The following is a 144179-nucleotide window of genomic DNA, read 5'->3' as shown; positions in this document are numbered from 1 at the left end:
CGCCAGTCATACCAGATGGCTGTTGTGCCATCATTGCTCACTGTAAGGCGAGATTCAGCTTTATCACCTACAAGAATTTCAAAGGTGACCCTGGCTGCAATGCCAACTTCACCCTATTGGAATAAAAGAAAACAAACTGCCAGGATATTTACTTTTTTTCTTGGCTTTGCCAAACAAAGAGCTAAAAGTAAATGTTGGCTTTTATTCATTGAAGTGTTTTATTATATTACTTAATTAATTATTATATGGATGTTAATAATAGATCATCATTATATGGACCTCTGCTTCTGCTGAATGTGAATTCAACAAACTATACGCTACCCATTTTTTTCATTCTACTGTGAAAACTATTCAAATCTACTGAGCAATTACCTTATTAAAATATTCTCACCGCTCAAGGTTGACTCAGCCTTCCATCCTTTTGAGGTCGGTAAAATGACAACCCAGATTGTTGGGAAAAATATGCTGACTCTGTAAACCATTTATAGAATGCTGTACAACACTATATGGGAGTATATAAGTCTAAGTGCTATTGCTTACTGATATTGCTTTGGATAATGAGATAGGCAACATATAATTTTAATAAATTCTAAGCCTTATTGCTATTGCTTTGGGTAGTGAGATTGGTGATATTTGTTTGATATTAGAAAAAATGATTTGGCCAAATTACTCATCCTACCCAAAAGTAAAAGTAAAAGACATGGGAATCTTTATTTTGAGCAGTCTTTACAACTCTACCGCATGAGAAGTATTGATCCAACGAGCTGGTTGTCCACAGAACTTCAGAGAGGGACCAAGTATTGGTTCTGAAAATATATCTGGATACTCATCCAATAGGTCCCTGTGAAGCAAAGCAAAAGTCAGAAGTATTTGAAAACAGATTCAGGCTTCAGCTTTTATATATTGCTGACATCGGAACAGCTAATGACTTAAAGACTTGCCGAATCAGAGTTCACTTGAGGGAAGAATCCAAGCCAGCTTCTAATGGAAGTGCAATACTGTAAGATTAAACTAAATATAGAAATACATACCACATTACATCAATAAAGGTAAAGAAAAACTCACTTGACAATGCAAGTAGAAACTGCCATCTGCTTGCTTCACCACTTTTGTTAAAAAGTGACAAAGGTGGCCTCCAGTCTATTATCCCACTCCCTCAACCCTCTCTCTGTACATTAAAATGATAAGAAGAAGAATCAGTACAACCCTTTTCTTTATAGCAAATTTTCAATTGGATGATTTTTTAAAAATATTTAAACGTACTAGCTAGTAAGAAAATTAAAGTGAATAGTCTGACATTTGCAATATAAATTTCTAAATAGTCCCCCAACTGGTAAAGCACTTGAGATAAATTCTTCAGACCACTATGTAATTGATACTGAACATTTGCACACTCTACAAAAGCCAAGGTATAACATTTGCTTTATACCGTAATTGCTTAAGGCTGCTACAGTACAGATTTTTATATGATGTATTTGTATTGTATTTTATTATTTGTATGCCGCCCTTCTCCGGGAGGACTCAGGGCGGTGAACAATTCAAGGGGGGAAAAGGGGAACATAAAAAGACAAAATACAAATAATAAAAGTAGACAACAGTCGCACAACCATACATGTCGAGAGGGGAGGGAACTCATCACCCCCAGGCCTGCCGGCAAAGCCAGGTTTTGACGGCTTTTCGGAAGGCCTGGAGAGAGGTGAGGGTCCGAATCCCTGCAGGGAGTTCATTCCAGAGGGCCGGAGCTGCCACAGAGAAGGCCCTCCCCTGGGTAATAGCCAGGTGGCATATGATAAAATCTAAGGACTGTCATTCCATATGTCTAGGCACAGTGCTGCACATGTGCCTTCCCAGAAAATGTAGGTGCATGTATGAAATATGTGTCCCCCGTTCCGCAGTCCATGACCACATTGTATAAGCCAGTGATGTATTTTGACCACCACATTTCCAATTATTTAAACCAATGATTCTTCCTAAAGGGCTGTTTAATATATGCAAAATAATATTGCTGTTGAATTAATTGTGTTAGAGATTCAGCTGAGGCATTTAAACCTGCCAATTCATATCCAGGTATCAGTTCAATCTGGCTTCTGCTACAGCCACATGAAAACAGATACAGCTATTTTAATGACACAAACAAATAGAATATTCATGCATATGCACTTTTAACAACTCTTATGAATGAAATCCGATCCGCTGCAAAAGCCTTAAATGTGGATTAATGAAATATTGCAACGTACGAGGATGTTTCTCCAGATTCTTTATTGTCATCATCATCACAAGCTGAAAAACTGTCTGCTGACACATTGATGAAAGGTTGGTTTCTGCCTATGACTTCCAGCCCATCCAGATCCTTCCTCAAAAAGGGAGAATAAAAAAAGGACTATGTTTTCATTTGTTTTTCTTCTATTGTTCAAAAGAAGAATCAGAATGTTTAAATGAAATATGTAATATAAGCTTACAGGAACTGTTATATAACAATTTTCTAATATATAAATGGCTTTATGTGCTGAAAGTATCATACCGGGCTATAAAAATCCAGCGTTTCTAAAACTTCCTTTAACTCATTTCTCCGATGCTGCAGGAAGAGGCTTTTTTCCCAGGGACGATGAAAAGGGAGGTATTTTGGTGGACTGGTACCTGTAGGAATATCTGACACTGACCTAGGCATGTACACACCAATACATTTGATAGCTTTATCAATACATGTAATAACTTTATTAAGTTGATGCATAGCGACTGTCAAAATCCACTATGATTGCCCGAGCTTCTCCATAGCTGTATACTGCTATCAGGATATGACTTCACCCTTTATAAAAATCCAGTGCATATAGTGCCATGAGGGTGAACCTATGGCACGCATGCCACAGGTGGCACACGGCGCCCTCTCTGCCAGCACGCAAGCCATCACCCAGCTCAGTTCCAATGCGCATGTGCACACGTGCCTCCCGTCGGCCAAAACTGATTTTTGGGTCTCTGCTGCACATGGAGGAGATGCATGCATGGGGGAGCAGGAGGGTTGCGCACACATGTGTGTGTGGCATGGGGGAGCGCTGGGGTGTGTGGCGTGTGTGGCGCCTTCCCATGGCCCATTTTATGTCCCAGGAGGTTTCAAGAAGGCCTGCTAGGCCCAAAATGGGGCATGGGGGGTGCAATTTCAGCACGCAAGGACAAAAAGGTTAGCCATCACTGGTATAGTGCCTCACCCATTTCTCTCCAGATGCTACGTGGTTTCCCAACATGAGTAACCTCTTCTGGAAATCCCAGATCTGTCTGACCCAATGTTGTGGTTAGACCCTTGGTTTCATCCCCAACGTGCACAGGCTGATTCCAGAATTCATTCCCTGAATAGCCCTATTAATAATGAAGAAAACCAAAGCCATACAGATATAAGTTTAGTTTTGAGAGACAAAGAATATAAAATAACATTTGGCAGGGGGACCAATGAAAAAACAACAACAGAAAAAGAGTAAGGTGGATGTAAAAATTTCCCCTTTCCAGTCATGTCTGACTCTAAGGAATGGTGCAGGGATGAGAAAATTGTTCTAACTCTTATATAACGGCTAACCAAAAGATGACAAAAGTTATATCCAAATTTGTTCCTACTCTCTGTAATTACTGTCTTCTTTATCCTGTTTTCATAACTTATATATTTATTGCCCAACACATCTATTGAAAAAGAAAAAAATCCATGCTGTCTTCCACTGGAAATCTAGGAAATATGAAGCGCTAAGCAAGTGGATAGATTTAAGGAACCCAAAGCAAAATAATATAAACAGAACAGAACCTTGAGTTACAGAAATGCAAATTCCAACTGAAAGGTTTTTTAAAAAAGTTCTCACAGTAGAACAGTTTGACAGCACAAAAGTTACTTATCAGATGTGTTCAAATGGAGGCTAGACATACCTCTGTATGAAATGTTTTAATTTGTATTCCTGCGGTGAGTAAAAAGCTAAGTTCAACAGCATTAATGGCTCTTCCAATTATGTTATATTATTTCCCTACAACCAACAAATATTTTACATTGAGCACCTACAGTTACATTTATACAGTACTTTGACCTCAGTGTTACAGTTTGTGATCACATACAGGTAGATAATTCTTGATGGTCTCCGGGTTTGGTACTTTGCTTGCAGATGTTTCATTACGTAACTAGGTAAAATCATCAGTGCACTCCACAATTCAACCCTGAGCCACATATATTCTTTTCTATTGCAATATATAGGTCCTTTGCTCATTCCTTTCCAGTACAATTGACCAATGCCTAGATGTTTCCTATAGTAAATATTTTTCTGCACACTATGGATGTATATATGCAATCTTAATTGTTTAGAAAAATAAATAATCAACAGCTTATTCAGGCACAATGGGCCTCCACAATCAAAAATTAACAGATTTTTTTAGTGGCTGAAATCCCAAAACATCATCATATCTCCTGAGAATCTAACAATCATGCACTTTCTAAACTAAATTCTTATGAGATCTTATGCAAGGACATCAAAGTATTGCAGGGTTTTTCCAATATAAAATGACTAGAGCATGAACTTCTGACCTAAATAAAACCAGGAGAATTATTTGCAGAATTATCACCTTTCCAGAATACATAGCTGGAATACTACGATCAATCAAAGTTCGCTGTTCCTGGATTCTCCTGTAATGTTCTGAAAAGTTCATCAGCAACTGACTTTCTGGTTTCTGAAGAGCTTCTGAGAACAAAAATAACAAATGAAACAATATCACAACACCGTGCATTCAAAATATCACAATCCCCAGGGAATCAACCCAGTGGTGGAATTCAGCCGGTTCACACCGGTTCAGGAGAACTATTTGTTAACTTTCTGAACAGTTCAGCAAACTGTCTGTTGGAAGAAATCTCCTTCCAACAGCCTTTTGTTTTTCCCACTTTACAGCGCTAATTAATCCTGTCAGGAAGGCAGCGAGCTTTGTCAGTTAACTGAGCACAAGAGTCTCTTATCTATGGGGATTCTTCAGTCATCCAGGTGATGGTTGTCCCAAAAGTACTTTTTTCAAGAGGCAACTCAACTTTCTTGGTTTCCAGAAAGTCCAGTTGCCTCTTGAAAAAACACTTTTGGGACAGGAGTCTCTTTCATTGCTTCGGAGTGGCCAAGGCACATGACTGCTTACTGATAATAAGATTTTTTTTAAAAGAGGTAGATTGTAGATTGTAGATTGTAGATTTATTTATTTATAGGCCGCCCTTTTCCCTGAGGGGACTCAGGGCGGCTTACAATCAAAAAAGGAAGGGGAGTGTAGGACAATACCAAAAAGAAATGTGCACAAAGTAAATTAGACAATAAAACTCAACATTCACTCAGCATTCGGGAGGGGCGAAAATAAGATTATCCCCAGGCCTGACGGGCTAGCCAGTTCTTGAGGGCTGTGCGGAAGGCCTGGACGGTGGTGAGGGTACGAATCTCCACGGGGAGATTGTTCCATAGTGTCGGAGCCGCAACAGAGAAGGCTCTCCTCCGAGTAGTCGCCAGTCGGCACTGACTGGCAGATGGAATACGGAGGAGGCCAACTCTATGCGATCTGATGGGACGCAGGGAGGTAATTGGCAGAAGGCGGTCTCTCAAATAGCCAGATCCACTACCATGGAGCGCTTTATAGGTGGTGAGTAGGACCTTGAAGTGCACCCGGAGATCAACAGGTAGCCAGTGCAGCTCACGGAGGATCGGTGTTATGTGGGCGAACCGTGGTGCGCCCACGATCACTCGCGCGGCCGCATTCTGGACTAGCTGAAGTCTTTGGATGCTCTTCAAGGGCAGCCCCATGTAGAGCACATTACAGTATTCCAGCCTAGAGATCACAAGGGCTCGAGTGACTGTTGTGAGGGCCTCCCGATTCAGGTAGGGCCGCAACTGGCGCACCAGGCGAACCTGGGCAAATGCCCCCCTGGTCACAGCTGAGAGATGGTGGTCAAAAGTTAGCTGTGAATCCAGGAGGACTCCCAAGTTGCGGGCCCTTTCTGAGGGGTATAAATTTTGTCCCCCCAGCCTGAGCGATGGTATGTTGGTCAAGTTTTTGGGAGGGAAACACAACAGCCACTCGGTCTTGTCTGGGTTGAGTATCAGCTTGTTTGCTCTCATCCAGTCTTTAACGGCTTCCAGTCCCCGGTTCATCACGTCCACCGCTTCATTGAGTTGGCACGGGGCGGACAGATACAACTGTGTATCGTCCGCATATTGGTGGTATTTTACCCCGTGCCTTCGGATGATCTCGCCCAGCGGTTTCATGTAAATGTTAAATAGTAGGGGGGATAGGACCGACCCCTGCGGCACCCCATAGGTTAGGGGCCTCAGGGACGATCTCTGCCCCCCCACTAACACCGACTGCGACCTGTCCGAGAGATAGGAGGAGAACCACTGCAAGACAGTGCCGCCCACCCCTATCTCCCGCAGTCGTCGCAGAAGGATACCATGGTCGATGGTATCGAAAGCCGCTGAGAGGTCCAGGAGAACTAGGATGGAAGCATGGCCTCCATCCCTAGCTCTCCAGAGATCATCAGTCAATGCGACCAAAGCGGTTTCTGTGCTGTAACCGGGTCTGAAGCCAGACTGGAAGGGGTCAAGATAGTTAGCTTCCTCCAAGGTACGCTGAAGCTGGAGAGCCACCACCTTCTCAACAACCTTCCCTACAAAGGGGAGGTTGGAGACTGGACGATAGTTATTAAGAACAGCTGGATCCAGAGACGGCTTCTTCAGGAGGGGTCTTACCACCGCTGTCTTCAGCGCAGTGGGAAAGTACCCCTCCCGAAGAGAAGCGGTAACAACCGCCTGGATCCAGCCTCGTGTCACCTCACTGCTGTTGGCAACCAGCCAGGAGGGACACGGGTCCAGTATGCAGGTGGAGGCACTCACAGCTCGCATAGCCTTGTCCACATCCCCAGAGGCAACTTCCTGAAACTCAACCCAGAGATGGTTTGCCAAGTTTTCTCCTTGTGTCTCGGCTGGATCTACTGGGGTGGAGTCCAGGTCCGCTCGAAACCGGGCAACTTTGTCCGCCAAGAACTGGACATACTCCTCAGCCTTACCCTGTAAGGAGTCCCCCGTCTCCCTCCTATTTAGGAGGGAGCGGGTTATCCTAAACAGGGCGGCTGGGCGGGACTCGGCGGACGCTACCAAGGAGGCAATGTATGTTCTTTTTGTTGTTCTTAAGGTCCAAATATACTCCTTGGTGCATGCTGTTAAAAGTGCCCGTTTCGACTCGGACCTATCGGACCTCCACGAGTGCTCTAGGCGTCTCCTCCGGCGCTTTACCTCCCGGAGCTCCTCAGTGAACCAAGGAGGCCTCCGGGGGCCACTGACCCGGAGGGGCCGTAGCGGCGCAATCCGGTCTAGAGACTCCGAAGCTGCCGAGTGCCAGGCAGCGACGAGGGTCTCCGCCGAACTGTGGGCGAGGGTATCAGGAATAACCCCAAGCTCCGTCTGGAACCTAACAGGATCCATCAGTCGCTTGGGGCGGAACCAGCTGGTCGGTTCCTCCTCCCTACGGTGGGGGTTTGGCCTCCGGAAGTCTAGCCTCAGTAGGTAGTGGTCTGACCATGACAGGGGTATGATCTCATTACCCCTCAGACCAAGATCGTAACTCCACTGCTCCGAGAGGAATACGAGGTCAAGCGTGTGACCCGCTGAGTGAGTTGGGCCTTGAATTACTTGAGTCAAGCCCATGGCTGTCATGGAAGCCATGAACTCCTGCGCTCCATCAGAGTGTTCACCGAGCGAAGGCAAGTTAAAGTCCCCCAGAACTATAAGTCTAGGGAACTCAACCGCTAGCTCGGCTACTGACTCGAGGAGCGAGGGGAGGGCTGCTGCAACGTAGTTGGGAGGCAGGTACGTAAGCAGCAAACCCACTTGACCCTTGAGGAGTATGGATCCTTCAATTCATTTTAGCTTTCTCTCATGATAATAAGGCTTAGTAGTATGGCACCAGGCTTGAAGTTTGTTTAGATATTGGTGGCCTGTACTAATTTTATTGTGATCCTGACAAGCTTAGAGGGCAGAGACTTGAACCTGGGTCCCCTATATATTTTGTTAATTTGTCTCTTTAGCTTGGCATTTTGTAGCCCAAGTGTGCCCATCTACTTTCTGGAGAGCTTAAATGACCACTCTGCTAAAGGCTTTATGAGCAAGAGTTGGCTGCTGATAGTTATCGTTGCATTTTAACTGTTTTAATTCCTCAAGGTGCTCTGGCACCTTGCCTGATTTGCAACTCCAGCTTGCAGGTATTGCTGATCAAAAGAAAAGTATTCAGATAGAATGGTTTAGATTTCCATGATTGCTGTGACTGTCATTGATCTTCAGTGTGTATTCCCCCATTTTTAATCTAATGATTGGTATTTAGGGCACCTTTTTACAAGCAAAGCTTTTTGTACTTTTCTACAGGTAATCCTTGGCTTACAACAGTTCATTTAGTGACCATTCAAAGTTACAATGGCTCTGAAGTGACTTATGACCGTTTTCACACTTACGACCATTGCAGCATCCCCATGGTCATGAGGCTGGGTGAGGCAAAGTGCCCCTTGACATGAGTGCCGTCAAGTTGGCCATGCCTACCCAGTCACATGCCCGCCTACCCACGCCTACCCAGCTGGTCATTAGGGCAGAAAACCGGTTGTTAAATTATTTGAATCACAGTACGGAATCAACCTCATATAGATCTTTTCACCCTTAAAGACTATCTGTTTTATTTTCAAAATTGCCCAGGACTTCCCTCCAGAGATCATTGCTAACACTAAGATGTATCTGCCAGAGGCACAGTAGTAGATCTGTTCAAATTTTATATACCGCACAGCCTTTTTTGTTGCTTTCTCCTGAGTGCCATGTTCCGCTGCCAGTTCTGAAGGGCCCGGTGTTGAGACGGAGAGACCTGGGCTACTTTCTTTTCTTCCTCAGGTTTCTTTCTGTAAGTTCCAAAAACTGACATTGCACAAGAAAGCTGTGATTCCTCAGGAATCATTCGCACTATCTGAAAGGAGACAATGACAAATTCAGAATGGCAGGACAATGTCCAGATAGGTAGCCTAGCTAATTATGATATCTTTTTATGCTGTCTGCATGATCCATGGCACTGCTCTTGAAGGAAGGCTCTTGAATTGCTGTTGAGTTGTCTTTCAGATATATTGATCAGCTTGGGTGTTGATGTTCTTTCAATAGCTTCATTCCATACTAAGTCAATTAGCCAAGATATAAATATAGTGGCTACTATGCTAATATTGTTCTTTCAAAAATGGGCTGCTTTGGCACAGCAAGGAAGAAAAAAAGTAGAAAAATAATATAACAGTAAAGCAGTAAATGAAAATGCAAGGCTGAAATAATGAAAAAAGAATATAAGCCCTTTTTCAGTATTAATTCAATACATTATGAAAAACACACTAAGGATCACTGCAGGCCCAGAATCGCTTCTAAACAAGAAGGGTGGCATTTAATAAACAACAACATTTAAAAAAAATCCTATGGAAAAGTTGATTTGGATTAATATATTCACAATACATTTTTCATTTTTGTAATGCTGCAGCTAAATAATGAGACCTTGTTATGTATCAATGGAAATATTTAGCTAATTTGCAAATAACCATAATACAAACCTGAGAGTGACCCTTTTTTATAGCTTCTTTCTTGAATTCCTGGAGAGTTCCTAAAATGCTATATGGGGTGATATATCCAAAGGTATCAATTATTGGTCCTTCTACACCTATGATAATATTAATAATTAATATATTAGAAATTTTCAATAAATCATGCAACATACACATTCTAAGACAGTACATGCAAATTCTTCTATTTCTGGCTTACAATTGGGGATCCACCATTCAGAATGTAGCCAAAAATGGCATGCACTTAGAATTTAAAAATTATGAAACTTGAAAATTGGTTCTAAGCCATTCACAGTCCCTCCATATAAACAAGGAAAGGAAAGCATGCAAAGACTGACTTCTGGAATTCTTTCTAACCCTTCTGCAGTAGTATTTGTTTGCATGTACATACTAGGAAGTACAGGGCTTTGCTCTGGGACCTATGACCATGGGGAGGGGAGGCTCAGAATGTAGTACAGGTAATCTTTGAGTCACAACTACCTACAATTAGGGCCAGAATTTCTGCTGCTAAGCAAAACAGTTGTTAAATGAGTTTGTCCAACTTTATGACCCTCTTTGCCACAGTAGTTAAGCAAATCACAGGCAGTTGCTAGTGAACCACACAGTTGTTAAGCAAATCTGGCTTCCTCTATTAACTTTGGTTGTCAAAAGCAGGTTGGGAAGGTCACAAATGGTAATCACATGACCCCAGGATGCTGCAACCATCGTAAATACATGCTGGTTGCCAAATACTCAATTTTTTCACAGGAAATAATCAGACAATGTCTCCATGAATTGCCTATGTTGTTTGTACGTGTAGATCTGAGAATTTCTAATCAAGGTGAACGCTTATGTGCTGTGTGTTTCTACTTTGATTCATTTGTGCATTTTTATAGTGAAGTATGCATGCAAGGCTCAAAGTAGGGTGTGTTTCATTCAGTCACAAATGGAGGAGTTGATATTATTCCAAACTGTTGCCCAATTGCCTTTCCTTATAAGGATACATTGCAACTTTTTTCCTGGGTTTCCCCCCCATGTCAAATCTCTCCAATTTTCAAATCTATTCTTTCTTTAGCTCCACTATAGTCTCTATTCAGAGATTTGTCCTGGCAGATAGTTCTGAGCTCCTTTACCTAGACCTTTTTTAGCATTTCGCTGGATTGGAAGAAATAAAAATCTTGCTTGATTACTCCAATATTTTCTTCAATTGCAATAACCTAGTTATTTACCCATAACTTGAAATCATGGATTTCTTTTGTAATAACTAATTGTCCTACAATGGAATCTGTCATGACATAAATCCATGAAATCCCTTAACATCTATCTCATATATTTGTCTCAAGAAAAAAACTCCAAGCAAATGTGGACATATTGTGGAAAGATCTGAATGAAAACGTGTATTAGGAAAGCTTTTCATACAAGATACAATATGTATACGGTAAAATGTATACATCAAGAAATGTATGTTTTTTGTGTAACTTTTTTTTGCAATTTCTTAAAGAATTACAAAATGATGAAAGAGTGATGAAATAAAACAACAAAGGAATATAGTGATTCAAAATAAATATAGACTGATTTATATTTATGTAAAATAAAGACTGATTGTACAGGATTGCAAAATGATGAAAGACTTTGATGAAATAAAACAACAAAGGAATATAGTGATTCAAAATAAATAGACTGATCTGTACATCTCTATCTTCATTCTATCCAGAATTCATTAAAACCCAAATAATCATGAATTTAAAAATATGTTCAGGAATTTCTGATATTTAGAATCTTTCCCAAATGACATATAACTTAGGACATATTTTTTCTATTCTGTCTCCATAATGTTATCTTCCTCATATGATCACCAGTGACACAGCGCAAGTCAGGTGTGTCAAACTGGTGGCCCGCAGGCTTGATGTGTCATGTGCAGGGCACGTCCACCCCAGTTCCGCAAATGGGAAAAAGTCACAAAATGCCACATGACGGCAACATGACATGGCAAGTTTGACACTTGTGGTGTACGTTTTGACTAACTGTACTGTTATTAAAGTAATATTTTTTTCTCATGTGCAAGGTTTTCTCTCAGCGTGCATGCTTTTAAGCTCTGTCACTCATTATCTGAAGTCAGATGACTGCAATGAAAAGAAGCAGTCGAGGCACAATAGGGACTGCAATAGGGAAGCCAAATTTCATGCCAATTTTTTTTCCTGCTTATCAAAAGTTTTATAAATGGCTCTTTTAGCACTAAATTATTTCACATGTTAACATCAGGACCGCAACATGAAAAAATGGAGACAACTGTACCAGAATAATTCAGTGTTTTCTTTGAGTCGTCTGGGAGAGCTGGATAAGCAACCAGCAAATTAGTTTTTTTCCCAATTTCTTGTGGCCTAGATTTGCGTACAAGGTACTTCTTGATAACAACAAGTTTCTCTTTCTCTTCTTCAGGAGGTTTTTCAGCCCGAAGCTACATAACAAACACATATTCAATTAAACAATATTTACAATAACTCTACTGTTGCTATTCTCATTACACTGCCATAATAGGAGTTACCAAATGTATCCAAAAGATGGAATGAAGCTTGATGGACACTTCTGTCCCTTTTCATGAACAAGATGAGAGAATCTTTTTTCTTCTTGTCAGAATCTAGGTATCCACATACTTTCCAGGGTTCCCTTAAGTCTCTTACAACATTTTCTGACTGGCACCCCTTCCTTTTCCTGGCATGAATACATTAAATTGCATTCATAGTATCCTATAATCATTTAAACTTTTAATATGAATTGGAATAACAGTATTTATTTCACATAAAATGTACATAAATAAGTATTTCCAAGGGTGTTACCCATTGGTAAGTAGCAGTAGCTGCCTCACAATGAAGTTACTATGTCTCCCATATGAATAATAAAGAATCCGAAATATTGTAACGATGTGACATACAGAAAGACCAGTTCCATATCAGTCACCTACAGCATCGTCTAATGTCATATTGTCATGACTGAGATTTTTTTTAAAAAAAATTCAAGTCCCCCTTATTGTTCCATTGGCTCAATGATGACTGGATGACTCTTTAAAAAAGCCTACCGTTCTTTTCCTACTTGTGCCTAGCCACAAACATGCCCTGGCAACATACTTTTTCTGACATGTTTCCATTACAGTGCCTTCATTTTTTTCTCCAATCAAGGAAGAGATGGCTCTACTATAGGTCATATTAGGTCATATATTGGAAGTTCTTGGATTCTTGTGAGCTTGTCTCTGGTTCTACTTTGCCTGTAGTGAAAAGCCTGACTGGAGGCAGAGTTATAGGAAGAAATGGCCACAAAGATAAACTGTTAACAAAACTGAAGTGAGAAACAATGATCCACAATGATTATTTTACACCTTCAAGGGATGGAAGGTTTCTCCCCCCCTCCTCCCCTGCCCCCAAGAGATGAGAGCAAAGCAATTGGGCAGTGTTGAGCTTCAGTGTTTAGTGACCGTAGTCTAGCTGCAGATTTCCTGACATTTCATTAGCAAATGTGGCTGACATCTTCAGAGGCAAAGGATCTGCTATAGAAACTACAGGTAATCAAACCCAGCCGGTCCTTGGCCTCTGAAGATGCCAGCGGCAGATGCTAGCAAAACTTAAGGAAATCTGTCCAGACCATCGTTACCAAACACCGAAGCTCAACACTGTCCACAGATAAAGATCATGAAAGCTTCACCAGCAAAATGAATTACCTGAATTAGGGGGAAATTTAATACTCACTTTTGCTAAATCTTCTCGCTTTATTGCAAGAGCCTGGATTTCGTCTCCCTGAAGTACACAGCTCACAGGTTCTGGTTCTTCTTGGAGTGGTGAAGAAGGCTGCTCAAATGGTTTGATTCTTTTTTTTTCTGAAAAAAAGAACTAATTTTCTCTATGGCATATGTAGATGTGTGCGTGTGTGTGTGTGTGTGTGTATACTGTATACAAATAAAAGAGACAGAGAAATGAGAGAAAGAGGGGGGGAGAGAGAGAGAAAGAGAGAGAGAGAATATACACCCATATAGTCTACATGCAATTAAAAATAATTCAGGAAGCATTCCTCTTTTTTGGTAGGAGTTAGCATCATAACTGCAAGTAGGCATGATCATCGTTAGAATTTTTATTATTCTATTATGTAAAAATGTATTACAAATTCCTCACATCTTAACATTTCCTCAGCCATATAGTAATTCCAATATATATGGTGGTTTTAGCATGACCAAATCACTTTTCATATTTAATTAATTGTATTATGCATACAATTAATTTAATAGTACCCTACTTATTAAACATTCAATTAGAAATGGTAACTTCTTAGATTACTTTATTGTCATTGTACATATATGCACAGTATATCCATACAACAAAATTCACATGACACCCAGAGACCAGGCCCAACACACATGACAATCCCCCAACATACCCCCACCCACCAAAAATTCTGGAGAGATTACAAGGGCCATAGCCAAGACTTTGGGTAAAAATCACACCTCTGTTCTAAATCAAAGATGTCATGCTTTTGGGCCCAAAGAGAAGCATGCAAAGCTAAATGATAGTTAATTAGAGATCACACATGCATATATAGTCACAAACATCCTCTTCCTGAATTGAAGAAAGCGGACTACACACAAGGGGAGATAGGACTTGTTAAACAGTTGTCTTCCAAATGACCTAAACTTGCACTATGATAACTGAAGCTGGTCCCTAACACTCTATTCACCCAGCCCTGATACTGAATGAGATGTGTTTCTGCTTCCTTGTAAGAATATGCCCTCTATTCTCTGTTATTCTTTTCTATCCTATGGTACTTCTTGGTATGAAAAACCAGAAGCAATAATACCTCCAAATTATCAGATTGAACATTAAAATAGCATACATTTGAAATTCAGTTAAACGGTACAATGCAAATTGTCAGCTTTTTAAAAAATAGAAAATGCCTATAGTGGGGGTGGTCTTGACCACTTTCTAAAAGAAGAGTGTTGATGGACTCAAGAACATTTCCTTTGGCAGTATGTTCCAATATATTAGTCATGATCTCTGTTGTTATAATGTACTGTATAATGTAAAGTTCATAGCACATTTCATGTTTTGTGCTGCATTCTAGTGCTTTCCTGCAGTGAACCTTATTTTTATAAAAAATAATACAAGACTTTCTACATACTGATCAAACAGAAATTGAATATTGTCTTAAGGAGGATCCAACGTTGTGACGATACGGACATGTGGTCTCGATGCTCCAAGACCGCAGCCGATACTTTTGCTGCTGGGTGGTCCAATCGGACCTAAACCGTCCCACAGAGACAGTGAACAGGAAGAATACATCTTGCTGATCTCAGGGACATGGCAAAGTCCCTGATCGATCCAAGAGAAATTCTTCAAGCCGGCAACAAAAAGTCCAGCCACAAGGCTGATGAAGTCGGGGCGTTTCCAAAATAGAAGGATATAGAAGGAGAAAGTGTTTCCAGCTGGTGAGGAATTTTTACTTTTAAAAGAGACCGCCTATAAAAAACTTAAAGTTAATTTAAATTTGAGAACAAAAAAAAATAAGTGGCGGAATTAAGCTTTGAATGATTTTGGACAGTGGGTTATCTTACTTTTTAAATGTTATTTTCATAGATGGAATTTATGCAAGCCTTTTAAACCGAATGGATTAAGTTTTCTTCTTTTTCTTTTATTATTATTATTATTATTATTATTATTATTATTATTATTATTATTATTATTATTTTGCAACCTATGGACTAAAATTCTCCTTCTTCATTACTGCCTGTGTTTTTCCCTTTTTCTTCTCTATTACATTCAAGAATTTGACTTTTTTTATACTTGGAATAAAAAAAGATACAAAAAGCAACAAAGAAAATTGTAACAACAGAGGGAAGGTGACACTGCTACTTGGAGACTGGAGGTTTGTGTATTGGAAACAAAACACTTTTACTTTCCTCACTGATTATTCTGGCTTGGCACTTCAAGGTCTCACTGTTTTGTCTATAGAGAGTGATAAGAAGAAAAGTATACAGATGTTCCTTTGAAGTATAGCTTTAACCAGAGAAAAGTGAAAATAAGACCTTATTATGAATTTATGCTTAATCTTGTAAAAACCTTCCAAACCAGAGCAGCAGTGTTTTTCAGCTGGAGATAATGGCGCAATCTCAACAGCAGAAAGAAACTTTTAAGTTTGCAAAAGATATTGTTAAAAATTTAGAAATTATCAACACATTTGAGAGGACGTAGAAGTTGGAAAATCTAGAGCATCTTACAGTAAAATATGATGAAGAAGTTGGAGATGTTTATCAGTTGGAGGTTAGAGTCCTTAAAACTGAAGAGAAAAATGACTAAAGAAATTAAACCCGCTGATATCTATGGTGATTGGTTTGTGTCTGGAAATGGAAAGAGTGGAATACGGAAAGAGGAATTAAATGGAGGGGAACTCTACACCAGATGGCAAGATACAGAAGAAAAAATAAAAGAATTTATGGATTTAAAGAGAGAAATTTTGTTAGCAACATGATAATTAAAGATAAGCTGATTAAGGAAATAGAAAAAGGGCATAGAAACTACATGAGAAACTTAATAAGCAATGAGTTGCAAAGAGGAGTCCATACAAATTTGATTAAAGACCTGATTAGACGACTGATACCACAAATGGCAGAAGACACGAGATTGTTTTGCTAATGGAAAGATACAGGTTGATATATGAAAGGGTATAATCTAAAACTAGTTAAACTTAGTGAAATTTAGTGACAATAGATATAGTTAAATAAATAATTGATAATGATAATAATGTATACATATGTATTGCTATGATAAGTAATAATTGGATATGAATATTGAATGGTACCTATGAAAGGAAGATTAGAAATTTTTTTGGTTATATATAAAGGTTAATAAAAAAAACTGTTAAATTTAGTTAAGTTTTGTTTATTAGGGGGGGAAATGTTATGATAAAGGACACAGTCAAATAAAGGAGGGATAATGATAACAATGTATATATATGCATGGGTACAACATAAGGAAAGTGGATGTAAATTGTAAACAGTGATTTGGAAAGGAGGATTAGAAATTTTTGTTACTAAATATTATGGATGTTTAGCCAGAATAGGCCATAAGGATTCAGTGTTATTGGAGGATATTAGAAATAGCAGATGAAATGCCACTATGTGGTTATGTTTTAAATCTTGATATATTTTATGAAGGATGTTTAAACAATTATAGTCAAATGAAAATGGAGTATGATGATGGTAATATGTATAAATATGAGTTAAAATACTTGAGTTAATATGAATTATGGTTGATAACTGTGGAAGAGCTGCACAAAAGTCTTTTGTAACCAACTGATACACTTTCTACAGTATGTAAAGAAGGAGTCTTCTTTGTGTGGTGTCTGTTTTGAAAATAAAAAATAAAAAAATTATATATATAAAAAGAAATTAAATATTGTCTTTATCTTTTGCTTTTCGTTATTAGAATATCTGTTCATTTGCCTCCCACTTACCTTTTGTTAAAGCACACTTGATGAATTTAAATTATCCCATTTACTAAGTTAATGTAAGTGAAGCTTCACCTCATTATACAATATAAGTCCAAAATTCAGCAATTCCACAACCTTATCTTATATTTATTTTGACAATCTATTACTTCTGAATCAGGCCAAATTTGATATTATTGGTCTGAGATGTTTACAGATCTTTACAGAAGATCTGTTTACAGAAGTAACCACAGAAGCTGAAATACATAGCCTGATTTTTCTGAACTTCGGGAGTTCATTTGTTGTTTTTATAATGTAGACAATATGGTCTGTTTCTTTATTCACTCATTAACCACATTTTAAAGTTATTAAAGACCACAACCTTATTCTTTTACATTAAACACTGTTTGTTCTGGAATCTATTACTACTGCATGTTGCCCATTCACTCTGTCTTCTCCCTTCACTTTGCACCCACATTCTGTGCTCTGTCTTCATTAAAGCATCCAGACTAGGATGCTCAAGGCCCCTCTTGTTGCTCCTATCTGTTTTTCTGGGAGTTCCTTGTCTCATCAAAATCATTCCTTATACTTTCTTTAGCCAGCATAATGCCCATCTCTAACTATCAAGTTGAGCAAGCACTCAACCTTAGAAACAGATTTAAATAGTTTTCAATGTTTTCAATCCAATGAATTTTAGAGACTGAAGTACAGGGTAAGAGAGTAAAGTATATATGAGGTCACACAGAGTTCATTAATCTGGTTCAAAAAAGCCTGCTGCAGCCACTCCCATGGAATTAAAGAGAAAAGATCTAGTTCAGCATGGTAAACATTTTAATTAAAGCTGTTAATAATAAACCCTTATCTCTGAGGGTATCAGGACAATTATAGGTAATACACAAAGCATTATCCCTGTTTTCTAGTCATTCTAACAATACTAAGCTATACCGAAAGTGATCCGACAGGCTGAGTTTTATATGAAATTATGCATTTTCTAATGCCATGTCTTTGACATTATGGAATCCTTCACGCATTGTACTTGCTGCAAAAACTGCAGTTTTTAGAATGCCTCCCTTTCCACGTTACGAAGCCCCCGTGGGCTCCCTGTACCAGCCTACCAGGCGTTCTACTGTTGCGCGATTCCTTCTTTGTCATCTTGTTCATCGTGATGATCACCAAGCTGCAGAAAGACCCCAACTAATCCCAGGCTTGCTTGCTTGCTTTGCTGCTGCGGTTCCAGAAGCCTAGAGCACGCGCAAGCCGCCGCGTTCTCGTTTCCATGGCAATCGATTGTCCTCAAGCTAGTCTGGAAGTCCACTAGTTTCCTTGGGCTCCATAGGGAAAGTCGCACGGGAGCGCTTTTAGAGCGCTCGTGTACGGAATCCGGCTCGGGTCGTCGAGGCTCCCCGCAATTGTTGCACATGCTTCATTTGCGCATAGCTGGTGTGTTCAGTCGGGCCGTGCGCTTCTAGAGTTGTTGTTTTTTCATTAAAGATGCAAATGAAAGAAACCCTTTGAACTTCATTTGCCTGGCTCCGCAGGAGGGAATAGTGTATGCAAATACTATTTGCTCCGCTTATACTATTTTTTTTTCTGAATAAAGTGGCCCAAGATTATTATTTTTCTTGCTGACTTTCTTTCCTGGTTCGTATATGTCTTTGCTCACAGGAAAATCAAGCTTTATAGGAAAGGCTGTTTCCTCAATAGTGCCGTAAGGGTAAATTCTCACAACTTGCAGCATTTTCCAGTTCTGGTGCTCATTTCCGACTGACTATAGTATAAATGAGTTTTGATACCCTTTTATGTTATTTTCTGCCCTAGGACTTAGTTGTTGCTTTGTGTCATCCAGAGCTGGTACCTGTTTTTCTAATCCATACAATCCAGCACTCTATCCATAGCACTGTTGCTGAAATGGTCACGGATGGGTCTGCCAATGTTGCTTGTAATTTTAGGCTAATTATTAACTTTTTTACTAAAAGCAACATTAGCATTTTAGCATAGCAATTTAGACTTATAGTCTGACTTCAGGAAAATATATTTTTTCTCCTTAGCCATTTATTTTGGTAGGAGAGAACTTGCCTTTTCAACAACTAAGCAATATTCTGAAAGTCATTGCAAGTTTTAAGGAAGATACAAACTCAGCTGGCAAAGGCACCAATGTAATCCATACATTTTCTGTAAGCCATAACCATCACAGTTATGACAAATCACAGTTTGAACTAACTTGCTTTGCATATAATGAGTCTATCTCATATATTAGTTTCACCTTTTAAGTTGCATTACGGAAATAAATTAACTTTTACATGATATTCTAATTTTTTGAGTTTCACCTGTATCTCTGTATACCATTCAGAATCACATCTATCAGATGGGCAGCTATACAATTTGATAAAATAAGTTTAAAAATAATGGCATGGGAGTCTGCATGAGAAGCAAAGGGTAGCATGGAGCAATGTTATCTAGAATCAATATTTTCTATTGTATAATTCTCACATGTAATCAGTGTCTTTTATTGTTTGATCATTTCTTTCTGAGGTGTCACATATGCTGAACTGAATGTATGTATCATTTCTGTACCCTTTAAAAAGACTTAACCCCCTTTAATAAATGCTATTTGCTTTGTCTGAATTACTGAGGATTCATATTTTTGGGTGACTGAATAAGTCCCTTCGGAAAGCTAAAAGTCTTTCTCAGATTCAAATCAAGCTGTTATCAGCTTCTCTGCAAATTTGAGGTACCTGAGTTTCTAGGCAACGCTAGCTCCTACTGAACATTTCAGACTGTTATGGTTATGCTACTTTTTTCTACAGTTGCTGGCGAGCCCTCTATGAGAATACAGGAAAGATTAACCATCTGGCTTACTCAGCGGCATCTGTCCATACAATGCCCTGGTAGTCCTTTCCAAACGCTGGCTGGGTCTTAACAGCACTCCTTATGTGCCTAGGCTTAGCACTTTTTTGAAAAAGTACCAGATCTCTATTTTAAAAAAAAGGATAGATGCTGTCAAAAGAGCACAATCAGAATACTGCAAGGTTGATTAAACCAGGAAAGTGTTATGTGTTGCTAGTACTGAGCCAAGGTGGCGCAGTGGTTAAATGCAGCACTGCAGGCTACTGCTAGATCAGCAGGTCAGCGGTTCAAATCTCACCGGCTCAGGGTTGACTCAGCCTTCCATCCTTCCGAGGTGGGTAAAATGAGGACCCAGATTGTTGGGGGCAATATGCTGACTCTCTGTAAACCGCTTAGAGAGGCCTGAAAGGCCTATGAAGCGGTATATAAGTCTACTGCTATTGCTATTGCTACTGCTATTGCTACTGTTGCCATAGTGTGCAGTACAGGTTTACCTCTGCCATAATGACAAGGAATTTTGTCTCATCCAGCTGTAGTTTCTACAGTGGTTTGTGCAATACACCATGGTTATTTATGTATCCTTGGGGGGAATCAGGTCCCATCTTGCCCCAGGTGCCATGATAATGACTTGTTACAGGTACCTTCAGGACAATAACAATTGTACAATTCCAAGAAATGTAATTTAGGATGCATATTTCTATGGCTATTGTCTGGCTATTTTTAGATGTGGATGGCCAGAAGTTCATAACTGAACTGAACTGCTTATTCACATGGTGTTGGCATTTCCTGCAGTAGTTTTTATGGTGCCTGGCTGAGGATGGAACGTGTTTGTTATCAATCATGTCCTCCCATTCTCTCCTATGTCTTCTTGTCAGCCAAGCTAATTTGGAATATAGATTTAGCACTGGTTTCTCCTCAAATAATATCATCTTTACCCTTTTGCTAAAAAAAAACCCCACCTGTATGTAACTGATCCAGAGGAATCTGCACCAAGCAGAAATATTGAGAACAATTCTTCCTACTTCACCCTACCCTCTTAGCTCCTACCACTTGGTCAGTTTGAATGCCTACTAGTACAATATTTCATTTCATAAATCATGTTCAAGCATGTACAAAACAATACACTGTAATAAAAATATAATTATTATCTAGATTGATAGACATCAGACCCTCATTAAGCTCCAGTAAGACTTCAATAGATTTTACTCCAACATCAGACTATGGAGCAAATTTCTGGATACTTATGAAGGACTATGTGAGCGCTATACAAGCAATCCTCATTATTTGTGGGTTTGGTATTTGTGAATTTGCTTATTTGCAAAAACATTTTCATCATCCCCAAATTAGTTCTCATGGCACTATTGCACTTACTAGCAGGCATCAAGAACAGCAAAACATTTGAATCGCCTAATGCACACATTTGCAGCTGAGATTTCAGCATTCATTAATTCAGTATTGTATTTGTGGCATTTTCACAGAATGCAGCTGTTGTGAATAATGAGAGTTGACTGTATAAACATTACATCACATATGAAAGAGAGATGTTTATTATGTCCAGTTTCTATTGAGAATATACCAGAAATGTGCTGTTTACATTTAAGCACTACAACATGTAACTGCATCTCTTCAGATCCCTTCAACATAGGTAACTAAGGGGTTTAAATCAGGCATTTCTCAAACTATACCCAATAAAGTCAGACAAAAAATAATCTAAGTTTCCAAGAATAATTTGCTATATTAGAAAATAAACCCAGAAGAGATAACAACAGAATATGATTAGTCATTTATTTTTTCAGCTAACTAGTGAAAAGTATAATGAATGAGCTACAACCATGTAATAATATTATTATTATTATATGCACCTTTTTATCTATAACTCCTGCCTCCTATTCTTCCCAGAACCAAAACTCTGTAAGATGGGTTGGGCTGCAGGCTCAAATGACCTAGCCACTTTTCATGCCTAAGGCAGGCCTAAGAAATCAGAGTTCCCTGCTTTCTAGGACAGTGCTTTAACCACTATACCCAACTGACTTTTAAATATTTCCCTTATATTTATTTTATTTATATATTATGAAATTTATATGCCACTCATCTCACTAAGAGGTAACACTAGGTGTCTGACAACAAGTAAAAAGAACAAAACAAAAAATTAAAAGTACAGTAATAAATATTAGCATTAAAATTAACCTTAAAAATGTGAAAAATGGTGAGGAAGGAAGCAAAGGACACATAGGGTGGAGGCAGAATCTTATTTTTAGTCCATTAGCCACCCCCAGTATGACTCACTCCCATTAGGTCCCTAGGACATTTGGTAGAGCCAGGATTTAAGGCTCTTTTGGAAGGCCAAGATAATAAGTTGGGATCAAGGGGCACGATGATCCCAAGGGTGGGAGCTGTAGCAAAAAAGGCTCTTCTGCTGGGCCCCACCAGCATATTTATATATTTCCCTTTTGGAGAGTTTGAATGGCAGATTTACAAATTGGTGAAAACAGTGCTAAAGTCATCAAAATAAATTCATGCAGAAAATAGCATGTCAGCTTTGCTCCTTCATTTGGCAAAGGTAAAGGTTCCCCTTGCACATATATGCTAGTCATTCCCGACTCTAGGGGGCAGTGCTCATCTCTGTTTCAAAGCCGAAGATCCAGCACTGTCCAAAGACGTCTCTGTGGTCATGTGGCCAGCTTGACTAAACAGCGAAGGTGCACAGAACGCTGTTACCTTCTCACCAAAGGTAGTTCCTATTTTTCTATTTGCATTTTTTACATGCTTTCAAACTGCTAGGTTGGCAAAAGCTGGAACAAGTAATGGGGGCTCACCCCGTTATGCGGTGCTAGGGATTCGAACCAACGAACTGCCGACCTTTTGATTGACAATCTAAGAGTCTTATTCATTTTTTAATGAGCTATATATTTTAATCTGTGAGCAACACCCCGCTCCATTTTATTTTAGAGAAAGTGGCCAGTATACGAACATGAATAATTGCAGATAAATATAAAGTGACAAAGACTGGTACTGTATGGAACAAAGACTAATTAGGTGACTTAATACCACTTGGAGTAAGCACCACACATATTAATCAGTATATTAATGCAAAATCATTTGTCAGATCTTAGCTAGTGTTTTGCCAAGGGTCACCATGCATAGGAAAATTTTACTCTCATCTCTTCTTTTAATACTATTCTGCCCCAGAACACAACAACAGTTGTGTATAAATAGTTTTCCTTCATCCGACTTGCCCACAATGCACTTGAGGGGGATGTACAAAAGCTCCTATAACAACACATGTAGGTGTCACAAGGCTCTACTGTGTTCTTTTTAAGTGAGTTAACTCTTCAGATATTATCAACCAGTACCATTAAATCGATCACAAGCATGGCTGAATGGCTAAATTTAAAGAACATGAACTATTATGTAAAAGCACTGGATGCAGAATAAATTGGACTACTTACCTTAATAACAAAAATATCTTTTATACAGTATAATCCAGGCCCAGCCAGTCTAGGCCGAATTTTGCAAAGCTAAACTCTCTCACACAGAGTCCAACACTTACAAACACCTATCTAGCTGAACTCAGTTCCCCTTTACATATTTCTACCGATATGCAAGCTTCTCAAGAGACATTTTTCACAGGCATCCAGCTTTATGTATATCCCGGTATTCACCTATTACCTCAGAGAGACTTTTGTCTGCAGGTTCTTCGCATACAAATCCTTCAAAAGCTTCACACAAGCTTCTCTTAGATGTCTAAACTGTTCCTACAAAGTTCCCACAAATACTGAAGTATTAGCCCTTGTTTGTGTATGTGTGTATGTGATGCTGTCTTTTCTTTTCCCACCTTTGCTGTCAACTGCAGGCTTCTTTGGCTTGGAGGTAGCCATCTTCTTTTTACAGATGAGGTGGAAATATGCCTCTAAGGCCCTTCCACTACCACTGAACTGAAGTGCTCGTCCCCTAATAGGAAACTAGAAAATATTAGGAAATTGTGCAGCCCTGCAGGGTTGCCAATCCCCATCTCACTGCTATAGTGTCCTTTCCAGATCACAGCAATCACCTCACTTCCCTCCAAAAGGGAAGGGAGAGGGAGACAAAGCCCAACACATTGCACAGCCCTCCAGATTGCCTTTCGATGATGTCAGAAAAGGGTATGGAATACTATTTTAGAATTGTTACAAATAACACAACTTAAGGCTGCCTCCCTCATGAATTGGGGAAGATAAGAAGGCACCATCATAGCTCACAGGAAAAAAAGATGTGGCTTTTGAATTGAGAGGTGCAAGAAATACAATATGTCTGTGTTAAAAGTGTGCCTTGCCCTGATTTCAAGGACTAGAAATTTCAAAATGTTACACGTATGCAAAGAATGGCCACAAATTCATGAAGGGATGTATTTTTAAGCACTCTGAACTAGAGAAAGACATACCTTATTAGACAGAAGTAATCACAAATTATGAAAATGGTATTTTACTTTTTTTTAAAAAATTACACTATATCAATAATTTCTTTTCCCCCCTCAAGAATTGACCATCTCATAGTACTCATTACATTGATGTACATGCTTTGCCAAATTTTGTGAGGCTGGGGCAAATGCAGCTTTATCACCAATCTTTATGTAAAACCTTGTTTTATCTGTTTGACTTATATAAGCTTTTCCAAGCCCTATAAATAAATAAAAGCCTTATAAATAAAATTCTGTCTTTATTCTAAATAAAGAACATATTTTTTCAAGGGATTGAGAGCAGATTCCGTTCCTGTGTATAACTTTATCAATAGCAGTCTGTTTTCAATTATGCCAATTAAACGGACCTTTGAATCTTAAGTGGAATCAAGTATTATTTTCATTAACAAATATTATTCTTAATCTAGAGAAAATTGCAGTCCAATCATATGCAGACTTAGAGGAATTGAAGTTCACTGATTTATTTATGCATGCTTATCTCTTCAGATATTTAGTGATTATTTTTTTTAACTTTCCCCTGTGGTCAGTGTAGCAAATACATTGTCAATGTTAAATCCCACTTGTTTCAGTTATGTTGAATGTTTACTGAGTTGGGACTCCTTTGTTGAATGTCATTCCAAAGAATCAGTGACGTTTATCTTTTAAAAATGTGCTTATATTTGGAATTTGCATTGAAATCCCATTTTGGTCATACAGATGTGATATTTCTATATTTTTTGACATTTGGGTTGAATGTCAAAGTTAACTACTGAAGTCTGTATATAAATGTCAGCTTGTATAATTAAGGTTAGAAATCATAGCTATTTCTTCTGTTACTAAGCCACTGTTGTCTCAACAGGTTTTGAACGTGCTTTGGAAGGATGTGAATAAAGTGTTTGTCACAAGCTATATTGTTGCATTGAAATAAAAATATTTTCTTAAGTACTGTATTGCCTTATGAGAGAATCAGTGGTGGGGTGCAGGGAGCACACCCCGGTACGCACATACCGGAGCCAGCCCAGAGCACTGGATACCGTTCCGGTACAGTGCTCCGGAGGGCCCACCCATCCACCTGAGCTCCTTACCGGAGCCAAGGTGGCGCAGTGGTTAAATGCAGCACTGCAGGCTACTGCTAGATCAGCAGTTCAGCGGTTCAAATCCCACCGGCTCAGGGTTGACTCAGCCTTCCATCCTTCTGAGGTGGGTAAAATGAGGACCCAGATTGTTGGGGGCAATATGCTGACTCTCTGTAAACTGCTTAGAGAGGGCTGAAAGCCCTATGAAGCGGTATATAAGTCTACTGCTATTTAAAGGCTTTTGCGCTTCCGCACAGGGGCATGGCACATACAGCACCTGCGTGATGCTCCACGGAACAGCTGGAGTGTTGCAGAGCGTTGCACAGGTGCTGAGACGCATGCGCGCACTGCGCGCATCCATGAGGACACCGCCGGCCCCGTTTCAACCGTACCGGTTGGAATGGGATTTGAAACCCCCCACTATTTATATTAATAATATTGGTGTTGCACTTTAAAATTATCTCTCAATTTTATGTAATACTCAGAAATTATTATTTCAGAACCATACTGTTAATTTTAAATTCTTTTGTCTTCTCTCCTAAAACATTTTTTGCCCAAAAGTGAACATTAAAACAATTATATTTGACAGTTTAATATTGATAGGCATTATTTAATTGGATAGTAGGAACCTAACATGGAATAAAGCTAATCTTGAATGTAAATGAATGTAAATGTAAATGTTGATGTGCCATAGCTGAATTGTAAAGCTCTTTATTTTCATTTGCATTCTGTTTGTCCTCAATTTTGATGTTCCATGCTACCCTTTGCTTCTCATGCAGACTCCCTTGTCATTATTTTTAAACTTATTTTATCAAATGTTATAGCTGCCCATCTGATAGATGTGACTCTGAATGGTATACAGAAATACAGGTGAAACTCAAAAAATTAGAATATCATGCAAAAGTTAATTTATTTCCATAATGCAACTTAAAAGGTGAAACTAATATATGAGATAGACTCATTATATGCAAAGCAAGATAGTTCAAGCTGTGATTTGTCATAACTGTGATTGTTATGGCTTACAGCTCATGAAAACCCCAAATCCACCATCTCAGAAAATTAGAATATTACATGCAATCAATAAAACAAGGATTGTACATAGAACAATATCGGATCTCTGAAAAGTAGAAGCATGCATATATACTCAGTACTTGGTTTGGGCCCCTTTTGCAGCAATTACTGCCTCAATGCGGCGTGGCATAGAAGCTATCAGCCTGTGGTACTGCTGAGGTGTTATGGAAGACCAGGATGCTTCAATAGTGGCATTCAGCCCTTCTGCATTGTTCAGTCTCATGTCTCTCATCTTTCTCTTGGCAATGCCCCATAGATTCTCTATAGGGTTCCGGTCAGGCGAGTTTGCTGGCCAATCAAGCACAGTAATCCCATGGTCATTGAACCAGGTTTTGGTGCTTTTGGCAGTGTGGGCAGGTGCCAGGTCCTGCTGGAAAATGAAGTCAGCATCCCCATAAAGCTTGCCTGCGGAAGGAAGCATGAAGTGCTCCAAAACCTCCTGGTAGATGGCTGCGTTGACCCTAGACTTAATGAAGCACAGTGAATCAACACCAGCAGATGATATGGCTCCCCAAATCAACACAGACTGTGGAAACTTCACACTGGACTTCAAGCATCTTGCAGTGTATGCCTCTCCATTCTTCCTCCACACTCTGGGTCCTTGGTTTCCAAATGAGATGCAAAAGTTTATCTCATCAGAAAAAAAGACTTTGGACCACTTAGCAACAGACCAGGTCTATTTTTCTTTCGCCCAGGTAAGACGCTTCTGACGTTGTTTGTTGTTCAGGAGCGGCTTGACAAGAGGAATACGACATTTGAAGCCTATGTCCAGGATCCATCTGTGGGTGGTGGCTCTTGATGCACTGACTCCAGCCTCAGTCCACTCCTTGTGAAAGTCTATTAGCAACCTTTTAAGTTGCATTACGGAAAAAAATTAACTTTTGCACGATATTCTAATTTTTCAAGTTTCACCTGTATATAAACTGTATAAAACAGTATATAACAGTATAAAACAATTTAAAGATTACAAAAATTAAACACACATATCTGTAAATGTATATATTTCATTTATTCCCCCCTTTATTTTTAGTTATTTCTACAAATTTTAATATCTACCTAAATAGTTTTCAGTTTGGTTTTTCACCTCTGCTCATTTTTTATGAAATTACCTACCAACTCTTATCCACAGGAATCCATTTTCCAGTTCTTTGAAATGTCCATTTCCTATTGCACATTTTCCTCCCTCTCCTTTCCAGTTCTGCCCTATATGCTGAATTTTTTTATTGATCATTCCTTTGCTTCCCTTTCGTTCCTTAACTTGTGCCTGCTTAAGATGGTAAACTTGAAGGATATTCCATAAACACCTTGGCTACTGTGGCAACATTCTAAATATTAAACCCGACAGTATTTTTCATAGAAAAAGCAAGATTATTACTTTAACAATCTGTATCAAAGTGAAACTACAAATTCAGTGGTGTAAAGCTATAACTAAAGGAACTATAATTACTCCACTTCAAGTTTTGTTTCTATCCTAATCATTCACTGTTCCCCTCCCCCTCCCCCAATAGTTGCAATTGGCTCCATTTGTTTACTTATTTTAATCAGCGTATCCAGATGTAAGCAAATTTGTCTTTTCCTGTATTTGTAGTAATATGTGGAAGAGATTTTATAATGCAAGAAAGCGGAGAGGACTGTATTCCAAAATTACCTTAACCCCTCACTGAAATTTCATTAAGTGGAGAAAGCAAGAGAGAGAGAGAGAGAGAGAGAGAGAGAGAGAGAGAGACAGAGACAGAGACAGAGACAGAGACAGAGTAAAGGGGCAGGACTATTCCAGTTTCTTTAAATCTAGGGTTAAATTTGATCTATATATTTTCCCTTAGAATGTTAACAATAGCTATCTTTCTATCCAGTAATGAACAATACTTGTTCATCTGGTTGGACCTGTAATTACTCACACATCCTGTTATGCCATCTGAGGACAGTTGAGTCCTGTTCCAGGTGAGATCAATTAACCCTGTTGCACTTAGATGCCTTAATTTCCTTTCCATACTATTAATGCTATAATGATGCTTTGTAATTCATCTTCTATCTGCAGACTTATTGTTCATTAACTCTCTTTTAGTATGTGGAGAAAATTAAACCAATAAAAATCTTATATATAACACAAGGCTGAGTTGATGCAGTGAATCAGGTAGAACATTCCTAATTTCCAGGTTTTGCCTTACCCAATAAAATGTGACTTCTTTTGATATTTTTCTTCCTAAAAGGCCAAGACTCAATGAGCAGATTCCCTGCATCCTTTTCTTTTTGTGAGTTCTCTTTCCCTTACGTTCAGTCCTGCGTTTATCCATTCAGTTCTGAAAACGAATATGTACAATTTATGCATGTTTCAGTTCCCTCCCTTTTTTTTACTCTCCATTTAAATACTGATGCAAAACATGACTTGATTACACTGTGAAAATAAAACTGTATTAAGAAACTAAATATCAATTACTAAGACTGACTGGCACCTATGGGAAAAAACTTACTTTTGTAATATTTTATCTAGGCAATACACACACATACATAATGTAACATAGGAGCTAGCTGACTGGAAATAATTTGTAGTAATAAACTATACATAACAGGACCCTTGTATAAGGAATGGGATTAAAAACTGAACATTAGAAAATTTCTAATACGGTATGTTTCACACACAAGGCAATATGGATTCTTAAAAACAGATATTTTATTTTTTTAATATTAGCAAAATGTCCTCTTCTCCTTACAGAGATGGATTTACCATTTTTCTTACTACTGGTAAGTTCCAAAAATAAGTGTAGCTAAAATTTAAATTTTTCTTGTGCCTTGAAATAATGTTTACATGATCTTCTTAAAATGTTTGTTAACTTTACACTGACATTGTAACTGAGGTCGTACTCAATATTTGCCTGCTTTATTTGCCTGCTTTTTGCCCAACTTTTCTTTCCTGCACCTTTCTTAATTATTTACAGTATGGAAATTGCTGATTTAATTACATAATGCATCAATATTCTATACTATCTATAATTATTGCATAATTTAAGGTGGGCACTTGCTAACAAATACTGCATTTAAATTATGAATGTCCCTTGAAGTATTGTAGTTTGGAATATATTTGCTCTTATGCTTTAAAATGTTTTATTTTAATATAAGGAAATGCTAATTTACTTTATCAAAGCTAAATTCTGTGGGACATATGATGTTTTATGTTCCATTTTGCAATTATTTCTTGTGAGTAATATCATTTTGTTCCATATTTTCTTTTTGCAAATTTTGACCGAATAATTCTATATAGGGCAAATGCCAGTTGCCATCAGAGATTAATTGAAGTAAGCATCATATGAGTTAAAACAAGGTTACTGTACGTGCATGACAATGTTCCTGAGGCTTCATAGGATATTGCTTCCTGTTGTGATCAATCCCAGTCATTCCGTAAGAGTGTGTATTGACTTCCCTAAGAGAACTGAACTTCATAGAAAGAATGATAATGAGTTGTTTGGTAGGGGAAGGGAAAAATAAAGTTCTGTACAATATTGTTTTTGTTATTATTAGTTGAGAAGTTGTGTCCGACCCATCGTGACCCCCATGGACAACATTCCTCCAGACCTTCCTATCCTCTACTATCCTCTGGAGCCCATTTAAGCTCACACCTACTACTTCAGTGACTCCATCCAACCATTTCATTCTCTGTTGTCCCCTTCTTCTTTTGCCCCCAATCTTTCCCAGCATTAGGCTCTTCTCCAGTGAGTCCTTCCTTCTCATTAGGTGGCCAAAGTATTTGACTTTCATCTTCAGGATCTGTCCTTCTAAAGAGCAGTCAGGGTTGATCTCCTCTAGGACTGACCGGTTTGATCGCCTTGCAATCCAAGGGACTCGCAGGACTCTTCTCTAGCACCATAGTTCAAAGGCCTCAATTCCTTGGTGCTCAGTCTTTCGTATATTACATGAATGAAATGTTATCAAATTGTTCCACAGCAATTATTATTAATCATATTAGAATATCTTTAATTCCTTAAACTGAGTTTCTGAAAATTATCTGGCAAATATATTTAGAATTCCACTAATTCCAAGCGATAGATTCTATGCATCACTCCTTAGAAGTCTCTGCACACTGCAATCTGGCCTTGTTCACATTATGACATAATTTGTTTGCTTTTGGCTATAGTCTGTTAAACAAACCATGACTTAACACAGGGACGTGCAGTCACTAGAGGCAAGGGAGGCGGGGCCTCACCAGTCTCCTCAGGAAAAGGAAAGAATATTAAAGATTTTTTTTTAAATAATTAAAGCCAAGGTAGTTGCTACCATATTCCAAGTCACAGTGGCTTGGCGTCTGCTTAGTGTTAACTGTAGGAGGCGGCGAGAGAACTAGGGGCCTCTTTTGCATAAGGAATTTTTTGCCTTTTAAAAGTTAAGAAAGGGTTAAAAAGCAAAACATTTCATATGCAAAGGAGGCACTGATTCTCCCACCTCTTGATCTGGGAGCAGCGAATCATGCCTTGTTGTTGCAGTTGAGCACACTTACGTTGGGCGGGTTATTTCGGAGGACGCGCTTCAGAGGAGAGAGGAGTGGGGGAGAAGGAGGAGGCTCGCTCTTCACCCCTCCCCATCCAGATTCCCTTCGCTGCAAGCCTTGCCATCTCTTGCATCTCAAAGGTGGGTGGGTGTGGGAGCTTTGGTGGCCCCAATTCTTCTCTGAGGGGGTGTCTCCTGGGGCTGCTGGCTAGAGAATCCCGAAGAGCGACCCCTTCCCTCCTAGTCCCCCTTCCATCTCCACTTTACCCGGAGAAGAGAGGGAAGGGGCAGCGGCAGGGACGTTCTTGCCACTGTGTCCCAACAGGCCAGGCGTCTCATGTTTATGTCCGCCGTAAACACGAGACGCCTGGCCTGTTGGACAGTGGTAGCAGGGGGAGGAATGGGCTGGCTGGGCTGGCTGGCTGGGGAGGGGGGAGCCCTTTAAAGCCCTGCTGCCACATTTGGAGAAAGCACCAGAGCTAGGGAGGCTTCCAACAGTCCGGCGAGGGTGACTACAACTCCCAGCATTCCTCGCAGTTAGGCGGCCACTGGGAGAAGTCTGGGGGAGATCTTTCTGAAGCAGGGAGTGTTTGGGGAGCCTCCGAGGCGCTTGAAGAGCACCGCAACTTGTATAGCTGGCAGTGGGAGACCGGCTGAGAGAGGACTTCCTAGCATCGGTGGAGGGGGAGGTGGCTGAGGTGGGAAGGCAGATAGGGAGAAGGGGGTTTCTCCTAACATGCCGGGCATTTGGCTCTCCACTGGCTTGCTGCTTGTCAACCCCGTCATCCTAAGCACGTGAGCCACCGTGTTCCGTACTAAAGCGATACAAATTCTCTCCAAGTGAAAGGTTTAGGATTGCAGCCCTGCCTAAAGAATTTCTTTCCCTGGTTTAACTTATCCATGCTCTCTCTTGGGTCTCTGCCCTGCTTTCCCCTGGGAAACCCAGAACCGCAAACGGCTCCAACTCTACTCCATTTCCTCCCCACCCACCTCCAACCCCCTCTTGGGCGTCCCCGACTAATGGAAAGCTTTCTTAAGCGATTCCCAGGCTCTGCTGGGCCGGGCCACAACATTTTTGTGCTGCCTTGGGGTTTTTTCCCCTCATGAGGCCTGAGTAAAGAGCGCCGTTCTTTCCCTTCCGACCGAGAGGAGGCCTTTTAGACCAGCGCAATCCATCGTCGATCTGACAAGACTCCTCCCACGTAACGTGGAGTCAGTGGGCGGGCTGTTCGAAAGAGTGGCCCATCTGAAGCCGCGGCAGAGCGCACGGCTAAATCTGTGAGAAAGAGAAAGAGGTTTGGGCGGCGGCGCCGGGATGGAAACGTGGGACGTAGCGAGCTGCCTGGAGATAGGAGACAAGGCCGCGCCAGTGGCGGCTTTTGGTAAGCCCACGGAAGGAGTCAGTGATGTGCGGTGAGCTTCATGGCCGGTGAGGGTTCCGCTCTATGGTGGATGCGGCGCCGGGGCTTCGACGGGGCTTTTGCGCTTGCCTCACCTGCCATGAAGCTCACCGCATGTCACTGACTTAACATAATATTTGAACCCAACCTTTCAGTTTGTGTCACTGCCCTTACCCAAGTTTGAGAAACTCTAAAGTAGGAGATAACCAAACTAAATGCTATCTACGATTCCACAGATGGCAATATGCAATATTCATCTGTTTCCCTTTCTGGAGACCAAACGTTCCACCATGGAGAAAATGTTTTGCGTTCATATTTTAGTATCCAATTTATAAAGTTTTATTAAAATCAGAGGGGAGGAAAAGAGGTCACAGATCTCAATTAAGATACAGTAAAACGAATAAAAAGGTTGGTGAATTTGCATGCTTTTCAGCCTAGTTTTCAGGTGAAAGCTTAGCAATTAGCAAAAGTATTAGAAGGCATTTATTAATTATATTTATGTATCTTACATGCTACTAACACACCATCACGTCCACTCCCTGAGCCTCATTGTACTTGTGCTGCACCTCCCTGGCCATTTGCACTCTCCCTGATACTTATGTATCATTGCCCACCCTCCCACATCCAGTAGCAGCCACCCCAAGCCATACTTGCACCATGCCTCCTTGCCCACCCATACACCCCTTCACTCCCTCTCCCACACAGGGAGGCCATCATCGGGGAAGGAGGGCTCGCTGTGTCATAGAGATCCCTCCTTCCGGCCCTAGGAGTCCCACTCCAAGGTCAGATGGCGCGAGTAATCAGGACCCTGGTCTCAGGCTGCTGTCGCTAAATGCCAGGTCTGTCGTTCATAAGGCCCCCCTCATCCAGGACTTGATAACTGATGAGGGCGCAGACCTGGCATGTATTACTGAAACATGGCTGGGCACGGAGGGAGGAGTCCCCCTCGTTGAGATGTGCCCAGCCGGATTTCAGGTGCTACATCAGCCGAGAGCCCAGGGAAGGGGTGGCGGTGTGGCTATTGTAGTCCGGGAGTCTTTAGTACCTCGTAGGATCCCTGCTCCGGAGCTTGTCGGGTGTGAGTCCCTGCTGGTGAAGCTGGACCTCAAGGGTCAAGTGGGTCTGCTGCTTACGTACCTGCCTCCCAACTGCGTTGCAGCAGCCCTCCCCTCGCTCCTCGAGTCAGTAGCCGAGCTAGCAGTTGAGTTCCCTAGACTTATAGTTCTGGGGGACTTCAACTTGCCTTCGCTCGGTGAACACTCTGATGGAGCGCAGGAGTTCATGGCTTCCATGACAGCCATGGGCTTGACTCAAGTAATCCGAGGCCCAACTCACTCAGCGGGTCACACGCTCGACCTCGTATTCCTCTCGGAGCAGTGGAGTTACGATCTTGGTCTGAGGGGTAATGAGATCATACCCCTGTCGTGGTCAGACCACTACCTACTGAGGCTAGACTTCCGGAGGCCAAACCCCCACCGTAGGGAGGCGGAACCGACCAGCTGGTTCCGCCCCAAGCGACTGATGGATCCTGTTAGGTTCCAGACGGAGCTTGGGGTTATTCCTGATACCCTCGCCCACAGTTCGGCGGAGACCCTCGTCGCTGCCTGGCACTCGGCAGCTTCAGAGTCTCTAGACCGGATTGCGCCGCTACGGCCCCTCCGGGTCAGCGGCCCCCGGAGGCCTCCTTGGTTCACTGAGGAGCTCCGGGAGGTAAAGCGCCGGAGGAGACGCCTAGAGCACTCGTGGAGGTCCGATAGGTCCGAGTCGAAACGGGCACTTTTAACAGCATGCACCAAGGAGTATATTCGGACTTTAAGAACAGCAAAAAGAACATATATTGCCTCCTTGGTAGCGTCCGCCGAGTCCCGCCCAGCTGCCCTGTTTAGGATAACCAGCTCCCTCCTAAATAGGAGGGAGACGGGGGACTCTCTACAGGGCAAGGCTGAGGAGTATGTCCAGTTCTTGGCGGACAAAGTTGCCCGGTTTCGAGCGGACCTGGACTCCACCCCAGTAGATCCAGCCGAGACACAAGGAGAAGACTTGGCAAACCATCTCTGGGTTGAGTTTCAGGAAGTTGCCTCTGGGGATGTGGACAAGGCTATGCGAGCTGTGAGTGCCTCCACCTGCATACTGGACCCGTGTCCCTCCTGGCTGGTTGCCAACAGCAGTGAGGTGACACGAGGCTGGATCCAGGCGGTTGTTACCGCCTCTCTTCGGGAGGGGTACTTCCCCACCGCGCTCAAGACAGCAGTGGTAAGACCCCTCCTGAACAAACCGTCCTTGGATCCAGCTGTTCTTAATAACTATCGTCCAGTCTCCAACCTCCCCTTTGTAGGGAAGGTTGTTGAGAAGGTGGTGGCTCTCCAGCTTCAGCGTACCTTGGAGGAAGCTAACTATCTTGACCCCTTCCAGTCTGGCTTCAGACCCGGTTACAGCACAGAAACCGCTTTGGTCGCATTGACCGATGATCTCTGGAGAGCTAGGGATGGAGGCCATGCTTCCATCCTAGTTCTCCTGGACCTCTCAGCGGCTTTCGATACCATCGACCATGGTATCCTTCTGCGACGACTGCGGGAGATAGGGGTGGGCGGCACTGTTTTGCAGTGGTTCTCCTCCTATCTCTCGGACAGGTCGCAGTCGGTGTTGGTGGGGGGGCAGAGATCGTCCCTGAGGCCCCTAACTTATGGGGTGCCGCAGGGGTCGGTCCTATCCCCCCTACTATTTAACATTTACATGAAACCGCTGGGCGAGATCATCCGAAGGCACGGGATAAAATACCACCAATATGCGGACGATACACAGTTGTATCTGTCCGCCCCGTGCCAACTCAATGAAGCGGTGGACGTGATGAACCGGGGTCTAGAAGCCGTTAAAGACTGGATGAGAGCAAACAAGCTGATACTCAACCCAGACAAGACTGAGTGGCTGTTGTGTTTTCCTCCCAAAAATTTGACCAACATACCATCACTCAGGCTGGGGGGACAAAACTTACACCCCTCAGAAAGGGCCCACAACTTAGGAGTCCTCCTGGACCCACAGCTGACTTTTGACCACCATCTCTCAGCTGTGACCAGGGGGGCATTTGCCCAGGTTCGCCTGGTGCGCCAGTTGCGGCCCTACCTGAATCGGGAGGCCCTCACAGCAGTCACTCGAGCCCTTGTGATCTCCAGGCTGGAATACTGTAATGTGCTCTACATGGGGCTGCCCTTGAAGAGCATCCGGAGACTTCAGCTAGTCCAGAATGCGGCCGCGCGAGTGATCGTGGGCGCACCACGGTTCGCCCACATAACACCGATCCTCCGTGAGCTGCACTGGCTACCTGTCGATCTCCGGGTGCACTTCAAGGTCCTACTCACCACCTATAAAGCGCTCCATGGTAGTGGATCTGGCTATCTGAGAGACCGCCTTCTGCCAATTACCTCCCTGCGTCCCATCAGATCGCATAGAGTTGGCCTCCTCCGTATTCCATCCGCCAGTCAGTGCCGACTGGCGACTACTCGGAGGAGAGCCTTCTCTGTTGCGGCTCCGACACTATGGAACAATCTCCCCATGGAGATTCGTACCCTCACCACCGTCCAGGCCTTCCGCACAGCCCTCAAGAACTGGCTAGCCCATCAGGCCTGGGGATAAATCTACTTTCGCCCCTCCCGAATGCTGAGTGAATGTTGAGTTTTACTGTTTAATTTATTTTTGTTCACATTTCTTTTTGTATTGTCCTACATTCCTTTTCCTTTTTGATTGTAAGCCGCCCTGAGTCCCCTCAGGGAAAAGGGCGGCCTATAAATGTCCAATAAATACCAAAATACCAAATACAGTAGCAGCCACCAGTTACCTGTTTGCAAACTGCCTGGGGCACTCAACTTTCTTTCCCACTAATTTAGGTGTTGGAAGTTGCAAGGAGATGTTCACTTTAAGTCCCAATCCTCACTTAACAATGATAATGAGGACTGCAGCAATTGCCATCGCTAAATGATGTGGTCATGTGACATTGTGCTTTCTGACCACATCATTTAGCAACTGAAATTCCACTCCCAATTGCCACTGTAACCCAAGGAGTACCTGTATTCCAGTAATTCCAGTAAATGCATTATCAAGAATGGGTTGCATGGAATTAATCATAAACAGAAGCAGCACAGCAGGCTGCTTGAACTAATTCAGACTGTTCCTATGGTAGAGTTTGGAATTTCAATAGGGAGTATAACAGGTCAAATGTTAATGAAAATTTGGGATTATGAATGCAGTGGAATCTTGTATGGCAAGTTATTGTGCTAGAAGCATTAGTAGCTTTTGTGTGTAAGCAACAGCCCAAAGACATTCCAGTTGTACTGAGTTGAATGTATGAGAAGTGCCCCTGTATTTACAACATACAAATCTTTTATTATCTTCATGGTCAATTCTTCCCTCAGGAACATTCCTTTATTTAGTACTTACAAAAGTAGAGATTCTAGTTAATGAAAACCAGTTCCTGTATAATCCATTTATTTATGCAGCGTAAAGATATTTCATGCTTCATTTATTTCCAGTACAAGCTGCAATGACACTAGAATAATAGATAATTTTTCATCCTAGTATAAAGAGACAAAAGCCAGGGATGCAGTAATTGTTCAGTTCAGAGCAAACCCTGAATCCAGTAGCATGACAAAACAATCAGTTCATTGGCTTCACTGAAGAGACGTTCATTTCTTGGGATGTGACCTTTGCATTGGAACAATTTTCTAGACTATAAACCATCTCTGAAAGCTCTTTAACTTCCAATATGAAAATTATATTGGTAGCTAGTTCTCACTCTTTTCCCTTTCCATCCAGGCCTTTTGAAGCTGCTTCAGGAGTATGAGCAGGAGAGAATCAAGCACAGCCAGACCCTTCCAAGAGCACCTAAGTCCCCTACAAAAAGAAATAAGTGTTACTGCTGGATCCTCCTCCAGATACACTAGTACTCTCTTCCTAAGGCACGTGAATCCTCAGCCCCCTTACCTGCCATCCAGAAAAAGCAACCCATGCTCTTCCAGCTCTTTGACTTCCTCTGCTCCACCAAACACATCCCACAGACCGAGACTGGGGGCAAACTGCAACCAGTGCTATAAAGAGAAAAACCTACCCTTAAAACTGGTTTTTTTTTACATTTTTTTTCAACTGAAGAACTAATTTGGGGGCTAATCTAGGGAAACACCAATGATGCTAGGAAATATGTTTCTTAAAATGTCACCCAGATGAATTTCTCAGAATTTTAATCTCTTTTGAAAATAAACGTATAGAGTTCAAATTTAACTAGGATCCATCACTACAATTTGGATTACTGTCTATCTAAAACCTTTGTTTTTTTGCTATACATGTAGTCCTCGATTTAAGACCACAATTGAGCCCAAATTTTGGTTGCTAAGCAAGACAGTTGTTCAATTTTGTCCACCACCTTGCTTGCCATATTCCTTAATCACTGCAGTTGTTGTTCAGTGAATCTGGCTTCTCCATTGACTTTGCTTGTCAGAAGGCCACAAAAGCTGATTCCATGACTCTGGGACACTGCAACTGTCATAAATATGTGCCAGTTGCCAAGCATTCAAATTCTGATCACATGACCATGGGGATGCCACAATGGTTCTGAAGTGTGGGAAATGGTCATAAGTCTCTTTTCCATATTGTTGTAACTTTGAACAGTCACTAAAACAATGGTTGTAAGTTGAAGGCTTCCTGTAATTTTTGCAAGATAGGCTTAGCAGAACATCACTTGAAATACTGCAAATGCTTGAAATGCTCTTTTTTTAGTAACAGCTTTAAGTCAATTGTCACTTTTGGTCCCATCTTTGATAGATCATTGAACAATTCCTATTTTACAAAAATAAACTAGCATTAAAAAAAACTGAGCAGAGATATGTAGGTCTTAAAATCCAAGCTCATGTTTACTGGAAATTTCAGGAGGATCTCTTACTGTCTATGAATATTTAGTAATCAAAGTCATGTTTTTAAAACAAGGGTTATGTGCTATTTACTCTTCTGCTATCTCTAGCATTAACTATAAGTAATCCTTGAGTTATGGCAACAATTGGAATTGGAATTTCCATTGTTAAGCGATACAATCACAATTAACTTAAAAGGCATACAATACAGAGAAAGAATGAGGAATGAGCCACGTCTTCAAAATCATTCTACCTGAGCGCTCTGGAATTATGACAATAAATGTTTCAAACATTTCAAACATGAACAGCCATCACACGGAAATATGAGAACTATACCTGGTGTGTGATTCCTATATCCATACGGAGTCCCAGCATCAAAACCTCCTCCAGTCTGCAAAAGGGACAGATGGAAGATCCCAAACTTTGAAGCAACACAGCCATTAGAATTCTGGTAAACACATATTTGTGCCAAGAACAGTGGGGGAAAAGGGAACTAGTCAAATGATTTTAACATATTAATCAGGGCAGCACCTGTACTCAACTGCTTTCAAAAAGTAAGTGTGTGTGTGTGTGTGTGTGTGTGTGTGTGTGTGTGTGTGTGTGTGTGTGTGTGTTTGTATGCTTTGAATGAGCTCTACAACAATTCTATAAGGACATTTTTATTATCTCGAAATTAGAGTAAGTAGGTATGGCATGTCTGGTAGCAATCATATTTTTATTAAACTTTTCAGGCAAGTGTTCCTTCTACAGCATCTTTTCGGTGTTTTAAAAGATTTCACTAACATAATCAGAGTTGCAAAGTAAAAAGGCCATGCAAAAAAGTAGATTGGAGAGAAAGATAAATTTTACATAGCTCCAAAAAGCAGGTACAGACTAAGATTTATATGTAATTTAGCACTTTGAATTTAAGGAAACTGGAATTTAAATATATAATATGTTCCAGATTCAAAATAGCAGTAGCAATAGCACTTAGATTTACATAGTGCTCCATAGTACTTTACAGCACTCTCTGAATGGTTTACAAATGTCATCATACTGCCCACAATAATCTGGCTCCTCATTTTACCGACCTCGGAAGAATGAAATGCTGAGTTAACCTTGAGCCAAACAGGATCAAATTCCTGGCTGTGGGCAGAGTCAGCCTGCAATACTTCATTCTAACCACTCCACCAATATTATGGATGCAATGTAGGATATAAAATGATGGCTCATGCACTTATTAATAAGACTGAGTTTTCAGGAATATCACTAATGCTTAAAGAAAGGGAAGGATAAAGAAGAGCCTATCTGCATATCTTCTTACATACATATCTAGTTTCCTGAGTGGAGTCTGTTTCCGAGTCCCATGTCCAAAGGCCAATACTTCTTTCATCCATATATCAGGTTCCAAAGTCTGTATTCTTGCCTCTCGATGGATCTTACCATCCCTCCATGGTACAAATCGCCCATGGGCTCCTGAGAAAGGAGATTGTTTTGAACAACCTATGGCACCATTTAGTGTTTATATGAGAAGGAATCATTAGGCAGCTGCTTAGCAACATCATTTTTAGCTGAGGAGCGCTTACTTTCCAATCTCCCCTTATTTATTTTTTTAAAAAACCAAGCCATAGTTGAAATGGTACTTCAGTACATTGTACTGGAACCAACTCAAGGCCCATCATCTCCCCAAATAGGTTTACCTGGTCCAATGCCAATATATTGGCTCCCTTGCCAGTAGGAGAGGTTGTGAGTACTAAATGCCCCCTATGTAAACAAACAAACAAATAAATTAACGCTAAGGAACTACAAGTCTGCACACAACTGTTCCATTATATTAAAGAAACAACTTTTAAGGAGTGGCTTTCTAAAAAAAACCATATGGCACCTCATTGGGTTTAATAGTCATTTAGGAGACTTTTCTTACTTAGAAGAAAAAGGGGGAAGGCCAGGGAGGAGGAAGGAAAGTCTTCTCACAGGCCTCCACTGTAATTCAATATGCAAAGCAAAATAGAATACAGAATATAGCATTTTTATTTTTAAGCATACTCTTTTTTTTTGTTTCTAACTTTTTCAGCATTCTCTCCTGAGATCACAGTAAGGCTTGGATCTTACTCAGTTGGACAGGTAATACTACAGGGCGGGGCATAACCTTTTCCTAGGGGGTCACAGCAAGATCGACAGCAGTTTACAACTTCCGCGACACCTCATTTTAAAGCCCATAAAAAACTGAATTGAATGAGCTATTAAATGTTAAATTTGCTTTAAGAATGGCTGGAAAATTCGATTCGGAAGAACAAAGGATCATTGACAGAATAAAATGCATTGCCTTTCGAGAGGCTCGCGATGCTGGAGCGACGTTTATCAATCGAAAATGGATTGCAAACAAATTGAAACGTCATCCGGATTGGGTTACTGATAATTGGAACAAAACAGCCCAAGAATGTTTCACAAAATTTGGAGAAGGGCGTCCTCTGCAACTGTCCCAAGAAAGCAAAGCCATCATTGCAACTGGCAGTCGCAAACAACGAAAAGGAAACCAAAAAGTGGCCCAAGAAATCCTTCAAATTCGTGGAAAACGAGTTGATCAAAGGACAATCGGCCGATATCGAGAACGAGAAGGTTTGAAGCCATTCCACGTCATTTGCAAACCATTGAAAACTCAAACACACGTTCAAGATCGGCTTTGGTTGTGCGATTGGTTGTCTGAATGGACCGAGGAAGATTTTCTTCATTTGGCGCCATCTGACGAATTCTTCGTTTATGCCATTCGAAAACCGAATTTCCAGAACGATCGAATTTGGGCTAAAGACGTCGACGACATCGCCAAACATGAACGATATCGACAAATCGTTCGCAATCCGACTTGCATCGGGATTTTCGTCATTTTCACAGCCAAGAAACTGCATTGGGTTTTGAAGGATAAAGGGGAATCCTGGGATGGCAGTTATTTCCGTGAGAAAATTTTATTGGAGAATGTCATTCCATTTCTCAGTGATCCAGACAATGTCTTGGTGGTTGGTGAGGCTGTCTTTCTTCATGACAAAGCTCCTTGCATGCGTGCAAATGCGACTCAGCAATTGTTAAAGGAAAACAATGTCGAATTTTGGGGCAATGACGTCTGGCCGGGAAATTCGCCAGATCTCAATCCGGCAGAGAACATTGGGGCCATAATTAAGGATGAAGTGGAAGCTCTGATGATTCAGGAGCAAGGTCAAAATCGATATTCGGTTGAAACTTTGAGAATGAATTTGGAAACTGTGTTGAAAAATCTGGAAAATCGAACGGAACTGTTTGAAGATTTGTTGTGTTCTTATCCACCTCGTTTGAATGCTGTTCGAAGGGCTAATGGTGGTCATACTGACTATTAAATCGTGTCAATAAACTCAGTTTTTGATGGGCTTTCGAATGGTGTATGAATTATTTGTGTTGTTATTACAAGTGTTGCTGTGACCCCCTAGGAAAAGGTTATGCCCCGCCCTGTACAGTATTGTGAAAAATTCTGAAATCATATTGCTTTCACATCGGCAGAAGGAACACATTTGTATTATCTTTCTAATACAGCGAGAGAGAGGGGCGGGGGATCCTATTTCATTACCAGAACCTTCTGAGTTTCTTTGGCCTGCTTCCTTTTACTGAGTTGTATGGCACAAGGTTTAGCTAGAGGGAAAGACTTACATTCTTTGAAAAATTGGAGACTTCATACTGGTGAAAACCTGAATTTTGTAGAATATGACGTGCACACTCATACATTTCTGCTACTACATCCACATTGGTTGTGGGCAGAAAGCCCTGATGAACCTGCTTGAAGAGAGATGTGCCTCTTTCTAGAGTCAACTGGTAAAGGGATATATGGTCATCGCATACTGCAAGTGCTTTCTCCAAACCTTGGATCCAGGAAGTAACAGTCTGTCCTGGGAGACCAAATATTAAGTCAAAAGATGTACGCCCTGGAAAGAGTTTCTTGGCTTCTTCTAAAGTTCTCAAAGCATCACAAGCTGTGTGGTTCCTTCCAAGAAGCTTGAGTTCTGCATTGTCAAATGACTACACAGAAGGAAATAAAAATCATGAATATTCTTGACTCTTTACAACTGAAGAAAAAAGAAACAAGTATGTTGTGGGAGAATTAGGATTATGGTAAGTAAGAAAAAAAGAAATAAAATCTTGTAAAAAGCTTGCATACTCGCACAGCCGCTATGTAGTTCCCTTTTGTTGTTATGCAAGCACAAAGGGACTAGAAATAGGAAGCCAAAGAAATTGAAGGTGTAAAAAAAGAAAAATAATCTGATTTACATCAGCCCCATGCATGTTCAAAAAGTAAATAATCTTTTCTGAAGCTGTTGTGACTGTGAACAGAATGGTCATTAAACAACTGGTCATAAATCGAGGACTATAATTTAGAAATTACCTTGCAATCCCAAAGACTACTGTCAATGTCCCAATACTAACTCAGTGGTACACAGTGTATTGATATATGCTCAAAATGCAAATATCTGCATATAATGTATAGATATATATGATACATATAATGTATGTTTGCCTGTAAGGATTATACAGGATAAATTGTTAACCAAATTATACTTTACATAGAAAAGAGCAACCTATTAATATGCTGACCAGAATAGAAAAATATATCTAAATCTTTCTTCCATGCTGCTATTCCAGCTAAAACACTCAATCAAGCTTCTGTTTGTTATGCTCAATGTCAAATTCTACGTACTTTACCGTATATACTTGAGTATAGGCCGACCCGAATATAAGCCGAGGCACCTAATTTTACCACAAAAAACTGGAAAAGTTATTGACTCGAGTATAAGCCTAGGGTGGGAAATGCAGCAGCTACCGGTAAATTTCAAAAATAAAAATAGATACCAATAATGTTTTTGAATATTTATTTCAAAGAAAAACAGTAAACTAGCGGTGTATTCAATGAAATACTTCACTCACCTCATGATGCTGATGTCCCGCTGTGATGATGATGTCCCGTGCAGCCGCGGGAGCAATGTCCCGCCTCCTATGACACACGGCACAGTGATTCCTATCATTGGATCACTGTACCAGAGGAGGTGGGACATCGCTATGTGGCTGCTTGCCATAACAAGGAGGAGGTGGGACATCGTTGCAGAGCGGCAGGAGGGGGAGGAAGGGGAATCGTAAGACAGCCCTGCATTACATTAGAACGTGAGGAGGGGGGATGGTGCGGTGCGCGCTGCGCGGCAAACTGACACAGAGGGAGGGGAAACTCACAGGGGCACTGGGCCATTCACGAGTGTCACCCAGCGGCATGGCCCCGCCCCTTTTTCTCCTCCATTTCGGGCAAATTTTTCACTGACTCGAGTATAAGCCGAGGCGGCTTTTTTCAGCCCAAAAAGTGGGCTGAAAAACTAGGCTTATACTCGAGTATATACAGTAATTATAAAAACTCATTAAAACTAGGAAGCAATTTCCCATAAGTCAGGTTGACCATGATCCTGGGTTTTTATTCCCCTACAGCATATGAATGGCCTTTTAAAATTTATAACTCTAGTAGTTGACAGTTCTTACTTTCTGCTTATCACATTGTAGTCTAAAAACATATATGGGATGGATGGATGGAGGAAGGAAAGAAGAAACTGATCAGTGGAGCAGAAAAAACTGGTATATTTCGGTACCTTTCTGCAATCCCATGTAAGTAAACTTGCTTAACGTTAGTCCAGATTATTTTAAGTATGCTTTTAAATTTATTATTCTAGTATTGTAAGTGGATGATGACTAATACAGTCTTAAAAGCAATGCTCCTGACTTCTCACCTGAATACCAATGGAGAGGCGGTTCACACCAGCTTTCTGGAACTCAGAAAGGCGGAGGGTGTCTGCTGAAGCAGGGTTTGCTTCCAAAGTAACTTCAGCGCCTTCTGCTAAATGCACACATTGGGAGACAGTGTCCAGGATAGCATCAATGGTGAGTGGGCTGGCTAAGCTTGGTGTTCCCCCACCAAAGAATACAGAAGTGATTCTATAGTCAAAAAAGAAGACAGGATTATTTGAATTGATGGTCCTCTCCCTATTTTCTCAGCTTCACATGAGAGCAAGTGGTAGAAATGAGGAGTTCCATTCTGTCCTCTAATATTCTTTATATATTTTAGGTGTATATAAAAACACTCTGAACCATTTCAAGACAAATGCTCTGCAAGACACCAATCTTAATTTTAAAATGGGATGTTCTGATCATTTTGGAAGTGTTTGAAACTGAGCCACTGTTTTGAATGTGAACACTCTATTTCAAGAACAGAAACACAGGATTTCTTTGGATTCATCTCAATGTGAAACAAATCCAAATAAGCACAGCTTAGCATTATTATTAAGGCTACGTCATCAGTTTGACAATAGTAAAGAAATAGTATACAAGGATCAAATGAACCCCCTAAAGGCATCTGTTTAAAGACTTACAAGCCTATTTATATCAAGGATCTAGTAAAGCTAAGAAAAATAACTTGGTTGCTACTGAAGACTATTAAGACATTTTGTGAATAACATTCTTTGCATTTGCTGTGATTTGGATTCTTTGGTTATAGAAGATCTTAATAATCCCCCTGTAGTATATGTGTCCCCTTGGCACAATTTTATCATAGTTCTAGCCTTTCCTTGAAGTCAGTTTCAGGAAGTGAAGATAGGAGAAATGTGTTCAGCTGAGGGAACACTGGGCTGCATGAATAAATATCACCCTCTGTATTAAACATTTAAACAAAATTGTTGGGAGAGAATAAAGATATTTGGGCTCCATTGTCATTGGCAAGTAAATATGATTATTTCTCTTTTCCATCTATCTTTAGATGAATATCCAAATATTGTCAATATCCTGAATAGGTGTCAGGTGGCAATAATCATCTGGGTGAAGACAAATAAATTGAAATTCAATCCAAACAAAAAAGATGTGCTTCTGGATTTGAGAATAGAATTTCAACTGCTTTCAATGGGGAAGAACTCTCATTACTAATCAGGATAAATCAATCTGCGCCACTTCTGGATTCAGCTTTTTATCTGGAAGATGACATGTGGTTTTAGGCACATTAACTCTATCTGAATTCCAGATGAGATCAAACATGGCTGACACATAATTTATTTAACATCTACACTGGATTACTGTAAAACTCTCAAAACCTGGTTAGTGTAGATTTAAAAAATAATTATGTTAAGAATGGCATATTGAAAATGAGGAATAAATATAAGCAGCAGGCTGTGCTGGAGGACTTCTTATTTTCAGCACAGGAACTGTTTTGTAGAACAGAAACAGCAGGTAAAGAGAAATGGTTAACATATTGTTAATTCAAAATGTGGTGAACCCAACTACTTACAGTGATCTAAAAGATTTATTTAAATCTTTATTTAAAAGATTTAATATTCAACTGAAGCCCTGTTTTTTGTTGAGACTTATGGACAGTCAATTAGAAAAGGCTAATGGAAGATTTGTTTTTATATATGGCAACTGAAGCAAAATTATTATTATTTGCACAAAGATGAAAACAATTGGAAATATCTACACTGGAGGAATGATTGGGGAAGATAATTTGTAGTAATGGCAAAATTGAACTTTGTTTAGTGAAAAGACAACTACATTTATCAGTGACTGGAAACACTTTACGCCTTCTTGTTGAAAATGGGAAAAAATGAATTGGTGATCAATGGATTTTATGATTAGAAAGCAAAAAATATGTGAAGAAGGGAATTATGATATAACCTTAAAAAAAGTAGATAGAAGATAAATGTATTTGTAACTGCCATAAAGAAGACTGGAAACTACTTCTTTATACTTTTTAAAAAATCTATTTACCACTTTCCTTTACTCTTCTGTTTCTTGAATTTGTATACATTTTACCATTGTATAAAATTATTCAATAAAATTTAATTTTAAAAATACCCCCATTAGCTTGAGGAGCTCATGGAAATAGGGAGCCTAGCCCACATGAGGTAGATGTATTATGTGCAACATGCTGATCCATTTTTTGTGGTCTTATTTATATTGAATTGTTTTTAGAGGTTATTTTTGAGTTGTTTTTAATTGTTGGTTTTATTGTCATATTTGTGAGATATGTGGCTATACAAATTTGACAAGTGAATAAGTAAGTCTCCTTGGTGCTACATTTAAGAATTTTGGAAAATTGCAGTGTTTTGCATGGAAAGTACTGACTTGTAAAACAGATGAATGATTCAGATGGGGGTGGGGGGAATCTTCATTTAATTAAAAATCTAAAGGATAAATTTGGAGATTTTCAAATCCTTTTTACTCTTTGTTGTATCATTTACCTCTGAACTTTGCTTAGCTGGATCAAAGTCTGGGCCTCTTGAATGAGGCAGTTCTTCATTCTAAGCTCATCCAGATTTCGGGGAATATATTTGTTGAAGTTACAGTAACTGCAGCGTTTCTCACAGTAAGGCCACTAAGGAACCAAAATGACAAGAGAGATTTTATTCAAACATTTTTAGGGGAGCTTTCTTATATCCTTAGCCAACGGTATTATGCTGTCATTAGTTATCGCCAAGCAAGATGGATCTACACACAAAAGAAATTATTTAAAACTACCCTGACATGTGAAGATTTAAATAGCTTTATGCCACAAGACATTCTGATGCCCAGCATTTTAAAACACTGTGATAACAATTCAAAATGCTAACTTATTATATAAAACCCCGGCTTCACAATAAATTAGTTTCAGTTGATAAATGCCATCCAAGCATAAAGATAGTCTCCCTTTAGCTAGGGTTTTCCCATCCAAATAGTAATACTTAGCACCATGCTCCATCCTCATACTTACTGTTTCAATTTTTTAATGTTTCACCCTTGTATGTTAACATCTTCAAGTAGTATATACAGTAAATGAGGAGACTAAAACTGTTAAAAATGCAAAAAAAGTTACAATATACTTTAAAAGCTGATTTAAAATAGCCATGTCGTGTATGTTGTAATTTAATACTTAACAAAAAAAACCCAGAGATATAATCTTGATAGTGAGAGAGAAGGAAAAGCTAACATTCAACCAATTGAAAGGCTTGTTCCTAAGAGCTTGAAATAAAATGCTAATTACAATGCCCTCTAGAGTTTACTACTGATTTTCTTTCCTCAACACAAAATTTACAACTTGTTATTTGTGAGGAAAACAAAATCTAAGGGGAGTGGGAATATGTTAGCAAAATAGAAATATAGGGTTGTGCTAATATGTGTTAATTCTGGCAACTTCGAAGTACCTGGTTTTCAGCAAGCTTTATCAAAATTTCAATGGTAACATAACTGATACATTTCTATTAAGACAATAAGTCTTTAGTTTTTGTGGAATCAAATGCAGGACCCAAAACCTAATAATCAAGGCTCACTGCAGTATTTATTTATTCAACAGTCACACTGTTAAATAAATGGAGTAATTCTCTCAAGAAAATAATGAGAGGGGCTCAGATAAAAGGATACACTCTTATTTCAGGAAAGGAGAAAATGATACAGTCCTACATATGCATAGATGATATAATCATATTCATAATTAGCAAACCTAAAGTTACTTCCCTGCCCTTCTACTGTTACTGTCTTTCAGACAAGAGTTGTCTTAATAGAAATATATCAGATATGTTGCCATAGTCATTTTCATAAAACTTACTGACAACCTGACACTTCTGTTTTATTTTATTTATTTGTTTTGTCAAGTGTGTATAAGATAATAGATATAAGTACATACAAGATTATGAATATATAAAATGGATACGAATAAATGGGGTTGTTAGGACAGGGACGGTAGGCACATTAGTCCGCTTATGCACAGCCCTTATTTAAAATGTTATTTTACTAACATGTTTCCACTCCTCTAAGATTTGTTTTTGTCACATATATGTCTCCAGCTCTTCTGCTAAATTGTATTATGGAATAAAATTACTATTATTTATTATTATTATTTTAATTCCGCCATCTTACTGATACAGCAACTCTGGACAGCTACATATTAGTTCTCACAGAGTTCAATCCTTAACTAAATAAATGTGTAGTGCTTAAAGAACTTACTTGTTCTTTAAGAGATTTATCATCATTATAATGACAGTATAACAAACACAACAAATGCAGGTATCTGAACAGCTGAAGAGGATTTTCCCATGGCTTTGGAAGAGAAAATGGGGGAATCTGTTGGGAAAATTGTCTTACTTGGAACACAATTCCTTACTGGTTACTCTTAACAGAGTTGACCTCATTGATCTCAACAGTTTCTTCATGGAAGCAGGATAAGAATTGGAGGGGACCTTGGAGGTCTTCTAGTCCAATCCCCTGCTCAGGCAGGAGACCCTAATACCATTTCAGACAAATGATTGTCCAATCTCTTCTTTTTGGAGCACCCATAGCTTCATTGAAAGCTCTTCATTGGAATCCATGAGTGTCTACATCAGGGGTAGTCAACCTTTTTATACCTACCGCCCACTTTTGTATCTTTTAGTAGTAAAATTTTCTAACCGCCCACCGGTTCCACAGTAATGGTGATTTATAAAGTAGGGAAGTAACTTTATTTTATAAAATGTATAAAGCAGAGTTACAGCAAACTCCTACCGCCCACCATGAAAGCTGGAATGCCCACTAGTGGGCGGTAGGGACCAGGTTGACTACCACTGGTCTACATTTAATCAAGAACTTTTTTGAAATCTAGCCCATTGGGACTGATTTGAGGAAAAATTTATTTGACTAACAAAAGCTTGAAATTCTAGGGAGCCATTACAGCTTTGAGCATTTATTTTTAAAAGTATTGCTCTTGCAATCACTTTTACCTATACATAATGCTGACATAAATCAACTCTATTTTGCAGAATTTCTCAAATGTTAGTCTGACAAAACAGATGTTGGGTTCCCTTCTCCCATTGCCAGCATCCGAGTCTCTGTTTTGCAACTTGCTTATTATGTTTCCTCTTTTACAGTATTTCCTCACTGAGGTTTTGAGTATTTTTTGTTAAGAATATAGCTGGGTCAGGATCTACTTTTGATGTCAAATTTTGTTAGGGAAGTTGCAGCATTTCCTGCATGGTTGATACCTATGTAGAAATTCCCGAATGCTCGATTCATATCTATGTAGAAATTACCATGCTCCCATTAATTTGTGCAATAGTAATTAGAGATTACAGATCAGGTGTGCAGCAAGTTTCCATTGTGCTGCTGGCCCCATTTTTAACAATGGCAGTTTACCTGCACTGATGACTAAAGCTTTGACATCCATCATGTCTAAGGAGATTGTCAGTCATCTAGGTCATGGTTGTCCCAAAGGACCTTTTTCAGCCTTCCATCCTTCCGAGGTGGGTAAAATGAGGACCCAGATTGTTGGGGGCAATATGCTGACTCTCTGTAAACCGCTTAGAGAGGCCTGAAAGGCCTATGAAGCGGTATATAAGTCTACTGCTATTGCTATTGCTATTGCAAAAGGCAACTGGGCTTCGTTTTTCCTTGAAAAGGTTTCTTCACTGAAGAAACTTCTTGGATGAGAAGCAAAACGTCTTCAAGAAGAAAGAAAGTGCAGTTGCCTTTTGAAAAAGCAACTGGGATTGACAGCCATCAGATTAAAACGCAATTTACATCTTTATCCTCAGAGTGCTTTTTACAATTACACAAATTCCAATCTTTTAAAAAAAGATTTTAAGAATAATGCTTTTTCAAAAGTGTCTTTTTGTGACACCCGTTCCTGTTTGACAGTTTAAGTCAGAGGTCTTCAAACTTGGCAACTTTAAGACTTGTGGACTTCAACTCCCAGCCCTATGCTGGCTGGAGAATTCTGGGAGTTGAAGTCCACAAGTCTTAAAGTTGGCAAGTTTGGGGGGCCCTGGTTTAAGTGCTCCTCTCAAAACTGCTTTATGCAACTGAAACATCTGGCCTACAACACCGAGCAAAGAAAACAGGACCGTCACCCCGCCAAAATTCGAGAAATTTTTCCACCCATCGCCAGTTAGAGGAATAAACAAATCACGGGTTGCAGAAGCGCATGCGCAGAACGCTGAGACCTTCTAAGCCTCGGCACAAGCAAGCAGAAGGCAGGAAGGAGGCGGGTACCGGAACCTCTGCGCACGAGCTCGGCTGCAGAGGGGCAGGGAACGTGCAGCGCAGCGCGTGTCCGCGGAAACCTCCCCCCCCCGCATACGTCCCCCAATTGGCGCATGCGTAGTGGGTTTCGCTCGCGTTCTCCCGGTCTGAAATCTAACTCACGTGGATGTAGAGCGAAGCTTGCGCTTCCGGAGGGCGGTGCTGGGAATGGGTAGCGTGGGGCTTTCCCAGCGGCGCAATTTGACGAATCCGTGCGGGAAAGCCTGTCCGCAGTTTCTCTAGCAGCGCCTCCATGAGACTTTTGCCGCCTCCACTCTGGGCAGCTGCAGCCCTGGCATCGGCAAGGATGAGAGAGAAAATAAGACCCGCCTCTTGGGAGGAGAGGCTTCGGCTCCGTTGGGGTCCACGCGTCTTTCTTCTGAACTCGAATTCTTCACCGCTTTTCTTCTGAAGCCTAGCAGGACAGATCGTCCTCGATTTACAATAGTTCGTTTAGTGGCCATTCAGAGTTACAGTGGCACTTATGTCTGGTTTTCACCCTTAGGACCTTTGCAGCATTCCCCGTGATCACGTGATCGAAATTCAGCCGCTTGGCAACCTTGCTGTGCCTCAAGGTCATGTGATCACTTCTGACAAGCAAAGTCAATGGGGAAGCCAGATTCGCTTAGCAAATCAGGTTACTAATTTATATACTGCAGTGGATCACTTAACAGTTGTGGCAAGAAAAGTTGTAAAATGGGGCAAAACTCAGTTAATGAATTTCTCAAGCTTTCTTGGGCTCAGTTGTGGTTGTAAGCTGTAGTACCACTTCACCAATAAAGTGTTGCGGTCTGTATTGATCCATTGGTGGTGGGGGGAACCTTCTAAATTCATAATGTGCTAATTTCTTTATTGACCCGAAAGTATTTTTTTAATGTTCAGAACTTAAGCAGGACATTACAGAAAAAGGGAGGTGGAGGTGGTGGGAAAGGGGATTAAATAACACACCTGGGCCAGATATTTGCAATCTCTGTGATTTGCAGACCAGCTTTCTGTGTTAGGTGGAGTTGAAACTGCTTGTGTCAGCAGGTGTCTCTCACTGGGGCCCATTTGCCTTTCAGATTAGAAGGAACAACTATTTGTTGCCCTTTGAAGGCAAGTGTAAACTGAGCTCAGAGATTTCATGTTTCTCACTAGAAAACAGTAGTAGTAGTATAAAAAAAAGTTTGAAAAAATGCATCCATGATTTTTATTTCATGCGTACGTCAAAGTGGGTGAATATAAGATGTTTGCCTTATGTATTAATTAAAAATTTTGGCTGCCCATCTTGCCACAAGGTCACTCTCATAGTAATGCAGGGGTGTGAAACTTGTGGCCCGCAGGCCGGATGTGTCACGTGCTGGCCACACCTGGTTTAGCAAAGGGGAAAAAGTCACGATACATCATGTGACAACACCGTTACGACACAAGTTTGACACCCCTATAGTAATGCATTGAACTGGATTAAGCTTTCTTGGAATTAAGAGAGCACTGTTGGTCTCTGGTGGCAAAAGAAAATCAAGTCTGGTAGCACTTTTTTCCACTAACATTTTATTAAAAGGCATCTGTGCATTTGATGAAGTGAGCTATAACTGGTGAAAACTTGCACCTTTTCATAAAACATACAAGTCAGAAATGGTAATACCAGACTTGATGTTTTGGTATAAAGAAGTGAGCTCTTGAATCAAGTTTACTGTTACATCACCCAGGCACTAGATGGCGATTGAGAACCTGATACCAGCTTTAAGAAGTATATTATTTCTGGTTGATAGATCTGTCACCAAATTAGAATATTTACTATAAGAGCTTTTGTCAACCATAAGCAAGAGGAAAAAAACCCAGGTGATGGACTAGATATAGAGGCTGAACTGAGACCAAAAATGCAGTAGGGTATGCTGTTACATGTTTCAAATGTGTGGCTGCTATGGTAGTTTAATATGCTTCAATGTGAATCAGACACAGAATTGCAATTTACTTTCCACATTATGATCTACAACTTAGTATATATTGCTCATTTTTCCAAGCACATTACAACTTTCTTAGTTGCTATGGGGTGTCCCTTTCACGTTCATTACACATAATTTTAGAGTCTCTTTCCTGTCTTAATTATGTTCTATTTTTATTTATTTATTGCAGGCTAACTTGCAGGAGGATTATCTTGGTTTTACCTTTGGTAGGAAAGCAATCAACAATTACTCTTCTTAAAATAGGATGGGACAAGTTTAGATGATGCTTAGAGGTATCTGACTCACCATCACTGAAGTTGGTGGATTAAAAACAGGAATTGAGGGAACTTAGTAAAAGTCTCTAAGATGCCTCTGCTTGCAACAACTTTTCTGTGTCTCTTACCTGCTGGGTTATTTCTGAACAGGGATGCAGCATTCTTTGGAAAGTGTGCTAAAGATAAGAGGCTTATTTCTAGTTGTTTGTGAATATTTGATTTAATAGTATAACAGACTGAAGCTTCAAAGGAAACTAATATGTTGATTTTAAAGTTTGGTCCCTGAACTTAAAAGGGCAAGTATGAATATATAAACAAATCTACTCCTTCATTGGGTCCAAGGTTTGCCTACAGATACTTGAAACTGCTTGTCTGATTCCCCATCTCTCTACATAAAGGGGCCATTGGTACTGGAATAAGAGGAAACACTATTTCAGAAGGGAAATGGCTAAGCACAATTTTAAGTAGCCTGAGATACATGCTGGGAATGACCCAAAGGGAATGTAAACCTGGTAGAAAAAAAAAGATTTTTGTGACATGTTTGTGTCACAGGTACAGGAAATACTGTAAGGAAGAACCATATATTCATGTAATGTTCTAATTGCTGTCTTGATATAAACATAAAAATGTTTAGGTAAGTCTGCAGAAGAGGTTAACAAAAGTCAAGATGATGATTGCTGCCAGGAGATGGAAGCCTCATCTGTTTTTTTTAGACACAGGCTTTGATTGCAAGGTCATGACCATCTTGATATTTTTCACATCAACCTCCTTCTCAAGCCCCTGCAAAGGGCCCTAGCTCTGATGTTCTCTGTAACAGGGCTGTGCAGAGCTTTGGATTCTATTCCAATTCTACAGCTTTTTAAAGCAGCTGTGTCTCTTCCTAGGATTCCATAGCCGTTCCCAAGAAAGGATGAGGCTGCTTTAAAGCAAGGCAGAAAGCTCTTACGTTAATGTTCCAGAGCTCCTTTTATGAAGTACATCTGAAGCACCACCATAAGTGCTGAGATGTCATAACTTTTACAGTATTGTATTATTTATTTGTCTTGTATGCCGCCCACTCCCGAAGGACTCCGGGCGGCTCACAATAGACAAGGGAAAGGGGATAAATAGACAAAGACAGAGACAACACTTTAAAAACACAACATTCACAATTTCCGTGGGGCTGGATGTTTCACAAGCCCCCCGGCCTGCTGGAGCAGCCAGGACTTGGTGACTTTGCGGAAGGCCGGGAGGGTAGTAAGGGTCCGGATCTTCACGGGGAGGTCATTCCAGAGGGCTGGAGCTGCAACAGAGAAGGCTCTCCCCCGGGAGGTCGCCAGCCGACATTGGCTGGCAGATGGAATCCGGAGGAGACCTAACCTGTGAGATCTGATCGGTCTGAGGGAGGTAATCGGCAGGAGGCGGTCTCTCAGGTACCCAGGTCTGATGCCATGTAGGGCTTTATAGGTTACAACCAGCACCTTGAAGCGGGTCCGGAGACTAATGGGTAGCCAGTGCAGCTCGCGGAGGATAGGTATGATGTGGGTGTACCTAGGTGCACCCACAATCGCTCACGCGGCTGCATTCTGGACTAACTGAAGTCTTTGAACGCTCTTTAAGGGCAGCCCAATGTAGAGCACATTACAATAATCCAGTCTTGAGGTCACAAGGGCGTGAGTGACTGTCTGAAGAGCCTCCCGATCCAGGTAGGGTCGCAATTGGTGCACCAGGCAAACCTGGGCAAAGGTCCCCCTGGTCACAGCCGACAAGTGATGTTCTAAAGTCAGCTGAGGATCCAGGAGGACTCCCATATTGCGGACCCTCTCTGAGGGGCGTATAATTTCACCCCCCAGCCTGAGAGATGGAATCTTTGGGAGGGAACATCAGAAGCCACTCGGTCTTGTCTGGATTGAGTGCCAATTTGTTTGCTCCCATCCAGATCGTAACAGCCTCCAGGCACTGGCACATCACTTCTACTGCTTCGCTGAGTTGGCACGGGGCGGACAGATACAGCTGCGTATCATCCGCGTATTGGTGGTACTTAATCCCGTGCCGGCGCATGATCTCACCCAGCAGCTTCATGTAGATGTTAAATAGGAGGGGGGACAGGACCGAGCCCTGCGGCACCCCATAGTCGAGGGGCCTTGGGGTCGACCTCTGCTCTCCGACCAACACCGACTGCGACCTGTCTGAGAGGTAGGAGGAGAACCACCGAAGAACAGTGCCTCCCACTCCCACCTCTCGCAACCGTCGCAGAAGGATACCATGGTCGATGGTATCGAAGGCCGCTGAGAGGTCAAGGAGCACAAGGATAGAGGGGTGACCCCTATCCCTGGCTTGCCAGAGATCATTGATCAGCGCGACCAAACAAAGGGAAGGTTGGAGATTGGACGATAGTTGCTCAAAATGGCTGGGTCCAAAGACGGTTTCTTCAGGAGGGGCCTCACCACCGCATCCTTTAGGAGGAGCGGGAAAATTCCCTCCCGGAGAGAGGTGTTAACAATCGTCCGGATCCAGCCACGTGTCACCTCCCTGCTGGTCGAGACCAGCCAGGAGGGGCATGGGTCCAGTATACAAGTGGAGGCACTCACCGCTCCCATGGCCTTGTCCACTTCCTCAGGAGAAGCAGGTTGAAACTCAATCCATAAAGTATGCTCAAGAACTTCCCCCAGTACCTCGGCTGGTACCGTGCAATTGGAGTCCAGCTCTGTCCGAATCCGAGCGACTTTATCCGTTAAATACTGAACAAATTCCTCAGCTCTGCCTTGTAAAGGGTCATCCGCGTCCCTCCCTTTCAAGAGGGAGCGGGTTATTCTAAACAAGGCGGCTGGGCACAATTCAGCGGATGCAATAAGGGCGGCAAAATGCGAGCCACGAGATAGGCTCTGATAAAGGCTCTCATCAGTGCTCGGTCTGACTCAGATTCACTGGGCCTCCAACGGCGCTCTAGGCGTCTCTTTTGGCGCTTCATCTCCCGGAGTTCCTTGGTAAACCAAGGGGCCCTCCTGGATCCGCTGCCTCGGAGAGGTCGCAAAGGCGCAATCCGGTTTAGAGCCCCCGCCGCCGCTGTATTCCATGCAGCGACTAAGGACTCCACCGGGTTGTGGACGATAGTGTCAGGTATTTCTCCAAGCGCCGTCTGAAATCCCATAGGGTCCATCAGGCGCCTGGGGTGGAACCACCTAATCGGTTCCCCCTCCCTACAGTGGGGGATTGGTTTCCGAAAGTCAAGCCTCAGTAGGAAGTGATCAGACCATGAAAAGGGCAAGGTTTTAATGCCCTTCAATTCTAGATCACATCTCCACTGCTCCGAAAGGAATACGAGGTCAAGCGTGTGACCCGCTGAATGAGTTGAACCCCGAATTACTTGGGTCAAGTCCATGGCTGTCATGGAAGCCATGAACTCCTGCGCCCCGTCAGAGCGTTCACCAAGTGTAGGCAGGTTGAAATCCCCCAGAACCATAAGCCTGGGGAACTCTACCGCCAACTCGGCTATTGACTCGAGGAGCGAGGGGAGGGCTGTTGCAACGCTGTTGGGAGGTAGGTACATTAGCAACAAACCCACTTGACCACCAAGGTCCAATTTCATCAACAGGGACTCACACCCGACAAGCTCCGGAGCAGGGATCCTACGAGGGACTAAAGACCTTTGGACGATGACAGCCACTCCCCTACCCCTTCTCTGCGGTTGCGGCTGATGAAGCACCTGAAATCCTTCTGGGCACATTTCAGTGAGGGGGACTCCTCCCTCTGGGCCCAACCAGGTTTCAGTAATACATGCCAGGTCTGACCCCTCGTCTAAAATTAGGTCCCGGACAAGGGGAGCTTTGTGAACCACAGACCTGGCATTTAGCAACAACAGCCTGAGACCAGGGCCCTGACAGTTCTCGCCATCTGGCCCTGGAGTGGAACTAACAGGGCCGGAAGGAGGGATCTCTGTGACGTAGCGAACCCTCCTTCCCCGGTAATGGCTAGCCCTAAAGTTCCCGTCATACCTGCCTCTCCCCATAGTGACCGTAATGCTCCGGCCCACCCCCGCACCCGTAGACCCCATATCCCCTCCCACAGCCTCCGCACCATCCGGCAGGCAATTCGTATCATTCATTCCGGGACGGGAGGTAAGCCTGGCCCCCCTACCACTTCTGCAAAGCACTCAGTGGAGGAGGCACCAGGGTGTGCTCTCAATCCTCTCACACATACACAGCCACTCAACCATACATTCCCCACATAAGTCAATTAAAAAACAAAATTGTAGAATTGAATGAACATCTCAAAGCTAGAGGGAACTTTTGATGAATTAGCATTCCATTGTTCTCAGTACTCATGAAAGGCCCACAATGTTCTCGAGGGTGCCGTAAGTTCTGCATGAACCTAAAATGAGGAAGAGAAAATATGGCTTGCATGTAAATCCCTTCCTGCCCTCATCCACTGGCTGCCATAAGCACTGAGCACAGAGGTCATTTCGTTACCGAGAATAGGAAGTGTATATGACCTTATATGGAATAACTTGAGAAAAAAAAATGGGTTTTTTGGGGGGAAGTAAACTTGTCATATATATGAAAATAAGGGAGCTTCTGCAAGGTGACCTGATTTGACCTATAGGAGTGATTAATTGCTGAAACATATTGAGATCATGCAGATGTAGGGCTGCCTGGAAATTCCTTCCCTTTTTTTCTGGATCAGGGTTATAAAAGACGATGCTACAAACACAGGAGCAGCGAGCCAAACTATTCTTACACAGGACGAAGCTCATGTAGAGGATTTCCATCCTGTTCCTTTGGGTAAGTTTCAAAATCAATATCAATTTGTAAGGCAAGGTGACTGGTGAAGGCTGCAGTGATATACAAGTGGACCTGTGTGATGAATGGGAGCAGCACCAGAAGTTTTTCTTGGATGGGAGTAGGGAGTTTAATTTTAGGGGAGGATTGGATTTAATTTAATTTAAGCCTGATGTAGTGCAGTGTGGACTAGGTCATTTTAGTTCAGCCATGTCTCATCCCAACCTACCTTACAAAATTGTGGGAATCAAAAAAGAGGCATGCTGCTTGACTTCCCATGTGAAAGGTGACATATTCTGTAAAATTGTCAGCATCCTATTTTTTTATTGTTTGCCTACCTTAGACTGCAGCTTGTGATCTGTGCTGAACCACCAGCTACTTAAGGGAATAGGACCACCAATTATAAAAATCAGATCAGGCCTGCACAGGAAATGTGAACACCATTTATATTCACTCCGGGTTTAGCTGCTGCTCACATTGCTGTGCAAACCCATGCTGACTTGTTGGGAATACTGCAGTTTGAGAAACTCTGGGATAAACACATTTAAAGTGTAGGGATTAAAAGTAAGTGATATTGTAACTTTATTTACCACCAGGCTGCAGCCTTAATAAAAAGAAAACATTAGTTTCACTCATGGGATAATTTATTTTATAATAAATTATCCCATGAATAAATTATATTATATAAAAATATAATAAATTGTCACAATCCTGCCATGTTTGAGAAACCTTGACTTAACGTAGGTATCCATATGGTGGGAAACTGACACAATTGCTAACACTGGAAATTATTAAAGGGTTATTGTGGCTTAGTGAATTGTAAGAGTCAATTTCTTTTGGTTAAGTTTCTCCATTGCAGCTCAGCATCCAAGATCCACTTTGATAGAGGGGTGGGGATAGGAATAATTTGCCTGGCCAAACTAAGTCCGCAGTCCCCCTACATTGGGCTCAGCTTCTATCATACTGCCAACTTAATTTTTCACCACTCTCACTTTTGCCCACAGACTGAACCCCCACCCCCAATTCTCTGCCTTCCTGTGCGAGCTCTCAGGAGCACCAACTCCTCATCTCTATGGTAACCCCCCCACCTCATTACTCGGAAACCTTGCCTCTTAAAGGAGCCGCATCAAGGCTGAAACAACCGCGAGACAACGTGCAGACAAGCACCCTCAGAAACACTCTTTCAGCAAAGGGTGGAAATTTAACAACCAGTCCGCCCAGGGTCAGTTCCATGTCAAGGAATTTTTTTTATTACTGCAGAATATACTGGAAAAGCATCCTCTGTGGTAAGTAAATATTAAATAGTTCCAGAAATGTTATATGTTTAATAACGAAACTATATTAACATTCAAAAAGTGCAGTGGTTAAGATATTAAAAATTGATTTATTCTGCTTTCTTCATATACTGGCTATTTTGTATTTCAGATGCAAAGCGATTCTTCTGGATCTCGCTAGTAAACATTCTGCTCCCATGGGTAGAGGCCACTCCCAGCTGAAGAACCAAAGTGTAGATATTATAATATCACAGGCATACATGCTCGGATTCCCTTCATTTTGCTGGTCTTCTCCAACTGTTCACTGTGCAGCTGAACACCTTCTGTCTGATGGTTCTCCCAAGAACAATTCAGCAAAAAGGAATGCAAAGCCACCTTAATTTTGAAATCAACATTTTCCTCTGATAAGGAGCTATCATACATTTCTTCTCTGAAGACTTAAGAATGGAATCAGGTCTGTCCAAGAAATTTCATTCTATCAAGCAGAGCAATATTTGTGCAAGGAAGAGAAAGCCCACTACATACATATTGGACCTCAGTTCCATTAAGAACTTTCACATGTCTGAAGTCCAAATCTATTTTAACATAAATAAAGCAGATTTATACATACATACATACATACATACATACACACATGCATGCATACATACATACATACTTGCATACATACATTATGGTTATGTTTGGAATACATTTATATATACATATCTATATCCTATAAATATGTAGATATAAGCAATTTTTAAATATAAAAGACGTTTATATTAAAGATTTTTAATACAAAGCATACGTGTACAAAGTAGCTTAGAAATTCAAATTAAAGAAGATTTCATTTTTGGAGTATTCCGCTGAGTAATAGAAGAAAAAAATTCATTTGGAGTAAGACACAGAAGGAAATCCATAGCAATGTTATAAACAAAGATATTAATAATTCAGCTGATGTGGAGCACTGTAGCTGAAGAAAATGAAAATGTTCTTCTCAATCTCTGCAGTTCAGTGTGTCATGGTTGGGAGATGCTCAATCCTCTCGTAAAAAAAAAGAGCCATTACCAATTCAGGTGCACTTTTAGTTCTGATACGATTTGAAAGTTTGACATTTCTGTAATATCTGTTTTTTAATTGAGAAATAAACAATGGAGAAATCTAGTCTTTCTTTGAAAACATTTTGCTTTGCATTTTATGTCTCTAACATGAACTGAGAACAGAATTCACTTCCTGGAATTAGTAGCATTCTGAGCCTGGCATTTTGTCATAGGAAAGACTCTTGGCTGCATCTATAGTTGGGAAGATCTACAGTTTAAATTTCATTTGTACAAGTTGTTAAGACCAGATTTGTAACTATAATTCATTCATTATGCTTTCATTTTAGCCCTTGCCCATTTTATCACGTAACGTGATGGTTGATAATCATTGTTCCTAAAGTGTAGGAATGAATAGTATGGAGGTCTCTGTGATTTGGTGGAATTTTATCACATGGACAGATTCTCATGATCACTATTAGCTAGATCCCATCCTTTCTTAGGATCTTGTCAAAGAGTTCATTAGACAAAGCTAACTACTAAAGAAATACTGCATTTTTATTTTTCTAAATTTTTATTTTAGAAAAAGCATACAATTTTAAGCAAACTTGATTTGGTAATCAGCAGACTTAATGCTTCTTAAGGCTGGCCAGTGATCCTTTCCAGTTTCTTAAATGTTTGGAAGTAAAAGAAGGCGGCGGACAGCATGTTCGTTTGTAGATCTCTTACACTGCCTCCTTCTATGCAAGTTGAAGATGTTTCTCCATCTGCTCTCTCAGTTTGTATTTTTGAATCTACATTGGCAACACCACGGATGGAATAAAAGAGGACACATATAATTAAAGACTTAAATAGCAAAACAGATATTCATGTATTTCTTTTCAAGACTTCTCTCTTCGTACATTATTCTTATCAGTCTTCAGCTCTGATCCAAATCAAACACTCTCTGAAGTAGGTAAACGATGACAGCCTTTTCAGTCTTGCTGGAGTAGCTGTAGTTTGTAATTCTCCCTATCAGTGCCAACTGATTAAAACAGTGGCAACATTTTAAAGCAGAAGCTAAGCTCTTGTTTGATTCTAAACACCAGAAATGGCTGTCATCCTATCTCATCGTCATCCCTACCATATTAACTATTGCATTGGATTCAAAGTGTCATCTGCACTGAGGCTGACTGAAAGCTCTCCTGTTACTTCACATGCGGCTTGAGTCTTAAGAGTGCTGGGAACTGTCAGGCACATATTTTTGTTTCAACAAACCTCCCAACCCATCCCTGGAGGGGGATAGTCTCTGAACCATGTGAAAGGGCCAGCCTTTATGTTTTATGTTCTAAGACCTCCAAGGTCCCTTCCAAGCAGAGGTGGGTTGCTGCCAGTTCGGCTCGGATCAGGCGAACCAGTAGTAGCGGTGGCGGGAGGCTTGGCCCACCCACCCGGACGCTTCTGAGCACGCATGCGTCCATGAGAAACCAGTAGTAGAAATAATAGAAACCCACCACTGCTTCCAACTCAGTTATTCTATCATCTAAGAGGGACAGCTCAGACTAGATTATAAATTCTGGGCCATTCCAAATAGCTACAGATAACTGAAATAAGCTATGATTTCATTAGGACTATCAAATCTAAATGACCCAGTTCACCAGCAGATGGCAATAAAGAGTTAGTGTTTCCTGTTTTATACCTAAGGGTAAATACTGCAGAACTTTCTGTTCTGTTCTTTGGACACAAACAGGACCCCCACCTCCAAGCCTTCATCTATTTCCCATTTCTGATCTTGGCAGCCATCACAGTAACCTAACATTCTGTCACTGATATCACATTTTGTCACTCTGGACAGATGACTCATCATTATATCCCTATAATGGCTTCTTGACCTCTACTGGTGCCCCAGTTTTTACTTCAAAACTCTTCAGGGCTCTCTTCCCTTTATCCTTTCATATTTGCCTATAAATTTTGTTCCTCCATATCCACCTGTTTCTACTTCCTTTGTTTTTCTCCCTTGTGGCTCCATGTGCTTCAAACTGCCTTTTCCAATATACAAATAAAGTCCTCATCTCTTGTGCTTCTTTCCAATCACTCTTCAAGCCCACCTTTTCATGGATTTCAAACTCCTTCATCCTGTAGCTTATTTTCCCTGAAATTAAGCCTGTTACTGTATTTACCTGTGGATCACTGCTTGTAGTTCTCTCACTTTCCTCTATTGTTGCCTTGCATCAAATTTTAGAATTAAGCATGTTGAGACAGGTATAATGTAGCCTATCATACTCAGCCAAGTGCTGTGCATAAAAAAGGAACATCTTTACTCACCTTGCCTGAGACAGTGAGTGGGAAATCCTCCACAAACACTACGTATCGAGGAATCTTGAAATGAGCAATCTGTGATTTTAAAAAGAAAGCTTAGAATGTCAGAACCTGTTTTGGCTTGCCTGTTATTCTATGTGACTAAGAGACTGGTTCTTAGTAAACTTTTCTCAAAACTTCAGCGAAAGCTCAGCAGTCATGGCTGATAAGAGTTTCCTACCAATATTCTTGCTACAGCCCACGCTTTTTCACACGTCTTACAGAGCCCCAATGCCATAAGCAAATCTTGAATGAAATTTTACTGCTTATTGAACATCCATTTCTCCTCCCAGGGAGGTGTTCATGAGAAACCTGTCATGGTCCCCCAAACCAATCTGGGACCAGTTTGAGGGGTTGCTTACTAGGGTATTTCTGAAGTAAACCCTCAACCAAATCAGAGGTGGTATTCAGCAGGTTCTGATCAATTCTGGAGAACCGGTAGCAGAAATTTTCAGAGAACCGGTAAATACCACCTCTGACTGGCCCAGCCCCCATCTATTCTCTGCCTCCCAAGTCCCAGATGATCGAGATGAAATGGGGATTTTGAAGTATCCTTCCCATGGAGTGGGGAAGGAACGGGGATTTTACAGTATTCTTCCCCTGCCACGCCCACCAAGCCATGCCACACTCACCAAGCCACACCCACAGAACCGGTAGTAAAAAAAATTGAATCCCACCACTGAACCAAATCCTGTTGGAATAGCAGTTGATGCTTTACACGAGTTTCTGCTTGAACTGCCTGAATTACAACTGCTCAATGTGTGAGAGAGAATAGTTGGGACTATGCTACCTTATTCTGGAAACCAAGCAGATGCAACATGAGGGAGCAATACAAGGTGGAAAGTCTTTTGTACTGCCACTTCTGACTGCATATTCAAAAACTACAAAAATACTCCTCAGTGAAGGAGAGACCTGTGGAGCTGACTTTTAGTCTGTGGGGACGTTTATTTAGCCATTTCATTTCAAGATGGGTATCATGAAGATCGAGAAGATGCAACAAAGAGCAACAAAAGTGATCAGAGAGCTTGGACACCAACCCTATGAAAATAAAAGGCAATTGTAGGAGCTACCTAACTTAGAGAGGAAATATAATTCAGGTTTATAAAATAAGCATGGTAAAGACACAGCCAACAGGAAGACTCTCTTGTCTCTCCCATAGAAGCCACATAATGAAACTCACTAGGAAAACTAGTAAAAATGAACGTTTCTTTACACACAGTGAGTTATCAACTATTGGAATATGTTGTCACACAATTGGCTCTAATTTAGGTGGCTTTACAAGGGGGATAAACAAATTCCTAGGAGAGGATTTATCAATGAGTTGCGACATTTCCAGGCACAGGAACAATTGCCTCAATAATCAACAATGTTAGAGGAGGGCTACTTTGATATCCTATTTGCAGTCTTCTTGGATCATGTTAGACAAGTGTTAGCTAGATGGACCCGGATTTGATCCAGCAGGGCTAGCCTCATGCTCTCATACTTTTAAGAAGATGGGAATCTTTTGGCATCCCTTCTATTTCAGAACTGCTCCAACCATCTTGTTACTATTACTGAAGTTGATTAGCAGCCGCTTTCCATGGCATCAGGCATTTTCAAAACCTCGGAGGAGATTGTGGGGATCGGATTGGGAGTACAGAACACCTGTTTTGCCATTGAGTTAGGGTTCCTACCTTAACTACTGATTCCATCTGAGATATGATCTCTCTCTTTCTTTAGTTGCAAGGGGAAAGAATAGAGGAGGAAGATAGTTCAAATCCTCTGTTTGTCCTCACCTTTCCTTTGCAAAATGCCTTGATTTCGTCTGCCGTGCATTCCTCTCCAGCTTTCACTCTGATGGAAGCACAGATCTCTTCTCCAAATCGCTCATCTTTTACACCAACTACCTGAATAGATGGAGGGAGACATTGAGCTTCACTATTGATTAGGTTTCTTTTCTTGAGACTTATCTGAGTTCATTATTTCCCTGGAGGACATACATGGTGTCTATTACAGGATGTAATTTTAGATGCAAAAATCTCTAAACAAGTAGCTTTGATGCTCTTCTCACTGTCCCTCTCACCTGAACTTCTTGAATTTTAGGATGCGTGTGTAGAAATTGTTCAAGCTCTACTGGATATATGTTCTCCCCTCCTCGGATGATCATGTCTTTGCAGCGACCTACAATCTTGCAGTAGCCATACTCATCGAGGATAGCAATGTCCCTGAAATGAAATTATAATTATTCCATCCAAATTCTGCAGATTTCCTTCTTAGAGGTTTTGTATTTTCAATTTGTTATACCGCAAATATTTATTATATTGCAAAGTCTCACACAGATGGGAGGCAGTGAGGAGATCTCTGTGAATTCTATTTCAGATACGTGAAGAATCATTTTAACCCTACAAGGCATTTATTTATTTATTTATTTATTTATTTGCTTATTATCAATTTTGCCTTCCATGTCATAGGAAGTGACTCTGGGTGGCATAAAACAATCAAATAAAAACAACAATCAAAATACAATCATTGTAAAAGTATAAATCAATAAGTATTAACACTGAAATATATTAAAAAGCAATATGGCAAATAGAGAATGAATGCATCAGTAATGGAGCCACCTTAACATGTTATCAGTTCCCTGGGATCCCCAAGCATGGTGACATAACCAGGTCTTGAGGGATCTCTGGAGCATTAGCAGGGTTGAAGCTACCATAATGTAGGGCAGGGAGAGAGCCACATGACAGGGGTTGGGTTCCTACCGGTTTGGCCCAGTTCGGCGGAGTAGGTAGTAACTCGGCCTGCCATGCTCCTGAACTGGTTCTATTGGCACCTTGTCTTTTTCCTTCTGCGTATGTACAGAAGCATTTTTTACTATCGTGCATGCACACATAGCGCATCAAGCGTGCGCACACCCAAAGCACATCCCTGAGCAAACCGGCAGTAGCAGAAGCTGGAACCCACCCCTGGGTTGCAACTATATCCATTCAAATATGATATGCTAGCTTTACACTTTAGAGTAAATGCAACAGTTTGGATTGGACATGGAAAGGGATGGAAAGCCAGTACATAAGATGTGATTCAGTTGTAATGTAGATTTTAAATCGATTTATCTTTCTAGAAAGGGATATCAGCTGGAACACCAGCCAAAGTGAACAAAGGGATATCTGGCCATACCAGCCCCTGGGCATCCAGGAGTAATGCTGAATTTAGCAACAATGCCAAGCTTTGTGTCTGAAAGAAAAGTCAGTGTGTAGTCCCATTTCTGAATGAATTCACTATTTATTTAGATTTTTGAAAATCTTTTTCTCTGTCTATAAAAAACATGAGTGCTCCCATTTTTAGTAAATAAAATAATGCTTACAGTTTTGTGTATATATTCCTGTTCCTTCCACCTAAAAAGGCCTCCTCTTTACTCCCTTAACTAAATAACTAACAAACAAATTAAGTATTTATTTCCTTTTTGTAGAGGGGATGAGGCAGGAGTAAGTTTTGACTGGTGAATGTGGAGAATCAATGGTAAACAACGAAGGATCTCTGTGGATCACATGATCAGAATCACTGGACTTCCCCCAATGAACCAGTAGTTCCTGTGGACTTACCCAGTCTTGTACCACTGCTCATCATTCAACACTTCCTTGGTTTTGTTGGGGTCTGCCCAATATCCCAGCATGACACAGTAGCCTCGAATCTGAAGTTCTCCTGAGCTGTTTAATGGGAGGATTTCCCCTGTATTAGGGTGCTCAATTTTTGCCTGTAATGCAGAGAAAAGCACAATCTTATAATAATGAGATGTTAGGAGAAGCAAAATAACTATGATGATGAGGAAGACAAGGAATACACTAGAGGTGGCCAAACTTGGCAACTTTAAAAGCTCTGAACTTCAACTCCCAGAATTCCCCAGTCATCCATGCTCCCCTGGTGTACAGTATAGCCTTGGAGGCAGTTGTGGGTTCCTACTGGTTCAGCCAAACCAGTAGTGGTTTGGCGGCCTGGGTCGCTGGAACTGGCAGCGACCCAGGCCTGCCATGCATCTGAACTGGTTCCCTGGTTCTTGTTTTTTAGTTCTGCACATGCGCAGAACTATTTTAATTGCACAAAGTTAATTTTTTCCCTTTTTTCAACATTTTGCACATGTGCAGACTTATTTATGGTCAACTGTGCATCCGTGCGCACTGAACCGGCAGTAATGCTGGCAGCAACCCACCCCTGCTTGGGGAGGATCCAAATGGAAACTGTGAAGGATGATATGCCAGAGGTGGTATTCTGCCAGTTCTGACAGGTTCTGGAGAACCAGTAGCAGAAATTTTGAGTAGTTTGGAAAACCAGCAAATAGGCTGGCCCCGCCCCTGCTGTCTCCCAGCTGATCTTCTTTTGTTGCCCTCAACAGGAGAACAGAGCTGGAAAGCAGTTTAGTGGGGTGGGGAGAGAATGGGGATTTTGCAATATCCTTCCCCTGCCATGCCCACAAAGCCACGCCCACAGAACCGGTAGTAAAACATTTTGAATTCCAGCTCTGGTGATACCAGAACTTGTGGCAAAGAGTCTAGTCACCTCTGTGTGTGGGAAAATATATCCTACGGTTTCTGTTTTCTGTGCTATGTTGTCTTGAGGGAAGCCCATGAAAGTTACTGGGCTATTCTCCGTTGTTCCATACACACCCTGCAAACCATAAAAGAAGGAAACACTGGTGAGATTGAGGAACAAAACCAACTAAGAAGAAATTTCCCCAAAATCAGAAACAAACTAAAGCAGACCTACTATAAAAACTTTTCAGTGCTGTGTGTTTCATTCTCACCTCAATACATGTCGTATGATATACGAAGCATATACATCAGATATAATATGTAAGGAGAAATTGTTTTGAAACTTAAAAGCATTTCAAATGTTTAGGGATCCCAGGAAACTCTCTGAATTTGTTTAAGTAAGAGAGCTGCTTTATTAAAAATATAAGACAGTAAGTAAGGTCATGATTTACTGTTGGGATGGCATGCTTTCTTATGGTATAAGGGAACTAAAGCACATGGCTATTTTAGAAGACACTATATAAGGGAGGCTTTGTTATTAAACTGGGAAAAGGTAAAAAGATTACACTACTTAAAAATTCCAGTCTGGATATCAACGATTGAAGCATTTTCATATCCAATAATATATAAAAAGGAACAAACAGTTAGATATGTTGAAATATTGAATGCAGAGGGTGAACTCAAATCTATCCAAGAGTTGAAACAAGAAGGGATAGAAATGAATTGGTATTCATATGTACAGATACAATCTAGATATAATAAAGATAGAAAATCCAAAGGTTTTTACAATAAAATGACTGAGTTAGACAAAATTTTAACAGGTACTGATGAAAAAGTAATTAAAAAACTATACAGATATTTATTGGAGGTTAAATTACAAGAAGAACAAGTTAAAGAAACTATGATAGCTTGGGGGAAAAACTTTGGGTATGGGATTGATTTAGAGAAATGGCAGAAACTGGTCTCAAAATTATAAAATGACAGTGTCTACTGCATATAGAGAAAATTTTTATAAGATGTTTTACAGATGGCATCTACCCACAACCAGAATTGCAAGAATGTCCAAGAATAAATCAGAAAAGTGTTGGAAATGTCATCAGATACCGGGCTCATATTACCACATGTGGTGGACTTGCATTGAAGCTAAAAGATACTGGACTAAAATCCACATGTGGTTGGAGAAAATGACACACAAACAAATAGACTTCAAACCAGAGGTCTTTTTATTGGGGATCATACCAGAAATCTATAACAAAGACTTAAAATATGTGATTGTAAATGTATTAACAGCAGCCAGAATCGTATTTGCAAAAGACTGGAAAAATGAAACAATACCAAAACAGGAAGAAGTTATTCGAAAAATAATGGACTGTGCTGAAATGAGTAAATTGACACTTGAAATTAGAGAACAAGAGGACGAGCAATTTTATAAGATATGGGACTTGTTTTATCAGTGGCTGGGGGAAAAAACCTGGAAATGAAAAATGTCTTACTCATGTTTTAGCTGAAGGAGTTAAATGATAACACAACCATGCTGTGAAATAGATTAACAACGATACAATGAAAAACTGATATATCTATGAATTGAATACTTTAGAACTTTTTGCTTTAAAAAGGATAAGGATAACAATGATTTTATGTATATTTGATAGAGGTTTGGTGATATAATGTATAACCTTAAGAACATATTACAATGATATCTTGTTGTTGACTAAATAATTTTAATAAGGGAATAATTAAAAAATTGGTATATATATGTAGCGACCACTTAGAATATTTTGTTGAAAAATGAAGGAATAAGATTTCCGTTTGAAGATATGAGGTACAAGGATAACAATGAACATAAGCATACCTGATAGTTGATTGGTGGAATTATGTATAATGGAAAATAGTGATATATAAATATAAATGGTTGGTAAAAAAAAATTTTTTTCACATGGGGATAATATAAAGATATACTGTTATTAAATAGATAATCAAGAATGTAAGGGAACTATGATTTATTGGGGAAAAAATAATACTTTGTAATTGAATGTATACTGTATAATGAAAGTGAGGTATTTAGTTATACTAGATGAAAAATCTGTGATGGTAAATGTTATTCGAGAATATGGATGTTAAAACACCTATAACCAAACGACATGTTGTATGTGATGATGCTTTTTTTTTCTTGTGTGTATTTTTTTTTGTTTTTTTGCTGTTTTTTTATTGTTGTCTGTATGTATTGTTTGTGTAATAAAAATAAAAATTTATTTAAAATATATATATATAAGACAGTAAGTGTGCAGGATTTGCATGCTTTTTCATCTGTTCTTAATTGCTCAGTGGCAAGATTCTCTGTAGAGGCTCTGTTCCCATGGAACAGCCCCTCTCTCAAGGCAAGAATGGTTCCTACTTTTATAGCCTTCCACCCATCTTAGTTAGTTAGGATACTAGCCTGCATGCCACTTTGTAACAAATGATACTTATATTTAAAGCCATGTTTAAGTTCAATAAAAAAAACCACTATGGAAAATGAAGCAACATTGGCTTAAGAGAAAAGAGTAGAACTGGCTGGAAAACAAGAATAATGTTTGAGAGGCTATGTAAAAAACAGAGGGGAATAAAATAATAAACCAAAGGAAGTATTTAAGAGAGATGGAACCAGCTACCAAAGCTTGTCTCATTTTGAGCTTTGAGATGGATTTAATTATCCCCTTTAATAACATTGGGTATTTGTCTAGACTTGAAACACCAATGTTCTTTCCAGTCCTCTCTTGGCAGTGTCCTCTCACTTTCCCCATCAATCTTGCCCTTGTTTGCTTAAAATCAACTGGTTCTTCTTTGGGACTATGTGCCAGGTCCCTAAGCACCAAGTCTCCTTTTGCTTTAAATTTGGGAGGACCAAGTTAATTTTGAGGGTAAAGGCCTTTTAGGCTCAGCTGTGCTCAGTTTCTGCAAGGTAAAAGTAACAGGACCCAAACCTGCAGGGGTGAATATATTCCATCTGCAAGAAAAGCCCTTCACTCAATGCATTACCGGAAAAATATGCTAGGCACTGCATTATGAGGAAAAATCCATTACCCAAGTTCAGGGGAATTTTCCATTTGTATTGTTGTTTCTTCCTATGATCTATAACTGAAGTAACTGAATCCAAGTTCAGAGTCTGCATTTAAGCATTGTTAGATCCTGAAGTCCAGACATATGTAATTATCAATAATTCCAGATGTGATGTTTATTCATTCAATTATATTGGAATACAGGTAGTCTTCAACTGACAACAGTTCATTTAGTAATTGTTCAAAGTTACAATGGCACTGAAATAAAATGACTTACGACCATTTTTCACGCCTACAGTACAATAGTTGCATCATTCCATGGTCACGTGATCAAAATTCAGACACTTGGCAACTGGCATGTATTTATGACTGTTGCAGTGTCCTGGGGTCACATGGACCCCTTTTGTGACCTTCTGTCAAGCCAAGTCAATGGGGTATCCAGATTCTCTTAACAACCGTGTGACTATCTTAACAACTGCAGCGATTCACTTAACATAAATGGCAAATAAAGTCATAAAATGCAGCAAACTCATTTAACAAATGCTTCGCTCAGCAGCATAAATTTTCGGTTCAATTGTGGTCATAACTCTAGGAAGACCTGTATACCATGGAGTAAACCTGAAAATCAAAGTAACACTATGATATTTTTGTCTACAGGAAGTTTGCATTTTAACATGATCTGAAAAAAGAAAGCAAAGGACTTCCAGTTGGGCAGGGCCTGAGGGCGTTGTTGTTTTTAACAGCTCCGGATTCTTGGCTGCATTAAACTGTCTAAACAGTATCCATCAACTGTTTGGCAGTTTGATTACCTCTTCTCCAGGCCAAGGAGAAGAAGGCGAGCTAGATATGTTTGGGCAGTGCTCCAATTAACCCCCCCCAGAACATAAATCTGGGATGGGAAGTGGGAGCCACACGGCAGCATAATGATTTCTCCGCGTCAAGGACCTCTTCTGCCTTTTTTGCAGAATGAAGGTACACGCCCACCCTCAGCTCAAAGACTGATTTATTACTGATTTCAAAGTGGGCAGAACTAATACCGTGAACTTCTAATTGTATGTATAAATCTTTAACTCCATTTTTTTTATTCCTTCTGATAATTTACTTGCTAGAAATACACAGAAAATGGCGCCAAACAGCTCTGTAGGAGGGGTCAGGCTCTGACGACATTTCTACGGAGCTCAGAACATTTTAAAGGTCACTAAAACAGAAGTGATTTATTACCAAACTAAATAGTAATTGCTGGATAAGCGGCTTGCCTGGATTTACTAATTGGGTGGAGAAGATTAAATTTGGAATGGCTTCCAAGCAGCAAAAATCCCCCCCCCAACACGTCTAAAAGCGCTGGAAATTCGCTTGATCCTGGAACTAAATTACAGTCCCTACTCCCCCCCTACTCCTGCAGGGGAGCCTTTGACCCAAGAAATTTTGCAAAAAGAATTAGCTGAGGCTTTAAAAAATCATGCAGCTGCGATGGAAATTAAAATAGCCCTACACGGCCTAGGACCCGGATATCTGCGAGACCGTCTTCTGCCGCATGCCTCCCAATGGCCGATAAGATCACACAGGGTGGGCCTTCTCCGGATGCTGTCGACCAGACAATGTCATCTGGCGGCTCCCCGGGGGAGGGCCTTCTCTGTGGCCGCTCCGACCCTATGGAATGATCTACCTTCAGAGATCCGGATCCTTCCCACTCTCACAGCCTTCCAAAAAGCTACCAAAACCTGGCTATTCCGTCATGAATGAGGTCCAGCCCTGCCTAGATTGAGTGCATGAAGTGATCTTTTAATCTGTTTTAATCTGTTTTTTCTCTATTTTTAATTCTTTATTTTAATTCTTTATTTTTTTAAGAATGTATTTCTGTAAGCCACCCGGAGTCCTTCGGGATTGGGTGGCCTATAAATTTATTAAATACTTAAATACTTAAATACTTAAAATAAAGTAAGAGATATCTGCTGCTCATAAAGAATTGGCAGAAGAGCTTATGGAGTTGGTTCAAACTCGGAACCAGCAAATTAGAGACAATATTCTTGTGGCTTTTAATTGCCTATCGGGTTATGTCTCGGGAATTGAAGATAGATTAGAAGATCTTAGTGATTCTAATATTAATCTGGTAATGAAAATGGATGTGGTTCAACAAAAGGTTGGCGATGCAGAAAATGAAATTATAATGCTGCAGTATAGACAGATGGAATTTGCCTTAAGGATAAGAGGCCTTCAAGAGAAAAATCAAGAAAATTTGAAGCAGATCTTCTCAGAAGCCTTTGATCAATTGATGGGAAGGCCAGGAGGGAATCTTGAATGGCAAATTGACAAGATATATCATGTTAACTCCTGGCTTGCCAGACAAAAGCAACTCCCAAGAGACATTGTGGTGTATTTTGCTACAAGAGATATGAGGAATTTGATATTGCAAGAGTCTTACAAAACTAAGCTTCAAATTGGGGGTCAGGAGGTGACTGTTTTGAAGGAAATACCACCTAAAATGTTGAGATTGAGAAAAGACTATGCCTTCTTAGTCGATGAGCTCAAAAATTGTCAACTACAGTTCAGATGGGAGGCACCAGCTGGACTTGCAGTTACCTACCAGGGGCAAAGATATCGTCTTAATTTAGTATGGAAGGCTCGAGATTTTTACAATAATATATTGAAGGCTGGACATCCCCCCCTCCTGGACCCAGAGAAAAAGAACAAGAAGGACAGGATAGACAGCTAGCCACCCAAGGATCATCAAGGCTGGATCAACTTCCTCTTTCAGAGCTACAAGGAGCCAAGGAGCAAAGACAAACCCGCGTGATTACCAAGCGACTGGAACCAGAGTTAAAAAAGCAACAAGCCTCACAACAAACACATGTTACCGTCCAAGAAGCCACAGGTCTTAGTTCAAAAGCAGAGCCAGGCCGAAAATCAAACTTCAGGATTTCCAGATGGCTCTTAAAAAGTTTCAGGGAGCTAAAGATGACAACTAAGTTCTTAACCTGGAACTTTAATGGTTTAAATTCCCCACAGAAAAGGAAGAAAATAAATCACTATCTGAAACAATTTAAGAATGACATAATTTGCCTGCAAGAGACTCATATTAGAGCAACTGACCAGAAATACTTGATTAATACAAGACCTGGGCAACACTTTATAGCCTCTGCTCCTGAGAAGAAAAATGGTATAGTTATTTACTTAAGAAAGGACATGAAAGCCGAATTAATTGAAGCAGACTCTCAAGGAAGATATATTGCAATAGAACTGGTATTAGAAGGGGAAAGGATACTTCTAATTGGAATATATGCTCCCAATCAACAACAAGATAAATTTTATAAAATGCTCCATACTAAGTTAGTACATTGGGACTATAGATCTTGCATATTATTGGGCGACTGGAACGGTGTTATGGATACCAAGAAAGACAAGAAGGGTCTCCTGCAAAATATTCAAATGCGAGCAAAATTACCTAAGTCCTTTTTCGATATGATGGACAATTTTGAACTGAGAGACATCTGGCGAGAAAGGAATGCAGAAGAATACGACTTTACATTTTTTTCTGATAGACACCAATCCTTTTCTAGGATTGACTTTATACTAACAACCAATGATTTGCTTTCTAGGGTAAAGATGACGAAGATATGTTCCAGAGCCTTATCAGATCATAATCCGGTTTGGATGGAGTTGGAATTTGGGACACAAGCAAGAAGGACTTGGAGATTGAACGAAAACTTATTTAGATATGAGAATAATATTAATGAATGTAAAAAATTGTTAAGAGAATATTTTGTTTTTAATATGAACAAGGGTACATCTATGGAAATGGTTTGGGACGCAAGTAAAGCATACATGCGAGGAGTTCTGATAAATTTAAATAGGTTACATAGACATAAACAGGGGAAAAAGAGAATTGAACTAGAAGACGAAATCAAGAAGAGAGAACAGGAGTTAATACTAAAACCAGGAGACAAGAAGATTAAAGAAGCAATTACTTTATTAAGAGAGCAATTTAATATGCTGATGTCAGACCAGGTGGCTACTAACTTGCTATATGCAAAACATAACACTTTTTGGAATGCAAATAAATCTGGTAGATGGTTAGCATATTTGACTAGGAAAAAACAGAAATCTCGTAATATATCAAAACTACATTATAAAGGGAAGGAAGTGTATCAACAGGATGAGTTCCAAAAGGCCTTTCGTGAATTTTTTACAGGATTGTACATGAATGATAAAATACAAGGTTTAGATATAGATAGATACCTGGATAAAGAAAAAATACCTATAAAGACGAGCTGAGGGAGAGATTGAATCAACCAATAACTTCGGGGGAAATTCTCCAGGTAATTAAACAGTTAAAGGTAGGGAAAGCACCGGGTACAGATGGCCTGACACCAGCTTATTACAAAAATTTACAATTAGAAATGGAGAGGAATAATTCCTCTCAAGGAATTATTCAATAAGATCCAAATGGAAGGGAAGGTACCTCCATCTTGGAAGACAGCCTTTATATCCCTGATACCAAAAGAGGATCAAGATCTTACTCAACAGGCTTCGAGGGGAGGGGCTGCCGCCGTCGGGAGCTCAATAAAGCTCCTGCCAGGACTCTGGTTCGTATATCTTATAAGATCTATAGATATCTCCCCTTTCTGGCAGAAAGGGGCAGGGAGAAGGTCAGTCGTTAGGATCTCTTTGTAATTCATAGCTTTTTTTTTGCTGTGAATGGAGAAGAGGTTCAACATTAGCTGAGCCTTTACTCCGGCCAGTTTTCCGCGCTGCTTTTTTTTTGCAGCCTAGGCAGATTGCCTCCCCCCCCAGGACAAAGCTAAGCTATTTAAAAGCCAATCCGGGCGGGGAACATTCCCGAGGAACTTTCTCTATTACTATCTAAAATACCAGCTTCAATTTCGCAAAAGGCTCCCTTTCTTTTTTAACTGCGTCACAAGATGGCGATCTCGTAGCTTTTGTGTTTGATCTGACGCAGCTAGCTGACTCTACCCTCCTGAAGGCTTCTCCGTACTAATTGCTAAAAGATTATCTGAGGGGAGCACAGACTTTGATTTTTGGCTCGCTGGATTGCTTGTCTTTTAACTTTATTCTGGAATGGCTCCCAAACTTAAACAGAAGCGCCTTCTTAATAATATATCTCTAAAAACTGCCATGAAGCCGCTACCCTTGTCTCCTACACCCTCCACGGGAGAATTGCTAACACAAGAATTCCTTCTCAAAACGCTTAATGATTTCAGACAGGAGATTAATCAACTGATTTCGGATTTATCTGATCAATTTGATGCTAAAATTGCTCAGGCAAAGCAGGATATGATCGGAGTAATGACAGTCATGACAGATTATATTGCTGAAACGGAGGACAAATTGGAACTTTTGGAAGAAACTAACCTTAATCTGATATCAAAAATTCAATCGTTAGAACAGGAAATTGAATCTGCACAAAAAGAACTTGTCAAATTAAATTATAACAAGACTGCCTTTGCCATACGTGTTAGAGGACTGCGTGAAAACCAACAGGAGAATTTGAAACAGACATTCTTTGAGGCTTTCAGCCGCTTGGTGGGAAGTCCGGGACTCAACTTTGATTGGCAGATTCAAAGAATTTACCGCCAGAATTCCTGGGTAGCAAAACAGCGACAGCTTCCGAGGGACATAATAATATACTTTACTACAAGGGAATCTAGAAATGAGATAACACAGAGGCTCTACGGAAAGAGGTTGAGAATTGACGGGGACGACTTGGTTGTTTTTAAGGAGATACCATTTCAAATGTTAAGAACAAGGAGACAGTATGCTTTCTTAACCGAAGAACTCAGAAACTCTCAGATTTCATATAGATGGGAAGTCCCAGCTGGTATTACAGTTACATTTGGCAACCAAAAACACCGCATTAACTCTGTCTGTGAAGCCCGAAAATTTTACTACGAGACCCTGAAGGCGGGACTTCCTGATTCATCCGGATCTGGGGAGAGACAGGAAGAAGGAGAAGACAAACAGCGAGACACGTGGCTACAAGGTGGAGCGTGTTGCTTTTCTCTTCCGGAAGGGCAGAAGACTAAAGAATAAAGACTAAGCGATGTTTTTAAAGCTTTATGATTTCCGTCTGGGATAAAATGGAAAAGTGGCATATTGATGATGAGACATGGAGACTGAAAGAAGCGTTGCTGATTGGGGACATATATTGTACAGAAATTTTGTCTGAACTCTAACTTTAATTGCGCATGAACTATTCTTTCAGGCGAAGAGAGCGGAAATTGTGATCTTTTTGAGCTGCGGTTTGGGACAAACGGAGTTGGGAGGTGCGTGGGAGAGGGAAGGGCAGCGAAAGTTTAATTAGATTACATGGGGCTAGAACGCAAGCTGATGTTTGTTTGAGTTGCTATATTAATATAAGGTTAAGAAAGTTTGGTCGGAGAATCTTCAGGAAAGTGGAGTAAATATAGGAGGAGCAATGAATGTGGATAAAATATATATGTGGATATGGATAAAGGCAGGGTGGAAGGTAAAAAATTTATATGTGGAGGTGGGTAAGGATAGAAAGGGAGGTGTTGGAAATGAAAAATGAAAGAAGTATTTGAGTTAATGGTGTTATAGAAAGGTTTGGATACTTGGATAAAAAAGAGATAAATTAAAGGTTTGAATAGATAGACAAAGCAAGGAGATTTTTAGTTGGGGAATTCTAATTGATCAACTTACCTGGCTCTAATACAGTTTGAAACCCTGCAAGTAGCAAAATAATCGAAATTTGGAATGAGTCACATTGATTAAGATTTATAGATAACGGGAAGCTGTGGTAATGTAGTGGGTTTATGACCCTTTTTGTTTCTTTCCCTTTTTTTTTTGTGTGTGAGTGTGGGTGTTTTTTTTTTTTATTTTTTATTTTCTATTATTTTTCCTTTTTCTTTTTGGCTTTACTTTTATCTTACTTTCTTTTAAATTTTAAAGTTAGCTGGCCTTATTATACTTAAATGCTTGTTAAAGAATTATGCCGGGCATGGGACCTGCGAAGCCGTAAGGGGGTTAGGGAGGGGGGATTATAGGGGGGAGGGGGGAGGGTGGAATTACAGTTTCAATCCTTAGAACAATAAGAATTCACTTGTGTACTGTCGTTTTTTTTTTCTTTTTCTTTTTTTCTTTTTCTACTTTTATTGTAAAAAACAAATTGAATTGTATGGATACACCAAAGTGGGGAGAAGAGGGAAAGAGAAGGGAGAAGTAAAGAGGGAGTGAGAGGGAATGTAAGGAGGGTAAATGGAGGGAGGGGGAGATGTCTGAGGGGGAAGGGAAGTAGAAGAGGGGAATGTTGGAGGGGTGAAAGGAAAGTTGGAGGGGGAGAAGAGAGGGTGTATGGGGGAATGAAGTGTTATGTTGGGGTTTTTTTTTTTTTCTTTTTTCTTTGTACAGTATATAAGTGATTGTATAAAATGAAAATGAAAATGAAATAAAATATTTAGACGAAAAAAAAAAAAGCTAATAATGAACATTAAAATTCTAGGTAACACACCTAGATCATGGAATGAGAAGCCTGCCCATTGGTGCTTGTTTATTAAATTTGTTTGCCACCCAAAAAGATCTTACTCAACCAAAGAATTACAGACCTATATCATTACTTAATATAGTTTATAAATTTTTTACTAAAATACTAGCGAATAGGTTAATGTTGGTTATTCAGCAATTGATTCATAATGATCAAACAGGTTTTATACAAGGGAGACAAATGAGAAGTAATGTAAGACAAATTGTTAATATACTGGAATATTTGAGAAAGAATAACCAAATCCCTGCTGTGCTTATATTTCTAGATGCCAAGAAAGCCTTTGATCGAGTGAATTGGTAATTTTTATTGAAAATAATGCAAAAAATGAAAATAGGAGAGCATTTTTTACAATCAATTAAAGCAATATATCAGGAACAAACAGCTCAAATCATAGTCAATGGAAGCTTAACAGATTCATTTGAAATCGAGAAAGATACAAGGCAGGGTTGTCCCTTATCCCCATTATTGTTTATAATAACTTTGGAACTATTGTTGAACAAAATATGGGGTTCAGATGATTTACAGGGAGTCAAGATTAGGCATCAAGAATATAGAGTACGTGCTTTCGAGGATGACATGATTATAACATTAACCCAACCACAGGAATCTAGTAAGGTTTTAATGAATATGATTAATCAATACGGCCAAGTGTCCGGATTTAAAATAAATTTAGGGAAAACAAAGATGCTAGTTACAAATATGAATACTAAACAAAGGGAAGACTTAGAAGGAATGACAGGATGTGTAATAGTTAAAAAGGTCAAATATTTAGGAGTATATATTTCAACTTCAAATGGGAAGCTATATAAGTATAATTATGAACCACTATGGCGTAGCATACAGACAGAGACGAAAAATGGGGAGAAATTACAATTATCTTTGCTTGGAAGGATAGCAGCAGTGAAAATGAATATTCTACCTAAATTTTTATTTCTTTTTCAAATGATACCAATACTTAAAAAAAGATGTGAATTTGCTAGAATGGCAGAGGGGCATTAATAAATTTGTATGGGCAGGGAAGAAGCCGAGAATAAAACTAAAAATAATGCAAGATGTTCATGAGAGAGGAGGTTTGAAATTACCCAATTTAAAACTATATTATGAAGCAGTAGTTTTATCAGTAATTAGTGACTGAATTAACTTAACAGATGATAGAATACTTAATATCAAAGGGCATGATTTGGTATATGGCTGGCATGCTTACTTGCTATATAATAAAAAGGTAGATAAGAACTTTAAAAGTCATATTTTAAGGAATGCTCTACTGCGGGTCTGGAAAATGTATCAATATAAATTAAATGACAAGATACCCATGTGGGCAATTCCTAGACACGCAATAGAAAACATAAATATAGTACAAAAACAGGATGTAATTACATACAGACAGCTTCTTACCTTAGAAAGAGGTGTACTACAATTAAAACCTATGAATGTACTAAAAGAGGAAAAGGTAATTCAAACATGGTTTCAGTATGGGCAGTTACAGGCCAGATGGAAAAGAGATAAAAAAATCGGTTTTATGCAAGACGAGGATAATTTACTAAAACAAATCAGAAATCAAAGTTCAATACATATAAAGAGACTATATAATGCATTAATAGAAATGGATTCGGAAACAGAGTTAATTAAAGACTGTATGATAAAGTGGGCCCAAAATTTTGAAGATCCAATAATGTTGGATACATGGGAAAAGATCTGGGTAAGAAGTGTAAAGTTTACACAAGCCCCAAATTTGAGGGAAACTTTTATAAGATGCTTTATAGATGGCATCTACAGGGCGGGGCATAACCTTTTCCTAGGGGGTCACAGCAACACTTGTAATAACAACACAAATAATTCATACACCATTCGAAAGCCCATCAAAAACTGAGTTTATTGACACGATTTAATAGTCAGTATGACCACCATTAGCCCTTCGAACAGCATTCAAACGAGGTGGATAAGAACACAACAAATCTTCAAACAGTTCCGTTCGATTTTCCAGATTTTTCAACACAGTTTCCAAATTCATTCTCAAAGTTTCAACCGAATATCGATTTTGACCTTGCTCCTGAATCATCAGAGCTTCCACTTCATCCTTAATTATGGCCCCAATGTTCTCTGCCGGATTGAGATCTGGCGAATTTCCCGGCCAGACGTCATTGCCCCAAAATTCGACATTGTTTTCCTTTAACAATTGCTGAGTCGCATTTGCACGCATGCAAGGAGCTTTGTCATGAAGAAAGACAGCCTCACCAACCACCAAGACATTGTCTGGATCACTGAGAAATGGAATGACATTCTCCAATAAAATTTTCTCACGGAAATAACTGCCATCCCAGGATTCCCATTTATCCTTCAAAACCCAATGCAGTTTCTTGGCTGTGAAAATGACAAAAATCCCGATGCAAGTCGGATTGCGAACGATTTGTCGATATCGTTCATGTTTGGCGATGTCATCGACGTCTTTAGCCCAAATTCGATCGTTCTGGAAATTCGGTTTTCGAATGGCATAAACGAAGAATTCGTCAGATGGCGCCAAATGAAGAAAATCTTCCTCGGTCCATTCAGACAACCAATCGCACAACCAAAGCCGATCTTGAACGTGTGTTTGAGTTTTCAATGGTTTGCAAATGACGTGGAATGGCTTCAAACCTTCTCGTTCTCGATATCGGCCGATTGTCCTTTGATCAACTCGTTTTCCACGAATTTGAAGGATTTCTTGGGCCACTTTTCGGTTTCCTTTTCGTTGTTTGCGACTGCCAGTTGCAATGATGGCTTTGCTTTCTTGGGACAGTTGCAGAGGACGCCCTTCTCCAAATTTTGTGAAACATTCTTGGGCTGTTTTGTTCCAATTATCAGTAACCCAATCCGGATGACGTTTCAATTTGTTTGCAATCCATTTTCGATTGATAAACGTCGCTCCAGCATCGCGAGCCTCTCGAAAGGCAATGCATTTTATTCTGTCAATGATCCTTTGTTCTTCCGAATCGAATTTTCCAGCCATTCTTAAAGCAAATTTAACATTTAATAGCTCATTCAATTCAGTTTTTTATGGGCTTTAAAATGAGGTGTCGCGGAAGTTGTAAACTGCTGTCGATCTTGCTGTGACCCCCTAGGAAAAGGTTATGCCCCGCCCTGTAGATCCTTAAAAACTGGCCTCTATGTATCCGAATTTACAACTTAAATGCTGGAGATGTGACTGTGCTGATGCTACTTACTTTCATATATGGTGGACTTGTAAAAAGGTTAAAGCATTTTGGATAAAAATATGGTGGATTATGCAAAATGTTCTTTAAAAAAGGATAAAGTTTACCCCTCAGTTATTTTTTGTTAGGTATAATTACTGATTGTACAGTTGTAGAGATTAACCTGATTTTGCATTTAATAACTGCAGCTAGATTGTTGGTGGCGCAATACTGGAAGAAGGAAGACTTGCCTACTATTCAAGAATGGACATTGAAAATAACAAACCTAGCTAAGGTGGCTAAAATATCTGCATATCTCAAGGACCATTCAAACGAGAGATATAAACTGGACTGGAGAAGATGGATTGACTATACTCAAAATAAATATGGGACTAAAAAATTTCAGATAGCTTATGACTAAAGAAACAAGGAATGATATAATTTGTTTCGAGCTAGCCTAGCAAGGAGGAGGTAAAGCTCAAATGAAAGATGATATTAACTTTTTTAAAGCTTATTTTAGAATGTTTTTGTTAAAGATCTATACCCTGTATTGGTTCTGGGAAGTCGGGGGGGGGGGGAGATTGCAGGGGGGCTGGGGGGGAGGGTGGGGGGAGGGATGTAAATATTTGTAAAAGTTTTTTTTTCAAAATTTTCATTAAAAAAAGAAAGCAAAGAACTACACCATGTCTCTTTCTATCTAATTGTAAGGTCTGAGTGGCAGAAAGAATCTAAGAAGCGCACCACTGGTGGAGCAAACCCACAGTCCAAATGCTGCAAGAGGGTGTTCAATCATCGAATCTGGCACAAACTTCTCTTAATCTCTGATGAAAAACATCTTAAAAGTGATTATCACCTTATCTTGTGACAGATAAATGTTATGAGTTAATTCAGGTTTATATGAAGAAATGTTTTCTGTTTCCTCTGAAAATGCTCCATTTTAGCAGTTGACCTGTATTTGTAGTACAACCAGAGAGGAAATGGATTTCCTCCTTCCACCTGCTTACTTCTGTTCCATGCAGGTGTTTAATAGTTTCTACCTGAGCTTTCCTGTCTACTGCAATCTTTTACCCTTCCTCAGAAGGAAAGGCAATGCAACCTCACCTACAAGCATCATATTTGGGTGGCTGGGTTCGGTGGTGTGCTAGAGATGGCTTGTATTGATTGTTGAATTTTCAGGGATTTTGTGAGCCACTTGAGTACAGAGCTGAGCCTGACATTTAGTGTGCTGATTAGCTGTTCCATGGCATGGCAGGAGGAGCAACGGAGTCTGCAGAACCAGTGGCTAGATTCATACAATACTTTAGACCAGGCTAAAATGGGTTGTGGTACAGGATTTGTGGGAAACCCAGTTATTAGCCAGGAGTATGATCCAAGCCATCATTTTATGTTTAAGTACAGCATGTGAACACAGCAAGTGGGATTTCTTAGCTTGGATTTAAGAGTCAGGATGTTGGCTGAGCCAAGTTCCCACAAATTGGGATCTTCTCCCCACATCCAGCCACGCCAGGCCACTGAAAGCCAACCTCCTGCTATTTTTCTGTCTTGGTGGCTTGGAGTATAAACTTATTTCCAGAATGAGTAGCATTCCTGTGGTTCATCAATCTTTCTCCGTACTGCCTGGGTTTTAGAAATGGTGTCTGGCAGCTGCCACAGAGAGGCATGTGACATTAACTGGCTATTTCATCAAGGGTTTCCAAATGTTTTGCCTAATAATGAATCAACCTGTCTGAAACTGGGAGGAAGATAGGCAGTTATAGGGAAGGAAGGGCAGGAACACTTCTTTGCCAAATGGGCAAAAAAGCTCACAAAAGCAGAAAAATCATCTTAGTGGAAGACATTCTGGAACTAGCGGATCTTTACTTTCACTTACTTTATGGTAAGTTAGGGTAACTTTGTGAGACTACAACTCGCAGAATGAGGAGCCCTTGAAGTTGTTGGCTTCTACCAAGAGAAACCACTGTCCCCATCCTTGTTCCATTGTTGTGCTGCCTGTTAGTGTCGTCACTCCCCCAAAATCTCTTTTGATTCATGACCATCCCAAAATTGTCCATTCTTTTGTTTTACTGTCTAACATTCTGGCAGTGGCTCTTTAGATCAGGGGTGTTAAACTCAATTTCATTGGGGGCCGCATAAGGATTGAGTTTGACCTTGGGGGGCTGGGGTGGGTGTGGCCAGGGTGGGTGTGGCTGGGGTGGGCATGGCTGGAGTGGGTGTGGCTGGGGTGGGTGTGGCCAGCTCGACGTCACTTGTGTCAGGAGCACCTGTGGTGCAACCCTCTGCCACCTGCAGCCCTCTCAAGCCCCGTTTTCGCTGGCAGAGGCAGTGCAGGCCAGCTCTTCAATGTTTCCTGGGTGGCCCACGGGCCAGATCTAAGCACCCTGTGGGCTGGATACAGTCCCCGGGACTTGAGTTTGACACCCCTGCTCTAGATTTTCGAGTTGGAGTCTGATAACCCATACTTGCAGAAGACAGAATTGAACCTGAAATCTTTTGTGTGCCATACACTTCTTTGGGGCCCTTGGCACTTTCTGAGCTTGATGGTTTCCTTGCTGATGTTTCATTACCGAACTAGATAACATCAGCTGTTATCTAGTTTGGTAATGAAATGTCTGCAAGAAAACCACCAAGCTCAGAGAGTGCTAAGGCCCCATAGTTCACAGATGTCAAACTCGCTGCATAATGTCGCCGTCATGTGATGTTTTACAACATTTTCCCCCATTCACGGAGCTGGGGTGGCCATGGCCTGCATGTGATGCATCTGGCCCGTGGACCACCAGTTTGACGGCACTGCTATAGTTCAACCCTGAGCTACAAATATTCTCTTCTATCAATGATCACTTCTTCCCAGGTCTTTATGGGGGTTCCACATCTGGAAGGCACCAAGGTGGGGGATATTTGAACTAGAATGCAAATAATTTCAGTTTCTAGAGTTCCGGAATAGTGAAATAATGAAAAAGTGTCATTAAAGTTGGATAATTTAGCCGTACAGATAATATTAATCATCTGTTGGGCAAAAATCTGTACTATTCATGCTAACACTAATGAAAATCATTTTTAAAAAGATGGAGTAATAAGGACAACCAACAGCTAAACTAGTAAGTCCAAAACAGCCTTGAGCTTGAGTGTCACTACACTCTCTTTTTGATGTGGCCATCTGTTTATTCCATGAGGATCACCATAGAGAGGCAAATGGAAATTCAACCTTCGTAAATTATTAGCCATTTGATTCATGTTTTGTAGAGTAATAGATGTTTACAAAATGTCCATTGATTAAGAAAGAGAGGTTTGTGGTATAACCCTACCTATCCCGAGATGTCCTCTCGCTTTGGTCCCTCCAGGGCGTCTAAATTAAAGGACTGAACAGGGGTCCAGGAAAGTGTGGGATTTGTTGATGTGGAGAAGCGGGCTCACGGACAATGAAGTCATTGTCACTTACTGACCCCATGTTACCTGAAAAGTTCTGGCAGGAATTATAAAAACTATGATGTTGTGAGAATCACTGACTCTTCTCTTTCCAGTTCTTACTCATCACCAGTAAGTAACTGCATAATGGGTGGTGTGCAAATCTGCCAACCTGCCACTGAGGAGTTCAGACACCAACCTAAAAGAGTTCAAAGGCTCTCCCTCAAGTCCAAACCAATTCTGAAGCCCAACCTTCTGCAAAGCATGCTCCTGAGATCAAAGGAGAGCTCAGGAAAATAATGTCTTTTTGAGTGCCACATATACTGTATACTGACAGCCAGCTGAATTGTTTTGGCTTAGAGTCCTTAATAGATACAATCTGAATGGAAGGCATAGATGAATGATTTGAGCTCTAAAGAGTCACAACAGAATCTTTGCTTCTAAGTCTGTAATTTTTACCTTGGAGGAAAAAAAGTCAAACCACCATAAGTGAATGAAAACTGCCTAGCTCTCCAATGTTCCCCAAATAAATACAATCTGGCTAAAACCTTCATGACGTACATGTATCTGTGGCCTTTTGCTACTGTGTCAGGTTCTACTTTGAATTTATTTTGAAATAATCTCATTGCAGGAGTCCAATTGATTACTACCATGAGCTGTTCCTGGAATACTCTCTTGCCTCCACACACACCGGTTATTTTGTCCTGGGCTGCTGGGTTGCCTGCCCCTCTCTGAAGGACATGAACAGGAAGAGCACATGGAAGAGTGAATGTTTGGGCTTCAGATCTGGCAGTTTCACCCATGACAGGGTCAATCAATTTGGCTTTATAAGGAATCATAGTTGGCATTGGCTTTATTTATTGATCTATAAAGAAAATGGGCCAAATGACCTACTCTTACACCATCCACTGAATCAAAAGGCATCTGCATGGGAATAAAGATTCTCCTCTTTCTGAAGATGTAAAGGATGCCAGGCAAAGAGGAGAAGTACTTTGGTCCTGTCACATCAACCTTTACAAGGTATCTGGGTACCTTGTGGCTTTCACCTGAGCAATCTTCTAAATAGCGCAAAGGCCCACAGAATGAAATTCAGCACAATGAAACATATGAGATTCTTGAAAGAAAACCAGCCATCTGGATGCTGAATTGGACCTTCTGAGGATTAGGTGCAAAGTACAAAGGGAGAACCTGGAAACTGTGATATTAGAGCTCAAAGAACCATCAATAATGAGTTTAAAAGCATAGCAAGCCGGAGACTCAGTTCAAGTGAAGTATATTCTAGACTGGGAGAGAGAAATGAAGTACACCACAGATTGTAAACCAAAAGCTGGCAGAGAAACAATAAATAGACCACAAAAATGAATGGTTTCAAAAACAACAAGAAGAATAAAATATATGACAATGTCACAGAGATTAGGCTTAGAGCAAGAAAGAGGATAAGCAGTTCAGGATAGTTTAGCTATCGTGTTTCCCTGAAAATAAGACAGGGTCTTATTTTCTTTTGACCCCTAAAATAAATGCTTTGCCTTATTTTCGGGGAGGTCTTATTATTTTTGAGGTGCAGGAGGCAGTGAGCGTAGTCACCTCATGGCTGCTGCTGCGTTGCAATATTTTCAGGGAGAGCTTATTTTGGGGGAGGGCTTATTTTTAGCACATGCACTCAAAAGCCCAATTGGCCTTATTATCAGGGGAGGTCTTATTTTCAGGGAAACATGGTACACATGGAGGTAACTGTTAGAGATGCATCAAAGCTATGGGTTTTTCACTTCCCCAGCTCTCTGCCTCTGGGGGTGAAACTTGACTTCTGAGAGTTTTAGAAACATTACAAGAAACATTACATGAAACATTACATGAAACATTACCTTTCCCTCCCAGGCAGCCCAAAATTATGCCCTTCGATTCACCAACATACCCCAGATGAAATATCTTCCTGTTCAAAGGATCCTTTGAAATATACCTGTGCAAAACAACTTTGGCTATCAGTCTTACTAACAGTATATAAGGTGGCCTCAGTGACATCTCTCAACAATGGAAAAACCCCAGACATTCTTGCATATAATCTCTACTCTGTGTCCCAAGCCAATCCTTGGAATTTCTCCCTTTATTGAGCCTGTCTCACTTCTGTAAACAACTCAATCAGCTGGGCTTTTGTAGCCTGCTTTGGTAGGGAAGCCTCAACAAGCTCACAGTTGTATGTGAACAGTGGCCAGCAGTTTTCTGCAGTCAATCTTTGGCTGGAGACCCACTCAAAATGTTCCAGCTACAGCCTCCAACCTCTGCTGTTTCTTAATCTCTTTTTCTCTTCCCCTGCCAACACCTACAAAGCCCAAAAGGGGAAAAACCCAGGAGACTTTGATTTCTTCATTTTGCTCATGCCATCGTTACTCATCTCTAGTGGGCCTGGCATCCATTCCTCTCTACTGTATTTGTTTTTAATGCCTACTCACTAGACTGAAAACAGCCTTTTAATATGGGGGGGAAATGGGGGAAACATTAGCCAAAACATACAGTTCCCCATTCTTTGCTTTTAGAGAATCTGTATATCAAATAAATAGAAATAAGGAAATATGTTGCCTTGGGCAAGATGGGCAATATACAAGATTGATAAGGAAATAAGGAAATCATACTTCTCTCCTCTCCTCTTGGGTATTTCTGAAGTAAACCCTCAACCAAATTAGAGGTGGTATTCAGCAGGTTCTGATCAATTCTGGAGAACCGGTAGCGGAAATTTTCAGAGAACCAGTAAATACCACCTCTGGCTGGCCCTGCCCCCATCTATTCTCTGCTTCCCAAGTCTCAGCTGATCGGGAGGGAATGGGAATTTTACAGTATCCTTCCCCTGGAGTGGGGAGGGAATGGAGATTTTACAGTATCCTTCACCTGACATGCCCACCAAGCCACGTCCACAGAACTGAAATTTTTTTGAATCCCACCACTGGACCTTGGGGGTCTTTCTGCTCAACCCCTTCACAGGCAGGAGAGCCTATATATTATTCTGGACACATATGAAAAAAATGACAAGAAACTCTAAAATCATAAAGCAAAAGAAGAAGTAAAATAGATTAAAAGGGAAAGGAAGGGAAAAATAATGGAATTAAGCATCCTTAGAAATTACCACCAAAGTTCAGGAGTTCTCTTGAGAGACAACTGTAGTGTTTTATCAATCTATGTTCCTTTTACAAGTTAGAATGAAGTTACATTCCCCTTTGCTGATTTCCAAAACCCTGTTACACAGGAACACTAAGCACATTTCACAGCACCTTACAAAAACATTGTTATACTAATTCTTGTACCCCACTATAAAGAGTAGACTAGTTTTTATTACAGAATGAGGGACAGAGAATTCAAGTTGGGAACTTTGCTTGTTGAAAATGCTCTATAAAGTCAACTGCTAAGAGAAAATATGAATTATTGACTTTGCAAGTAGGACAGACTTTTATATATTACATGACAAACTACCCTGTTTCCCCAAAAATAAGATCTCCCTGGGAATGAAAAAGGCCATGAAAAAGATTAAAATTGGGAAAGTGCCTGGACCACATGGTCTCCCAAATTCCTATTGTAAACATTTTGATAATGAACTATTCTAACCTTTTAACAAAACTTTTCTTTTAAAGAAAAGTTTAAAAGGGGGAAAAGGGAAAAAGAAATATATGAGAAACTAAGAAAGATGGATAAAGGAAAAAGGATATTATGATTTAATCCTAAAGAGATGGATGAGATTATTGATTTGTGTTTATATCTGCTGTAAGAAAGTCTGCGAGTCATGGTTCTTTTCCTGTTTCCACCAATAGCTTCTCACTTATTTCCTTTCTGTTTTCTTTGATTCTTTTTAAAATTTCACTTTATAATATCTCTTATTCTTGTTAAAAATCTTAATAAAACTATCATGAAGAAAATAAAACTAAGTTCATCTGGAAATTTGCCGAAGCAATTGTATTGGAATGGCTTGCATAAAATATGAAGAAAATGAACTAGTGCTTAGGAAACAGGCTTTTTCTTACTGCTTCCTTCAAGCTTTCTGGTCCTCCCCCTTCCCTACAACTTGTTCAGGAGAATCTTCCAACTCTGCAGACCAAAGGTTAAAATATATAGGGGCAATAGGAAAGGGAAATCACTCGTGGCGGCGGGGCCAAGGAAGAGGCGGGCGGCGGGGGCTGCGGCTGCGGGGAGGAGCGCTGCTGGTGCCCGGTGGTCGTGGAGCAGTTCCAGCAGCTCAACGCCATCCTCCACGAGCTGAACCTGCTGGAGCGGGTGAGCGCCGACGCCGTGACCCACGTGCTGCACGGGATGATCGAGAAGCGCATGGAGTGGTGCTGCCGGGGCGAGTACGAGTGCTCCTTCCTCGCCGAGTTCCAAGAGTGGATCGAGAAGGTCATCGGCTGGCTCAGCAGGGTCTTCCTGCAAGACAGTGCCGGGGCGTCCCTGCCCAGCAGCCCCCTGAAGCGCTGGCGGTGCCACGTCCAGAGGTTCTTTTACCACCTGTATGCCAGCATGTGCATCGAGGAGCTCTACAGCATCATCCGCGATTTCCCGTTGAAGCCTGCAGTGGAAGACCTGAAGTATTACCTGGAAAGGACCAATCAGTGGCAGCAGCTCCTGACCTCCCTGAAAAGCGCCTTGGAACTACGGCTGCTCCATCCCGGGGTGAACACTTTGGACATCATCACCCTCTACATTTCGGCCATCAAAGCCCTGCGGGAGCTGGACCCCCTTTGTTTTGCGGCATCAAGAACGGCGTTTTAACTAGTGTGCTGGGTGTATGATTGTACGACTGTGAGAGTGAATGTGCCCACTTTTAATTTAATTAATTTAATTACTTTTATCACTGTATTGTATTTTTAATGACTACTGTGGGGTGCGTCTGAGCAGAATGTTTGTTGGGTGAACATGATAGGACTGGGGGTGCGACCTGGAGCCCCCTCCACTGACTGCAGAAGCAGAAGTGGATGGGGGCCCGCCCCTCACCCTAGAGTGAATGTTATGTGTGGCCTGCCCGGGTTGAATGGGGGCCATGGGAGAGGGTCTATGGATGGGGGAGAGCATCGGAGCATTTCAGTTACGACCGGGAGCGGCAGATATGACGGGAGCTGTAGGGCTAGCCATTACCGGGGAAGAAGGATTTGCTACATTACAGCGATTCCTTGTTCCGGCCCCTCAGGCTCACCTCAAGAACCTGGTGGCAGAGGAGATCAGGGCTCTGGTCTCAGGTTGCTGCTGCTAAATGCCAGGTCTGTTGTGAATAAGGCTCCCCTCGTCTGGGACTTAATATTAGATGAGGGGGCAGACCTGGCATGTATAACCGAAACCTGGCTGGGCCAAGAGGGAGGAGTCCCCCTCTCAGAAATGTGCCCAGATGGGTTCCAGGTGTTCCACCAACCATGACACTAGAGAAGGGGTGGGGGAGTAGCAGTGGTTGTCCGGGAGTCGTTAGTCCCTCGCAGGATCCCTGCCCCTGAGATTGTGGGGTGTGAGTCTCTTCTCTTGAAGTTCGACCTAGGGGTTCAAGTGGGCTTGTTCCTGATGTACCTACCTCCCAGCTGCGTCACGACAGCCCTGCCTGTGCTACTAGAGGCAGTAGCCGGGTTGGCGGTAGAGTTCCTCAGGCTAATGGTGCTGGGGGACTTTAATCTACCATCTCTCGGCGAACACTCTGAGGGGGCACAGGAGTTCATGGCCTCCATGACAACCATGAATTTGACCCAAGTAGTTCAGGGTCCAACTCATAGAGCGGGACACACACTCGACCTTGTATTTCTCTCAGGGCAGTGGAGACGTGATCTGGAGTTAAGGGGAATAGAGACCTCACCCTTGTCATGGTCAGATCACTCTTTGCTGAGGTTTGACTTCAGGACACTACTCCCTCACTGTAGGGAGGTGGAACCGATTAAGTGGTTCTGCCCCAGGCACCTGATGGACCCAATGGGATTTCAGAGGGAGCTTGGAGAGATACCTGACTCCCTTGCCCACAATCTGACCGAATCCTTAGTCGCTGCCTGGAATGTTGCGGCGACTGAGGCACTGGACCGGATTGCGCCTTTGAGGCCTCTCCGCGGCAGTGGATCCAAGAGGGCACCTTGGTTTACCGAGGAACTCCAGGAAATGAAGCACCAAAACAGACGCCTAGAGCGACGTTGGAGGACTAGTAACTCTGAATCTGATCGAACACTACTAAGAGCCTTTATTAGGACTTACCTAGTGGCGATACGGGCGGCAAAGTGCACGCATTTTTCCGCTCTTATTGCGTCTGCGGAATCCCACCCAACCACCCTGTTCAGGGTGACCCGCTCTCTCCTGAAAGGTGAGGGGGTGGGGGAACCCCTGCAGGGAAGAGCTGAGGAATTTGTTCAGTTTCTGTCGGATAAAATCACTCAGTTTCGGACAGACCTTGACTCCGCTTGGGCAATACCAGCCGAGATACCAAGGGTAGGTCTAAGTCGGATTTCCTAGGATGAGTTCGAATTTGTCACCCCTGAGGAAGTGGACAAGGCCATGGAAGCGATGAGCGCCTCCACCTGCTTACTGGACCCGTACCCCTCCTGGCTGGTCTCGACCAGCAGGGAGGTGACATGAGGCTGGCTCCAAGCGATTACCAACAAATATTTCCAGGAGGGGTCTTTCCCGCAACCACTAAAGGAAGCGGTGGTGAGACCCCTCCTCAAGAAGCCTTCCCTGGATCCAGCCGTCCTGAAAAACTACCATCCTGTCTCCAACCTTCCTTTTCTGGGGAAGGTTGTTGAGAAGGTGGTGGCGCTTCAACTCCGACGGACCTTGAATGAAGTGGATTATCTGGATTCCTTTCAGTCTGGTTTCAGTCCTGGGTACAGCACTGAAACCGCTTTGGTCGCACTGATCGATGATCTCTGGCGGGCCAGGGATAGAGGGCATTCCTCTATCCTGGTGCTTCTTGACCTCTCAGCGGCTTTCGATACCATTGACCATGGTATCCTTCTGCGACGTCTGGAGGAAGTGGGAGTGAGAGGCACCGTTCTACGGTGGTTCTCCTCTTACCTCTCCAGTAGGTCACAGTCAGTGTTGGTCGGGGGACAGAGGTCAACCTCCAGGCCCCTCAAATGTGGGGTGCCACAGGGTTCGGTCCTGTCCCCCCTCCTATTCAACATCTACATGAAGCCGCTGGGTGAGATCATACGACAGCACGGGATAAAGTACCATCAATATGCAGATGATACTCAATTGTATCTATCTGCCCCGTGCCAGCTCAGTGTAGCGGTGGACGTGATGTGTTGATGCCTGGAAGCTGTCAGGATCTGGATGGGGATGAACAAATTGGTACTCAATCCCGATAAGACTGAGTGGCTTTGGATGTTGCCCCCGAGGGACAGTTCAGACAGTCCGTCCTTGATCCTGGGGGGTGAAAATTTACACCCCTCAGAGAGGGCCCGCAATTTGGGGGTCCTCCTGGATTCACAGCTGACACTGGAACACCATCTGTTGGCTTTGACCAGGGGGGCCTTTGCCCAGGTTCGCCTGGTACACCAATTGCGGCCCTACTTGGACAGGGGGGCACTTCAGACGGTCACTCAGGCCCTTGTCACTTCAAGGCTCAATTATTGCAATGCACTCTACATGGGGCTACCCTTGAAAAGCGTTCGGAGACTACAGCTAGTCCAGAATGCAGCTGCGCGAGCAATATTGGGTGTACCGAGATACACCCATATTACACCTGTCCTCCGCGAGCTGCATTGGCTGCCAATTGGTCTCCAGATGCAATTCAAGGTGTTGGTTATTACCTTTAAAGCCCTACATTTCTTAGGACCAGCCTATCTGCGAGACCACTTACTGCCATACACCTCCCAACGGCCGATAAGATCCCACAGGGTGGGCCTCCTTCGGATACCGTCAGTCGGACAGTGTCGGCTGGTGGGCCCCCGGAGGAGAGCCTTCTCTGTGGCTGCTCCGACCCTGTGGAATCAGCTACCCCCAGAGGTCCGGACCTTACCCAGCCGTTAAAACCTGGCTGTTCCGGCAGGCCTGGGGCTGTTGACCTTAGTGTTAAGGTCCAGCCCTGATTAGAACGTATGTGTGTTGTGAATTTTAAACTATTTTTTAATTCATTTTGCTTTTCTTTTTTCTTCTTTCGTTGTAAGCCGCCCGGAGTCCTCCGGGATTGGGCGGCCTATAAATTTAATAAATGTATGAATGAATGACTCTCATTCTGCAGGTTGAATCTATTCTACTGAAAAAATACATAAGTAGTGTATTTTAAGTAGTGAATAGAGAGCCAGTTTGGAGTAATGGGTTAAGGCTGTGATGGCTAACCTATTCGTCACTCTGTGCCAAAATCGCAAGTGTGCACGCGGACCCATAATGCAATGCCCACGCAACCCCCTGCACTCCCCCCGCCCCCATGCATGCACGTGTGTCTCCTGATGCACCCCATCCCCTACGCATGTGCAACAGAGACTTGAAAACGAGCTGGCTGGTGGGAGATGTGCGCACATGCGTGGTGGAGCTGAGCTGGGGCTATGGCTCGCATGTCTGCAGAGAGGGCCCTGTGTGCCACCTGTGGTACGCGTTCCATAGGTTCGCCATCACAGGGTTAAAGCAACAGACAGGCCAGAAAGTGGAAGATTGTGAGATCTAGTCTGGCCTTAGCTGTAAAAGCTAAGCTGAATGACCTTGAGGCAGTCACTTTCTCTCAACCCAACTCACCTCACAGGATTGTTGTTTTGGGGAAAATAGGAGGAGGAAGGAGTGTTGGATATCTTCACTGCCTTGAGTTATTTGTAAAAATAATAAAGGCAGGATAGAAATAAATATTAACAAAGTTACTCTAATCGCCAAAAAACAAAACATAAACACCCAAAGGGGACCTATAGTATACAAAGGATGGAGAATATTGATCTTTATGTAAGCCATGGGGAATTGCACTCATAGAAGCCAATACATTTGTAAGATGAAACATATTATGCCATTTCCCCCCTCAATCTGCTTTGCATGGTGAGAGAATTCAAATTGCTTTTCTCTAGAAGGAGTGGTTTGAATATCACTCACTTTAAACTGAACAAGAAATCTCACAATAACTCACAAAATCCAGGACCTAGGGTCAGCCCTTATTTTCTGTGCACATAGCTAAGAAAAAGTGAAATTGCTGCAAGTGATATAGAGTACATTGTTTTTTGTGATTATTTGCTTGAAAAGAAACCTAAAGCCAAAAGAGAAAATCAGGCATCCTTTCTCTCTCTGCTTGATGCCAAAGGGTTAAAGTCACTCCAGGTTCTTGAAAACAGTTATTTCCAAGTCAGCATCTGGCTACTGCTGTGGTTAGTGGGAAGGATTTTGCTTTTTAACAGCATTATAAATAGGGCTGTGTTCAACATGCTGCAGACTTACTTTCTCTTTCATTCAACCTTCTCCCTCCTCCTGCATGTCTACAACAGCTCTGTAGGCATGGACCCATCAAACATCTTGCTCAAATCCATTGCCTTGCTTATATGCCTTCTTCCTGTTCTTCAGGCCTGTCCTCAGAATTGTCATTGTCATGGAGGAGACCTCCACCATGTCATTTGTGACAATGTTGGATTGAGAAGGATTCCCAAAGTAGCTGAGCAGACTCGGCTTCTCAATCTGCAGAGGAACAATTTCCCTGTGCTGCCGACCAATGGTTTCAGAGAGATGAAAAATCTTGTATCTCTTCACCTCCAACATTCCCACATCAAAGAAATCTCCAGTGGAGCTTTCCGCGGCCTGAAGCAGCTGGTCTACCTTTACTTGTCAAATAATGACATCAGTACCATAAAGATGGGAGCCTTTGATGACCTGGCAGAACTTACTTACCTCTACCTAGATCATAACAAGATATCTGATCTGCCCACGGGGCTCCTTTCTCCACTGATTAATCTTTTCATCCTGCAACTAGGTAACAACAGGCTCCGAGAGCTGAGATCAGGAGCCTTTCATGGTACTAAGAATCTTCGCTGGCTCTATCTCTCTAATAACTCAATCTCCTCCATCCAACCTGGGGCATTGGAAGATGTGGAAAACCTAGCCATATTCCACTTGGATAAGAACCAGCTAAGCAGCTACCCTGTGTCTGCCATGAGCAAATTAAGGGTGGTGGAAGACCTGAAGCTCTCAAACAACCCAATAAAGTCTATTCCAGATTTAGCCTTCCAATCTTTTGGACGGTACATGGAGACTCTCAGCTTGGACAACATGGGATTAGAAAAGGTAAGAATTTCTCAGAGCTTTCTGCCTTCTTTTTCCTTCTTTCTACAATGTGTAATGTATCAATTTGTCCATTTGTCAAATCCCATCATTTGGCAACATAACCAAGAAATAGAGGATGAATTCTACACAGTCAGGGACAGATTCGGTCCATGCCTCAAAGGGAAACTCTCAAGCACAACTTTTTACTTTCTCTGACAGGAATGAATACTACTATCATTATTCTGAGTTATTCCTTATAATCCAATTGGGGGATGACAGGAGTAGGGTGGGGGAGGAAATAGAATACTACAATTAGGAAAAGCATTGCAGGAGTATTAAAACTTTACATTTAGGTTATATGGGGTCCTAAAAACAGACCTTTGATTGGCGCAAAATATATAGCTCTCAATCGAAAGGGGGGGGAGGGAAGTCTTTCAAAACAGAAGTTAAACCACAAAGAAAGGAATTGCACATTTCCTCCCTCCACAGACAAGTCTGTGTCTGCCTTGAAATGGTTATTTATTTGTTCAGAAACTGGGGACATCTTCTGATTGGCAAAGAAAATGGAACCAGATTGGATGATTATGCCTGGTCACCTTCATGGTGAGGTGACCCAGAAGAATGGAACTGAGGAAAAGGAAGGGGGACCCTGCTTCTTTCCTTTCCACTCACCCTTTGTATTGTAATATCAGAGCTCAAAGACTAAGGGACCATCACTTTTCAATAGCACGGTCTCTGCTGGTTTTAAAGATGAAAGCAAAAAGGATAGAAGATCTTAAATCAGTGTTTCCCAACCTTGGCCACTTTAAGATGTTGTGGACCTCAACTCCCAAAATTATCCAGCCCAGCATGTCTTCAAACAGTAATCAGATAACAGTACGAAGATGATGGAAAGGAAAAGAAATGTTTCTCTGGAGCAAAAGGCTACAGTTACACAGGTATTAGTTGTCCATTTAATAAGCTGTACACAAGACCATTAGTCTTCTAATTAGCAGATTGGCAGTCAGGTTTGGCTGGGTTACATGGATTTTTATTCAATAAAAGTGGTTCTCCATATTTAGATTCTGAACTAAATTTATCTGGGCAGGAAAAAAACAGCAAACACTCTCTGTCTTGCATTGTGCTTGTTTGCTTGTTTATTCTATTTATTTTACTTATTAAATTTATATTGCCACCTATCTCTGTAGTCAGCTTACAGAGGCTTTTTCTTTCCCTGTAACAGAAGTTAAATAAATTCTGTTTTGTTGTCCTTCATTTTCACAACTTCTTACTTGCCTCCACCATACCGCTACTCATTTCATCTCCTCTTTTCCTTACTGTCTTTATCTCATCTGTGAAATATTGTTTGTGAGCATTCATTCACCAGTTTTGTTTTATTTATTAGCTGGCATACTGCTGACCTAAATAAAGGAAATTACCCTTAAAGAGAGAGGGGGAGGGAGGGAGGGAGGGAGGGAGGGAGGGAGGGAGGGAGAGAGAGAGAGAGAGAGAGAGAGAGAGAGAGAGAGAGAGAGAGAGAGAGAGAGAGAGAGAGAGAGATGGACCGAGTTTACATCTCATGCTACATATGATTTGCTTAACTGTAATAAGCAAATATTTTATTACAGTCTTAGATGAGATTGTTTAATCATGATTTATTATCTAAGGGCTCTTCCTCACATCACCAGAACTGGTGCAGAGGTGGGTTGCTCCCGGTTCATCCTGGATTGGGCAAACCACTAGTAGTGGCAGGGGGAGGCTCTGCCCACCCAGCCAGATGCTGTCACACGCACACAAAGAGAACATCTGAACCGATTGTAAAAAATCTGGCAACCCACCACTGAACTGGTGCATAAATATACCTGATAACTTTCCTGCAATGTCCTCATGAGCTTAAATCTTACTAGCAAGTGATAAATCTAGTATCTAGAAATGGAACCTGATAACCTTTACCTTTTGCTTATGCTTCTCAATGCTGTTCCATTTATTTTCTCTTTTATATTTCATAAAAGAACATCTGTATATGTATATGCATGCATGTATATGTATACCTATATAAATAGATGTAGAGAATATGTAGAGAGTCCGTGTGTGTATATGTATGTATGTGTGTGTGTGTATATATACAACTAGCATTGCCCAGCTGACATAGCCCAGCTCTTTCCCAGTTTAAATTGACCATAAACCTAGTGCTCTTTCCTTCAAAACATGAAGGCAACACCACCAGAATTTCGCTCATGCTGCAGTTAGAGTGACATGTGGATAAGCCCTAGGTGTCTATCAGGTTTTCACCTAAGCCACAATGAGCTAGATTGACCCAACACACTAAGCCTTAAATCCCTTTTATCCAAACTACTGTGGGTAAACTCACATAACATACTAAACCAGAACTAAACATTATGGTTTGTTTTAGTTCAATATGTAAGTTCCATCAGCATAAAAGTGTATATGATACACACACATATACACACACATTACAATTCGCACACATACTTGTATTGAAAGAGAAAAGAGGGAGGGAGGGTGGGAGGAAGGAAAAAGATACACATGAAAGGTTGTGAGGAGAGTTAGGCTCCATTCTTAAAAGATTGGGTTGATCAATTGTTGGTAAAATGTTGTGACTTTCAAAAAGAGGTGGATGATAGTACAACCTGGAGAACACTGGAGACAGATAAACTGAGCACACACAAGGATGTACTTCTTTTTTTTCTCTTCTCCCCCCCCCCCCCCAATCTTATACTTCATTAAGAAGGATTTGTTTATGGGTCATCTCTCAAAGGAAACTCTCACAGCACTTCACAAAGAAGTCCTGTTCTCTCTGGAAAGTTAGTGGCATACTCAGGTAAGCAACAAAATACTCCCCTTCTTCTCAACGAATGAATCATGTCCCTCGTGCAGAGGCATGATATATGAGAATCTGGTTGTAAATAGGAAACAGAATGACCTCATGTTGGATATACCATGTCCCTGATGGAACAAGAAACCACACTAAAGAGAAGCGGCAGGATGGAAGCCTTCCAGGTGAACAAGAAGCACTATTTCCAATGGCTTTAGTGCCATGATGAAATTGTACAAGTGTATCAAATCAGCAAAACAATCATCCCCCAGAAAATCAAGGAACACAGAGGGAAGGCAGAATGAAAAGCTTAGTAAATTAGAATGCTAAGAAGCAACATAAAGTACAGATATAGGATGATAGATGTTAAAGCTGGTAGCTAGAAAGAGGAGGAAACTTGGGTGGAAAGAATAATTCATTCATGCCCAAAATAATGTGGAGATTTTTTGATGATAGCATAGCCCTTTCTTCATTTGCAAAATCTTTAAAACTTGCTCATAATTCTGTGCATTTCGGGAAACTGTGTGGGAATCCTGGAACATAAAAAAGGTCTCTTGTAACAGATATATATGAAGGAATAAAGCATTTCCAAAAGACTTCTGCAGAAAAAGGCACTGTGCACAATAAAATAAAGAAAATGAAGAAGGTATTGTTCTAAACAAAAAGATTCAAGAATGAAGAAATGTGCACTGCACTAATGACTTCTTGCAATACAGAATCAATGATCACATTTTGATCTTCACTGTATACCAGCAATAAGATTGCTATTTAACAACCCCATAGATTTTTCAGTTGTTTTTTTAAAAATCCACATAGGAGCTGTCCATACTATTATAAACACTTTTGCCTTTTTCAGTATCTCATTATGATTTCCCTCTTTGTTTTAAAGGAATGTAACACAAAAGCAGCCCATGGGGAAGCAAAAGTTATCTTAGTGACATTATGACCCCTGAGTTCCAATATGAGTTGCAATTCATAGGTATTTTATTGTTTCATTTCCCAGTATGGTGATTTCAACAAGCAATACCCTATTCTTCTACCTGTAAAGACATTTTATTATTGTTCCCTCCATCCAGTCTTATTCTACAGTAGTTACAGAATACCAGAATTGGAAGAGACCTTGGAGGTCTTCTACTCCAACCCCCTACTCAAGCAGGAGATGCTACATCATTCTGGACAAATGGCTATCCCATCTCTTATTAAAAACCTCCAGTAATGGAGCACCCAAAACTTCTGGATTTTTTTAAATCTTCAAACTTACACTCTTATTCTACTTTGGCGTAGCAATTATATATATATAGTTTTCCAGGACAAACTGGTAGTATTAAGATAAACTCCACAAATGAGTATCTATTTCTGACAGCAAATTTTTGATCACTGAGTATCTGTTCTCAGTGCATGTAGTCAGTAGCTAGCTGAATTTTCTTTAACACGACAGCATTTTACAAGTGGATGACAGACCTAATGAAAAAGAACAGACTAATCATTTAAAACAATTATTAAGGGCATTAAGTGGTATATTTTATTCATAACATGGAAAGAATTCTACAGCACAGTAAATTAGTCCGAATTATCTCCAAGACAATAGTCAAACTAGAAAGTTTTCTTTAATTATTAATTCTACTGCCAATAGATTAATTTTGACAGATCTTAGCAAATATGGTTAAGATCTTGTACAAAATGATTAATCCATTCCACCAAGATGCCTATGAAAGGGATTTACTATCATATTCCACACATCTTTGGTGTATTTTGTTCTAATGAAGTAGAATATTGTCAAAACAGATTTGTGAAGCTAGCCAATACACAGTAGTCTAAACCAATACTCCAAGTAAAAGGACATTGGTTGTTCTCATCATCGTTTCAAGTAGGCTTTTTCCCAAACAAATAATAGATTATAGTAATCATATTAGGTAAAAATAACCAATTGTGATTATGGAAAAATCACATTCATGATACATAACACAAAGAATTCAGATGCAGGACAGTGCAAACACAATATAAATGCACAGTAATAGTCTGCTATATACAGTCCCTGCAGTTTTCTTGGCAAGGTTTTTCAGAAGTGGTTTGCCATTGCTTCCTTCCTATAGCTGAGAGAGTGACTAGCTCATAATCCCGCTGGCTTCATGTCCAAGGTGGGGCTAGAACTTGGTCTCCTGGTTTCCGGCCCCACTACACAAAACTATTTCTTAGTTTCTATTTCGGTAGTAAAGAATAAAAATGATCTACCGAGAATCGGTATTAGGTATATTTTGCTTTGTGTGTAGATCTAAATCAGATGTCATCTTCCTAAGTTCTTGTCTGCAAAAATTAGAAAATTGGATTTATGTCTTATCTTTTATCTATTTGAGTAAGCTTATATCTTAAAGCAATTGCACATATATACCATGTCACAGTGCTTTACAGCCCTCTCTAAGTGGTTTACCAAGTCAGCCTATTGCCCCCCAACAATCTGGGTCCTCAATTTACTGGCCTTGGAAGGATAGAAGTCAACCTTGAGCCTGGTGAGGTTTGATCTGCCAAATTGCAGTCAGCCGGCAGTCAGCAGAAGTAGCCTGCAGTACTGCATTCCAATAACCATTTGGATTCTTTTCTCACTATATTTCTGGAGCTTCTGAGAGATCTGTGACAAATTAATTCCATCTTATATCTTTTCTATATATTTTAATCTTTTTTTAATTTTAATTAAACTGCTATTTCATAATTTGGCAGCTCTATAATCCATTTTCTACAATATTAAGTTTATGAATTTTAATATTAAAAAATAAATAAAAAGAGTTACATATTATCTTTTCTTTTAAAAATAAATCTTGATTTTATTGTGTGATTTGGCTATCTCCCAAGAAGAGAATGAATACTCTGAATAGATATACCTCTATGCTCTAACACCAGGAAGCAGCTTTATAGAATCTTTATTTTCAAATTTTGTATGATGAGTTCTTAACTGCCAGAAAGATAGCATAGGTTCCCAGATCCCTATCTCTTCCACAGTTTGAAGTGAAAGATGGATGCCAAGAGAGGCAACTCCATGGAAGACTGGTGATAGCTGTAAAAATTACCAAGATACTACCAAAAATACGAAGCAACAATTTGAGATCTCCTACGTACACAAAGGAGACAGAATTACAGTATTTTTGCCTCTGAAATGCAAAAATGAAGATTTACAGATTAAAATATAATCGTTTAAAGGATAAAATGTTCTTCAATTGGCTGAAAAGGTTAGATATCTATTCTCATATCTGTCATAAAAAAAAATATTACCAACAGCTCAAATAGGATCTGCTGGGATTCATTCAGCAATGGTTCAGAGATAAATTTCAGGAAATAGGTACAATTGGAAATTCCTTGATGTCCATTATTCAACTGTTACAACAAACCAGTATTTTGTATAATTTGATTTTGGCAATGCTATCAGATTGGAAGAGATGAATATTTTATTGTTAAGATGCTGGAATGGGAGAAATGCTTTCCTATATCCAGATATTTAAAAGCTACATGCTTTTAAAAATGGGACAGGAACTTAGAGGATTTTCTGGAAATCTGTTTCATCAAACTGCTTCTTGATCAAAACTGCAATTATTCTCACTTTCCTCCCTGATCGGACTTCTTGTGAAAAGATAAAAAAGGACTGAAGCAGTAGTAGGAAAACACAAGGGACACACATGGAAGATTATGAAGTTTAGAGTCTCCTAATCCTTGATACATTTCCATATAGGAAGCAAGATTACAAGATTTTAAAAAATCTCATAATATATACAAGTCATAATCTCTGTGTGTGTGTGTGTGTGTGTGTGTGTGTGTGTGTGTGTGTAAAAGGTAAAGGTTCCAGTCACACATATGTGCTAGTCATTCCCGACTCTAGGGGGCGGTGCTCATCTCCGTTTCAAAGCTGAAGAGCCAGCTTTGTCCGAAGAGGTCTCCGTGGTCATGTGGCTAGCATGATTAATTCTGAAGGCGCATGGAACGCTGTTACCTTCCCATCAAAGGTGGGGTCTATTTTTCTATTTGCTAGGTTGGCACTTGGCAGAAGCTGGGACAACAGGAGCGCACTCCGTTACGCGACGCTAGGGATTTGAACCACCAAACTGCTGACCTTTCTGATAGACAAGCTTTCAAGAGAGTGTGTGCTATCTTTAAAACAATTATTGCAAACTAAATCAATACCAAGAGATAGGCTTAAACGAAAAAGTAGGAATAGCTGTCTTAACTCCCTTATTTTTGCCATCCTAGTTCCACAGGAGAGTTAAATTCTTGAAGCCAAGACTTTAGGATGTAAACATTTTGATTCTTCAGCACTAATGAATAACCAGTTAGGACCAAGAGATGGGAAGAGGAATCTGAGCATCTGGAAATTTGCCTTCCTGCTTCTATGTGAACGCCAAGTGTAACTTTCCATTGGGAGTTCACTGGATACTGACCAAGTCTGCAACCCTTTTGAGTCTCTACAAATATTCCTCTCTCTATATGTGGCAACAGGATGCCAGAAAGAATTTCAGTTCTAGAAGCCAGAAAACGTTTTTGCTGGTTTAGGATGAAGAAATATCTAAAAAAAATGGGAGAAGCTGAAGAACACCTTTCCTTTAAAACTGTAAAGGGCACACAACCAAAGCAAAGCATTTAAGAAACTGTCAAGTATTAGCCTTTCAACACATTCCCACACATGCTTGTTTCTTTCTCTCTTTTTTTTTAACGATTTTTCTACAATTCAATATCATGGTGTTTTATTTCCGAAAGGTGCTTATCGTCAAAAGGATGGAAATGTGGATCATTTCACATGTTAGGCAAGTAACTATCAGGACCTGTCATTGTTCCTTGACATGTATGACATTTTTAATGTATTTATAGTATATGCCAGGAGGTCGATTTGCATCAAGGAATGGGTTGTGTGAAGTTGCAGAAGGTGGAAAGAGTGTTCCATTCTACCTCTTCTCCTGATTCCCATCCCCTAAAATGTTACAAAATATTTTTACAACATTCGAACAGAATACCAAGCAAGACAGAAGTCAGGAAGAATGACCACTGGACATTGAGCTATGCTTTTGCCTTCCCTCTCTGTTAGGAATATAATCTAACGGTTGGGTTGGCAATATATAAATCATGTAACAATGTTGTACCTGTTTCTTTAAATCATACTGTAAAATGTGATTGGTTGCCGTTTTCCTCAATTGGCCATAAGAGGGAGCCAGAATGACTGTTAGTTCTCTGTTAGATGCTGGGCTGATCTGATCTGAGTGTTCTGGAAACTGGCTGCCATGAAAGTGCCATGAGCTATTGTAAGTTTTGCAACTGCTGATTATATGATACTGGACTATGTTATTTGGATTATCCCTTAACTGAAAGACGTTGATGACTGACTGTCTTATCCATGTATGACTTGGACTGTTTGATGGACTCTGATACCTCTATTTCCACGAAAGTAAAAGCCTACTTAAACTGCAGTGTCTCTGTATGCTGGTTTGTGTGTTCTCCAACACAATTCTCACAACGCTTCTCTGAACGCACTCACTCTCCCAACGGGGAGCTTACCTAACACTCTCTTTAATTTCTAAAATTTTGGATCATTACCCAAAACTGATTGTTTAACTAGAACTAGAGGATAACCATGATTTCAATTTATTTATCATTATTAATACCTGCTCTTCTGCTTCAGTTTTCAGATAAAGCATTCATTGGAACAACTGCACTGAAGAACGTTCATATAGAGCACAACAAAATTTCCAGTCTTCCTAGAAGCTTTCCATTCACCCGTCTTGAGACACTCTCCCTGTCCAACAACCCTTGGCATTGTTCTTGTCAGTTAGCACCTTTGCGCAGGTAAGAGTACCGGTGGTAAGATTCAATTTTTTTACTACTGGTTCTGTGGGCATGGCTTGGTGGGCGTAGCAGGGGCAGGATATTGTAAAATCTCCATTCCCACCCCACTCCAGGGGGAAGGTTACTGCAAAATCCCCATTTCTTCCCAATCAGCCGAGACTCAGGAGGCAGAGAATAGATGGGGGTGGGGCCAGTCAGGTATTTACCGGTTCACAGAACTACTCAAAATTTCCACTACCGGTTCTCCAGAACTGGTCAGAACCTACTGAATACCACCTCTGAAGAGTACCGATCCTGCCCATCTTGCTAAATTCCTCAAAAGTATGTTGGGGAGGGGAGATGGTAATGATGAATTAATAAAGGCCATGAAGGGTCACACTGAAAATCTGCTTAACCATGTTCTCCTTGGGTGATTCTGAGGATTTTTCTTTTTCTTTAGGTGGCTGGGATCTACTCGTACTCGCCCAGATGCAGTCTGTGCATCACCTCCTCAGACTCGAGGACAGCAGATTCGAGACACTGCTGCACTCCGTAGCTGCAAACTTCCCTCTAAGAGATCCAAAAAAGGGAATCGCCATTAAGCAGGCAATCCAGTTTTTTTCAGAATTTTCAGTTAAATATCTGACAATCCTTAGAGGTGGTCTAGACAAGAAATGCCAGCTATGACTAACACTATCTTATTGTAAGGTTAAAGTACAAATTTTGCAAATCTAAATGTATATTTCTCTCCCCTCCTTTACAGTCCAAGAAACTAGGGAGGGTCCCTCCCTTCCGAGATATTTCCCGTGCCCTGCCCCATTTCTTCTGTGGGCTAAGTTGTCTCTTATCTGATTGTTACCTAATCTCCTCCTCTTCCTCCTATCTCTCAAAAACATTATCACAGACCATTTCAATACCTCACTCTGTTTAGAATGCCAATGCAATTTTACTTAAGTATAGGAGTTGTGAGCATAATCAGTGAAAGATTGAAGGTACAACTTGCTCCTATCATGAAGCCTCAATTTTTCTTCATCTACAGTATTATTTCCCTGCATTATTTAGAAAGGTTAAAGATTAGATAAAGGATGTGAACTCCCTTAAATCATTGAAGGCCCTAAACTATCATCATCATTGTTGTTTCTCTTGCTTAGAAGATCTCTTTTTCTCATGAACAGGGTGCAAAAAATTCCAGGTAACTCTTCACTTCAATCAACCAACCAACCAACCAGAAAAGTACTGATGCCTTCCAAGTCCTTCACCCTAAAAAACCCCTTTCTCTCAGAAACAGTGAATCTCAAACATATCTATATCCTGCAGCAGGCAAATTTCAGGTGGAATCTACCATACAGTCTCCCTGCCCCTCATATTATAAATATTATTTTAAATGATATTTTTTAGAAACATAAATGTTTCTAATAAATGCATGACAGAGCTACAACAAGCCAAATGAGATCTTGCCTATAAAATACAGTCATCTTTCTTGCTGTCATTCAGCCAGCCATTTGATCTCCAGGATTTGCTTCCAACAACCAAGAAATGAACAGAAAGCATAAAAAGTCTCCTTACATGTTAGAATACGTCAGTCTTCTAACGGAAAGAATGGCATTTGTTTATTTTACTTTATTTCTAGAGATTGTCAACATGGAAAAAGTGATGGGAGTGTGCTAAATGAGATAAATGGAAGCCAGATGGTGGTATATAAGTTATTTGTAGAAGCATCTTATACTATGGGGAAAATATAATTTAAAAGTTAGGTCTCTGAGCTCAGGAAAGCCAGGCATTGTATTTTGAGCATGAAAAGGTGAGAAACGAAGAACATTAGGGAATTCTCAATTTACTTAGAAACTAAAACACAGACTTTAAAATCATAGCTTTTTCTCTTCTCCCAAACCAATTTTAAATCATAAGGATAGTGACTCTGGTCTTTGCAAGTGATCTTGTCGTCACAGTTTCACAGCTCATGTCATATCTAGAAACTGATCTATAGCGTTCCTAGTTATTTGGATACCAGATGAATTATTTATCTAATTGTTAGTTAATCTAAGAAATGGTATCATTATCTTTTGTTGTCTTCCATTTGTAACCCTTCTGTGTTTTTTCACTATGACTTCTATATTTTTGAAACCCAAACTTTTAAATATATGGAGCAGCAGTACAATGCCTTTCTACTAAGAGCCATTTGATTGGAAGCAAATTAAGAGAACAGTCCTAGGACAATCTTGAATCTTTAAGTTATTAAAAAAACTGATAGGGAAAATAAGAATAAACGCATTTTAATTAGCAATGCTAGGTACTGCCTTAAATGTTTGAATTTGCTGTATATGTAGCAAAGTAGTTATACGTTTAATGAATGGCTAACAAAGTTAGACTTGTATTTCAAATCCATTCTCCATGTTGTAAGAACTAAAAATAGATATATGAGAAGGTTTTGACCTGATATACTTAAGTTAACTTATGTTATATTATTCTTAAGGTACAGCTCGTTGAATAGAGTATTTCCCCACTTGAGGAAGTTAAATGATGGCCCTGTATTTTTTAAAGATAAAAGATGTGTGATCTAGTCATAAGAAAAGAGGGAGTTGGCTATTTACAATAGAAGAACTGAATTGAATAAAAGAGAATCAGGGTATCTTATGGAATCAAAAACCTAAAAATGGAAATTAGGATTGTAATGCTACTCATTCTTATGATGAGAAAGACCTAATTAGATTTAATTTCAGTTTAATTCCAGTATACAGAGAAAACTGATTCCCCCTCCCAAATTAAAAAAAAACAACAACCTGGGAATAAGACCTCTTTAATTTAAAAACAATCACAAATGATATAACAGGCTGTGTTTCAAGACAACTTGACCTTCACTCTCCCTTCCTGCATTCTTTAGTTAGCTACAGATTTAGAAAATAACTGGGGCAATGCAAAATCTGATATATTAGCCAGCGTCCTTTCTGTACCCACATAAGGTTTTCAGCCCATTTATAGAGGGTATCTTAACAGACTGGTGTAGAGAAGACTTTTCTTTTAAAGTAGGAAATTTGACAAATGGAATGGAAGAGAGCAGAGACATGCCACATTAGAAAATGATACCTTGGACTATTTGTTTATCTCAGAAATATTGTTATAGTTGGCGAGATGACTGTGATTTATCATCATGCATTTTACAATCCTATCATTTCAGTTTAATTGCATTGTAACCCTAAAATTTCATAAACATATATATTTATTCATTACTGAATGTAAATGACACCCAAGGGGATTTTATTCTTACTCCTATATAGAAAGCAAATTATATATTTTCTTATGTACAATTTCTGTATAAAGCTTTTGCTGCAAAGACAAAGTGATAAAGTTTTCATGCAGTGTAAAGAAAAATTATCTGCTAATTCTGACAAGAAAAAATACTATATTCCTGATCCCCGTATTTACAGCACTTCCCAATTTTATAAAATTATTCTGGCACAGAAGTATAAATACTATGAAGCAAAATCTCTATATATATTTGTCTCATATTTAGTAGACAGAGAAAAATATCTGGTTGTCAGATAACTGAAATTTAGAGTCTCTAATGATTGTCTAGAGCCTCATCGTTCATCTGAAAGAAAAAATATGTATACATTGTATTACAATCTATATCTTTAATGATAAAGACGGAAGGCTTAATATATACAAACAAGAAAAGATGCATCCCAATACACTGGCTGGGTACACACCAGTTTAACTAAAGATTCTAGCAAAGTCCCCTTTCTTCCTTATACAATTGCCTTGAGAAGGACAAGATCTCACCACTTCCCACTATTTTCTCAAGGCTTGGGGCCCTTTACTTTCAATACCATAGTAGAAAAGGGCTTTCTAGCCCTTTGGAGAAAATAGGAGCAACTAAGAGAGACAGAGAGAAATTAAAGGACTTTTTCCCCCAAACACAGCCCCTGCTATGCCATAAGCCCATAGATTCTAAAAAGCCTCTACTCCTATCTATGATCATTATCAAAGAAGTGGAAAATCCAAAGGAAACAACTTGATTGGGGTTGTGATCAGCACTTACCAAATTATGAGCACTCCTAGCCTTAGTTGAAGAGAAAATGTGAGCAAGCGCATAGTGCTCAAACTAAGCTCCAAATCATTCCCATATCAAGATGTATGAATGTAAATGAATCCTTCTCTTGGTGCTTGCCCATCTAGGTTCCTATAGTTATTTACACAGATAGCTTCTTTCCTCTAGAAACCTGTTGCATCATCTGTTCCCGGTTTAGTTATACCCTCGGTTATATTTAAGAGGAGTTGAAAAAGCTAATGAAAAACATTTATGCAGAAAGTTAGTAACGATGGTGGGAGAATTGTGTAGGTCTTTAAAGGGATGCTTTGCTTCAATGAAAGCATCAGCCAAGTACTTTACTTCTTCCTTAAATGCTTTATGATGCAATACTGCCTCCTCTTGGCTGCCAAGAAAAAAGCAAAGAAGCCATCTGCCTCAACTTGCAAAATTTCAAGGAGTTCTCTGCATATATTGTACTGTATGAGCACAAATAAGGAAGCTTCTTCTAGCTTTTGCAGTGCTCTACATGGGGCTGCCCTTGAGGTGCATCCGGCGACTTCAGCTAGTGCAGAACGCAGCCGCGCGAGTGATCGCGGGTGCACCCCGATTCACCCGCATTACACCTATCCTCCGCGAGCTGCGCTGGCTACCTGTCGATCTCCGGATGCGCTTCAAGGTGCTACTGATCACCCATAAAGCCCTACATGGCAGTGGATCTGGATACTTGAGAGACCGCCTTCTGCCAATTACCTCCCTACGACCTATAAGATCTCATAGGTTAGGCCTCCTCCGTATTCCATCGGCCAGCCAGTGTCGGCTGGCAACTACAAGGAGGAGGGCCTTCTCAGCAGCGGCCCCGACCCTTTGGAACGAGCTCCCCGTAGAGATTCGTACCCTCTCCACCGTCCAGGCCTTCCGCACAGCCTTGAAGAACTGGCTCGCCCGTCAGGCCTGGGGATAAGGACCATTACCCCGCCCGAATGTTGTATGCATGTTGTTTGCTATTTTATTATGTGTTGTCGTCTTAGTGTTGTATTCCCCCTTCCCTGGTTTTCTGTGAGCCGCCCTGAGTCCCCTCAGGGAAAAGGGCGGCCTACAAATAAAATCAATTCTAATTCTAATTCTAATTCTAATTCTATCCCTAGAGGCAGGGAACATGACCTTGTCAAAGCAAATTGTGTCATCTTTTCATCTTGACGTGCAGCAACCACAGTGCAAAGCTTTTTGTGAGGTCAAGCCTAACACCCTGTGATCATCTACAATATACACAAAAGGAAACTACACAATTCAAGAATAAAATAAATGACTCACTACTATATCCCGCATATTCATTTTGTTGATAATCTTCTTCATGACTTCAGGAACCACAGGTGAACCTCCAATACCCCCTGGAAGGAGGGGAAAAAAGTAAAAAACTTCTTCAAAGATTCTTCTAAGATTACTGCAGATTTTAAAATATAAACATTCTTTATAATTTCCGTAGTATCCCTAAGACAGTATTTCCCATTAGAGTTGGATTTACAGCCAAATGACATATATAAAACAGGCAGACTCAACTTATTTGAAGACAATTATTTGGACTCCCACCTGAGATTTGTTTTTGCAAAGATTTGCTTTGAGATGCTTCCATGCACTTTAATTCCTAGTAATACAGAATGTAGGTGCAACCAATGCCTAACATCTACTGCCACACACTGGTGAATATAAAAATAAATAGAGTTTATTAAACCAATATGTGATCCTCCTTGCTGTTTCGGTAACAGAAATAGCAAAATAAGTAAAACAGAATCACAAAACAAGGTAAACCTTCCATGGAAAATGCCAACTTGGCTTCCTAGGACTACTCTGTTGGGTCCAACCCAGAGGTGAAATTCAGCAGGTTCTGACAGGTTCTGGAGAACCGGTAGTGGAAATTTTGAGTAGTTCAGAGAACCAGCAAATATCACCTCTGGCTGGCCCCAGAGTGGGGAGGGAATGGAGATTTTGCAGTATCCTTCCTCTGCCAACAGCAATGTTTTGATATTTGGTTTTCCACTTGGAATGATCAGTTTTAAGATTTAAGATTAAGATTAAAATGCTTCTGGCTGAGTCAGAATGACCTATTATGATACTTGAACTCTTTCAGACAAGAACAGAAACCAGAATGCTTTCATCTGGAAATGATTTATGGTCCTCTATTTGAGAGTTTATTTCTGGTCAGGTTCAGATAAGCATGTGTAAAAGTCCAGTTTAGGAAATGTTGCTAAAAAATGCAGTCAATAAGATGCGTATTAAGCAAAATCACATTTGAGGAAAGTATTTTACAAATGCATTTCTTTCAGTGATAGCAAAGGCTAATGAGTAAGAGTTTAGTTCATAAAATGCCTTCACATATAGGAATTTAACGACATGCATGTCTGGGGAGTTTATGCAAACATATTTATTTAAATATAAGTTATTAATGAATTAAATTATTTGCTTTGCAATATTCAGGTTCCTTTAACTTACCTCCTTGAAGACTTGAGAGATCATAGCTGTCAAAGTCAGGCTGGCCTAACATATCTATGAACATTGTTGGAGTGCCATTCACGTGGGTGCATCTTCAAAGAAAGACAAAGAATTACAGGCTGGTGAAATAAACACAGATTATCTTTCCAATCAAACTTACCTGCAGGGCTAAGTGTCCTTCCTCTGTAGTTGTAGGAAACTATTTTCCCATCGAAAAGGAAAATGAGGCGTGCATCTCAAACCCTACATTTTAATTTTAAAATGTAGTAATGGTGATTGGCATGAGTTTCAGAACAGAGTAACAGAATTGGAAGGGACTTTGGAGGTCTTCTAGTCCAACCCCCTGCAGGAGACCCTGTGCTATTCCAGATAAGTGGCTGCCGAGTCTCTTTTTTTAAAAAGCCTCCAGTGATGGAGCACCCACAATTCCTGAAGGCAACTTCTGTTCCATTGGTTAATTGTTCTATCTGTCAGAAAATTTCTCCTTCGTTCTAATTTGTTTTCTTCCTTGATTAGTTTCCATCCATTGCTTCTTGTTTTGGCTTCTGGTGCTTTGGAGAATAGGTTGACTCCCTCTTTTTTGTGGCAACTAGAACACTGCTATCGTGTCATACCTAGTCCTTCTTTTCAATAGGTGAGACATACCAATTCCTGCAACCGCTCTTTATATGTTTTAGCCTCCACTCCCCTTTTTGCCACTCTTGTCTGCACTCTTTCCAGAGTCTCTACATCTTTTTTCATATTGTGGCAACCAAAACAATGAACAGCTTGCCTTCAGAAGTTGTGGACGCTTCATCACTGGAGGTTTTTATGAAGAAACTGGACAGCCATTTGTCTGAAATGGTATTGAGTCTCCTGCAGGGGACTGGACTAGATGACCTCCAAAGGACCCTTCCAGCTCCATTCTATTCTAAAACTGAATGCAATATACCAAGTGTGGTCATGCCAAGGCCTTATAAAGCGGTACTCACACTTGATTCTATCCCTCTGTTAATGCAGCCTAAGACTACATTGGCATTTTTGGCAGCTGCAGCACACTGCTGGCTCATATTTAAGTGATTGTTCCTTAAGATTCCAAGATCAAATCAATATTTCAAATCAATATTCATATTTCAGGGAAGAAGGAAAGAGGTATCCAAAAACTGCCTGCACATGTTGTATGCTTGGTCCACACAAGGAAGAGTCAAAGACATTCCAGTTCTGTCTCAAAAGAAGAGAAAAGGGTGCAAAAGGGGGGACAGGGTGAGGGAAAGGTAGCGAAGGTCTAAACTAAGGGTAACTGTAACTAGCATTAACTAGTTAAAAAGGTAAAGGTTCCCCTCGCACATATGTGCTAGTCATTCCCGACTCTAGGGGGCGTGTTCATCTCCGTTTCAAAGCCAAAGAACCAGGACTGTCCGAAGACGTCTCTGTGGTCATGTGGCCGGCATGACTAAATTCCAAAGACTCACGGAGCGCTGTTACCTTCCCACCAAAGGGGGTTCCTATTTTTCTACTTGCATTTTTTATGTGCTTTCGAACCGCTAGATTGGCAGAAGCTGGGACAAGTAATAGGAGCTCATTCTGTTATGCGGCGCTAGAGATTTGAACCGCCGAAGTGCTGACCTTTCTGATCGACAAGCTCAGCGTCTTAGCCACTGAGCCACCGCGTCCCATTATTAACTGGTTACTAGTACAAATAACTTTAATTTTAATACTCTTTCCAGAACATAGTTTCAGCCAGATTCTTACTTTTCTTTTTCTATAGCTTTCAGAGTGGCTTTGGCATTAAAGCTGAGAGATGGAAAAATAAGGGAGACACCATGCACAGCCATCACCATACAGCCTCCCACAGATCCTAAGCAGTGGTAGAGAGGAACGGGAACACAGCAACGAGCTTCCTAGGGTCAAAACAAACAAGATAGGAGTGAGATATCTTCCAATAGAAGCCTTCATCATGTTTATAATATTTTATCCCATAAGCAAGAAGAATCCCTACTGAAGCTTTACGAAGAGAGCGTTGGAGTTACACAAATGGAATAGTGTCCGGAGAAGGGAAGGGCAGGATGGACTTCTTCAATTCCTAGACTTTTATAGAATATTTGTTTCATTTTTAAATAGGAATTTCCATGTAAAAAGTTCCCTATAATTGAAAATTCAGGAACATTTTTACAGCAGGGGTGTCAAACTCAAGGTCCATGGGCCTGTTCTGGCCCACAGAGTGCTTAGATATGGCCCTTGGGGGCAACCTGGAAATAGCAAAGGTCTGGCCCATGGTGCCTCTGCCAGCGAAAACGGAGCTTATGAGGGCCACTCGGGGGGGAAGGGTCCATTTTTGCTGGTAGAGGGTTGCAGGAGGCTGTCCCAATTAAAAATGGAGCTTACAAAGGCCATGTGCAGCCCCTCCCCAATCTCTGTTTTTCCTAGCAGAGTGCTCAGGCCACAGGCGCGCCCAGCACGTGTGATGTCAAGCTGCCCATGCCCACCCCAGCCCCCCGAGGTCAACACAACCCTGATACGGCCCTCGATAAAATCAAGTTTGATACCCCTGATTTACAGATAAGAATATCCTATTAAAAAATCATATTGGTGGTGTGTAAGAAGGCCAAGGCTTCTAAAATCTGAGGGCAAAACACATGATTGATTCTTTATATAGTTCTTTGAAAAACACCTCGGTTACTAATCTTCAAATTGTATCCTGAAAACTGTAATACATTTTTTTAATTAAACCAAAAGAATATCATATGATAGAATCATGAAAAGTTCTCTTATCTGTAGAGTTAGCATTTGAAGAGTTTCCATTCTGAACATAAAGAGTACAGCAGGCAGAGAAGACTTACCATCTCATTTAGTCCCAGTCTTATGCCAATAAAATTTGCATTATTCAAAATATTACAATGAGAAAGTGTTGCTCCTTTGGGACTTCCTGTTGTTCCCTGAAGGAAAGAGAGAACTTATTCACTAATTAGGATGATCCTAGCACATTATACAAGTTATAAAAGATCAACTGCTTTAAAATGGGATGTCATAATGATGTCCCAACTCTAAAAATCCTATTAATACAAGATCAGGCCAGATTTCAGAAAGTTAGGAAGAGTCACTCGTAGCTCAAACAACTACTGTATCGGAAAGGAAAAGATTAAGGGACCATCTAAAGTGGACTGGAAGTGGAAAAAATGAAGGAACAGAGGGCAGTTGATTATAATTCCAAGCAGGAATGAAAAGAGGATTTCAATTTTAATCCTCAGCCGGAACCCATCACTGGTAGGGTGGGAATCAAGCCTATGGCCTAGGAGGACTCTTGTGAGAGTGGGTAAAGGCCTTTTGGGACTCCAGGTGCAGGAGGTGGCAAGGGGCATTTTTGGGGCTGGGGAAGGCCTTAGGTGGGCCAGGGTAGGCTTGGCCCTGTATTAGGCCTCCAATGGCTCCTCCCCACACCGGGGAAGCACTCCACTCTCCACTTAATAACTGGTGTTTTCGTTTAACATTTCATTGGAGTGAACAACAATGTGGGGGGAGTAAAATCCAATGACTGTCATGACATGTGACCATAAAGGCAGGCTCCGTTACAATCATCAAGATTTACCTGTACTTACACATCTGTCCCAAAATACCCTTTTCAGAGGGTTTGCATATCCTTAATATAAAACAATTATGTTTTTATAAAGAGCCATGTGGCAACAAAAATCAGTATCGACAATTATTTGCACTAAACTCTAAGTACCAACTTAGTCCGCTTGACAAAAATATAAGCTTCCTATCTCGGATCATCATGGACTGCATTTTTTAAAAATATTGGAGAAGATACACAGCTGTGAAGCACTTACTGAAGTAAACTGAATATTAATCGGTTCTTTGTTGATCAGCATCTTCCGTATCGCCTGTAGCTCTTTCATATGGCTGCTCTCTCCAGCTTGCATCACTTCCTGCATTGAGAATGTGCCAGGTAGCTTGGCATCCGCACAGATGATAACCGAAAGCTCTGGTAATCTGATGCAAAGGAACACCCAGTCACTTATAGTAGTGGTCTCCAACCTTGGCAACTTTAAGACCTCTGAGGAACTCTGGGAGTTGAAGTCCACAGGTCTTAAAGTTGCCAAGGTTGGAGACCACTGACTTATAGGACAAAAGGGAGAGTTCAACCTCTCATAATGTAAAAAGAAGCTCATGGAATAAGTCCTCCAACTGTAGGTCAAATCAAATGCAGGTAGTCCTTCACTTACGACCACAATTGAGCCCAAAATTTATCTTACTAAGCAAGACATTTGCTAAGAGAGTTTTGCCCCATTTTATGAACTTTCTTGCCATGGTTGTTGAGTGAATGATTACAATTATTAAATTAGTAACACAGATATTAAGTGAATCTGGCTTCCCCATTGACTTTGCTTGTCTGAAGTTTGCAAAAATTGATCACATAATCCCGGGACACTGCAACCGTCATATATACAAGTTAGTTGCCAACAATGTTCCCTCTAATTTTTTTTCAGTGTGAGCAGAAAAGTATAGCGTTTGAGCGGCATATTTTCATGCCTGAGCACCTGAATTTTTTTCACAGATGTCACCTAAGACAACAACGAAATCAGTATTATTATGTTTATGTTATGTTTATTATGTTATGTTTATTCAAGGTACCCGCTTAATTAAAAGTGTTATATAATATCAGTATCACTTAACAACGGTCCTGCTTAGCAACCAAAATGTTGGCTCAGAAAGTCTTAAAGCTGTTGTTACAAGATCCTTGCACCCCTAACCCTTTAGAAAAAAAAACCCAGGGGTCTTCAAACCTGACAGCTTTAAGACTTGTGGACTTCAACTCCCAGAATTCCTCCTCCAGTCATGTTGGCTCAGGAACTCTGGCATTGAAGCATGCAAGTCTTAAAGCTGTCAAGTTACAAGATCCTTGCACCCATAACCTTTTAGGGAAAAAAACCCCAGGGGTCTTCAAACCTGACAGCTTTAAGATTTGTGGACTTCAACTCCTGTTTGCAATTTTTTCTGATGATGAAATATTAAAAAATGCAAATAATTTTTCTGCGGATCACAAACATTTTCTCACGCACCACCAGTAGTCCTCAGACTCCCCCAGTTGGTGATAGCTGCTTTAGAGAATAGATTAGAAGAAAATAAATACATTTGGAGAAAAGATTAGGAATCCATAGCCACAAGCACTCTATCCAAGAGAAAAAGAATATTCCTCAGGTCAAAGGAGTGGCTGTGTCAATGTGTGTCAGTGCTTAACCAGTTAATGAATACACTGATCATTATAAACTTATATGAGAGAGACCAACTGAACTAGAATTGCACATGTATGACCTTTGCCCATTATTATCTCCAGACAAAGTGTTCAAGGGAAAAAAATGGCAAAAAAATGAACATTGCCTTGCTTATTATTCGCATTAAGCATTTTTGAAGTATTAACATTTATTTAATCATAATTAAATTGAATTGAATTGCATTTCAATCATAAGTAAATTGAAAAGAGAAAGAACATAGTGTGTATTCACGTAAATATTGAGGCTCATCCTGTGGAGATCCATAGTTAAATGCAAAGTTATAGACTAGGATCACATAACAAACTATGACATTAAAGCAAAACCAACAATAACACAAATATACATTATAGTTTAGCACCATGTGTGAACGATCAAAGTCTGTACCTCCTGAACTAATGCCTCACAAACAAGAAATACATGGTATAGGCATTCTCTCACTTGAAACAAATCTGGGTCTCTGACTTGCATGGTACACTGTTCTGACCCCCCCCCCTCCGTACGGTGAGGCACGTCAACACAAGATTACTGCTAGACAATTTATTCACAGTAAATTAACACTCCGACAAGACTTTGGCAGCAACCCAGACTTCCAAGATAAGAAATACATACGAGAGCTTCTCCAGCATTAGTATATTAGTTGAATCCTGCAAACAGCCTCCTCCCAAAGTCTCTCCTTATATACTCTCTTGGGACCTAATCACAACTACCTGGGTCCAATTATCTCCTTTGCCTCTTTAATTTCTGCCGGCGTTTATCCGCCCGCCTCTGCCGGGCGTCCGGGACCAATTCCCTCTGAACCTCATCACTGCTCAAAGGCCTGACGTCTTCACCACTGCTCCAGGGCCTGATGTCATGGGCACACTCCCTTTGGCTTTCACCACTGCTTCATGCCTCAGGCGCCTCCTGGTGACCAACCAGCCTCTCTGGTCCCTGCTCGGAGTCTGAACCCTGTCCAGGGTCCCCCCCACATCTTCCAGAGCCAACTTATAGGGTCCCTCGCTATCGGAGTCTGTTTGCAGCTCCAACGGCTCCTGCTGGGCCACAACAGTACGCTATGCACACCAGCAGCAGAACTGTTTGTAGCTTGATAATGCACATGCTCCTGCAGCGTTAATTTATGTCAGACTACTAAATTCTGGAATTGAATAACACTCAAAGGTACAATATATAAACTTACTTCTTGTTTGTCAGTGCTCCTGGATTAGAATGTTCCAATTCTGGGCATACATTTTTCAAGATCTCATAGTATTTCTGAGTTTTAAATTGGGTAGGGAACACAAGCGCTTTGCAGCCAACCTACAGAAATACACATAAGAAAGTAATTTTTAAATCAGCAAATCACACACGAAGCAAACCGGTAGTAAAACAGGGAGCAACCCACCTCTGGACTGGTCCATATAAAAAGCCGACATGGCTTATGCTATAGACCAGGGTTGTCAAACCCATGGGTCAGATGCATCACGTGCTGGCCATGTCCATGCCCGGTTTAGTGAATGGGGGGAAAGTTGCGACATGTCACATGACACTGCTGTGACGCAAAAAGAATTGATGACATGGCTGCTGATGTGGGAGAAAGGCTTATTGACACTTTGAAAAGTACAGAATTTGTGATGCAGACTGATGAGTCAACGATTCGTGAAAATGAAGCCTTGTTATTGGCTTATCTCCGTTTCATCAACGGAAAGGAAGAGATCGGGGAAGAACTGTTATTTGCTCGAAATTTAGCCACCAACACAAAAGGTTCTTCAATATTTTAAAAGGTTGAAGAGTTTTTTTAATGAGAAAAACATCCCTTTGACAAACATCTTGGCATGTGCAACCGACGGAGCTGCATCCATGGTTGGACGATATTGCAGATTTCAAGCTCATCTAAAATCGGTTGTACCTAGAATTATGACTGTCCATTGCGTCGTTCATAGACAGCACCTTGTCTCAAAAAATTTGAGTGGTTGTTTGCACAAGTCTATATGTTAAACCATTAACACTGTGAATAAAATTAAGTCAAATGCCTTGAACAACCAACTTTTTCACAAGCTTTGTGAAGAAAATGACGAGGAGTTTGAAAATCTCCTTTTGCACACCGAAGTAAGGTGGCTTTCAAAAGGAAAGTGTTCGCGGTGATTCCATGAACTTTTTGACACAGTTGTCGAATTTCTTGAATCCATCTCTTAAACTTCGACGTCTGGATGTACCTTATCTCGCTGATGTTTTTGACAAGCTGAATGAAGTGAACGTAAAGCTGCAAGGAGATAAAATCAATTTTCTTAAAATCAAAGGAGTAATCTGCTCATATATTTCCAAATTGGACCTCCTTGCAAGCAATATGAGTTGCCAGGAGATGTATCAGTTCCCAAGCCTTGGTAATGAACATCAACTCCAAGCAGAAGATTTGGACGTTTTTTGCTGCCACTTGAAGCAACTAAAAGAAGATATGGAAACCAGATTCTATGATCTGATCAATCTGGAAGTGCCCACTTGGGTGCTAAATCCTTTCACAGCAGACTTTGCACAACTTCATCCCAAACTGCAAGAGCCACTGACAGATCTGAAATACGATTGTGAAGCCCAATCACATTTTCAGAGTTATGGTTGCGAAGCCTTTTGGGTGAAAATGAGGAACACTGATCCAATATTGTGGGAGGAAGTTAAGTTGCTTCTTTTTAGTCTTTCCTCCCATTTACTTAGTTGAGAGGGGCTTCAGCGCCGTCCAACAGATCCTTTCTAAGGAACATGTTGAAGATCACTGAGCGCGGCGATTTAAGAATGAGATTAAACAAATGGTTCCAGACATCAAGAAATTGGCATCAGCTCACCAAGCACAAGGCAGCCATTGATGTTCTTTTTTTGCTTATGTGTACATACATTTTCTTCGTTAATAATTGTCTCAGCTCTTATCGTTGTATTTGCTTGCATTGGATTTCACGTTCCAGTTTGAGTTTTTGGTTTCGTTTTCAAATTCTTGCTGTGCTCTGTAAATCATTTTGTGTGTCTTTTTGTATTGTACTTTTTTAGCATGCACTCCAGTTCGATATTATATTTTATTGGTTTTATAGTTTCATTTTTTGTTGTTGTGATCTTCATGTAAACTTTTTTTGTGTATGTATGTATGTATGTATGTATGTATGTATGTGTATATATATATATATATATATATATATATATATATATATATATATATATATATATATATATATATATATATATATATATATATATATATATATATATATCTTCAGTTAAGGCATTAAATTTGTCGCTCTGATTTTTGTTGCTTTCCTTTTGTAAAATAATTCTTTGTGTCTTTTTAACTCTTTTTACAGTGTGCATGAATATATATTTTCCTCGAATCTTAATTTAGTTTCAGAGTTTTCATCTTGAAATTCTTAGTTCCTGCATTGCAATTTGTTCTTATGCCCTTTTTATATTTCTTTTTGTGTCTTAAAATTCACTTGTAATTAAATCATTAAATGTTACACTTTTTTTGGGGCATTTCATTTTTTTGCAATTGAATTTTGTTTTCAGTGGTCATTGCATTTAACTGTCTTGAATAAATAAGATAATCATGAAATTCATGTATCACAAAGTTTGGGAGTAAAGTGATGGGTGGCATCAGAATTTTTCACACAATTGAAATATGGGAAAAAGACTTGAAATAAATTATTTGCATCGATATGTCCTGATGACAATTTTAAAGAAAACAAAAATGTGTTTGCATAAATTGAAGAATTATTTCCCTGTGTTGTAATTGAGAGGTTATGTTGGGGGAGGGGGGCGATGATAACTTCCTCAATGGCTCAAGGGGGCTATTCTTTCAAAAAGGTTAAGAACTGCTGATCTAGTGCATTGGATGTGTTGTGTTGCAAACAACTCACCTTAAATGCAAACTATATGAATCCAGAGTCTGTACATTTGTGTTCCATCTCAAATGCTGGTTGTTGTTTCCCCCCTCTAAATGAGGAATTCTTAAAGATTTGGCATAGTCAGGAATGATCTCTTTTGCCTACAAGGCAGAGCCAGGCTTGCTTGAATGGAACTTGCTATCTAATGTGTATGTGCAGATTTTGTCCTAAATAGCTCATGGCTCCTTTGAAATATCCCCCAATGAATTCAGTGAAATTAACTGCATTGTAAGCTTATAGTGAAAGATCAGAGGATTGAAACCTTCCAAAACTAAATTGGTTAGTAGGTTAGCTCTGTGCAAAATATGTTAGAGTAAAAAAGTAGTTTTTGGATTACAAAAGTAACATCAATTTTTGTGACTGTGCTTAGCAGCACTGGAATATGTTGGTAATTCTATTGCTTTCCTCGAGCAGAAATAATAACAGAACCTGTCAAATTCAATGTACATTCCATGCCTTACATAATTTGTGTTTCTTATTTTTCAACACTGAGAAAGCAGGGCTGGCAGATAGCCATTGGAATTGCTAGCAAACAAACCACGAGGAATAAGAACAAAGAAGAAGAAGGGGGCTTTAAACAAAAAAAAAATGAATGGAATTATGAAGCTGAAACACCAGCTCTGCCACACACACCCTCCAGTCTACTGGATTAGGGCTAATGCTATGGACATCAGGGGAAATTCACAGATGCCCTGGCATTAAAATGGTACTTTAAATTATGAGTGAGATATGAATTACAGCCATTTAGTTGGAAAACTAAACAAGACAGGCAAGTCCCAAAGCCTTCTTAATCCTAGCAGGATTATTTTTATTTATAAACCATTTAACAGTTTTAATCCTCCATTATTAAGGATAAGAAAGTTGAATGGCATAGTTAGGCCCGGTTTCCCTGCACAGTGGTAGTCTAACTGAAGCAGGAAACAAGCAGTCCAGATCAGCTGACTGGTGGGAAAAATGGGTGCCGTGTTCCCTGGCTACATCAGTTATACTTTTGTGATCAAGAGTCATGAGTTGCCCAGCTGGATGTATATTATTAGGAAATGTTGAAAAGCACCTGACTCCTGTGCTAAACACCAGAGTTTATTTTGGCTCCCTGAAATATCCTTAGGCACTAGCTGAGTGCACATTGAACAGCAAATATTAACACTTTATACAATAGAGACTGATCTACATTTCACTTTTATTGTTTGATACTCCTTATTTTTCTACATCAAACAATATCAGTGATTTTCCATGGAGAGCCTCTAGACTTTCTCTGTGGACTGGCATTAGAGCACCAGCATATGCAAAGATAAGATCATTCTTTGCTTATATTTAACTGGCACAAAAAATTAAGAATAAAAGAACCTCTTAGTTAGATCTGGGCAGAGAAGCATTAAATCGGGTATTCTGGATTTATAAATTGCTAGCCAGACATTCATAAGCAAACTGTGAGTGTGACACTGCTCTCTGTGCACCTAGCATTCACAACTGCTCTACTTATAAAATGGATACATAAAATTTAAGCATCCTGATTAATTATTGCCAGCTCCACAATCATTAAAGGTGAGTGTTATACTATAGGAGATAGAGGGATGTCTTTCCCACCACCTAATTAAAAACTTTCAAATACTTCAATTTCTCCCCATAAGATAGAGACAGTTATTCCCCCCCCCTCCTTTTTCCCATACTTCACTATTATCTCAAGAATTCTATTTCTAGAACAGAAAATTCTATCAAAAATGCTGGGGGTAAAATTAAACAGAGATGGTGTAACAGATCTTTCATACCTTCCTCAGGACAAACTCCAGTTCGTGGGACTGGTATGCTGGGTTCACAGACACCTGGAAATGCAGCAATAGTAAAATCAGGAACTAAGTAAGAACCAGTTTGCCAGTTCAAAATAAATAGAATCAATGCAAATTGGTTTCCTGGGCCTTGATCCAGAGGAAGCAGAGGTCCCTGAAGTGCAGTTCTTCATGCAGCCCAGTATTAACAAAGGAAAAAGTCAAACATCTTTTGGTAATATTGGCTTTGGAGAACCATGAAGGTAAATTAACAACATACATCCTGTGCATTTTAAAGCATTTATCTTCTCACTTGGGAAACTTTTGCTTTTATCTATATGTATTATTGCTTTAGTTCTGCTCCCCATCATGGAAATTTCATTATAATATAGAATAGAATAACAGTTGGAAGGGATCTTGGAGGTCTTCTAGCCCAACCCCCTGCTTAGGCAGGAAACCCTACACCACTTCAGATAAATGGTTATACAACTTCCAGTGTTGGAGCATTCACAACTTGTGGAGGCAAGTTGTTTCACTGATTAATTGTTCTCTCAGGAAATTTTTCCTCAGTTCTAGGTTGCGTCTTTCCTTGATTAGTTTCCACCCATTGCTTCTTTTCCTGCCCTCAGGTGCTTTGGAGAATAGCTCCAAATACTCCCTCTTCTTTTGATATCCCCTGAGATATTGGAACACTGCTATCAATCATGTCTCCCCTGGTCCTTCTTTTCATTAAACTAGACATACCCAGTTCCTGCAACCGTTCTTCATATGTTTTAGACTCCAGTCCCCTAATCATCTTTGTTGCTCTTCTCTGCACTCTTTCTAGAGTCTCCACATCTTTTCTACATCGTGGGGACCAAAACTGGTTGCAGTATTCCAAGTGTGGCCTTACTCAGAGGCATTATAAAGTGGTATTAATACTTCATGTGATTCTATTCCTCTGTTTATGCAGCCTAGAACTGTGTTGGCTTTTTTGGCAGCTGTTGTACACGGCTGGCTCCATATATGATGATGGAGGAGGAGGAGGAGGAGGAGGAGGAGGAGGAGGAGGAGGAGGAGGAGGGGAGGAGGAAAAGATGATCCTGCACTTAGTGATATCTGAAGTTCTTTCCAGCCCTTACATTATATATTCCTATGAAGTAAGTCCTCTTTAGTTATCTGTTGTAATATAGTAATATTGTACAAATAGAAAGTGCACCATTTTCAAGTCCTCTTGTCCTCCACATTAGTTAGTTTCACAATCCCTATCCTTTGCAACGTAAAGCAATGTTTTCTACAATGCAAGCATTCTTGCCAATTTTACCCCAAGGTTGGTGAAAGATGTGGAATATTTTTAAAATAAAATCTGTGCAGCTATGTTCCTAGAGTTCACAAGTAACACAAAAATCATAGTTATTTTTCATGCAATGTTATACATGCTTCTTTTTGACTATTTGTTGATGTAAAACAATCTGCCACAAACATATTAAAATCCTGTTTTTTATATTTCACAATAGTAATCAATAGCAAGGAAGAGGCTCAAAAACACAACACATGATATACATGAAATCAGTTTTAGGACTTCAGCTGCTTGTAACCAAGGTGTGAATGGTTAGACTTCAACTTCTTCCTCTGCTTTAGCCTGATGTTCTAGCTGGACCTCATCTACCAAAGCCCTCAATTGGTAGAGTAAATTGCTGCTTTATTCCTTTTGAATAGTTTCCTATTTCTTAGGTTAGGAGAAGGGCATCAGCAAGGAAGCGGTGTGTGTCAAAAAATTCAAGATGGTAGCCATGGCCATATAATTAGAACTCTGCCTCTTCTTTTTGAGTTGCATGCACAATCCCTGTAAAAATAGGAATAGGACTTCGACTGTCAGTTCCATCTGACGTCTTGCCCAAGTGGAAAGGCTAGAAGTGGGAAGTCATTTTTACCTCAAGGGAGATGGAAAAATTATTTTATGGCTGTATCGGTAAACTGCAAAAGTAAATAAATCATGGCCACAGAGGGCAGAGCAAGCAATAACCAGAGGGAATGAAGTTCCTTGCCCAAGGGCACAATAGGCGGCAAGAGTGAAGGGACTAGCTTGGAATGAAATGGTGCACCCAAGTCACCTGGATGGCACTGGCACAACAAGCTATCGAAAGTCAGAAAATGCTGACTTTTATTGCATAGAATAAAGATGGGTGGGGATTGCTTTCCTGCTGGGTTGGAGGTGAATAGAGGTCATTGCATGTCCCTACCCTTGAGAAATCGTCATGGTCATTGTGTGTGTTGGGGCAAGCTGTTTAAATTTCCCCCTTTTTTGGAAGTGGAATACACTGGTCAAAAAACACCTCTTCAGTTGACAGCATTCTACACCAGGAAGCTAGATTGTTTTCAGCTGTGTAGCAAGTGCAATGATCTCCAAAACTTATGCAAAATCACACCTGGTGCATGATAAACATTATTTAGATCTGCATGGTCCCTTCTCTAGTATAACAGCCTTATGCAGAGTCCTCCCTTAACCTCCCACCAGTGGTAGGTTCCTACCGGTTTGGACCAGTTCGACTGAATCGGCAGTGGTTTGGCTGCCTGGGTCGCTGGAACCGACAGTGACCCAGGACTGCCACGCCCCCGAACCGGTTCTCTGGCCAGCGCCTATGGTGCCGCCATCTTGTTTTTCACTTCTGTGCATGCGCAGAACAATTTTTATTGCACTGTGCATGCGGGCACAGTGCAAAGCGCATGCACAGCGCACCCATGAGCGAACTGGCAGTGGTGCCTGCTGAAACCCACCATGCCTCCCACCCTTCACTAACTGCTTACATAAGAGATGAACTTACCAGAATGATCCCTGCCTGGGCTGTAGCGAATTGCATTAGGACCCATGCATAATTGTTAGGACCCCACATTCCTAATCGGTCACCCCTTTTCAAACCAAGGGCCAGAAGCCCAGTGGCAGCTTCCTCCACCTGCAATTTTCAAAAGAACAGGAGTCTCAGCAAACTAAACTCCAAAGGTAAGGAATAATAGAATATATGAAATGAATACTCTGTGCTATGCAATACTGTAGCCACTCTAAGTGGTTTAAAGAAAAAAAATCGGCAATTTAACCTGCATTCCTACTCCAGATTTGAAAATATCAGTGGATGAAAATCTCCAGCATTCTTACATTTCTGAATAGCAGAAAATGTTTTTGGGTCCATGTTCAGATAGAAAACATGTAACCCAAGGAAGATGGATGTGATCTGAGGTCACATCAGGGCCTTTACTGCAGTGTTTAGATCTCCGATAGAATTAAGAATTAGGAATTGAAACATTAATTTAGACATTTAATAGATATAGTAAGAACCTTATTTTAACCAAAGTCTCATCAAGGTTTACTTCCACATTCTGTTTAAAGTTCTAAACCTTGGTACCCTTGAGCAACCAATCTTGAAATTTATGGATTTATTTATCTTTTACTTTAGGAACTATTTTATTCCCCCAAAGACTCTGAGTTTTACATTATATACCAGTGATGGCAAACCTTTTTGGCACCGAGTGTCAGAGACACAACCTGGAAGAGAAGCTGCCCAGAGAGCATGTGCATGCCAGGAAATGAACTTCCAGTTTCTGGCACACACATGCACACCGTGTAGCTGGTTTTCCGGTTGCTGATACACATGTGTGCACGACGAACAGCTGTGCTGCACACATGCGCATGCCGGAAACCAGAATACCAGCTTTTCTGGTTTCCAGCACTGCCACAAGTGCAAAGACCAGTTGATCATTGCTGCGCATGCGCCAGAGACCCAGAAGAGGAATGGGTGACACTGCACGTGCCAGGCGACATGGTTTCCCCATGCCACTTTGGGCACGTGTGCTATAGATTCACCATCACGGGTATATACAAAGGAAAATAAAATGAAGCAATCAAAAAGCATGCATGTCCAGAAGAGTGAAACAACCAAACATGTTTCAAAGCAACAAAACTACGAAGTTTGCTCAGCATCCACTCTAATCCCAGGACTGGGGGTAGAGCCATATTTTTAACACCTTCTACTACAGCTGTAGGTGGGAACCCTAAAGATCTCTGGGAGGACGCTATTCCAGAGGGCAGATGCCACAACAGAAAAGGTGGCTGTTTTAATCCTGACAAGTGACATTCTTTGATTGAAGGGACCTGCTGTGTGTCCATTCTGCTGAATCGCACTGGGATGAGGGGGGGGGGAGCAGAAATTATTGGATAACATATTAGGACATTTCAGACTGCAGTTTCCAAAGGCCAAAACCTCTGTAACATTTTGAAATGCATTTCTCTAGCAGCGTGGACAGCTTTTCTAATTATTTTATTATTTTATTTTATTTCATTCAACTTTAAAATGCAGCCAGTTCAACCTGTTACTTTTATTTACCCCTTCTATCCTTTTTAATTATTTTATTTACATACAAATTATTACTGAATAATAAATTGTCAACACCGGCAGTACAGAATCTGTAACAGTTACCTACATCTTGCTTAAATTGAGAAAAAGTTTTTCGGACACCTTCAGTTGAGAATACCAAGGCTTCTCTTTCTGGAAACCGGTGGGTAGTTTCCTCTAGGCACTGATCCACAGTTTTGGAAATAAGTGGGATGTCTGAAGGCCCATTGAGGTAGCTTTTTTTTATTACAGGTGTGGCAGGGCGAATATCAAGTGGTAGAGCACTGTAAAAGTAGCAAGAAAGAATTAAAAGTTATAAGCAGCAAAATCATTCACACTGGGAAGAAAACAAAGATTTATTGCACGAGATCAACAGAACTACTGCAAACTAACCAATAAAATATGAGAAATTATATAAAGATATAATGTTCCATTAATCATTTTCACTGTGACCCTGTATCTGATTTTCCATTTGACATCTGTGTCTTCATCAGCAAGATAATTTGCAAATGGATATACAGTATCTCACAATTAAATGTCTGTGAGCACCTGCTTGTTCTGATTGACACTGGTGTGTTTGTTGTTGTTGTTCAGTTACTAAGTGGTGTCTAACTCTTCATGAGCCCATGGACCATTGTATACCAGAGCTTCCTGTCCTCCATTGTCTCCCGGAGTTTGCCCAAATGCATGTTCATTGTGTCAATCACATCATCTAACCATCATCATCCTCTGCTTCCCCTTCTCCTTTTCCCTTCAATCTATCTCAACATCAGGATATTTTCCAATGAGTCCTCTCTTCTCATTTGGCAGCCAAAATAGTTGAGCTTCAGCTTCGGTATCTGCCCTTCCAAGGAACAGTCTGGATTTATTTCCTTTAGGAATTTATTTAGTTATCAGCAATTCTAAGGTATTTCATTTCTTAATAAGTGATAAGATTTTTTGCTTTTGTAAGAGAGCCAGAGTTCTATTTCTAGGAAACAGTGACAGCAGGATGGCTAAAGGTTTTTCAAAGTGTGAGGCTCACTGTTCCATAAAAACAAAGGGTAGGAAATTACACTGCTAAAGTTTAGCGGCAACTGTTGGAGATGCTTTCGTTTGGCAAACTGGGGTCATGGCCCCATTTGACTTATGGACCCCATGGATTCTCACTTGATGTATTCAAAGAACTTTATTTATTTGCAATCTCAAATATAAATCATAGTTCAGCCACAATATAGTCAGTTGAAAACTAGGGAGGCAAAATTTAAACCAATGTTAAGAAACCACATTTATCCTACCCTAAAGACAACCGTATAAGGTAAACCTGCAGTTTATTTTTCTCAAAAACAACAACATGCATGATTCCCCAGCTTATATCTTATTCATTTGTTTTTTGTTTGTTTGCTTGCTTGTTTGCTTGTTTATTAAATTCTTGAACATACTGTCAACCTAAATTATTTGGAGGAAAAAATGAACAATATACCAATATTGATAAATGAGAGCATTGGATCACTAGATTTTACTCAGCTTAGATAAAGTTCTGGCAGTTAACATTGGTACTAGAATACTGTGATTACTCCAGTCTTACTTTATACTTAGCTTGTTATTTAAACAGCTTTATTGCAATCAGGAAAACTCAATCAAGGTTTTTCCTGTTTAAGTTGACACAGAACTTGGGTATAAACTTTATCATATTTCTCCTTTCCTTTTGGTAAAACAGTGCAGGTTGATGAGACATTTCTAGATTCATATAAAACCATATGCCACTGAATTTTCATCAGCTAATTAGGATCCTCAAAATATTCTCCCACCAACAGGGACAATGTATTTTGTTAGCGAGCCAGGAAAACTTACCACAGTTCCAGGAAGTCATGGTAGCAACACTAGAGAGAAAAGGTTCTTGAACACACCTACCGTACTATGTGTTCTTACATGGTTCACAAGCAAGACCGTTCAGGAGAGATAGCTTAAACAGTGTTTCTCAGCCTTGGGCATTTTGAAATCTATGACTTCAACCCCCAGAATACCTCAGCCAGAAAGGCTAGCTGAGGAATTCTGGGAATTGAAGTATACACATGAAGTATACACAACACTAAGCAAGTGTAGACATACACTTGCTTAGAAGTTACCAATGAAGAATCCATTCTAACAGATGATGATTATAAGAAGAAAAATATCAAACCACTGTGGGAAAGCAAATATGGAAAACTCCATCAATGAAACGTGGCAATTGCATAATAAAACTCTTAGCGGACTCTAAGTGCAGCAGGTGACAGCAATTGTTCTCAGGAGATGTGCTCAATTTGAATGGGCTAAAGGGGAATCTGTGAAGTAGCTGAAAGGAATGGATGCTTACTGTAAGCATCAACAACAAAGGAAAGTAAGGTTTTTACAAGTTGTGTAAGTGAAAGCCTTTAATTATGGCATGCTTGTGTTGCCTAAAATTACAGTAGTTCAATACATTATTGTGACATAGCAATCTGCTAGTCAAGTGGAATATCATAAACAACATTTCTTCTCTGCCTCTGTCTTATGTGACACAACAATTATCTCAGTCTCACGTTCTTTGTGTGTGGGATACTACACAAAGTATTAGTTCAGAAAAGGGTAAAAGAAACACAACACACAATGCATATTCACTAAATACCAAAATTAAAGAATAGTGGTATTAGGAGTGGGCAATAAAATACCCCAGAACCTGGAATTTATTACATTACTGTTCAGTACTATATAGTTTCATCATTGTTTGTTTTGTAATTGTTTTACAGATTCAATCAGATACAAGCCTCTTCTTTCTTTCTTTAAGTCTTTTTGTCTAGGTTTCCACAAGAAATTTAAAGAGAAAAGCATTTGTGCCCATCTCTGTTTGAGTGGGATGCTTGTTAACTATATATTTTTTTAAAAAACATGTATATAGCTATTCCTCTAATACCAAACTGTGGGTGGCTGCCAAGACGGGACAACTAATAGTGTTTTGCAATCCCACAAAACATGATTGAACAAGAAGTTAAGATGGAATGTGACACCCATGCTGAATTGGGAAAGAATCCAGTGAGGAAAGGCAACACTGCTTTTTCCAGTCGATTATGGCACTGCAAAGGAATTGAATATCTTAGCAAAGCATTTCTCAGAGACCTGGATTGGCTTGCGCTCAGAAGTCCAAAGAAAATAATATAAAATTGTGCCAGGCTTATCTTGCTCTCTTCCAGTTCATGCAGTGAAAAAGATTCCTTCAGCTATACTTAAGAGTCAACAACACGCTGGAAGATTTTGTGCCCTTAAAACCTGGCACAAACAATAAATGTACCGGTAATACAGAAGCATAACTTCTGTACAGGTACAGTATATTATCCTTTTTTGGAAAAAGGAGGCTGCTCAATTTCTGCCTTTATGAAACTCACATCCTTTGAAAGAGTGATTAGAGGCTTAAGATGTAAAAAGGCTGATTAGGTTAAATAACTGAAGTATACATCTAGTGAGAAACTGCCCATTTTCCAATCAATTAATTATGGTAAAAAATTAAAGAAATGAATAAAATGTTAAGCAGCATTTTTTATTTTACTTGATTGCTGGGATCACCTATAACGGTGATGGTAAAACTTTTTCGCCTTGGGTGCCAAAAGCACACGTGTGTGCTATTGTGCGTGCCCGCGTGCCCACCCTTATAAGTTAATGCTCTCCCATGCACCATGCCACATGCGCATGCGCGTGTGACACCCCCCCCCCTGTGCCATGTGTATGTGTACACAGCTTTCTTGGAGCAAAAATGGCTTCCCCGCCCCCCAGAGGCCCTCTTGAGGCTGGAAATGGCCCATTTTCCGACTTCCAGTGGGCCCAGTAGGTCTGTTTTTTGCCCTCCCCAGATTCCACAGGCCTTCTAGAAGCCTGAGGAGGGCCAAAATGGCCTCCCCTGCCCCGTCTCGTCTCTTCCTCAATCCACAAAATGGAGGCTCTCCAGAGGCCGGAAACAGCCCATTTTCCAACTTCTGGGTTGCCCATTGGGCAGTTTTTCTCCCTCTGGAGGCTTCAGGAGGCTTCCCTGAAGCCTCCGGAGGGCGAAAAATAACCCAACATGCAACTGGAAGTCTGTTCCCATCTTCTGGTTTGCACGTTGGGCAGTTTTTCACCCTCTGGAGGCTTCAGGAAAGCCTCTGGAGTGTGAAAAATGGCCAAAAAGTAAGGCCAAATATAAGCTGGTCAGCACGCGCATGCGCACTGGAGCTGACAGGGCAATGCCTCGCGTGCCCTCAAAAATGGTTCGCCATCACGGACCTATAAGCAATGATCTAATCTTATCGGAGAAGTTACTAATCAGACATGGCTAAGTTTAGATGACATATCCAGGCAGATCCTCATTTAGTAATTCCCACCCCTCTTTTCTCCCTATGAAATCCCAAATATCCCCCTAGTGGCAGATCAGTCTACTGCATTTGCATTTAAGGAATGAATCTGCCTCAAGCTCGATGAGGGGAGGAAATGAACACTGGAGATTTCTAGATTCTGCTTGAAAATAGCATGCTTGTTTCTTTTGGCTAGATGTAATAAATAATATTTTGAATACTTGACTTTTAGGTGATAATAATAAATTTAATCTACTCCCTGGGGCAAAATGACACGATTATCTTTAGGAATTGAGCTGAATTCTTTAGTCTAAAATAAAACTTTCAGAAACATCTTCCATAGCATATAAATCTTCTATTAAGGGTTCATTTTATGAAGTTTGCAAATTTTATTTTGCGGTGCCTATAATATTAGAAGAATTAGGTATTCCTAACTCAGTTGCAAGCTGCACTGTTGAGAATATATGTAGTTATCTTTCAGATGGGTCATCCACAATTTAAAGCAGAAATTGGGACCAGAATTTCTATTGCTAAGCAAGAGGTTTGCCCAATTTTATGACTTTATTTTGCTACAGTTGTTAAGCAAATCACTGCAGTTGTTGAGTGAATTAAGTGATGGTTATGCAAATGCAGCTTCCTTCACTGACCACTTGTCAGGTATAGTAGGAAGGTCAAAAAAGGCAACCACATGACCCTGGAACACTGCAACCATTATAATTACATGCCAGTTGCCAAGTGCCCAAATTTCGATCAGATAATGGTGGGGATTCTGCAATGGGGACAAGTGCAAGGGCTGGTTGAAAGTCACTTTTTTTAATGCTGCTGTAACTTCAAACACTCAGTAAATGAATGGTTGAAAGTTGAGGGCCACCTGTAAAAAGAAAGTCTGGAGATATTTATTTACAAAGCTTGAAATGTCTGCTGCACCTAAAACTTCAAATAGCCATTTCAATTATTGTTTCCACCAGCTGGTATGCATAATTTGGTCTCCTGTTGTATTAGATTGATTCTGTTCTATTTGGTCCACCCTATGGCATTCTTGAGTCTTTCTAAATAAAGACATTTGTTGTCAAATACAGTAGGTTCTTCTCCTGCTTTCTTATCTCAGGCCAAACTCACCAAACAATAAACTCACAAAATAAATAGATGAGTAGTCTTACCCCACTGGAGGGCTACGTGGCTTTTTTCCATTTCACAGAACCAGCAATTCCTTAAGGTGACTTAAGGCAGCAACTAAGCAATTTTCAAAGGTTGCCAAATGTAAAAAGACATTTAGTATCTCTTCAATAGTATTATCCCAAAGCAGATACTAGAAAGTTGATATACACTTTCCCCCCAGCTTGGGACCTTGATTGCAAGAAGCAACTAGGAACTGGCAGTACTTTGACTTGGTACAGAAACCAAAATTTTAAACCGAGGAGACTCAAGGAAAGTTGTATATAGGAAATGATGAAAACATGGATGAAAAAAAGGAAAGTGTTCTTTCTAAAGAAATGTGCATTTTCACTAAATATTCTATTATTCTTAATTTCTCAAGTTCATGGAAATCAACAGGTATTCTCAGGAGAAAGTAAAAGCTGCAGTTTTAAAGATGTGTTGAAAAAAGATCTTTAATAGCTGCAGAAAACTGGACTGACTGATATTGACTGATATTGCTTCCTAAAAGTACAGAATAACATCCTTCTTTTCCAATAGAGCTGCTTAATTTGTTGAGTAAACGTGCATGTGATGTTTTATAGTCTACACATTCAGATAGTTTTATGTGTAATTTGAAAGAGGGTCTTTATTGTATAGAAAATTAAACTCTTTGGAAATGGGGCAAGTTGTAGCAAAACTCCCTGAGTGTGTCTTCGATAAAACATTACATAACCTTTGTAGTAGGTTTTTGTTACTCATGTATTACTTCACTATTATGTATTACTTCCAGCCATGGTGGTGCAGTGGTTTGAATGCAGTATTGCAGGGCTAATTCTGCCATCTGTCAGCAGTTCAATCCAACCAGCTCAGGGTTGACTCAGTCTTCCAAGATTGGTAAAATGAGGGCCTAGATTTTTGGGGGCTGTAAAGCATTATGATGTAATATATAAGTCTAAATGCTATTGCTATTTGCTTTTCCACAGTGCTAACATATTTTTCTGACTTTTTAAAAGAAATATATTAGAATAATAGCAAACCAGATGTGAGTTCCTACCAGTTCGGACCAGTTCGGCCGAGTAGGTAGTAACTTGGCTTGCCACAATCCTGAACCGGTTCTCTTGGCAGCACCTATCTTGTTTTTTGCTTCTGCGAATGCTCAGAAGCATTTTTTAGTACTGCGCATGTACGCATAGTGCACGTCAAGCAAGCATGTGCGCAAAGCATGCAAACAGCGCATTCCTGAGCAAACTGGCAGTAGCAGCAGCAAACCACTGTGTATGTTAAAAATTGTTATACCATTAAACTCACATAATAGAATTGTCAGGGTTTCAAGTAACATACACATAGCAAACAAAACTCCGAGACAGGTAGATTCCTCAAAGAATAGGTTTATTGAATAAGCCATATTGGCACAGGGTAGTGAAAACCAATTCTAAACGTTCCCGTGGTTTTCACCTAATTAAAAGTTGTACACTTTCTCAAAACAATCAGTCACATGGTCCAATCAGGATACAGCCCAGTTGCTAAGCGACCTCAGTCCCCTCCTTCCAAGCACCTGATGAAACGTCCTTGATTCCCAAGAAAAAAGTATTTCATTTTGGCTACAAACCCCAGCTATCTCTTCTCCTCCCCTCCCTGTCCCTTAGCTCCAGTTGTGGCAGCCCTGAAGCCTCAAAATGGCCTCAGTCAGGTCAGCTTCGGGTTGACAGGAATATATATCATTGTAAATCCCATTAACTATCTACCAGTCAAACTATGTTTGGATGAGTTGCCCATCTTCATCAGCAAAATGTGCTTCCAAATTCTATTTAACAGATTGGGATTGAGAATTATAATAGCATGATAATCCCTTTATTTATTTGTGGGGGCACGATGACTCAGCAGTTAAAGAAGGTGAGCTTGTCAGTTGGAAAGCTGACAGCCTGGGTTCGAGGCCTGAGCACTGTGTCTCGGGATGAGCTCCAGTTACTTGCCCCAACTCCTGCCCACCTACACGGAGCAGTTCGAAAGCATGCAAATGCGAGTAGATAAATAGGTACCACTTCAATGGGAAGATAATAGCCTCAACGTATAGTCATGCTGGCCATGTGACCATGGAAAGGGTCTTCAGAAAACACTAGCTTCCTTGGCTAAGAAATGGAGATAAGCACTATCCTATAGAGTCAGAAATGACTGGGCAGGGGAACCTTTGCCTTCATCTTTACCTACAGTACTTATTTGTAAATTTTATTGGCTGCCCATCTTGCAACACAATAACTCTCTAATTATAGTCCCTTCCTTGAAGGTTCTTTATAAGTAATCCAAGTGTAATCTTCAAATATTGCATTAACTCAATCAAAGATTCTTTTATTACATTTTCATTTTCCTTTATACAATCACTTAAATACTGTGCAGTTAAAAAAAAGAAGCAATAAACAACTCATAACACTTCTATCCTACATACACCCTTCCTTCTACCCCTCCAACTTTCATTTCTCCCTTCCAACAATCCCCTCTTCTACTTCCCCTCCCCCTCAGCCATTCCTTTCTCCCCTTCCCACCATCTCACCCTCCTTACATTCCCTTCTCACTCCCTCTTAATTCCCCCCTCTTCTTTCCCTCTACACCTCGCTTCGGTGTATTTCTAGTATTCATTGGTCTATTTGTTTTGTACTAAAACAAAAGAAAAATAAAAGGAAAAGAAAGAAGAAAAGAAAAAAAGAAAAAAAGCAACAGTATCCAAGTGCATTCATTGTTCTGAAAATTGAGTCTATACTTCCACCCTCCCCCCCCACCCACCCCCTGAACCCCCCTCCCTGAACCCCTTCCGACTTCCCAGGTCCCATTCCCGGCATCGTTCTTTATCAAGCAAAGTCTGGAGTATATTGAAACCAAATAGATTAGAAGTTACAAAATAATAAAAAATAATAAAAAATAAAGAACAAAAAAGAAAAGAATAATAAAAAGAAAAGAAAAAAAGGGGGGGGAACCCCCCCCCCCAAGAAAGAGAAGTCAATATACTCTCTAACATTAACCTCAGCTTCTCATTATTTTTAAAATCTTAAACAATGTCTTTACCTGCTTCCGCATATAAATTCTATACCTCCCATCCTGCCTTTACCCGTGTCCGCATATATATTTTATCCTCATCCATTGCTCCTCTCATATTTACTCCACCCTCGTGTAGACTCTCCAGATAATCTTTCTTAACCTTGTATTCAAATAACAATTTATACAAAAATCAGCTTACATTCTGGATCAAGATAATCTAATTGAACTTTCACTACCCTTCCATCTACCCCACGCACCCGACTCCATTCATCCCAAACCACAATCCAAGAAAACTATGATCTCCGCTCTCCTCGCCCCAAAGAGTAGATCATGCGCAGTTTAAATTAAGATTCAAACAAGTCTTATATAAGTCCCATACAATATATGTCCAAATTCAGCACCGCTTCTTTCAGTCTTAATATCTCTTCATCGGTATACAGCTTTGTCATTTTATACCAGACAGGAGTCCTGAAATTTTATTCAAATTAAAAATTTAAGAAGTATTTTAAAGGCATAGCTGGATCTTTATTCTTTACTCTTCTGCCCTTCCGGAAAGGGAAAGCAACACCCTCCGCCTTGTAGCCATGTGTCCCGCTGCTTATCTTCTCCTTCTCCTTGTCTTTCTCCAAGTCCGGGTGAATCAGGAAGTCCCGCCTTCAGAGTTTTGTAGTAAAAATCTCGGGCTTCGCAAACAGAATTGAGACGATATTTTTGGTTCTCAAATGTGACTGTGATACCAGATGGCACTTCCCATTTATATTGTATCTGAGAATCTCTGAGTTTTTCAGTTAAGAAAGTGTAGTCTCTCCTTGCTCTTAATATTTGAGATGGTATTTCTTTAAAAACAATCAAGTCCTGTCCATCGATTCGCAGCCTGTTATTGTAGAACTTCTGTATTATCGCATTTCTGGATTCTCTTGTGGTGAAATATATAATTATGTCCCTCGGAAGCTGTCGTTGTTTTGCTACACACGAGTTCTGGCGATAAATTTTTTGAATCTGCCAATCAAAGTTAAATCCTGGACTTCCCACCGAACGTCTGAAAGCTTCAAAAAAGGTCTGTTTCAAATTCTCCTGTTCCTTTTCACGCAATCCTCTGACTCTTATTGCAAACGCAGTCTTATTGTAATTTATCATAACGAGTTGTTTTTGAGCATTTTCAACTTCCTGTTGTAACGTTTGAATTTTAGATGTCAAATTAGAATTAGTTTTTTCCAAAAGTTCCAATTTGTCCTCCATTTCAGAAACATAGCCTGTCATAACAGTCATAACTCTGATCGTATCTTCCCTTGTTTGAGCAATCTTGGCGTCCAGTTTATCATATAAGTCCGATAAAAGTTGTTTAATTTCCTGTCTGAACTCTTTAAGGGTTTCAAAAAGAAATTCTTGCGTTAAGAGATCTCCAGTAGAGGGCGTGGGAGGCAAGGGCAGCGATTTTGTAACAATTTCTTGAGATGTATTATTAAGGAAACGCTTAGACTGCTTCGATTTGGGAGCCATTATAAAAAACGCACAAACAAACAAAGTCTCTGCTCCCCTCGGTTTTAAATGGGATACTATTTATAGACTTTTAACAGTTAATAGGGAGAAGTCTTCAGGAGAATAGAACTGATTGAGTGTGTCATATATCAAACACAGAAGCTATAAAATCGCCATCTTGTAACGCAGCTGGATAAGAAAGCCTTTTACAAAATTGAAGCTGGTATTTTGAATAGTAATAAGAAAAAAATTTACAACTTCAAGTTAATATTTGGTTTTGAAGCCATTTCAAAATTTATCTGCCTGCAGTTAATAAAACTCTATTGCCTGAATATGCAGCTTTAAGTGAAGAGGCTGAATTCCCCTTTTATTTTGAAGTTAAGGCTTGGCAAAACTTTCAGTGAGTAAACATTGTAACAAGACCGTTCAGCAGATTCATCACCATTTAACTTCCAGATAAGCAAAGTTAATGAAGGAGTAACATTCTTGTAGAAATAAAGCTAATTAAAAAGCTTCTGCTGGCCTATTGTGAAACCAAAACATATGATAAGCAATCTCTTTTGTTTTGAATTCTTGTGAATTCTTGTGAGGATTAACAAAAAGTGTTCATTATTACCGGAGAAACCAGCCTGCTCGGCGCCATTTTAAAAGCCTCTAAGTAAATAATTTTTCGGAGGAGAAAAAGAAAAGAAGCTAAAATGTTGATAAACAATTATTGTGCACGGAAATGGATTCAGCTCGTGATAAGATTAAATCAAACAAAACTTTGAACTGAGTGGGGGAGACCTACTTTGTCCTGCACAAGGCAGTTTGAAGTTCCCAGCACGGACAGCCGTTCTGCCTTGGGCTAGCCCCCCTTTCCCTGCAAGCACAAAAGCTGCAAAAATCGAAGAGCATTTGCCAGCAAAACAGTTTCTTCTTTCCTTCTTGCCTGAAGGATAAGAAAACCTGATAAGACGTCAGATGGAAGATCCTCTAAACAGGTACGTAGCCAGGAATTCGGAGGCAGCTGATTTTTTTGCTGCCACCACCAGCAGGCTCCTCCCAGGAAGCCCCAAATATTGCATTAACTTATCATGATACCTATGCACCATTTTCTTCACAGAGGCAAATACTATAATTGCATTTTCCTTGACAGTTTTCTGTTTCTGAACAAGTATGTTTGTGTAATGCCTATAATTTGATTACTGTACTTTTGTGTTGGTTCAAATTGTGAAGAAGAAGAAGTGGATTAAGTATATTAATTAAATTATAAAGCTGTGGTTCCCAAAGTATGTATCGTGACACTCCAGAGCACTGCAGCAAATTTACAGGGGTGCCAGGTGATAACACAGTGAGAGCTGGCACCTGTCAGATACCACATGAACTGAAAATTTAGGGATGCTGTGAAAAAATTACGGGGGGGGGGGGGGACCATGAGCTGGGAAAGTTTAGGAATCTCTGATACAAATAATGCTTTAACTATCTTGGCTGATCTTGACTACATCTTGACACCTGTTAAATAAGCATTCTGCGCTTACTTCATAAAATGTCCTTGGCTGTTTGGGCCACAAGTCAAGTGGCTTTTTACCAGCAGTATCTTAACCTGAAGCACAAATGCAACACAAGCAATTATCTTGCATTCCACAGTAACACGATTTCATCACTTCATGACACTGTACTTTTAAATAGTACTTTGAGAAATCAGCAGCAACCTGTTCCTAAAATGTTTAGTATGTAAAAGAAGGCAGAATTCAAGGTCATGAAAAATTTGCTGTTTCAAATTGCCTGCCTGCAGCTATAAAAAATTGGCTGGTTGCTAATACACATGGGATTTTTACTCATCCATTACTCGGACCATAGAAATAAAATAGGTAAAATATAAAAAGAAGTGGAGAGGGGGAGCTGGGGTAGAGAGAGAGAAAGAAAGAGAAAGAAAGAAAGAAAGAAAGAAAGAAAGAAAGAAAGAAAGAAAGAAAGAAAGAAAGAAAGAGAAAAAAGAGATTTGCAATCATGGGAAGACTGCAAAATACATTCTTACCCAGACTTTTCTATCTATTTTTCAGCTTATTTCTCTACTTTAATTATTTTATGTTCTCTCTTCACTGTTAAATTTAGAACCACTAGTCTTTCAATATTATAATCCATAATATATTAAGAATCCAATTTTAGATAGTTGTAACCACTACAAAGTTGTGGGATGTGGATAAAAGGGAGACAAATGTTAACATTTTGTTATACGGTAGGCGAACAGGGAAGTTATATATCTTTGGGACTCAATTATAAACACCAGTTTGGTTAAATATGAGTCAGCCCAGTTAGGTGGCAGCACTTAGCTAATTGTTGGCTGTTCAAAAAGTTTAAGTAGAATTGCAGTCCTTGAAAGGAAGGCCAACAGGGCATCCCAAAATTGCACACTAGATTGGGACACTGGGGAGGGGGGGAATCCCAGAAGAGATGATAAACTACTTTGGTACTGCTGCCAAGAAAACTGCCTGGATGTGTCACTCAAGTCACCAGCACCTGAGGAAATCTAGGAGAGTATCTATGATGAACTGATACAGGGCTATAAAAGGGGCAAAGGGAATTCTCTGTAATCCTGGATAAAGGGTGATGCGCTGAGTTCAAACTCCTGTATTCTTTCTTTCTGAACACCATGCATTTCCTAACCTGCCACTGAATTAAACAGCTTTTTGGCAGCTGCCAGAGATTGCCAATGGTATCCAAATAGGTCAGGACATTTCTTCCTTTTTCCTGAATAGACATCCCCTTCAGCACCCCCGTTTGCTTCCTGCTCCTCCGAGGCTGTTTCATCCCACTTTTCTGGCAATTCTATCCCGTTTAAGACTCCTTTTCTGGCCCTCTATTTTCTTACATCTACTCAGGTGTCCCTCCTGACCAAATATACCGCTCAAAACATTCCAATAATACTTCCCTCAAATCTCTCCCCCTCCCCACCTCCATCTCTTTTGCCCTCTTTCTACCTGCCCACCCCACCCCCCGCCCTCTGTCTTTGCCCCTCGACTACGGACTTCCAAAGCCCCCCTTCCACTCGCCCTGTACCTGAGTCGCTGCACGCCCCGGTGGCTGCTTCGAGTCACCCCCAGGGTGGTCAAAAGCTCCCGAGCGACTCTTCTGAGCAAGGCGGTGGCGGTAGCCATGCGGTTCCCCTTCGCGCTACCGATGCAAGAGCAGCAGCAGTCAGATCCCCGTCCTGACTTCGGACCCTCGCGGAAGAGAAAGAGGCTGGAGTTGCAGCTGGAGCGCGGAGATAGCCGGAGGCGAGGCGGGAGGGCAAAGGGGCGGCGCCGCGCTACGCTTTCGCTCCCCGAAGTGGGGCGCTCAATTGGGCCAAGTTCTGGCTGGGCTCTGTCGCGTCAGCGAGAGAAGTGAAAGTGGGCGGCGATTTCCTTCTTTGGGACCAGCCACTCCGTCTCCCGGACAGGGCAGCGAGGTGGAGGGTGTTGGCCGGGCCAGCTGGGTTCTGCTGGGACGGTGGAAACCGCTCGTTTTAAGAACCCGGGGCAGGTGACTTCCTAAGGCGGAGGCGTCCTCTCCTCCTGCGCTGAGCGCTCCCCGTTTGCTGCCGCAGGCTCTGAAAAGATGGAAGAGGGAAGAGAAACTCCACGGAGAAGAACCTGCACCAAACCCAAAGGAGGCAACACGTGTTGTTATTTTTTTAAATCCTGGCAAGAAAGAAGGCGCTTCCCCCATTTCGAGTGCCGGAACCGGCTGGAGAAGCAGTTGGGTGGGACCGTGTCTTCCCTCGCTTCATGACAGCCAAAAGGCTGTCCGAGACTTACTTTTTAACGGACGGAATGGCCGGGTCCTTCTGAAGGGGGACTCCCAAGCGCTGCCGCCGCTTCTTCTCTCGAACGGCGATCGTCCGAGCCGCTTGTTTAATACTGTTAGTAGAGCCCCTAGGAAGCTGACTCGTCCATATCTAAAAGGGTCGTTTGTGGGATACATTTATGTTTATCTCCAAATGGCCTATGGGGGCAGAAGGCACTCTTCCCAAATTACCTCACGGAGAAGATGTTACAAATAGCAGAGCATATACAGTGAGATATAGTTAGGGAGGGATAACTTTCACACTTGAGGAATACCTTGGCCAACTGTGGTACCAGGGGAGAAGCACACATACACACTCCTCTTAGGATATTTTAATGTATTATGCCTTGAAATAAGTTTTTATAGGAGTAGATAACAAAATGCATATTATTGCAATTGTAATACTTGTAATATAAATAATGTTAATGCTATTTGATGAAAGCTATTGAGCCTCTATTTAAATAATGTTGTGGGTTGGCGGGGGGGGGGCGGTTGTAAAAATGTGTTGTTGTTAGTTATAAAGTGGGGCCGTCCCATCGCGAACCAATGGGCAACGTTCCTCCAGGCCTTCCTGTCCTCTATCATCCTCTGGAGTCCATTTAAGCTTACACCTACTGCTTCGGTGACTCCATCCAGCCACCTCATTCTCTGCCGTCCCCTTCTTCTTTTGCCCTCAATCGTTCCCAGCATCAGGCTCTTCTCCAGTGAGTCCTTCCTTCTCATTAGGCGGCCAAAGTATTTGAGTCTCATCTTTGGGATCTGGCCTTTTAAAGAGCAGTCAGGGTTGATCTCCTCTAGGACTGATTGGTTTGATCGCCTTGCAGTCCAAGGGACTCGCAGGAGTCTTCTCCAGCACCAGAGTTCAAAGGCCTCAATTCTTAGGTGCTCAGCCTTTCTTATGGTCCAACTTTCATAGCCATACACTGCAACTGTTAAAAAAGACATTCAATATTCAATATTCAATAATATTACATCAGTCACATTTGAATTAAAATACCTGCTCATATTTTCTTGCTTCGGAGCCAATCCATCTTAAAAGAATGGAAATACCACCTTTTGACTGACAACTTCAATTATTTTATTTGACTGAAATCAATACATAGTTTTGTCTAAATACTCAATATACTGTCACAATTGCACATATTTGAGAAATAGTGCTTTCTTCAAAATATATATTTAAATTTGAAACATTGATGCAATTTTTAGTGTACTGATGTTATTACATTATTTATTATTTTAACTTTGAGGCCATCCAGCCCCATAGCAATTCTGGATGGCTTACAATTAGAAGAGAAAACAAGGTATTTCAAGAAAAAAATCATCGAAAGTATGTTGGAAGTGACCTCAAAGACTGAACAGAAAAACCAAATAAAACAGCTGAAAGGGCTCAATCACATTGAAATCTAAGAGCTGGAAGAACAACTACTTCCTTAGCATGGTGAAGAAAATTAACAGATTAACAGAGTTGGAAGGGGCCTTGTAGGTCATCTAGTCCAACCCTTGCCCAAGCAGGAGACCCTGGCCGACACTATTTCTGACAGATGGCAGTCCAGTCTCTTCTTGAAAGCTTCCATCGATGAAGCTCCACAACTCTGAAGGCAAGCTGTTCCATTGATTGATTGCTCTGTCAGAAAATTTCTCCTTATTTCCAGGTTGAATCTCTCCTTGTTCAGTTTCCATCCATTATTCCTTATCTGAAGGAATATGAAAAGGGTAGCAGTTATATGAATACATGCTCTAACACAGTCTATACCTCTGAGAGTCTATGTTCTGCTTCATGACGAACATATGCATAATTTCTTAAAGTTGCGTCCTCAAGATACTTTGTTAATTTTTACAGCATTTTTGTTGTAATGGGCAACAGTATCACTCACAATTAACCCTTCACATGGACAGGATCTGTATCGTTACCATAGGTGTGCATTTCTTAAATATTTTAGCATCTTGGCAACCAAGAAAAAGAAGTGGTGCCTTCTAATTTGTTTGGAAGGGCACGACTCCCAGTATCTCTTGAGATACTGTACCTTTTCCAGAAGCCAAAATCAAAGAAATGTGATGCTTCAATCATATGATTGAGTATGATTTTTCCCTAAATTAAAAAAAGAGCTTTTTTTAGCTACTGAGGGATGTATGCTAGCTTTTGTCAAGCAGGGGGAATCTCCAAATACCATATTTTTATATAAGATGCACCTTTCCTCCCCCCCTAAAAGAGGGTGAAAAATTGGGTGCGTCTTATACACTGAATGTAGCCCCACCAACCCACTGGCCCCAACCCTTTGGCCTCTGCCTCCCAGCAATTTACCTCTTTGCAGCAAATGGGGCTTGTGGAGGTTTCAATAAACTATAGGAATCCCTGCAGCCTGTAACAGCTGATGATCGGGAGAAATTGAAAGTGAAACTTGCTGTTTCATTGGCAAATTGCTGGGAGGCAGATTTTTTTTTCTTGTGCTAATCAGGCTGTTTGCTGCAAGGAGGTAAGTCAACAACTATAAATGCCTATAGAATGTTCAAATTATTAGACTTATTTTTTTAAGACTGCTCTATTATTATTCTAGACAACTTAATAAAATGAAGCTTTTTAAAATAAATGCTTGATCTGAAGAGGCCCAATGCTGTTGTTTTAAAAAGTGCAAAGAATAACTATACTTTCAGAAAGCACATCATTTTAACAGCATCTATGCAAGTATAGTCTGAAATATAACACTACAAACAGTGTATATTGTCTGTACTGTTTGTTGCAAGGAGGCAAATTGCTGGGAGGGGAGGCAGAGGCAGTTATTTTTTACAACTAAAATACTCCATTTTCTTATATTCCAAAGAAGTAAAAAAGCTGAGCTGAGAATCAAATGTACAAGTAGTCCTTGACTTACGACCACAACACATTTCTGTTGAGACTGTTGTTAAGTGAATTGCACCGAATTTTACAAACTTTTTTACCATGGTTGTTAAACAAATCATTGCAGTTATTGCAGTTATTATGTGAACCATGCGCTCATTAAGCAAACTTGGCTTCTTCCATTCACTTTGCTAACCAGAAGCTGGCTAGGAAATGGTGATCACATGATGCTGGGATGCCACCATCATCATAGATTCAGGCCAGTTGTCAAGTGCCCAAATTTCGATCATGTGACTGTGGAGGATGTTGTTTTGATTGTAAGGGAGAGGACTGGTTTTAAGTCACTTTTTTCAATGCTGTTGTAACTTTGGTCACTAAACAAACGGTTGCAAGTCAAGGACTACCTGTAATTTTATCTTCAGGAGAGAAATTAAGAGTCTCATAAAACGTCAGACTTTGTTGAACAAAGAACACATACATAAATGGTCCTAGTTATAGAATTATCACACCTCATCTTCACAATATGGGCTAAAGAAAAGAAAAGAACAGCTGAAATTGTGGTTCAAAAGGGACCAAATGAGAGAGAAGGACTAGTTTTTTTGTGGAGGGGAGGGAAGGTTGAATTGGTGGTAGCTGGGGAGAAAAAAGAACAGCAAGACTTAGTCTCAATTTGGGAAATATTTTTAAAACCATCCCTTGCAAAGGAAGGGATGGTAGAATATGGGTAGTCCCTGACTTAAGACTGTTCAAAGTTCAACAGACAAAAGCTACTTCCAACCCTGTTGTAAACTTCTGACAGCCTGCTCCTCCCTCCTCAGAGTCACATGATCATGGTTTTGGCCACTCAGCAACCAGTCCACAGTCATGTGATGATGATTTACAATACCCATAGCAAACAATGGCTTTTTTACAAGCATGGCATTTTTATGTGACCTTTGGTTTACAATTGTGGCAACCATTTTATGACTGCCATGACTTCACAACCATAATTTCCAAGCTCAATTACAATTATAAGTCCAGGACTACTTGTACTACTTCAAAAAATGCCTGTGTTTGGATCCAGATATTACTTTTTGGTTACACATCACATGTTTTGTTTTCCTGCAGTGGTATTTATTGGTGATATCAACCCCCATTTTCTTTGTACATTGTACAGAATTATGATTTGGAATTAGTCTTTGGATATGCACATTGGCAAGTACTAGTTTGACCATCAAGTAAAAAGAATAGCCTCAAGGAAATAAACATATAAGAGAGTTCTTGTTTAGTTATGGTTGGAGGATCCCAGTATTCAATAGCAACCAACCTGAAAAGACCTCTCTGAGCCAATCCAAAGTGACATCTTGTTTTATGAACAGGTTATAATTGTGCTATCAGGTACATTTCATATTTACAAATGCATAATTGGGAATAGTGACCATAGAGAATGTGGGTTAAACAATCAATACCTGCCTAGATAGAATGCTTCAGTGGATTACACATTAACAATTAGACAATGAAAAATTCTGAGTCCTTTATGACGCTCTGCCAACTATGTCAAAGGAACACACTAGAATTGAGGGAGTTTCAACATTTCCATTCAATCCTACCTGAAACATTTGACCATAGGTTAACTAGGTTGCTAAATGATGCAGTTGTAAGGCACAACATTATGTGAATGTGCTGAGCTAAGATGGCTGTTCTAGGAGTCCCAGCTGACATCATTAAGTGAAATCTCTATGATTGCAGCATCCCATGGTCAAGTGATCGCCATTTCGACTTCCTTCTGGCATCTCAGTTGATTTTTCTCGTCAGAGGCCCGTAGCGAAGGTGGCAAATGGCAATCACATGACATGAGATGCTGCCCTAGACACGACTACAAAGTTTTTAGTTTAGTTTTTAGTTTTGCCTTTATTTGTATGCCGCCCTTTTCCCTGGGGGGACTCAGGGCGGCTCACAATTCAAAAGGGGGGGGGAGAAGACAAACAGTAGACAATACAGCATGTTAAAAAGAAAACACAACAGTCGCACAATTCGAATGGGGCTACAATCTTAACCCCAGGCCAGCCGGGACAGCCAGATCTTTAAAGCGGCGCGGAAGGACTGGAGGGTGGTGAGGGTCCGAATCTCCACGGGGAGTTCGTTCCAAAGGGTCGGAGCAGCCACCGAGAAGGCTCTCCTTCGGGTAGTTGCCAGTCTGCACTGGCTAGAAGATGGAATTCGGAGGAGGCCTAATCGATGCGATCGTATCGGTCTAGTGGAGGTAATTGGCAGTAGGCGGTCTCTCAAGTACCCAGGCCCACTACCATGAAGGGCTTTATAGGTGATAAGTAGCACCTTGAAGCGCACCCGGAGATCAACAGGTAGCCAGTGCAGCTCGCGGAGGATAGGTGTTACGTGGGTGAAACGAGGTGCACCCACAATCGCTCGCGCGGCAGCATTCTGGACTAGCTGGAGTCGCCGAATGCTCTTCAAGGGCAGCCCCATGTAGAGCACATTGCAGTATTCCAGCCTGGAGGTCACAAGGGCACGAGTGACTGTTGTGAGGGCCTCCCGATTCAGGTAGGGACGCAACTGGCGTACCAGGCGAACCTGGGCAAATGCCCCCCTGGTCACAGCTGACAAATGGTGTTCGAAGGTCAGCTGTGGGTCCAGGAGGACTCCCAAGTTGCGAACCCTGTCTGAGGGGCGTATAATTTGACCCCCCAGCCTGAGAGATGGAGTACTTGGCCAATTCGTGGGAGGGAAACACAGCAGCCACTCGGTCTTTTCTGGATTGAGCACAAGCTTGTTGACCCCCATCCAGTCTTTAACAGCATCCAGCCCCTGGCTCATCACATCCATCGCTTCGTTGAGTTGGCACGGGGCGGACAGATACAACTGAGTATCGTCCGCATATTGATGGTACTTTATCCCGTGCCGTCGAATGATCTCACCCAGCGGTTTCATGTAGATGTTGAAAAGAAGGGGGGACAGGACCGAACCCTGCGGCACCCCACACGTTAGGGGCCTAGGGGTCGATCTCTGCTCCCCAACTAACACCGACTGCGACCTGTCCGAGAGGTAAGAGGAGAACCACTGTAAAACAGCGCCTCCCACCCCCACCTCCCGCAGTCGTCGCAGAAGGATACCATGGTCGATGGTATCGAAAGCCGCCGAGAGGTCAAGGAGCACCAGGATGGAGGCGTGGCCTCCATCCCTGGCTCTCCAGAGATCATCGGTCAATGCGACCAAAGCGGTTTCTGTGCTGCAGCCAGGTCTGAAGCCAGACTGGAAAGGATCGAGATAAGACGTGTTGTGAATAACTAACTCTTAATATTCAGTGCTTTGAATAATTGCTGAACAAGTGAGTAAATGAGGACTACCAGTATAATCAATTCCTTGAATTTATCTTTCAGAAAGCATATACCTGTTTTTTATCCGCATGTCATGTCATAATTATCTGAGCAAATATATCTGTGAAGTTTGGTACTTGGAGGAAAGCACTTG

The 144179-nt window shown here is 40.7% G+C and overlaps 4 protein-coding genes across 7 annotated transcripts in view; 1 reads left to right on the top strand and 3 right to left on the bottom strand.

Moving 5' to 3' along the window:
- MYCBPAP (MYCBP associated protein) overlaps positions 1-18272 on the bottom strand; it is a 41549-nt gene extending 23277 nt beyond the window's left edge. The window contains exons 1-11 of one of the 2 annotated variants that reach the window (XM_087710014.1): positions 18172-18272; positions 13333-13460; positions 11888-12050; positions 9605-9711; positions 8805-8985; positions 4588-4703; positions 3204-3351; positions 2522-2637; positions 2238-2350; positions 739-841; positions 1-113 (exon numbers count right to left, since the gene is read on the bottom strand). The exon at positions 1-113 is cut by the window's left edge and continues 77 nt beyond it. In XM_087710014.1, coding sequence (XP_087566140.1) covers positions 1-113; positions 739-841; positions 2238-2350; positions 2522-2637; positions 3204-3351; positions 4588-4703; positions 8805-8985; positions 9605-9711; positions 11888-12050; positions 13333-13460; positions 18172-18217 — 1334 coding nt within the window. In that variant the 5' untranslated portion in view covers positions 18218-18272. Of the gene's footprint in view, positions 114-738; positions 842-2237; positions 2351-2521; positions 2638-3203; positions 3352-4587; positions 4704-8804; positions 8986-9604; positions 9712-11887; positions 12051-12717; positions 12973-13332; positions 13461-18171 lie in introns of those variants that run through there. The other variant, XM_087710015.1, reaches the window with a different exon arrangement.
- An 18481-nt stretch (positions 18273-36753) lies between these two features.
- On the bottom strand, positions 36754-50845 carry RSAD1 (radical S-adenosyl methionine domain containing 1). 3 transcript variants are annotated; one of them, XM_087710012.1, is made up of 9 exons: positions 50424-50845; positions 46517-46650; positions 44024-44228; positions 41913-42278; positions 39938-40001; positions 39566-39740; positions 38595-38649; positions 37339-37442; positions 36754-37248 (listed from the first exon to the last, which is right to left on the bottom strand). In XM_087710012.1, the coding sequence occupies exons 1-9, from the start codon at positions 50553-50555 to the stop codon at positions 37140-37142; spliced, it is 1344 nt and encodes a 447-aa protein (XP_087566138.1). In that variant the 5' UTR covers positions 50556-50845; the 3' UTR covers positions 36754-37139. The 3 variants fall into 3 exon arrangements, with proteins under 3 accessions (XP_087566138.1, XP_013909046.2, XP_087566139.1); XM_014053571.2 differs by having other exon boundaries at positions 39566-39713; XM_087710013.1 differs by lacking the exons at positions 36754-37248; positions 37339-37442; positions 38595-38649 and having other exon boundaries at positions 38662-39740.
- A 9260-nt stretch (positions 50846-60105) lies between these two features.
- ACSF2 (acyl-CoA synthetase family member 2) lies at positions 60106-137312 on the bottom strand. The gene is made up of 16 exons (XM_014074196.2): positions 137108-137312; positions 124189-124384; positions 122538-122666; positions 119737-119790; positions 115246-115364; positions 112623-112785; positions 111636-111731; positions 110548-110696; positions 108817-108908; positions 107641-107717; positions 66421-66528; positions 65469-65620; positions 63950-64091; positions 63663-63773; positions 61855-61923; positions 60106-60344 (listed from the first exon to the last, which is right to left on the bottom strand). The coding sequence occupies exons 1-16, from the start codon at positions 137203-137205 to the stop codon at positions 60291-60293; spliced, it is 1809 nt and encodes a 602-aa protein (XP_013929671.2). The 5' UTR covers positions 137206-137312; the 3' UTR covers positions 60106-60290.
- Positions 92618-103111, top strand: CHAD (chondroadherin). The gene is made up of 3 exons (XM_087710011.1): positions 92618-93709; positions 102157-102320; positions 102760-103111. The coding sequence occupies exons 1-3, from the start codon at positions 92858-92860 to the stop codon at positions 102899-102901; spliced, it is 1158 nt and encodes a 385-aa protein (XP_087566137.1). The 5' UTR covers positions 92618-92857; the 3' UTR covers positions 102902-103111.
- Positions 137313-144179: the final 6867 nt, after the last annotated feature.

The sequence above is a fragment of the Thamnophis sirtalis genome, unplaced genomic scaffold (genome assembly GCF_051295495.1).
Source record: "Thamnophis sirtalis isolate CommonGarterSnake01/CBP01778 unplaced genomic scaffold, rThaSir2_p1.2 scaffold_3, whole genome shotgun sequence".
NCBI classification, from domain to species: Eukaryota; Metazoa; Chordata; class Lepidosauria; order Squamata; family Natricidae; genus Thamnophis; species Thamnophis sirtalis.
This window is presented reverse-complemented; position numbering and strand designations above follow the sequence as displayed.

Coding starts and splice junctions, on each gene's coding strand:
- RSAD1 (XM_087710012.1), bottom strand. CDS start 50,555: ATGGAGGCGCTGCTAGAGAAACTGCGGACAGGCTTTCCCGCACGGATT. Junction 46,651..50,423: donor AAGCTTCGCTCTACATCCAC/GTGAGTTAGATT, acceptor TTGGTTCCTTAG/TGGCCTTACTGTGAGAAACG. Junction 42,279..44,023: donor GCCTCTCCATTGGTATTCAG/GTGAGAAGTCAG, acceptor CCTTCTGTGTAG/TCATTTGACAATGCAGAACT.
- CHAD (XM_087710011.1), top strand. CDS start 92,858: ATGCTGCAGACTTACTTTCTCTTTCATTCAACCTTCTCCCTCCTCCTG. Junction 93,710..102,156: donor ACAACATGGGATTAGAAAAG/GTAAGAATTTCT, acceptor CTTCTGCTTCAG/TTTTCAGATAAAGCATTCAT. Junction 102,321..102,759: donor CAGTTAGCACCTTTGCGCAG/GTAAGAGTACCG, acceptor CTTTTTCTTTAG/GTGGCTGGGATCTACTCGTA.
- ACSF2 (XM_014074196.2), bottom strand. CDS start 137,205: ATGGCTACCGCCACCGCCTTGCTCAGAAGAGTCGCTCGGGAGCTTTTG. Junction 122,667..124,188: donor TTTCTCAATTTAAGCAAGAT/GTAGGTAACTGT, acceptor TGAAAATTGCAG/GTGGAGGAAGCTGCCACTGG. Junction 63,774..63,949: donor CTAAAATTCAAGAAGTTCAG/GTGAGAGGGACA, acceptor CCATCTATTCAG/GTAGTTGGTGTAAAAGATGA.